We start from the raw sequence: 121896 nt of genomic DNA on the forward strand, positions 1-121896 counted from the left end.
ATGCATTCATCTTTCCTCTGTACCACACAATTCTGTAACAGCCCCCCACTCACTTAAAAAAAAATTCAGCATTTTCTTTTTTAAAGTCAGTCTTTGAAGATGGCAAGATTGTCTGAAGGCCCTTCAAAACCTTCTGGGTATCCCACAGCAACCGTTTTTCAAGTCCCAAGACTGAACATAGTGGAGACTACTTAGTGACTTTTTTTGCATGTCCTCTCCCCCAACCCTCCCGTTTTGTTCTGTCAGAGCTGGAAAGTGCCACGTGGATAAGGTTAACTTGTACTCTCTGGGGCAGCGGTGGCATGGGAGTTGTTTGTGCTCAGTGGTGCCTCAGAGAGGTAACCCAGGGGTCAGCCCAGGCTGCTGGGCTCTTGCTGATAGCCATGCAGGACGGATTGAGCTTGGGCTGTTTGTACAGCTCTGTACTGCCTACGTGTAGCCGTCTTTGCCTTTTGCTGCGGTCGAGATTATCCCAGGCAAGGAGTCAGCAAAGGCACACAGCTGGTTTGCAGAACCACTCAATTGTAAGTGCTGTTTCCAATGCAGAGCAGAAAGGCATGTGTGGGAACTGTTTACAAGAAAGGAGCACTCTCAACGTTTGCTTCTCAACTTGATTGAGTGGTAATAGAAAGCAGCCTCACCAAATTGGGGGAAAAAAAAAAGCAGAAACAGAAGTAGCAACGTATGTCCAGATAACACACAGAAGCAAAAAGCAGCACACAGTGGAAAATTTCACAGAGGCTAACAGCAATGAGAGATTCTTGGATTCCGAGGGGCCCCATGCTAGGTTTTCCTCCTAGGTGTTTGGTTTTCATTATTCTTAGGAAGCCTTGATTCAAAGACAAAGTCTGATTTAATGAGTTCCACTGCCAGCTTTCCAGGAAGCCTGGGTACACGGATGTGTACTTTCTCCATGTCTGGTTAGGCTCTGAGGTCACACCCGACGGCCCCGTTTCCCTGTGTGGTCCAACATCATAAATTCTTTCTCTATTTTGTTTCCTTTATGAGAAACTTCTATGGAAGTCTAACTAGGAATGTCTGTCCAGTTGTGGCATTGTAGGGTGTAAGCCCTGCCATGGGACTCTGTGATAACCAAGTTATCAAGAGAAACATCTCTTAAAGTTTTGTCCAAGAATTTGCTTGACCTGAATGTAGATCAGAAATAAAAGTGGGGGTCCAAGAGTCTTGCTTTTGGCTAACGCTGAAGTCTCTTGAGGGTTCTTTCATTTTTGCTTTTGGTACTGTAAAGTGCTTCTCTGGTGTGCCTGCATATGGCCATAAATGATTATTTCTCTACTTTTAACTTAAAGGTCAAGTGGTGACATGTTGCTTATCTGAATCACATTTTGGGCACATATCATCCTTTGGCAAGTACGGGTATGCTGTACAACATTAAGGAGGAGCTGCCTTTCACTGGAGAAGGATTTTATTACCAGAGTCTCTATAGTCATTGCAAAGTCCAATTGTTGGCATTATTTCCAGCTGTGGAAAAATGGGTTGGTTGTCAGTAATCTTTCCATATATCTGTCTCAGAAATGAAATTTGCTTTTGGAGTTTATGGTGAATGAAGGAGGGATTGCAGCAGATTGTTTCCAGAGGCTAGGAAAAAAGAAAATGTGTTCCAGGAGAATTTAATCACTGGATTACTGCTGAATGCTTTTCAGTTGGTGGAACTGTCAAGGAAATGTGATGACAGAAATATCATCCTTAAAACAGACTAGAATATGGCTTTGAAGGTGCCTTCTATTCCTTGGATCAAGCTAACGTTGGACGAAGCATTTAGTTCCCAAGTATCTGCTTCTGGGATGCAGGACTCTTGTTTTCATTAAAGACCATCTCATATTCCTCCCTGAAGGATGTCAAGCAGCCCAGAGAAAATCAGGGTACGGTGGCAGTGGGCCAGTTCAATCAACCCCTGCAATGAAAATAGATGAACTACTGTCTACTGTAAGGATCCTGGTTCATTTAAACAGTATTCCGAACCACGCTAAAAGGCATCCTAATCCTCCATTATATATGGCAGCAACTATGATCTGTTTTTTGAAAACGCAAGCAACTCTAAGGGTTGAATTTTCAAAAAGAAAAAAAAATGAGCTGCATGACCCCATATTTAATGGCTTGCACATTAAATCTACCTTACCTCCTGTAGCACATTTTATTTAATTGGTCACTGCATGTGACAGTTCTGGGCATTGGAAAGAGCCAAGGCCATATGGTTCTAGTTTCCAGCTAGCTTAAATATATTGTATCACTTTTAATGGGCCTTCAGGACATCTAGAAGCAAATGGCCTGGTCTTGGTCTGAAATCCCACAGAACTTTGACAGAAAACTGCGGACCTGCAAAGATAACATCTCTCCACAGCCTGTTGAAACAGTGGTGCAAGAGGCAACTGGCTTAGTGGGTTTTGGAATGTATTTGTTGAGGCATTGTCAGCTCTGGGTTTCTGTTTTTAGATTAGGCCAATAGAGGGGTGAAAAAAGTTATTTAAAAGCAGCTTTCTAAAAAACTACAAAGTTAATTTGTTGTTGTTATTGTTTTGTTTTCTTGCAACTGCATGGGCCAGTTGCACACTTATGTCATTAAGTGTGCCACAGAACAGTTTAATCTGCACTCCGTCGCATTTGAATACTTGATGGAGAACAGACGAGAGGATGAGAACAGCAGAAAGGAAAAAAGGACCCTCGCCTGGTAACTCTGCTTTGAGATTTCTGCTTATTTCTATAGAGGCGATAATGAACAGATTCTAAAACAGAATTTAGTCAGCAAATACCTAACTAAAACTAGGAACAGCTGGTGGCAAGCCTCAAGTAACTTGTCGCTTCCTGTGTTTGCATAGTAGCTGCTTAGGCAGGTCTGTCTGTGCCATGAGACACTCAACAGCTCACACTCATGTTCATGTGTACCTAGCCACAGTCCCTATGCCAAAACAATCTCTGAAATCCATTTACCACAACCTTTATAATGGCCATAGAAAATGTGAGGGTGCAGTTTCATGTATTGCATGGCAATTTTATTAATAATATTTTGATTTTTTAGTTTTATTTTTAAAAAAGCTTTTATTACAAGAGATGGGTATCAAGGCTGCCTTCTGTGCCTCTCTATTGTCCTACCCAGTAGGAAATATTGTGATCTTAATGCTATGTCAAAAATAATCCATTCATATAAATGAATGTATAAGTACAAATATATACACATTCACACATATGTATATGGAGTCAGCTCCTTGTATGCATATATGTGTATATATTTCAGAAGTTGAAAAAGGAGAAAAAGATTTTCAAATCATGCTAGTCACTTAGCAACAGGCTTAGGTAACACAAACAGGCAAAGGTGGGTGACAGAGAATTCTCATTTTGATGCGTTACTGCATCAAATAGTTACACATGGTATTGTCTATTGCCTATCACAAGTCCATGACCAAGAGTGCTTGTAATTGCTTCTGTTGCCTACCATGAATTATGAAACCTGCCTTAGCTCTGAGATTTGACCATGTTATTTTTGGTCATCAAGTAAAAAAAGGAGAATTCATTCCTTGGTGATATTTAATTACTCTGCAAGGCTTACTTTACAAGACTAAAGCTCAGTAGATTGCCAGATGATGTTGAATTTGGGCAAACTACTGCCAAGAAGGAGTAGAAACTTGGATATAAAGTTTGGGGTCCATGAAGCTGATATTTCCTCCAGTAGAATTAGCTAATAAAATCACTGACAAGAGCAAGATTGTTTTTTAAGTTATACTATTTAAAAATGAAAGTAGATCACTGTTAAAATGGTTCATCATAATCTCCAAATAAAGCTACTAATTGCTATACCTAAGTGGATTATGCCATTTCAAAGAAAAATGTAGAACATGTATTAAATTATCTTTCTCATCCATTTCTAACATTCTTACAGTAACAGTAGCTTCTGCCCTAGAACGATCATTTTTGAAGCTCATAATTCTCTATCTCTGAATTCCTTGTTCAGCAGTCACTGAGTCCTACAGGTCTTCTCCACTGAGCATCTCGTTCTGATTTGAGCCTACATTGTTTTCTTGAATGCTAAGATTGGCTGGATGGTTTGAAAGACAGTGAGAGAGGAAGAAGGCAAGAGACAGAGTGAACTTCTACTTTCTGGTTCTTTTTACCCAAATGCTCACAGAAGCCAAGGCTGGGCCAGGGTGAAGGCGGGAGCCTTGAACCTCGTTCTAGTCTCTCACATGAGTAGCCGAGACCCAAGTCCTTGGGCCATCATCTGTGATCTTCCAGGTACATTAGTGAGAAGCTGCATCAGAAGCAGAGGTAGAAGTGGGTCTCAGGCATGCTGTTGTGTTGTGCAGGTTCAAACCACTCCTGGGGTGTACCTTTTTATCCTGTCTGGACTGTCTCTCATCTTGTGTTTCTCCAATGTGCTAGCAACAGTCACAGTCCTGCTCCTGGATTTTCTGCTGCTATCATGAATCATTTTGTCATAAAGCTGCCAAAATCTTCCCTAGGTTTTGTGCTCAAAATGAGTCAACATGAAATTGTGCCCGAAATGACTATCCATTTATCCAAAGAGCAAATAGATGTCCATTAACCTTGATTATCACACAGAATTCAGACAGCTCTGATTCTGAAAAACAATGTATGAGGACCAAATGTGTATGTTAGTTACATCTTAAGAGTTCACGCCATGTCTACTGCTTTTGTGCCTGATGAGGTGAGAAGCAATGTGCCCTGGAGTTTTAGACTGGGTTATATAGGTATTAAACTCCCATGGGCCATCTGTGGAATTGAGGTTCAGATGCCATAGAACAAAGTAAACTATAGTATCCTTGGACAATTTGCTCTCCTAGGACGCTAGGTTTACTGAGTTGGTCCACGGAAGGGTGCAGAAAAAAAACAATTCATACTCCATTTAAGCATAGACTTTAACATAGACAACTGAATATTGGATGATTTGTTTGTGATGATAGAGTCCAAGCTATTTTACATATATACTCAGTCCTTAAGCATACAAATAATAATTTGTTTGAAAGATATTTATCATTTACTCTGATGGAGGCACCGTACTAAGTATAGAACAAGGGGTTCAACCAACAAAATAGCTTGACTTAATTGTGCCAGTCTAGAAGAAAAGACAAATTCCAGGATGCTCGGTGAGTGCTGTGCAGGACAACTTCAGGTAACCTAGCCTATGGTGGAAATTCAACCAAAGGTTTTTATATCAGTCACCTGTGTTTTTAGTTCTACAAAAACAAATACTAGCTTGGAAAGAAACAGTGAGATCTAAAACACACCAGGAAAGTTTTGCTATACTTGAAGGAGAAAGGACATCTTACGAGAATCAATGATGACAGGTAGATGGATGTGTAGAACAGAATGCTTGATCTGAAAAGGAGACAAACTTGGACTAGCAATAAGAATATTTGGAGGAGATAAGTTAAAGTAGAATTGTTGCATTTTTAGTTCTATAGGGTAGACAACTTTTAGAATAATGCAAGGCCAGAGCAGAAAGGATGGACGTTAAGAGGGAGGCAGTTTTATGACTTACTGAAGAGTTATTATTTAACACTGTATCAAGAGGAGCAAGTTTAGCACAGTTAGTGTTTCTTCTAGTGTTTAAGTGAAGAATAAACAACCAACTTCAGAGATTATGTAAAAAGCAACTGCTTACTTAGGAAGGATGTTGGCCTAAAAAGCTAATAGTTTCCATGTTTAGATTGCTATACTTTCAGAGTGCAGCAGAACTTAAATCACACTTATTTTTTTCCCTCAGGTTCCTTCAAAAGAAATAGCAGAGGGTGTATTTTTATAAAAGCAGCAGTCATTGGAAATACACTCCAAACCATTTGGAAACAGGGATTTCACGATCCTAAGTATTTGCTTTGCTCACATACACGTATATAATTTGGCAATTGATAGACAATCCTCAAATCTCTTGAAGGAGATATAAATTTCAATTAAGGCACACAGGTCATCATTTCAGGAAATGAATTAAAAGCAAGGAGTGGGGAGTTGCCTTGCCCACTTAGCACCTGCTAGGTGTTGGTGGTGTGGAGCTAGGCCTAGGACTTGGAGTAGGGACTGAGGGATGCCGTGCTTTCTGATTATGAAAATGTGAAGAGGTATTTCCTGTAGCATTTTGTCATTAAATAAGACAAACACCACCCAGGCTGCTGTGATACAATTATATTTAAACTAACTGCAATTTTAGTTGCACATCTTCCTTCCTTTCTTCCGTAACAGCAAGGTCTGATTTTTTTAGTTTTAAGTTCCTACGGGTAGGGAAGAAGTCTCTCCAGGATAATTTTTTAAATGGTTTTACATTCACTCTCTAAGAAAACTACAATATTTTCTTTCACCTTACTCCCTGCCCTGACTTAGGAAAGTAAAAGGGCTCATAGACAAGAAAGAAGTGGTCTCCAGAGTGGTGCAACAATAACATGCTGACCTTAACACTGATTCTCATGGTAACTCATAAATGAACACAGTTAATAACACAGGGTTTCCTCAGCAAATATGTACCCTAGGAAAATCAAACAAAGAAGGTACAAAAATGGACTAAGCTTGTTCAGGCTGGCTTTCAGGAGTGTTATTTGTGAAATGTTCAATTTGTCCAGCTTAGAAGAATTAGACTATTTTGGGAATTGGGGAGAAATGGGATCAGCTAGTGTCAGAGATTTCTAAGACTTTTCCAAAGCAATGGGTTGCTTTGGGAAGGAATTCTCTGATGGCTTACCAGAGTCCTGATGTGTCCACAGATTTGTGTTAATTCATGACAACTTTTTGGGAAAATCAGGGCAATTTGGGGAGTTCCTCTTCACAATATTAAATTATTTATTTCTTAAATTCGTAGACTGTGAGCTTGTTATTTTGGAGTTCAGCTATGATCTTTCTTCTTAAAAAGTGGTAGAAATGGGAGATGTTAACAAATTTTCTCATAAAAAAAAAACAGATGAAAGCACTAAGTATTTACTGATTGAAATTTATAGGTGATTCACACAAAGATATTGATGAGATTTGTCAGTTTTAGGTTAGTTTTTTGCCTGGACACTTATCAGATCTTTGTATGATGAATCCAAATGATTCCTTACATCCTGGGTTTTCTAAACAGTAACACTTTTTATTTGCTACCTTTCCCACCCCTCCATTGCTTGGATTGAGACACTAACCATATGCATGCATAATTTGCAACATGATTAGAACTTAAAAGCTATGAATCTACTTGAGAGAAGCAGAACATCCCCAAATGCTCCACTTTACTTCCCAAATGCTTGCAAAAGCAGAGGTTGTGCCACACAAAAGTTGGAAGCTGGGAACTCAGTCCAGGACAGTCACCTGGGTGACAGAAAACCAGTCACTGGGGCCATCACCTGCTGCCTCCCAGGGTTTGCATTGTCGGGAAATGAGAATGAGCATCCGGAGTGGGGAATCAAAGTCAGGTACTCCAGCAGGAAACAGAGGCACTTGAGCGAGCACCTCAGCCCCTAGGACAGACAAGCCCGGAACTTGAACTGTGATGCCTCTCGGTGTTCTCACCTTGGGTTGGGAAATGTGGGATTACTGTCATTTTGGGAAATGAGGTTTAGAACTTTTGTAGATCATGCATTCTAACACAATAGAATATTTTTGCAAAAATTCATCTTCGTAAAGTTAAGGTCCAAAGTAGTCTCCGAGGAGGTAGCTTGCTTGTTTTGTTTGTTTGTTTTTTGTTTGTTTGAACTTTGACTAAGCAGGCAACCATGAACCCGAATATTCTCTGAAGCACAATGGATGAAAATGAAGGAACCCATTCCTGTCAAGAACGGAGGAATCAAGGACCAGCTCATTGCCTCCAAGCAAATAGAATTGGTTTCATTTGATTCTAAGTAGGAGAATTTGTCTAGGTTTGAAGTGTATCCGTGGCTGTGGCGCTTTGTACACTGTCAAACGCTACATCTGCTTGGAGAGTTGCAGTCCCATTATAAAGGGCTCTTTCGTGATTTGGATTCTGCCCTGTCAATTCCCAGTGCCGTGTGGAGCTGCCAACTCACATGTGGAGTATCGAAAGGTAGCAGCTGTGGCGGTAGTAAAATGAAGTTTTATTTCTAGGTAAAATGGGATTCAGAAAATATGAGTGGAGGGAGGGTGGGTGGGAAGGGAGGGATGGGAAAGGGAAGAATGGAGGTTTTTTTTTGTAAGAGAACAGAAGTCATAAAAGTATTTTTCCCTAATTTTCTTGCATTTCCTATTTATATAAAGTATCTTGAACACTGTGTTGCTTGACAGAGATTTCCAATGGAATTAATTGAAGAGACTGAAAGAATCTCTGAAAAAGAAATTGACTAGTTAGTTAATTTTTGGACAATTTTTTCTGTATTGTGAATTGTGTGAAAATGTACAGAATAAAAATGAAGACCTAGAATTAATCCGCTTCCTTTCTGTTGTTTCTGCCGGCTAGACAGCACAGACGTGGGTGCTACGGTGTGTTACGGCCATATTCCAAAATCAGGAGTGAAGAGGTGGTTATTAGGGTAGGGAGAGACTTAAAGCAGACTGTGACAATGCAGAAATTCTTCTGAAAGTTCAGCTTCCTGCTTCACAGATGGACTACTGAACCAGGATTTACATCATCGCTTGTATAATAATAAATCTAAAATGTATATCTACAACAATGATTGATGAGACACTGAACTATCAGTGACCACTGAGAAACAGGAATGAAATAAGCCTCGTGTTGACCCTGTTTTACACATTTCAGAGAGTTCCTAGGCAGCGATTTAGGAAGAGTAATTCAGGCCTCTGTTGGCAGATTTCCTAGTCTGAAGAGACAATTGGGAATAAAAATTCGCGCAGAAGAGATGCTGAGAGGAGAAGTGCAGAGATGGTACCAGAGATCTAGAGGCTCCTCCGTGTGTGTGGAGCACTGATCCTGCTCAGCATGTGCCTACATGGGAACAGCCTGAGGCTGGGAAATGAACACTCAAACGTGGCCAGTGCTCACTCAGGGTTGAGAATGCTGCCTACTCCCACCAGCCACACTGGGACACCTCATACTTTGGGAAGTAGTGAATGGTGTTTTCCCTGAGTCTTGAATCAAGTATGATAGTATTCAGCCTTGAACTAACTCAAGAACAAGATTAAAGAAAACAAAATGCTTTTCATTTAATTGGGCTCATTCCAAGCCAAAGCCCGAGGAAATAAAGGAATGCAAGATTTCCCACCATTTAATAAAACTTTCAACAACTGACATCCAGTGCATGTGCATGCAAAACCAAAACCAAAAACAGTAAAGTAGAACACGTAAAAAGAAGAAAAATTAGCCAATTGAAACTAACCTAGAACTAACAACAAATGCTAAACACTAGCCAGAAACTGTATTAAAAACAGTCATTCTAATTCTGTTCCAAATGGGTTAAGGAGTTAAAATGCAAAATTATTTTCAAATCCAGATCAAATTTCTGAAGATAACATTTATGATATCTGTGATTAAAACAGCAACACACTGTTCAACAGTAAGAAAATAATAGAATATTTGGGAGAAGGATGTTCATACATTTCACGATGCAGTAAGAGAAAATAATCCAAAATCAAGCACAGAAACAAAGAAATATTTCCCTTAACGAAAAAGAAATTTGTCCAGACCCAATGGGATTGTACCATAAAATTGAAATTTTTTTTAAAAAATGAAGAAAAATAAATAAAAAAGGAATCTGTGAGATAAGGAACAACTTTGATAATCTTAAAGTATGTGCAACAAGCTTCACATTTTTTGCAAATGGACAGAAAAGGAAAAATATTTGAAGAAATAGTTTCTGGGAGTTGTAAACATTGGCAAAAAGCAAAAAGCTACTTAAAGAACAATTTCAAGAAGCTTATCAAATTATAGCAAAATGATATGTATATATATAGCAAATTATAGCAAAAGTCTACTTTAAGAGAAAATCTTAAAAATAACCAGATAAGAAGGAATACAGAAATAATACAGATAAAAAAAGATTCTTCATCAGAGGAACTACATAGAAGAAGACAATAAAGAACAAAAATGCTGAAGAAAAAGATGCTGTCCAGTTGCAAACGTGTTGCAATAATCCCTGCAAAAATATATGTGAAAAGAAAAATTCCAGATAGATAAAAACTGGATATCTTCAACACAAACAGTTCTGAATAAGCAGATATTAAAGTTCTCAGGGAATTTTCCATATAAAAGTATGTATCCACACAAAAGTGTTGCACTAGACATCTTAAGTATTTGTTCAAATATGCTATTTTTTTCTGCTAGTGAAATATTTTTTTAAAATAAAGCTCTTCAAATAAATACATAAAAACAATAGCATCAAAAGCATGGATAAAACAGATTAAAGTAATTGTAAGATTCTTAGGGGGCATGTTAAGTGATGTAATATTATTTGAAGACAAATTGTGAAAAAGGTAAAGTTTGGTATTGTTGTCCCTGCTGGTAAAGAAACCAAGAGCTACCATTGTTTAAGGAATCTTTGTTAATAGAGTCTAGCTAACAGCACACAAAGGCTGTTAAGAAAATCAAACAAAAGCACTGATATTTTGTTCATGGAAAATTGAATAGTAGAATGTTCCAGGATTTGTTCCCTTTACTGAAAGAACCAATCATCTAGGGCCCGGTGCAATAGCGTGTTACTTAAAGTCCTGGCCTTGCACGCGCCGGGATCCCATATGGTTGCCGGTTCTAATCCTGGTGGCCCTGCTTTCCAGCCAGCTTCCTGCTTGTGGCCTGGGAAAGCAGTCGAGGACAGCCCAAAGCCTTGGGACCCTGCTCCTGCATGGGAGACCTGGAAGAGCTCCTGGCTCCTGGCTCCTGGCTTTGGATCGGCTCAGCTCCAGCCGTTGCGGTCATTTGTGGATTGAACCATCGGAAGGAAGATCTTCATCTCTTTCTTTCCTCCTCTGTAGATCTGCCTTTCCAATAAAAATAGATAAATCTTAAAAAAAAAAAAAAAAAGAACCAATCATCTAGGGGCAAAGTGTCCGCAACCAACAATTTTAGAACTGACGGGTGGAAAACTCTTTGTCTCCTCTCTGTAAATCTGCCTTTTCAACAAAAACAAATCTTAAAAAAAAAAAAGCTGATATGTTTATGTAAAATAGTTACTTTTTTTCATTGCATCTTCCAAGAACTTAAGGTTATACTGTTACAAAAGTGTGATTTTATATATATTGAAAGAAAGATTTATAGAGCGCAGGATAGAAAGATACTGGTTTACTTTGCAAGCAGCTGCAATGGTGGGAGCTGAGTTGATTCGAAGCCAGGAGCCAGGAGCTGCTTTCAGGTCTCCCACGTGGGTACAGAGTCCCAAGGCTTTGGCCCATCCTCTACTAATTTCCCAGTGGATCATCCAGGACAGATCCTGGGGCTTGTATGGGGGAGGATTGACCAATTGAAGCCATGGCCTTAGCAGGGAAACCCGGCTGATAATCTTTGGCAGACAAGAGGTGGATGCTGGATTCTAGGCAGGCCTTTCAAGTGAGAGGGGTCTGCTGAGAGCTAGGTGGCCCCACCCCCTGCATCATTATGCTAGCCCAGGGTCCTGAAGCCAGGGTTCAGGAGAGCGCCCCCCACTGATGGCCTTTGATATTGCCGAGCACCCCAGGCTTTCATGTACAAAGGTTACAGGATCTCCACTCTCAGGTATCAGAGCCTAAGGACTTGTGTCTGGCATTTGAGGACAGAGCACATAACTGGCTGCCTCCTGTGCTTCCTGTTGTGCTGGGGAGAGGATCAGGCCCAGGTGCACAAGGATGATGAAGTCATCCTGTGCCTGAGAATTAGTCAAGGATCTCGGATATCATTTTTGAAAGGCTAAAAATTGGTCAGCAACCTCTCCGAGTTGTGTGATGACAATGCAGGAGACACAACCATCTACACTGGCTGGATTCTCTGGTCCATGAGATAGACCCAAAAGATGAGATAGGGAGAGATTTCAGAACCTGTGTCATGGAAGGGCTCTGCTCCCTGTTAGCAGGAAGTAGCTGCAGAAGATAACATGAATCTATATCCTTCTGCAATCATTCAGAAAAAGGGTCAGAAATCTCTAAGGGGTAAATAAAATGAAACAGGTAAGTAGCCAGTTTAGAGTATGAGTTGGAAGTCATTATTCCCCTGTCCCATGTAATACACTCTGCCTACCTGTCAATCCAATGACCTCTTCGCCAGGATGTATTTCCCTTCACTGGGGACTTGGAGTTGTATCAGGTAACCAACCCCTCTTTCTGGACTCGTAAGCCAGGAAATGAGGAAGGGTGCTCTGTTGCTACAAATCAAAGTAGAAACATGTTTCTCCCACCTTTCCTCTCCCTCCTGACTCTCCTTAAGCATGACCCACTAGTGTCTGATTTTATAACTTTTTAAAATAAACTTTACAAACAAAAAAGATGTTGGTGACCTTCACTCTTCCTTTGTGTAGACCTTGAGGAGTTTTTGTGTTTGCTCTGAACAGTTAGCCACATGCTGCTAGTTTGCGGATGCTTTAGGGTATCACTTGAAAGGCTTAAAGAAAATTAGCTTAGTTCTACACAAATGGAAAGAACCAGAACTCACACAAAGGGCAGATGTTTAATAACTAGTAAAAGTCGTAATTATATTAAGGAGAATGCTAACACACTTCATCATTATTGCACTGATCAAGCTGGTTAGGAAGTGGGGGATTGTTCTCTCTATGGCATTTTATGGATCCACATGGAGAACCCAAGGTTTGGAACCTATGTTCTTGTTAGAAATTGAGTGTCATTCTTTCATGGTCTAAGCCCAAGTTTCCTCATGGAGATGCTGTAGAACTGAAATACCTGCTGGAAAGGAACTGCTGTATCTGGAATGACCGGTGGCGCAGAGCAAGTCCTCAGTAAAGCATAGCCATGAGAATACAGTGCGGATAATGATATCGACCAACTTCTGCTGTGGGACAAGGCACAGGCAAAAACTGGATGTAAACATCGATGTCTTAATCTCTTTGCTCTGACACCAAATATAAAATTGGTTTAAATTGATCAGTTATCTTCTGTCCTCAGCGAAGCAACAGCTGTGGCCACAGCTGTTCTCTCTAATAGCATGTTCCCGCATCAACCATCTCTGCTCCACAGGCTCTTCTTGCAGTCCTTATGATAATAGAGTTTCAGTCTTCATGCCTCTGGTCGTATAGAAATTTGTATTTTTCTTCTCTTTTTTTCTCTCTGCTTCTCCCCCCCCCCCCCCCCCGCCCCTGGTCCTTTCTAATTCTTCTTTGAGCTTCCTTATTTATTTGAACAGGAAACTAATCAAAGATTATGAGGACTTTTCTATGATTTAGTTATTTTTACTGGAAATTCAGATATACAGAGAGGAAGATCTTTCATTCGTTGATTCACTCCCCAAATGGCTGCAATGGCCGGTGCCCATACAGGATCCCAGCACATGCAAGGCGAGGACTTTAGCCACTAGGCTACCATGCAGGGCCCAACTACCAGGAGTTTTAATCTCATGCTGGAAAGTTACATTTGGCTCTTGAGAATAATGGAACTGTAGCGTTCATTTGTGAATTCTAAATCCCAGGTAAAATCTGATAAAATTTTTACTATGGAGTATAGAAATTTCAAAATTCAAGATTAGATAAATTACTAAGAGGTCTATACTTTCTGTTTGCTTGTTTTTTTATTTGGAAAGTCAGATACACAGAGGGGAGGAGAGACAGAGAGGAAGATCTTTCATTAGTTGCTTCACTCCCCAAGTGGCCACAATGGCCACAGCTGAGCCGATCCAAAGTCAGGAACCTCTTCCGGGTCTCCCACATGGATGCAGAGTCCCAAGGATTTGGGCCGTCCTCTGCTGCTTTCCCAAGCCACAACCAGGGTGGCTGGAATTAAAAGCCATGCCCATATGGGATCCCAGCACATGCAAGGTGAGGACTTCACTCACTAGGCTAGGCTACCACGCCAGGCTATGAGGTCTATTCTTATGACACATCTTTGAAGCTTAAAAAAAAATGTGTAACAAAATTACTTCAAGTCTATTATAAACTTAAGATTATTGACCAGTAATATGCTAAATTACTTAAGTTGTCATTTTCCAAATCTCTCAACTTGCAAAAATGCACAGAACCAGGAATGAAACTGTTACCATGGCATAGAGTCATTAGCCTAGAACCTGTGGATACCAGAGTTAGTCTCCAACAATGGATTCTTCTACACAAACATCTATCATTACACATGCAATCCTGATCCTATTATCTGGTGTTTCACTGATGTTTTGAACACTGTAATGTCCAGTGTCTTAATGGACATTATAATGTCCCAAAGTAAAATAATGTAACACAAAAATTAAAGGGAGATTATAGATGCTTTAAAAGATGGAGGATGGTGACAGGCTAATCTCTAGAAAAGTGGTTTGAATAGCAGTGATTAGACAGAAGACATACATATCATAAATACGATCATGTTGAAGAATTAAAATATGCATTGAGGCATAATATATTCTCCTACAAAATTTGGTCTCTCTTTAAAAAATATTTATTTCTATTTATTGGAAAGGCAGATCTACAGAGAAGAGGAGAGACAGAGGAAGATCTTCCATCAGTTGATTCACTTCACAAGTGGCTGCTATGGCTGGAGCTGAGCCATTCCAAAGCCAGGAGCCAGGAGTTTCTTCCGGGTCTCCCACGTGAGTGCAGGGTACCAAGGCTTTGGCTGTCCTCGACTGCTTTCCCAGGCCACAAGCAAGGAGCTGGATAGGAAGCGGAGCCGCTGGGATTAGAACCGGTGCCCATATGGGATCCCAGCATGTTCAAGGTGAGGACTTTAGCCACTAGCCTTCCACGCTGGGCCCAAAATTTGGTCTCATATAGAAGTTATTTTCCCTAATCTACTTATCCACTGGCAATGAGCTGACCCTGCATGTATTAACTGTGCAATATGCAAGTGTCAGTTTGTTACGAAGAACAGGAAGAGACAGCCATTGAGTGTCTTTAATATCTGCTAATCTGTAGTAGGTGTCACAACTAACTTAGTTTCAGCAGAGTGTTTAAAAGAAATAGATATTTGTTTGAAAGGCAGAATTACAGAGAGGAGGAAAAATAGGGAGAGAACTCTTCCATTTGCTAATTCACTTCCCAAAATGCTACAATAGCTAGGACTGGGCCAGATTGAAGCCAGGAACCAGGAACTTCATCTGGGTCTCCCATTTAGGTGCAGGGTTCTGACCATTTGGGCCAGCTTCTGCATTCCCAGGTCAATTGTCAGGAAACTAGATTAGTAGCAGAGCAGTTGGGGCTCAAACAGTCACCCATATGGGATGCTGGTGTCACAAGTGATGGCTTACCCTTCTGTGTCACAAAGTCAGCTCCAACTCCTACAGTAAGTAGCTCAGTAATTCAATGGCTTAAAAAAAGTTTGTGAGGGCCCGGCGGCGTGGTCTAGTGGCTAATGTCCTCACCTTGAAAGCCCTGGGATTCCATATGGGCGCCGGTTCTAATCCCAGCAGCTCCACTTCCCATCCAGCACCCTGCTTGTGGCCTGGGAAAGCAGTCGAGGACAGCCCAATGCATTGGGACCCTGAACCCGTGTGGGAGACCCGGAAGAGGTTCCTGGTTCCCAGCTTTGGATCGGCGCACACCTGCCCGTTGCGGCTCACTTGGGGAGTGAATCATCGGACGGAAGATCTTCCTCTCTGTCTCTCCTCCTCTGTGTATATCTGGCTGTAATAAAAAGTGAATAAATCTTTAAAAAAAAGTTTGTGAGAGTGTGAAATCAAAGAGCTATTCTGTGAGAAGAAAGATACATATTTGTAAGTGATTTGTTGATGAGATTTCAGGGCATGGTGAAAAATACATCATTATTCAATTTCTCAGCCAGTTGAGTAGTTAAAACTAGCTAAATAAATAAAACCAAAGCAACATAAAACAAATGAGTGCCCCACACATTATCTTTATTACTGATAAGTCTGATTTTAGAAATGTTAGCTCATAGGGAAGACAAGCGGACTTCTACAAATACCAGTTGCTTCTGAAATGACACAGCCCACAAGATGACATTATACATGTTCCCTGAATCTCCCAATGTGTCAAATGGAAAAGCAATGTTAATTGGTACAGTTGAGTTTTAAAAATTCATGAAAAGAGTATGATTTTCTGATCAGGATGAATGTACATTCTTTCATACATCCCTCTTTTAACAACATTTAGCAACATACACACCATTTGCTCTTAAGCAGATATAGTACTGGAGGAATGAGGTAAATTGATTATTAGAAATATATCTTATACTCTCAGTATTTTCTTGTTCTAATCACAATGTAAGAAGCTCTTGAAATAGTTTATTCCTCATCTATTTTACTCTCTTTGAATCAAAATGATAAACAAAAATGTTGCATAAAATACGTAGTCAAGGTTAGCATAAATGAATTCTAAGGAAGTCTCTGTTTACAAGGAGAAATCAACTCTAACGGAAGAGACTGAGTTGCAAAACGAAGGAACAAGCCAGCATGTCACGGAACAGTTAATATGCCCTTGGAGTGCCTGAAATCAAGTCTTGGCTCTGCTTCTGTTTCCAGCTTCCTGCTATTGAACACTTGCTGGAACACAGCAGGTCATGGCTCAGCGTGGGGTCTCTTTCAGCCATGTGGGACAGCCTGATTGATTTCCATGAACTTGGCTACATCTTTGGCCAGCCCTGGCTACTTTGGGCATTTGGGGAGTGAATCATCGGATGGAAGATCTTCCTCTCTCGGATGGAAGATCTTCCTCTCTGTCTCTCCTCTTCTCTGTATATCTGCCTTTCCAATAAAAATAAATAAATCTTTAAAATATATATATATACTATTCTTTGCCTATTATTTTAACATCACTTTTAAATTTATTAGATTCAATTATTTGAAAGGCAAAGATAGAGAGATGTCTCATGCTCTGATTCACTCCCCAAGTGAGCTGCAACGGCCAGTGCACGCCGATCCGATGCCGGGAACCTGGAACCTCTTCCGGGTCTCCCACACGGGTGCAGGGTCTCAATGCATTGGGCTGTCCTCGACTGCTTTCCCAGGCCACAAGCAGGGAGCTGGATGGGAAGTGGAGCTGCTGGGATTAGAACCGGCGCCCATATGGAATCCCGGCGCGTTCAAGGTGAGGACATTAGCCGCTAGGCCACGCCGCCAGGCTCAAGAATAGTATATTTTTAAGAACGTTAGCAAAGGCAACAAACAATGCCATAAAGGATCTGATGGAAGCTAAAAGGAAAAGAACTAATTGTCCCTTTGCAGTAAATTTTTTTATTAAGTAAAACATTTAAGGAGAATTAAAACTGCAGAATTCAGTACAGATGGAAGTTCTCAAGTTCATCATTAAAGCAAAAACTCAGACATTTGCAATTAACCATGGTCTTTTTGAGAAGAGATTGAATAATTACAATGTACTCATTGCTTGGAAGGGGAAACATTAGAAATACTGTGCAGTAACCGCAGCACACATGGTGGCTGGCTCCTCCAAATCCTTCTCCAGCTCCCACTTTGTCTGCTGTCTGGTATAGGGGTATAAAAATCCTGTCTTTAATGTTCCCCATTGTTCTTTCAGTAGGATCACATGTGGCCCTGTTATGACTATCTCTAGTAAGAAAAGCATTTCTGAGAGCCAATGGAAGGATTTTTCCTTTCTCAGTAAAATAGTATGACACATGCATCGTGTTCCATAAGGAATAGGATAATGGGGTAGATACACCCCACCCCTCACAAGTCAGATAAAGCCATTATCCACTTATTCTCAGGAGTTCTGTCACTGTTACTCAGGTTCTGTGTTACTTGAAGCTGAACGTGTTCCTGTGTTCCCAACTCTTTGTAAACAGAGAGTACGCTCTGGGAGAGAACTCTGTTTTACCACATTCATTCCATTTTGGTATTTTTCTAACCACCATGAAAGGAAAATGATCATAATAATTTGGTTCCTTCATATCAAAGTGCTATATGATATGGCAGAAATATAAGGGGGAACTTTAGGAGAGGATGAGTACAATGATCCAGAGAACGTTCCAGGTCAGACCAGCCTCAGATGGCAACTTGCTCATTCCAAGTTGTGTGACTTCATAAGAAAAATGAATGAAATAAGGACCATTTACTTCATATAGTTATTATGAAACTATTGTCAGTTTCCTGCCCCAATTCCTAGGAGATTGTAATGAATATGTCCAGTTACGATTATATGCCCCTGAATTAATTTGCAAAACAAATGTTTGTTTTGATAGTTATCTTCTTGAAATAGTATTTTTTTAACTGTTTTATGGGAAATTTTTTTATTGTTTTGCATCTCAAATATATTGACTTTTCCTGTCCTGTAAAAAGTTCCCATTGGTGCCATTCTTTTTTCTGAATGGTAATTGCAGTCTTTGAGAGATTATGCACAAACCACCAATTACAGTCTTCTCACCAAATTATCTTTCTCTCAATCATCTAATCAACAGGAAACCAAAATTTGTATAATGCAAGGGAAATAGGGGATAAGGATATCAATTATTGGAGGAAGATATCCAGCTCCATAGCATGTAAAAAAAAAATATATATATATGTATATATATATATATCTCAAAGGAATTTTAGCTAGTTGGGATAAAGGATTATAGCAGAAGTTAAAGTACCTTTGATCATCTCACATACAAAAATAGAAAGCCAAAACAAAAAAAATAACAAAACAATGAAGACAATTGGCAACCATGATAAACAGGCAGAACTTAAGATACCAAAATAGGGACCAGCGCTTGTGCACCCTGCAGCACATAGCAGGGCACCAGTTCGAGTCTTGGCTGCTCTACTTCAGACTCAGCTTCCTGGGAATCTGCCTGGGAAAGCAGTGAAAGAAGACACAAGTTCTTGTGCCCCTGCCACTCCCTTGTAAGAGCTGGATAGAGTTCCTGGCTCCTGTCTTTCTCCTTGCTTAGCTCCCACCATTGTGGACATCTGGAGAGTGCATCAATGGGTGGAATTTCTCTGTCTGCCTGTCACTGTGCCTTTCGAATAAATAAGATGTCTCCTAAAAATTTCACTGAAATTGCAGCAATTAGGCAATAACAAAAATTTGTAACTTAACTACATTTCATTAGAAAAATAACTGAAATGGTTAAGAGAATGTTATGGGCAGTAGAAAAGCTAACATTGGAGGCAGTTTGCTGGAAAATAATACTTAATCTCCCAACATTGTCATCAAAGTAGAAGATAATTAGATCTTTTTGGTTAACAAGACTTGAGTTCTCTTTTCTCCACTGTACTTGGGTACAAAGAACCCCCCAAATATGGTTATCTCCTAGAGCAGCACAGAAATTGGAGAATTAACTATTAACAAAGTTTCTCCTTTTGAAATCAAACCTTCATCATGTAAAAGCATCACCCAGACTCATATCCTATTCCCGAACCCCAGGTGTCCTTGTCTGTACCCCAACAAAAAGAATTAACTCAGCCGAGGGAAGGATAAGCTGCTCCGGTAAGATTCTAATTGGAGTCTCTAGATGTATTTTTTTTTTTATTATTATTATTATTTAACTTCATTAATTACATTGTATTATGTGACACAGTTACATAGATACTAGGAATCCACCATGGTGGGAGGGTTTGGGCAGGGGTGGGAGATGTATTTTTTTTTAAGATTTATTTATTTGTTTATTTTTATTGGAAAGGCAGACATACAGAGAGGAGAGACAGAGAGAAAGATCTTCCGTCCAATGATTTACTCCCTAAGTGGCTGCAACAGCCGGAAAGGAGCAGTTCTGAAGCCAGCAGCCTCTTCTGGGTCTCCCATGTGGATGCAGGATCCCAAGGCTTTGGGCTGTTCTCCACTGCTTTCCCAGGCCACAAGCAGAGAGCTGTTTGGGAAGCAGGACTGCTGGAATTAGAACCGGTGTGCATATGGGATCCTGGCATGTACAAGGCGAGGACGTTAGCCAGTAGGCTACCATGCTGGGACCGAGTCTCTTTATTTAGAGGAAAAACCTTAATGACCAGCATTGTCTAGCAGGAAGTCTTGGAGAACATATAACTGCATTCATGTACCCCGTTAGATGGACTGGGGCCTACAACCGTGGCATCGCTGACCCATGAGGAAGCTTCTACACATGTGCCTCTCAGCCTCAATTTTCTGTGTATAATAACCTTCACCCTAACACCTCAGGAGCCCTGGGCTTAAGCAGTAACTGCCTGTCCTTGCTCTGTGGTTTGCTATCAGTGCTGGGTTTCTTCTCCCATGCCAATGTCAACGTCTGGCTTTCTTCATGTCAGGTAAGCAGAGCCAGATTAGGGGTTCTGCAACAAAGCCTCAAATCAGTTTTTGATATTGTTGAACAGCACTTTCTACTTTATGTATAGAATGGAAGCAGCAGAAGCGTCCTTCCTTCTTTGAAAGGACACATGTTAGCGGAAAGATTTTTAAAATTTTGTTTTATGAATTGATTTGAGAAGCATTCAAACAACCTAATAAATTAACACTTAGCTTTGAATTATTCATTGAAGATGCAAATGAAGGTTGAATTAAAATTGCTCAGAGTGGGGCATTTGGCACAGGCCATTTGGAATAGCTACATCCTGCATCTGAATGTTTGGTTTTAGTCCTTGGTCCTCCACTTCTAACCCAGCTTCCTTCTAACATATGCACTGGGAGGTACAAGATGATGTCCCAAGTACATGGCAACCTTGTGGGAAACCCAGGTGGAGCTCCAGCTCCTGACTTCTACCTGATCTAGCCCTGGCTGTTGCTGGCACATGGGGAGTAATGTTGAAATAGCTGCCTGTCTCTAACAGTGTCAATCAAAGATGTCAATTTATTCAATAGAGACATAATGGTTAGCAAATTTACATGACTGCAAGGAAATTATTTTCTAAATGCAATTACTATTGAAACAATCTTTCAAGTGTGAAAAAGTGCAAATCTGAATATTAGGTGCCAGAATATATTATGGCAAAACTTGGAAATGGGAGCACCTTATAATTAAATGAGATATTTATAATCCTTTTTAAATATACTGGGCCTCATTTGACACAGTAGGTGCTTGCTATAGGCAACCTAATTCTTAGAAAGTGGGCTTTCCCCCAAATCATTCAAAGTTAACATTAACAAGTTGTAAATTGTACTCAAGCCTCACTGCATAGTGAAGGTGAATGGACATTAACAGCCACTCAGAGGACAGCTGATTAGGGCACTTAATTCCCACTAAATAATTGAAAACCTCTAATGGTAATCAGATTTAGTGTTTCCCCAATAGACAAGTAGCCCTTCTTGGTTACCCAATATTCAATAAACTCCTCAAGAGCTATGGAGAACAACAATAAAGTAAATGGTAAAAAAAAAAAAAAAAAAAGTTTAAATGGTGTTCATATTCTCCTGGGTGCTTTCCTGGAATGAAGTTCCCAACTTCCTAGCAGCTGCTTCCACCGCAAGGAGACAGGGAGAGGCAGAGATTGAAATCAATATTTAAATCTGGAGCAGCCAGCAAGCTCAGCGAAGGGTGCCAGATTGAACTGGTTTGTGTATGTGTTTGGCTTTCAAAATCCCCAGTCTTAAGAGGAGAGAAGACATTTTAAGTAAACAACTCATTAGGAATCACACAGCAAGGTTTGGTTAGCTTATGAGCAACAAATTTAATTTAAGGAAGAATATTCATGTGAGTCTTTTGTCTAGAAATTTCAATAGAATGAACTGTTGCATAAAGTAATGTGGGTTTTTTTTTTCACTCTCTCTCTCTAAACAGGAAGAGAATATTGATTTCCCTTCTTGGCTAGCTGCCCCACCTCTTCTCACTATAAGTATTGAGATGAATGAGTTTGTGTCTTTAAAAGCACTAAGCAATCTTCAAGAGAGTACCGCTTTATAAATAAAAAGAGCTTTATTATTGCTGGGTAGAAATGGTAGAGAGAAAGTTGGAGCTGTTATCAAAGGCTGTTGGTGCCCCTACATTTGCTGTCAGCTCTGAAAAGGTGGCTGTGAAACTCATTGTGTCCAACCCTGGTTGGCTTCAGGCCTAGCATACAGTGGGATTTCTGGCCAGTGGCCCCGTACAGTGGGATGCTGGCACCCGGCCCAGGGATTAGAGAGCTTTCATTTCTTTGTCTCATTGATATTAGTCACAGAATCTCCTTTTTCATGTACAACCCAAACCCGTGCAGGGAGTTGGGGGGTGGGTGGGTAGCAGAAACAGAAATCACTACAGACTCTGAGCTCTGAACCCCAGGAGTAAGAAGAAAATGTCCATTTCCAACTCAGTTATCCAACATCTGTATCTATTTCGTTATGCACATTTGGCAGGAAATGGATAGTCTGGTGTGTCCTTGAAGGGAAATTACTTTATAGATATGATATTGTAAGTTAGCCTTGGACAAACAAGTTATTCAATATCTCAGGCCTTCTATTGCTTTTTCTATCTCCCTTCTCCTCTCCTTATCTTTTTCCCTCTGTAATGAACGAATGACTATAATGACTATTCTGAAATTTCATCTCAAGCAACAATTCGGGAAGCATAATTTGTGGGCACTTCTTCTCCAATTCTTAGAGTTGTGTATGTGTGTGTATCTGCAAAAAGGTCATATGTAATACATATATCATTTATTAACAGATTCTTTTTGATTCTTTTCTTTACAATGTATGCCTGTAATTATGTGTTTATGTCTATATATGAATACTTCAGAATGCTTACAGAAAATGAGATTCAAGACTATTTTGATGGAAAAATTTTGAAATTCATGCATTGAAGGGATCTTCAAAGTGGAGAATGCTTATCAAAAAGCACAGATTTAAAAATATTTTCATTAAAATAAATTTATCTTTTAATTTTCCACAAACTTTAAAAAATCTTCTCATATATCGTATTAGACTATACAGACAATTTGTTATACTACTTCTTAGTTACATCTTACTTGAGTCTTAGAAAATGCCTTGTTGAATTTCATTGGATAAATATTGCTCCCAAATGATACTAATCTGCTTTTAGATGTTTATGCTTAAGAAAACTGAAAAGCAATTTCCAAAATGAAACTGGAGCCATAAATTACTAAATAGCAAGTGATCTGCTGATGTAAGAAAGATTAATGTCTTTAAAAAGATTCCAGTTAAGTACATTTGCATATCTGCTCATTTTCATAGTACTACAGAATTTAGATATTACATATGTACACTTTCTGGAACCTGTTGAGAAATAGTGGGCCCCAGAGAGAGGAGAGAACTTAGATAACACCTGGGGGCTGCAGGGAAATGTTGTACCCTCCTCAGTATCTTCAGTTTCCTCAGCTATGAAGTACTCCTAATGATACCCATTTTATGTGGCTCACAGTGTATACTGAGGGGCAAGATATGTGTGGAAGACGTTAAAATTTTTAGCAGTCAAGAAAGCTTTATTCTACTACTTGAAAAATTCAAAGAAAGATGGATTGTGTTTCTGCATATGCGTGTATGGAAGGCCTTCTAGATTCTTAACATTTTGATTAAAGGTGTCCTCTCATACCCTTGAAGCAGGAAGAGTCTTAAATATATTGTGTATCATTACATTTTAGCAATAAAAATTAGGTCAAGAGCCATTACTGATGTATCCAGATTACATCAAGGGAACTTCAATTTGCTTATTTTAAATTTCATTTCTTATAATTTGCATTCCTCCCAAATGATAGTTTGCTGTTAGTTGTTTAGAAACCACAGTGAACTCTGAGAAAAGTGATCTTAGTGCAGAAATGATCTTGATCCGTGAGGTGACACAATCCCAGGAAGGCTCACGCTGTAGATGGAGCTGGACTGAAGATAGGGATTAGGTAAATATGGAAGATCCAGGCAGAGGTACTGAGTGTGGACAACAATGAGAAAACAGCAATGAGAGCTGCCTGGCTGTAGTACAACACTACAGGCTAAATTTTAGGAGGTGTGTTTCAAGTAAATTTGATCTGATGCTATCTAAGTTTAGATTCTCAAAAAAAAAAAAATGAGATGCTGGCAGATTCATAATATTTTTCAGGCCATCTCTAAGTGTATATAATGTCAGTCTGTTTTAGACTTTTCCACATCTCTGCAGATCTTGAAACTGCCTTTCAACTGCAATGGGAACCTTTCTCCAAGCCAGATTTGTGCCTTTATGTTTCTCTCTGCTGCAGCCAAAGCAACCTTTGAACCATCTGCAATGTTTCCCGGCTGTCTTGTGTTTGCTTGCTTGAAATAATTGCCATCACTGACTCTACCCATCCTATTTTCTCTGAACTATTTTTCAAAACTCCACTTAAGTGTATCTATTACTATGGAATATTATTTCATTATCCCTAATCTTAAACATGGATAATTTTCAACTATTGGCAGAGGAAACAATCGCTCATTGTCATCTCCTCTGAAGACAGGGCCCTTGCTCTGCATATGCTGGTACTAAGGTACAGTGCTACAGGTCTGGTCAGGCAGATACCTAAATACTGAAGATACTCTGGGTTGACTGTTAACTGAATATATGAGTGATGTAGAAGCAAGGTAGAAGTACCAGAGAGTAGCTGAAGTTTACCAGCCTTAGCCAAACCTGCATCAACCCCATGACAACCCAAACCACCCAACATCCTTGCCATATACAGCCCAGAATCCCCTTCCAAGTACTGCAAAAACCTTTTTTTATACACTGGAAGACACAGGTTCAATGATGTTGAAACTTCAGCCCAACACCAAGTAGAAATCTCCAATATGGCTGCAGGCTGTGTCCCTGTGATGGCTTTTTAGGCCATTATAATAAATTCACCATGGCTGACACTTCCATTTGCATCTTGAACTTGAGTCTGTGGTGCTTTTGAGGTTTCCAAGAGGGCACAGAAATGGGTAGTATTCATGACCCACCATAAACTACCCATTTTGAATATTTGGTTAAGCCCATTGCAGACACAACCCCCATTTCTCCAAATCATGTACAGTGATGGCTCCAAACTTTGTTGATTATAGTTGATTCTCTCTGGAGTTTGCTGAGTATGTGCTTTTGCTTTAAATATTTTTTGTTTCTTTCTTCACATTTATCTATATATCTTCCTTGAATTCTGAAATAGAAATAAGAACCTGGACCAATCTTAATTAAGCCAGAGGCCACCTCACAAGAGTGATGATTCAAAGAGTTTGTTGAAGGCCCAGCACAGAGGTCCAGGGGCTAACTTCTCGGCTTGCATGTACTGGAATCCCATATGGGTGCTGATTGTCCCAGCTGTTCCATTCCCACCCAGTTCCCTGCTTATGGTCTGGGAAAACAACAGAGGATGTCCCAAAGCCTTGGAACCCTGCACCCGTGTGGGAAACCCAGTAGTAGCTTCTGGCTCCTGGCTTCTGATTGGCTTAACTCTGGCCACTATGGCTACTTCAGAAGTTAATCAGTGGACACAAGATTTTTCTGTATCTCTCTTCTGTGAATCTGCCTTTCCAATATAAATAAATAAGTCATTTAAAGAAAAAGTTTGCTGAAAAGACAGGTTTATTATAAGGTAAAAATAAAAACGTGAATCATATAAATTTTTATGTTTATTTCCATGAACTTTTGAAAGATGCTTCATATGAAAAGTTTCAAAAATGTACCAATAATCAGCTGTTTCTTAATTCCATTTTTAATGAACTTTTTGAATGCTCTTGTACATTATAATAACAGGATTTAGTAAAGTACTTTAGGGAATGAAAGAATAAAATTGGCTTTTAATGTAAAGGTTATTTTGAAAGGTTCAGAATACAGTTTCTCTCCTAAATGTATCTCTAACTCTTACTATCATAACGTCCATTTCCTTATCACATGGATGTGATATTAATTTAAAACAGTGTCTGGTTAGAATTTAACACAGTGTTTTGTGAAATTTTTGTTTAGTAATTTAGTGGAAGACAAATGACATTTGGTGTTCTAAGTATAATTTTCTTTGCAAGCTTTTGCAAATGCTATCCAAATGCTAAAACAAGGCCTGGCGGGATTAATTGATTTACCAGAAGTCACACAGCCAGCAAAGCAAAGGCATAGTCTTTGAAATCGGGCAGTTCTGACTATTGAAGCAATAATAGTAGCTATGACAGCATGCTCTTCCATTATTTTAATTTTGAATACATTTCACCAAGGTATATTTAAAAATTTCAACTGTAGTAAAATAAGCTGCTTTTAAATGCATAGCTTGAGGAGTCCGGGAAATTATGTGTTTCAATAGCCACTGCACCAGTATGTTTGGTGTTTTCATCAATCTCTCTTCATCTCTAACTTGTCGTCCCAACCACTGAGCTGCTTTCTGACAATGTAAGTTAGATTTGCTTTCTCTGGAATTTCATAAGCAGAATCCTACAGCAAAGGCTCTTAGGTGTCTGCTTTGGTTTGCTCAGTGTATGGTTGCTGCTTGTTCTTGTTTATAGCAGGAATTCATTCTTTTATTGCTGACCAATACATCATTAAATGAGTCTACCAAGTTTGTTAATATCCTATTGGATGAACATATACATTTTTCAATAAATTCACCAACTCATGAGTTTCCAATTAGGGGCTGTCAAGACTATAGATGGTATGAGTATTTATGTATCTATGAGTAAAATGTCTAGTATGTTAAAAAGAGTTTGATTTCATGATAAGTATGTGTTCATTTATGAGACGCTATCAAATTGTTTTCCAAAGTAGTTATCCCATCTTATGTTCCCACTAACACTTGGGATTGCCAGTCCATTTAATCTTAGGTCTTTGCATAGGTATGATGTGCTAGCTCATCATAGATATAGTTTGCAGTTGCTTGATGGGATAAATTATGTTCATCATTTCTCATTGGCATTTATACATTTTCTTTTAAAAATGTGTATGAAGATCTTTTGTCCTTGCTTTGCATTGTCTGACTACTGATTATTTTATTTTTTTAAAGATTCATTTATTTTTATCGTGAAGTCAGATATACAGATAGGAGGAGAGACAGAGAGGAAGATCCCCCGTCTGATGGTTTACTCCACAAGTGGCCTCAATGGCTGGAGTTGAACCAATCTAAAGCCAGCAGCCAGGAACCTCCTCCAGGTCTCCACATGGGTACAGGGTCCTAAGGCTTTGGGCTGTCCTCGACTGCCCTCCCAGACCACAAGCAGGAAGCTGGATGGAAAGTAGGGCCGCTGGGACTAGAACCAGCACCTGTATGGGATCTCGGCACGTGCAAGGCGAGGACCCCAACCACTACGCTATCGTGCTGTGCCCTGACTACTGATTATTGAACTATGCAAGATCTTTATCCCACATCAGTCTTTGTAAAAATGGTATTTTGAGAAATCTTGTAATGGCTTGCAATTTCTGAATTACCTTATTGTTATTTTTAGTGATGGTGTTCAGAGAGGAAATTTTAATTTTGATGAAGTTTAATTTATCCTTGTTTTAATAGCAGGTCATACCAATCATGTTGTTTGTGAAATTAATTCCTTTATTATTTAATCATTTTCATTTGAGCTTGTTTTAAACAGATCTATATTTATTTATTTGAAAGTAGAATGACCGAGAGAAGGAGAGGGTGAGACCGGGAGAGACAGGTATGTTCGCCTATTGCTCTACTCCCCAAATGTCTGCGTTGGCCAGGGCTGGGTCCAGCAGAAGCAGGGGCCTGAAGTTCCATCTGGGTCTCTTCCCTGCATGACAGGGGCCAAAGTACTTGGGTCATTTCTCACCGCTTTCCCAGGACAATAATAGGGAGCTGGAGCTGAAACTGAGCAGTTGGGATTCCAACCAGCACTCTGATATGGGCTCCTCATGATGCTTGCAGATGAACAAACTACAGCTGTACCACCATGCTGGTCCCTTGGGTTTTGTGTTCAAATTAAAAAAATAAAAATCATCATAACAAAAATAAACCATGTGAAGAAGTAAGTTTTGCCATTTAACCACAGCTTTCAAAAATTAGTAAGGTGAAAGACTTTGATGTTATTAAAATATTTCAGAGAAACAGCAGTGTGTTAATGGGGTTCTTTTCAAATTGTGATGTGTGCATTCTAGCGATACTGAAGCACTTGGAGTGCTAATCAGGACTGCACGTCCCCTCGAGTAGGTAATTTTTCATCAGTTTATTTGACATTTTTAAACTTCACGCTGATCACACTTCCCTTTGCATTTGTCCTTGCAAAGTCAGCAGCCTCACCTTCAGAACACCCTGAGGCCGTGTTATAATTTCTATGATTTCAAATCACCTTGCATTAGTTATGTTTTTGCCTGATTCTGCTCAGGCAGGGGGTTCGTTAATTACACCTGGAGAGGCTGACTGCTGGCAGCCTGAGCAAGCTAATGTAACTGCTGATACAGCTGTTGGTAACAGAGAAAGTGTTACACGGAAAGTTTACTTGGTTTTTCTTCAGGAGAAAGAGGAACAAGAAGACATGTGGTCAATGGATTACTGCAGTAGCCTGGTCCAAGGACCTCAGCATGCACCTTGTCCCTCCAGAATGGATCACAGCCCATTCAGCACAGCAGAGAGACCTTGGAAAGCCAGGGTTGGATTTTGTCTCCCACTGAGAGTAAACATGGAATTCCTTAGAGTGAAGCAAAGGCCCTCTGGGGTCCAGTCCATTCCTGCCCGTGTCTCCCATGTCTCGGAGTTCCTGGTACAGTGGGCTCTAACCTGTCATTGTGCTATGACTACCAACATCAGGCCGCAGGACCTGCAGGCCCCGTCCCAAGTATGTACTAGATCAGGTTCTTTTAGTCTTTTATGTTTTCACTCAAATTTCATCCAAGAAAGACTTTTTTCCTTAATGTCACTGTTCTGTCTTCCTTTGTGATTTAGGTTTTCTAGGACACTTATCCTATTCTTCAAAGACTCAATTAATGAAAGAATAGGAAACAAGAAAGAAAACAAGGAATCGCTTTGTTTTTTTTAAAAGGCTCTATTCCCTCCTAGTCATACAGGCTCAGGGAATGTTGGAAAAATTAATGAAATGACCAGAAACATGGATCAACAAGCCCATAACTATACCCTATGGTGAAGTTTTTAAAGTTAGTTCTTTATTTTTAGTTATTTGAAAGGAAGAGGTACAACTGTAGAAAAGAGAGCTCTTCTACATGCCATTCCAATGCTCAGGAACGCTGTGTGGCTGGGCCTGTTCAAAACCAGGAGATTGGAACCAATCCAAGAGCAGGACCCCAGCACTTGAGCCATCGCTGCTGCTGCCTCCTGGGGAGGGCATTGGCAGGAAGCTGGGCTTCAGACCAAGGCACTCCAACATGAGATGCAGGCATCCCATAGGACATCTTAACCACCGTACTAAGTGCCAGCCTCCAGGGATGAAGTTTGTACTGGGATTGACCATTTCAGGGTACATTAATTTATTTTTTAAAGATTCATTTTTATCGGAAAGGTGGATATACAGAGAGGAGGAGAGACAGAGAGGAAGATCCGATGGTTCACTCCACAAGCGGCCACAACGGCTGGAGCTGGGCCAATCCGAAGCCAGGAGCCGGGAACCTTCTCCGGGTCTCCCATGCGAGTTCAGGATCCCAAGTCTTTGGGCTGCCCTCAACTGCTTTCCCAGGCCACAAGCAGGGAGCTGGATGGGAAGTGGGGCCGATGGGATTAGAACCAGCACCTATATGGGATCCTGGCATGTGCAAGGCGAGGACTTTAATCACTACGCTATTGCGCTGGACCCATCAGGGTACATTTAAAAATATGTTGTACTTAAACATTGCTGTGAATGCTAGGCTGAATTAAATGATGATTAATCTCAATCTCATTGATTTTGATTTATTCAAGCTTCATTTAGTAATAAAACTTTACATAACCTTCATTCATAGTCCAGTTTTGAAAACAAGGTGATTAGGTTAAGGCTTCTCCTTCTCAGTTATACTAACATCTGGGATCATAAAATGCTTTATTATTGACCTGGTGTCATGACTTAGTGCCTAAATCTTTGCCTTGCCACACTAGGATCCAATGTCCTGGCTATTCTACTTCTTGTTCCCTGCTTGTGGCCTGGGAAAGCAATAGAGGATGGCCCCAAAGCCTTGGTACCCTGAACACCCATGGGAGACCTGAAAGAAGTTCCTGGCTTCTGGCTTTTAATTGGCTCAGCACTGGTCATTGCTGTCATCTGGGGAGTTGAACCAGCAGATAGAAAATCTTTTTCTCTGTCTCTCCTTCTTTCTGTAAATTTGAATTTCCAATCAAAATAAATTAAAAATTTTTTTAATCGTAAGTAGCTCTCCTATGCCTTATACGAAGATTAGCAGTATTCTTGACCTCTAATTATTAGCTGTCGGGGCAATCCCTTTTCCCAAATTGTGACAGCACAAGATGTTGTCAAATATGCTGTGGAGGGCACTTTTACCCCTATTTGACAATCACTGATGTCATTTTCACATACACCTACTTGAACAAAAAGTTGTGGTTTTTGGTAAAGCACATAAGATGGAGTGATAAGCAGTGAGACTTTCATGCTTGCTTGGAGACCTCTAGCAATGAGCACAATGATCAGGCCAGCGTTGTGCACCTAACTGGTGGCAACACGCCACCGTGCCAATGTGAAGACAGAGTTAAGAAAGAAAATGAAAACACCCTCTGTTTAATGCCCTAGAAACTCTGGATAGGAAATGCTGAGACATCTCTTTCAGTAAAGGATCTGGGAAAATAATTATAGACAATGATAGCATGCGTTCCTCCTCAGTTTGTATAAGTAACATCAGCGGGAACAAGCTTGGCTCCCTGGGACTATCAGCATAGGGAGAAAAGCATTATGGGTACAGAAGGAAGACAGTTCCTTATTTGTTTCATTTTTCGTGTTTCATATGCTCTGTGTAGGCAGCGTTTCATTAGGGGGATAGATTGAAAGTGCTTAAGTGATTTTCTGATGCCCCTTCTTTTGAAAATAAGTAAAAAAATAAGTCAAGCTTGAATGGCAAGCTTGCTTGCAGACCCACCTCTGGGTTCCTGCTTGACTCCTTTCTCCATGGGAGAAAGTTGGTAGTCTTAGGTCCCTAAAAACTACCTGCTACAAAAGGACACTTCTACTGATAGAGTTTAGGGTTGATTTTAAGTGAATAGAAATACTGAGAATTAAATAAGGTATTTAACAAATGTTTGTGAAATAGAATTGGGGGGATGTAACCTCAGAGCCATGGGAAAGGAACATATAAACCACAAGCACCCTGGGAGATGCAGTTGGGGTATGCTATGTGGCCAAATGATGAGCAGCCGGGGCAGGAAAGGAGCGGTGGAGGGAGTTGCAAAGAAGCGACAATTTACTTTTGTAAGTACTTGAGAAAAATCTGTTCCACAGATTTCACACAATACTTTCAATCTCATCTATACCTTCAAAATTCATCTCCATAGGACTTCAACAAGCAACAGCTGTGTTTTCTCAGCATCTTTTCTCCGCTGGATGAGATGCAAGCTTCAGAAAGCCTGGGAATCCAGCCCCTGAGTTTTGCAAACCCCTGCGTTCTGGGATGTCAAAGACTTGTCACCAAAAGGCCAATAAAAACATCAAGGGAGCCAAAAAAAAAAGAGGCGGGTGAGTCCCCCTAAGGGAAAGCGACAATTAATTAGGAGCTTTTAGACATCTGTCACTCTGTGACAACGCATGGAAGTAAGCTCAGGTGAGCTGGGACTGACAGCTGATTTTGACTGTGTTCCTTCTGTGTAGGGAGGGTGTTTGGTAGGGAAGAAAAGGTTAGTGTTGAAGGTTGTTTGTGTGTGTGTTTTTTTCTCATCTTGAATATTCTTTTCTTTTAAAGAAGGGGTGGGAGCAAAGCTTCAGCCTAAAATTTCCTCGATTGCCCATTTAAGATTTGCTCCTTGGTAAGCTGAGGTGTGCACCCCTGGAATCACACGTGGAGTTTAGAAAAGCTACGATGTGTTCAGCTTTTCTGCTACAACACAATACATTCTTACATCTCCTGGCTTCTTGGTTCAAATCCGTTTGCTTGCTCCGTGGGGAGAGACTGCCCCTGGAGTAGTCTGCTTTTAATAAGCTTCCCAATCAGCTCTCGGGTGAAAAGCACTCTCCCTCCCTCACCCAGCCATCCTCTCTCAGCCCGCCCATTCTCCATTTCCCTTCCGTTCCCTCCCTGTCAGGGTGTAATTGAGTCAAAGGCAGATCAGGTTCCCCGCCTTCCAGTCCAAAAATCCCGCCAAGGGAGTCCCAGAGCACAGGAAAATCCGAAGTGGAGAGAGAGGAGGAAGAAAGAAACCAGTGAGTCATCGGTGCAGAAGAGGAGAGCAGCGGCCGCCTGGGCAGGAGCAGCTGCGAGCAGCCGCGAGCAGGGTACCTGGACTCCCAGCAGCAGCAAACCTCGCCCTTTTCAACAAAGGCAGCCTCAGCTCCAGGCAGGACTTTTGCAGCTCCAAGTAAGTGAAAGGAAAATGTGATTTCTCCCGGGGCTCTGAAAGTTTGTTTTCACTTTCCTGATTGCTAATGGCTTGAAGGTGCTGCGACTGGGAGGGGGCAGCCTGGTGTCCTTGCAGGTGGGAGGAATGCTTTCAAAACTGACTTGCTACAGAGGCAGCCTGGAGCATGTTTTTGGAAGGCTGATGGTCAGGTTAAGTAGGGTGTGTTTCTGTTTGTAGAAGGAAGGAAACCTTTTGTCATGGTAAGCATGCGTTTGGATGGGGCTCTAGCTGATGGCTGGAAGGCATGCTGGGGTGGGCTGCGGAGTGCACCTTCGCTCTGCCTCAAACCTGGAGCTTGAGTAGGTGTGTCCGGCTCAGTAGACAAGGCAGCAAGGTAGCCCTGCAAGCCGGTCAGATTTGCTCATGCTTTTTCTGCTTCTCCGAGTGCCCCAGGGTTTCCAGATACTGCCTCTTCCCTGGCATTTTCAGGCTAAGTGTGGGGGTTCATCCTCCCCGCCTCACCCGCCCCACCTACTGACTGTGGACATCTATAACAGAGCAGGTGGCAATGCTGATTCCACACCTCCAGAAATGGTTAAGTCCAAAGTTTCAAAAGATGCACCATGAATCCCCATTGCTCATTCTATCATTGCCCTGAACAGAGGTGCTAGGACTTTTCATTTTACCCACAGAAAACTAAGATGTGCTTAATAGGTCAGGTGTAATTTACCAGTTTCCGAGTTGACTATTTTTTTTATAAGTTAACTAAATATTTTGTTAGAGGAATGTACTCAATTCTTTCCTAACTTCATGTAAAGAGAATGAAACTTCCTCTCTGCATAACACACACATACATCCTTTTCCGTTACAACACAACACACATACACACCAGAATACACAGAGTTTATACGGACTCTGTTGTTACCCTGACAACTGCTTTGTGAGTTTGAGGAGACATAAAGATCGTAGGTGGTGAGTTGGGGGTCTATGAGAGGAAGGAATGAGCAATGTGGGGGAGTTCGGAAGTTCTGTTATTTTCACTCTTTTAGCAGTTGAACTGTGATCTTGAGTGTTGTCAGGAGCTTGAGAAAGCTAGATAGTAGGGAGAACAGGAGAAAAGGGCCTGGAAAGAGAACCAGGAACCACCAAGGAGAGCTTTGGAACTAACACCACAATGGAGCCACTTCTTGGTCACAGGCAAATGTGGAATTAATGCAATGCACTCTGTCATTTCAATCAGCTAGGAATGAATTGATTTGTATGAATATTGAGAGGTAGTGGGAGCGAGACAAAAGGGAAGCCAACCATATTTTAAAAATCATGTTTATGTTTTCCATCTGCAGCTTGTTCCTTTCTAAGTCAGTTGTGCCCTGTAGTGACTAGCTCCCAAAAGCAGCGAGAGAGCTGCTACAGTCAGGGGACGTGAGTTGAGGAATGAGCTCTCTCTGCCTTGGGACATGCATGATTTCAGAGTGTCCATACTTATAGGTTTTGTTTTTCATGACTAGGTGCATTTTAAAAAAATGTACCTTATTGCTAAAATTACCTAACACTGTTTTTCTGTGTCTTTAGTAACTTCTGCACTTTTATAGTCTGTCACTGTGTGCTTTGAATCTGTGTGTGGGGGGGATCATTTTCCTCCTTGTGCTTGGAGAGCCCTGTTAGGACACTTTCGCCCTCGTTTGGTGAGAGCTCTCTAAGATGTATCCTCCTGAAGTTGAGCAGTTGCTAATGCACTTGTGAAGGTAAACACATCACAGTCTCAGAGCTAGAAACATGATAGAAAGCTGCAGGCATAGTACATCTTAACTGTCTTTGTGTTATAGAAAATAAAAAATAATGAAACATATGCAACCTTGCATGATGTAACATATTATATACTATTTTACTTTATTCTTAGATTTCTTTCCAAATAGTTTGGCACAAGAAAGATGCTAATTTTTTGGAAGTTTTCATATGCCTTATCTGGTGTTAATGCAAAATGTAGCAAGACTTGTATTTTTTTATGAAAATTTTTATTATCATTACTCCAATAAAGCCAATAACCTCATTTGAGGTTTTATGGAAGTTCATCAGGTAAGATAGCATGGCAGCATTAAGATCTCCAAGTAGTTTCACAATGGCTTTAACAAAATCAATTTTAGGAATACAATTATTTAAATGTGTTTTGTTTCCCTTTGAAGATATTCTTAGTTTTCCATTTAGATGATATTTTACCTAAATTCTGATGTTTTTCTTATTTGTGATGTGGTTTTATTGCTATTAAAAAATTTCCCAGGAACTTGTCTTTTTTTTTCAAAACTGGTCTAATAAATTAACAGTAGATCAAGGAGAAATCAGAATTCAGAATCTAGTTTACAGTTTTCTTAATGCCTTTTGATATGGTATCAAAATGATAAAGTATATTGTACTTCTTTCCTGAACGTAATACCCCAATTTAAATAAATAAGTAAATAAACAAATAAAATAAAATAAAATAAAATAAACCCAGAGACCGCCCAGTGACCTGAGAGCGAAAGAGTCCAACCCTTGGGTGTACAGCCCAGATGTAGGTCTGCTGAGCCCTGAAGCATCAGGCTGTAAGCTGCCGCTGTATGGCTTTGGTGGTCATGCTGGGTTGAACATCCCTGTCACAGTGAAGCAAGAGGAACTTTGTCTCCTCTTGGTACAGGGTTGTGCCATTGCCCTAGGAGTGGAGAGAGATAATATTTAAATATAGGACTTTTTTTTATGAGCTGAGTGGGTCTGCTTTTTGTCAATTGCCTTGTGGAATTTGGGCTGTGGCCTTGCTTTGAAAAACTGTTCCTCATTGTTTATATTTATGGCCAATTCAAGTTTCCACCATAAGGCTGTTTTTCCATTTGCCTTGAGCCAGCCTTCAGGGTGGCACAGTTTTACACAGTGTCATTACAATGTTTCCAGATTGTAAGATGCAACAAGCCTTTTTTTATCCTCCCCGATTTTAGCATTTATCAAATAAGAAGTTAAGGATTTTCCAGCTTGAAAGGGTGACTGTGATGATACGTGTTATATTCCAGATTAACCTACAAGGATTCCATTCATCTAAGCCCCAATTGCATAAGGCTAGACAAAGAATACGGTCTGTCCTTGAGCTATTTTTGAGAAGTAAAATTTAGTTTCTTTATTTTGTTTTATTTTTAGAGTCATTTCTTCATAATAACATTTCCAACTGACAAAAAAATCTGTCCTTGTGTTTTCTGAAAGCAGAATTCTTAGTTTCTCCAGCAACTTTATGCGTAGTATAAAAGCAACAGCAGAATCTGCTGTTAGATGCTATTCTTAACAAAAGACATCATCTTAACTGGTAATTGGATTCTTAATTCTGAGACTTTTTCTTAGCAATAACTAAAATACCATCTAAAAACACAACTGAAATATCATCTAAAATACCACACTGTGTCTCCAAACTCGTGTTCCTATTTTTGCCAACTTTTATAATTTAATGCTTCCCCCGCTTCGCCCTCGTTTCTTCCTTTTGTTAAATCTAGTTGCTGAAATGTCCTCTTATGGACTTCTGATGCCTTGTTAATTCTCTCCTCGTGTTTGTGATGGCATATGACTCATAATGTGTATGTCTAACAGGAATGTCTGCCCACATCTTGGAATTCATGGAAGGTTGGATGTAAGGTAGCTGACATATTTGATGTTCTTCTGACCTGATTCACTCAGATCTGTTTTCCGCACCATTGCACCCTCTGCGGACTCAACTGGATTTTTTTCTTTTTTGATTCAGACCCGTGCTAAAGTCACCTTGCACTTTTAACACTGCAGTAAGTACCAACTTAGTTTACTCAGTCTCCAACTTCCACAGAGTGACATAGTTATTGTTAACGACTCCCTGCCACATTGTCCCAGATCCTAGCCCACCAACACACGTTTTATTGCTGCTGTGGCCAGTCAGCGTAATAGTGTTTATTTCAGTATCTTGAGTGCCTTAAACTGTGCTGCACATGACAAAATCATATTGAAGAAATATAATACAGTTTCTTTTCTCTAGGAGTTTCACAATTTGAAATGCTTTGTGAAGTGGTGCTAACTTGTGAAATTCTTTATCAGAAATTTATTCGAAACAGATCTCCAAAAATCCTAAGATCTATTAAAACTCCACCTATCTCTAGAAAAAGATGTTTAATGAAATGTCATAACCATTTCATTACACAGATGGCCTTGAATTTCTGCCTTTCACTTACCACACAGTTGTGTACTATCTTTTACTATAAATATCTTAACATATTATTGCCTGTTTCCCAGCTGTTTTTCTTAACTTCCCCCTTCACTTCCACATGTGGACATTCATTCCCCACAATTCGATGTAGCTCTCTCTCATCGTGATTCTTCTTTGAGTGTCAGCTGCCACTTTCACTGAGAAAAACTTTCAAATCTTTGCATTTTCTCAACTGAACTATAGACTCACATTTTTTTTTTTTTTTTTTTTTATTGTTAATTATTTTGCATTATGTGACAGTTTCATAGGCTCTGGGAATCCCCCCCTCCCTCCCCCTCCCCTCCCCCCGGTGGATTCCTCCACCTTGATGCAGTATTACAGTTCAAATTCAATCAAGATTCTTTCATTGCAAACATATACCAAGCATAGAGTCCAGCTACTTATTGTCCAGATTGGTTGAACAGTTTCTTGGGGAGACCTTTTCTGGTCTGAAGTTTGAGCTGGCAGAATATCATCACAGTCAATTAAGAGTCCCAATATAACATCAACAGCAATTTGCAATGTTATGGAATTGACATGGTTTTGAGTAACCAGTGTATTAAAAAGAAAAAAAAAAAAAAAATAAGGAAAACAAGTCCTAGCCACAACCTATGATTAGCTCATTGACATTTCAATTTAGTTCATATACAGGACCGGCTGCTCTATACCTTAAAATGGCCATAAGGCACCATTCAGCTGTTTCGTGTCCATTTCATCTTAGTATTTAGCCAGTTGTTGTGTTGAAGTAAAATTTTGCTGATCTTGGCAGATTTTAGGATAATCCAGACTGGCTTGTAACTCTAACAAGATATATGTCAACATTTTAGGTGCAGAACATTTTTTTTTTTTTTGGGGGGGGGGGAGTGTGCAGGAAAATCCTCAGCACCATGGTGAGGAGTAAAACTAATCTTTGTGACCCACCCAGCGAGGCATGAGCCAATCCATGCCAGCTCTTTCCTGTCAGATTTCAAGTTCTACTTTCTGTTGTTTATTTATTTTAGGTTTTTTTTTTTTTTTTTTAGTTTGTATGATTGTTTGTTTGCTGTGAGGGGTTTTCGAAGCGATCCCGATGGTCATTGCGAGGGAGGGGGGGTCCAGAGGTGGAGCCAGTCTCGGACCAGAGAAAGCTCTCCTCCCTGGTCCGGAAGGACGTTTATTGTTCTTCTGTTTCTGCAGACCACTCAGGGCTTCTGGTTGTCTTTCCGATGACGTTGGTTTCTGCACTGTAGTGTTTGGACTTCTTCCATCCCCTGTGGAAGCTCCGGTTGGGGGTGGGTGACCTCAGAGTACTCGGCCTCCGAGGGCATCCAATTCCCTGTGGCCTCCTTGGCAGTTGGGATATAGTCCTTGTTGCTCGTATTAATAGTTTGTGGTGAAGGTCTGGGTAGACTCACATTTTTAAAGTTTTCCCTCAGATGACTGTGAAAGCATAGGTACAGTCCAATGTGGGGAACGAATTTGTAAGAAAAGTTTTTTTTTTAAAGATTTATTCATTTTATTACAGCCAGATATACACAGAGGAGGAGAGACAGAGAGGAAGATCTTCCGTCCGATGATTCACTCCCCAAGTGAGCCGCAACGGGCCGGTGCGTGCCGATCCGAAGCCGGGAACCTGGAACCTCTTCCGGGTCTCCCACGCGGGTGCAGGGTCCCAATGCATTGGGCCGTCCTCAACTGCTTTCCCAGGCCACAAGCAGGGAGCTGGATGGGAAGTGGAGCTGCGGGGATTAGAACCTGCGCCGATATGGGATCCCGGGGCTTTCAAGGCGAGGACTTTAGCCTAGGCCATGCCGCCGGGCCCTGTAATAAAAGTTTCTCTGTTATATATATTTTATCTTGCTCTGCGAGCTTTGATTGTACTATTTTTATCAGGTTGCATGATAGAGGATACAAGATAAATAATACGCCTTTAAGTAACTTACGGTCTACTCAGTGTGTATGTGAATATGAAGATTAAAACACTGATTACTATAGCACAAGGTATGCACATGTACAATTTTTTGTCCTAAGCAGTTTCAGTAACAAAGGAATCTCATTTTCCTGAAGAAAAACAAAACAGAGCTGAAGAAAGGCTGATTGGTATTCAAAGTTTATTTCAAAGCATTGCCATCTTTGTGTTGCTTTAGTGTCATTTATTCTGGAAGAGAAATTGGACTCTCAAGTTCTTTGTGTTTTTCATTTCACCTATTCCATGGAGAAGAAAAGCACATTATTAGAAGTGTCATCTTACGAATTTCATGTGAATTTACTTAGAATGAATATTTGGTTTTAAAGGTATGCCACCTCACTATGAATGTCCTTTCTGTGAGAATTTATCCAAAATATGAGAAGACTGTCCTGTAATGAAAAGGTACAACTGGAGGGAAAGAAGAGTCTTCTACTCCAGCTGTAGAGTCTGGGGAAATAGGAGAGTCAGACCCGCAGGCAACAACGATTTTCTAGGACCAGACTTCCCTGTGGGCGGACCCTTGCTTCTGTCCTCCAGTTTTCTTCTAAGCCCTCACAACTCTGATGGCAGGGACTAACTCTCATTCATGCCAAGATATCCAGAATGCCCAGTACAGGACTATCCAATGAATGGGACAATTAGTAGAGGGCCCTGGATCCCTCTCATTCTTCTAGCCCTGTAGGAGACAGTCACCTTGGCTGTCTTTTATACCATAGTCCTTTACCTTACTAAGCAAAAGTGGGTGCCAGTTTTCTGCTGAACTCTAAGCACCTGTAGCCTGAGAATGCAGTGGAGGATAGCCCAAGGGCTTGGGACTCTTTGGTTGCATGGGAGACCCAGAGGAGGATCCTGGCTCCTGACTTTGGATCTGCTAAGCTCTGACTGTTGCAGCCACTTGGGGAGTGAACCAGTAGTTGGAAAAACTTTCTCTCTGTCACTCCTTCTCTCTGCAAATCTGCCTTTTCAGTCAAAATAAATAAATCTTTTAAAAAAGAGAGAGAGAAAAGAAATCCAAGCATCCCTGTTCTTAACTTCAAAGCCTCTGCAACATTGCTTTGTTTATGTCCTTCGTTCCAAATCTCAATCAGACCCACCCGGTCTCTGGAATATCTTCCCAGTCATACTTACATAAAATGTGTCATGATTTCTGGTGCAAGTATATTCCACCATGTGGAGAGAAACCACACTTTTAATATAACAAACTTCAGTGCTCAGGGCAACAAGACCAATCGCCTCCAGTATAACTCCACTGGAGTGTGAGACCTTGGCTTTGTGAGACTGCACATATTTCTTTTCTCATCATATTTTCAGAACTCTGCACAGTCAGACTGAGCAGTGCTGTTTCAAATTGAAACCCAAACTCAGGCTTTCCAGTAAGGTCTTGGTGAGTGACTGTTCTTGGTCACACTCATCACCCTGTTGAGGGAGACTTTAGAGGAAGGAGGTAAAATCTGGATTCAGAAGCCAGCATTTCGCCACACTTGTGGCTACTCTTCTACAAAAGGTATTAAATATGCTACTGGATCTTTTGGAACCTTAGGCTTTTTTTCCCCCCGGTAAGCTGAAAATGATGATGGGGTATCAGGATTGCCCACCTCTCAGGTTGATGATTAAAGTTAAATAGTTAACACTGCACCATTTATGTACTGTGAAGGATTACACTAAATATAGACTCTATCTTGCAGTAAGTTCCTTAATTCTACTGCTGTCACTGTCATTTTCTCAGAACACCTAGACACTGCTAAAGATGACAAAAGGTATGTTTGGCCTGATGAAATGAGGAGAAGAAAATATGTGTGATAGGAACAAAGCAAGGAAAATCTGAGTCATAAAGGAAAAAAAAACAGTGAGAAGATTCTAAATATGGCTACACTAAAACAGTCATGGTTTCTTTTACTAAATATTGTGTTCTAGTTCCTTCTCAGAGTCTTAAAGGAAACAGATAACATCTTGCAGTCCATCAGTCTTGTTAAATTGAGATCTTCCCAATTGGCTGGCAACACATTGTTTATAGAATAGCTGAGTTTCTCACATTAATGTTGCTACCTGTCACCCACAATCTTGAGAAAATGCAGATTGAGTAGGTTTCCAGTGCCCTTCAACAGTTTGTATTTCTAGCTAGCTTCCAGGCACAGCAAGGTCTGACCTGGGCCCTCACTGAATAGCAAACCACTGTAGTTCAACAACCTAGAAAGAACGGGGTGGAAGGGAACCAGAGCTCTCCACTCACATATTGTACCTTTCTTTGAACCATGAGAATCATCAGCAATACCACTGCTATGTGCAGAAGCTGTTACACATCTTCCCGAGCAAGGAATGTGTACACTGTTGGGTTGTTGATGAAATGAAATTGCCCACACCTCCTGATTGTCTAGTCACTGAACTGACTCCCTCCACCGTGCGCTCAAAAGAGCCAGCTGTGCTTTGGGTCTCCTTATCAGTGCATTTGCTGTGGTCTTATCCTGGAGGGTGTGTTAGGGATCCGAATGCTGCCTTCTGAACGAACCTGAAAAATTAGTGAAAATGCTTAGGATCCTTCTTTGTCAGTATGAACGGAGTACATTTCAATGGGCTTTCCTGGCATTTCAGTGTACTCCTCCTGAAGGTTTTAACACGTATTACTCTATTTGACTATTCCCTCTCAAATTTACTGAAGTAAGAGTGATTATTGCCCATTTTGTGGCTTTTTTTTTTTTTTGATGATCTGGGCTGTCTACAGAAAAAACCAGGGTGTTTTTTGTCGTTTTGACTCAAGGGTTAGATTTAATCAACAAATTATCTTGGTGATCATCTTAGACAACAAAGGAAATCCTCATTCAGGCTGAAATACATGGAAATCATGCAAAACTTTAGAACAATGTGTTCAGAGTAGCCTCCTTGACTTGTTATGAATGTGAGTTTTTCTGGTTATAGACATAGGATCCTTGTTCCAAGCAACCAAATCATCTCTAAGGTTTTAACATATTGTGGTCTTTATTTGTGAACACTAGGCAGGCAGAGGGGCTCTGGGCATTCCTTTCCAGCCTCTTGTTTAGTACATACATTTTGCTGTTGAATTGTCTCTTTAAGAGTACATGGAATCTCTTAAAACAGATCAATACATGTGAAATTTATGGGCTGGCTGGTTAGTTTCAACCATGTGTAAGTAATTGAAGGGGTTTTTGTTATTACACTTTTTATTACGAAGACAAATACAGATAAAGAAGCATATAATTGTTTTCCATTAGAAAAGTATGTGTAAATAGTACGAAGAGTTTATATTGCAAAAAGTCATTTATTTATAATCCTCACAATAGGTACAGTGTCTATTAACACTCTTATACTTAAAAAAAAAGATTTTTTTTTTTGAAAGTTAGGGAAAGAAGAGACATGCTCCATCTGCTTGTTTATTCCTCAGATGGCCTCAGAAGCCGGAAGCTTCATCCGATCTCCTGGATGTCAGTGTGGGTGTCAGGGGCTTAAACAGGTGGGCTATCTTCTGCTGCTTTGTTCAGGTCATTAAAAGGGAACTGAATTAGCAGGTGGAACAGCCAGGGCACAAGCAGGTGCTCACACAAGAGGATGACAGCGTCCCAGACAGTGGCTTTATTTGCTTCACCACAATACCAGCACCACTCTTACACTGTTCGCTTTTCTGGTGTAAGTTCTAAGAAGGGTTATATGCACAACTATGTGCCCCTCTAATCAACATTGTAATTGATGCACGCAATATTTTTAATATTTATCCCCTCGATGACATGTGGATTTGTTTCTACCAAATGAACCAGGAAGACAGAAATCCAATTTATCTAGTTTGATGTGAGCAAATGTGGACATAAAAAATTAAATTATTTAATGTTGTCGATTTTTTGTAAAAAAACAGAAAAATGCAAACATCACATGAGGAAAACTAAACAAAAATCTATCCCACCGAAGATTGTCCTGTTTAGATAGGAACAGTTAATCTGAGGAAGCCATGGGTGCCAGATACAGGTCAAGCTGAGGAAACATTGAGTCCTTTCATATCCTGGGGATCAATCCATATATCCAGAATAACAAATCTCCCCAGGAAGCCACAGCTGCCTGGTTCCCCCCCCCCCCCAGGTCCCTTCTATCCCTTTAGCTGCTCCCAGGAACTTGGGGAACATCTGAGCTGTTTGGGGCTCAAGGCACTGCAGGAGGGTAAGCTGCATGATCAGCATGCCTCTTTGATGCATGGTGCTTTGGGGCTTGGCACCCTTTGGGGAGTTAGTTATTTGCTCTGTTATTATTTACAATTGGTGTACAGTTGGCTCTAGTTGAAAGTGAGTCAGATTAAATTTGGGTTTAACGCTCACTTTCTTGATCATACAGGAAGGGTAAGGGCCAAATGCTTTTATGGCTTATGCGAGTATCGGGATGTCACTGACCTTAGCCTGGAGTGTTTTTAAAGACTTTTTTAAATAGTAGATTTAGTCTGATGGTTAGGGAATCACAGATCTTGTCTCTGATATGTGATATCTGCAATTTGAAAATATTTTTCAAGGGTGTCACAAATGAATTTACTTTGGAGAAGTAGATCAAAGGCATTTCAGCAGGAATAAGTGGTTAAACATGAATTTCTCCCAATTTCTCTCTAAACAGATTTACATTTCTTAAATGCAGCCTCTCTCTGTGGGCTTCTCATGTCTCAGGCAATGATGTTCTCTTTTAAGAGGCCAAATGGCAGCCATTCAGTTCAAAGGCAGCAGAACCAAGCACACAAAAGGAATTGAACTGAGCTTGAAACTAAGACCATAATAAAACATTAAGGAATTTGATAGCTATCTCATGCTCAAAGAGAAATTCAGACCCCACATTGAAAATTTTAGTAGATAGCATTGACACTTTCTTCACTATGGATGAGTTATTGGAAAATGCCTCGGGTCCTTGGGGACCCCAGGGCTGTGGTGGTGTTTCTTAGGTCAGCTCTCTGGGAGGCGTTTGCCTTGATTGCTTTCTAAATCCTGTCAGCCTTCTCTTGTTATAAAATTGTCAGAAAGCCAATCCAGGGCGCTAGAACAAACTGTTATGGACCTGCTCTCCAGCACTCTAGTGCAAACCTCTTCTGGACCTGCTCTCCTCAGTGACCTCATTTAAGGACAAAACATGATCATCTGCCCCAGTGCAGAGGTTTCGTTTGAAGTAGGACCCGAGAAATCTTGGATGTCAGGTCCCCTGTTGAATAATCGGGTCCCTGGAGCCAACTCTTTGTAAAGCTGCCCTGTCTCTAAGCCTTTGTTTCCGTCCACTGGGGCAAGCATCCTGAAGCAAGAAGAGCTTGAAGGGCTCGTTTTCTGGACCAGAGCAGAAGATGGTCCTTTCTCCCTGGGGCCTGTTATCTTGCTGGGCTGATTTTCATCTCTGACCACTGCTGACCCACTGTATGCACAATCTTAAATATCCAACTTCATTTCATTAAAGTAGAATCTTGGATATTTGTATTAAAATGTCCAATTTTATTTTGAAGAACAAAGAGTATTTTCTTCTAACCTCCAACCAAACCCTTCTTTACCTAAATTCCAAGTTCACACTGAGATATAATCAAGTTTCTTATCATCTATTAGAATTTGTGCAACAAAAAATGGAAATGAGAACATAACAGGAGAAGGTGTAACTTCTCTTTTGAAGATAATTTGAATATTTTCTCAGTAAGAAAGATCAGTCTAAATATCAGAGGATGTTTTTCTCAAATGAAAATTAACTTCATTGCTCATCTAATGTGACATGGAATTGCTCAGTTCCGATCTTCGTGGTGGTTAAGCAAAACACATTTTGCTCCTTAACAGGGTAAAAATATGCATATCTGTTACGCCTCTTAATGCCGCAGTCAGATTGGATGTCTTTTAGACCTCCAAAGGTCAGGATTATCTCATTGGAAGAGGAACAATATGTGGCAGAAAAATATAGATCCATTAGAAAGGCTCTAAGAAGCATGTTGCAAGATTCCTATGCAGGTTTAAGATGCAGAAGCTATGGGACTCTTTTTTCCCCTTTCTGTTGCAAAACATATTTGGAATTGGCCAGTTGGACTCAGTTCAGACAATCTTAATTTTGCTGGTAACATCTGAAGCATTGTAGTCAGGAGCCAGCAGAGCACACCCCTTCTCTCCATCATGGTTGATCAGAGGATGCCCTTGACTCACATAAATGTTATAGAGTTTCTTCACAAACTGATCTGATGCTAATTGGCCTTGATCTTTGCCATGAATGTGAGTGTGTTATTGTCTTGTATATTCTTTATGGCGGAATCAGTGGTCAGAGGGGATTTGATGATGGCATGGCAGTCAAGCTTTATCTTCCTGGGGGCATTTTCTAAGGATATCTGGGCTACCTCCAGAGCTCTAGTATCTTGGGTCTCTGGAACATGGGTGGTGTGTGTGTGTGTGTGTGTGTGTGAGAGAGAGAGAGAGAGAGAGAGAGAGAGAGAGAGAGAGAGACAGAGAGAGACAGAGACAGAGAGAGACAGAGAGAGATTGAGATTGATTGTGGATAACTTTCAACACTCACTTCTTGCCCTTTAAAACCTTTGCCTTGATTTTTCCCTTTTTCCCTTTGGGATGTACACCGATTTCCTTCTGCACCTGCTGCACGTTCTTGTAGGAAAGGCAGGACTGTAGGCTGAATCTACATCAGCTGCCCATCATATCCCTCCCTGAATGTTCTGTGTTCCTCATTTCAGTAAAGGCTATATTTACTTTTCTATCTAGTTTCTCCTTCTCTATCCTCTCACCTCTAGGCCTACACCCTGATTAGGGCATATAGTCGCTGGCTGCCCTAGCCAAAAATGATGGCATAAACAGTCCCTTTCTTTGAAGGTTCCGGCTTTTTTTCCAATGAGAATTCAATTCAGTCAGAAGATAGTTCTGTCGTTAGTGATTCGTGTGCAGATGCATGGAGCTCAGGCTTCTGTTAGAGTAAGAAGATCCATATTTTATTCTGTCTTTATTGGCCATTGACACTGCCATAGCTTCTCATGCTGTGCTCTGTGAGTCCTTGAAAAGAAATCAAATTCAAGACCTTCTGGCATCTCTGGTGTGCTGTCCTTAGAATCTGCTGGGGCAAGGAGAAGGTTTTATGTCCCCCACCAACAACTACTTCTGGAAGCTTAAATCTGGTTTCTTCCCTTAAGGTCCTAGCCCCTTTCTTTTCTAAACACAATTTACCAATAATAATAATAATAATAATAATAATAACAACAAAGTTTTTGTATGTCAGTTAATACACACTTTTTAAAAAAAAAAAAGCTATATCCAGAAGCTATGGGACTCTTACGTAACACTTTACATAAAATGTTAAATACTTCAATAGTGCTACAATGTAAAGACTATTTTTTTTCTTTCTAAATGAAGTAACTGAGTTCTCATAATAAGTAACTTTCTTAAGATCCCAAATTGGTAAGAAATACAATTGAGATTGCACCCCAAATATATTTAACAACAAACAACTCGAAGAGATATTTTGGTTCACTGCTCCGTCCTTCCTCCTAGCCAGTGTGCAGAAATAGGTTCTTGCACTGTCATTTATTTCTGCCCCATCAGTATCAGGAGAATGCACTCTATGGCACAGAAGAATGTTGTGGTTAGGCCGGCCTTCCTGGATTGCCTATTATCACATAATGTTTCCGTCCCCAGCATCGATCTGCCTGGCTTGGGAGGCAGGAAGGTGCCAAGGAGCTGCTCTGGCTGGTCTCTTGGCATGCTTTCACCTGACCACATTGTTTGCTGGATTGCTGTGTTCCAGTTCCACGAAAGGCCACAATGCTGTGTTTGTTTGTGTATGAGAGTTGCTGGCTGTGATTAGCAGCTAGCTCCAGTGCAGCTGAACATACAATGGGGACCAAAGGATGGGAAAAAAGAATCCTGCTACAGTTTCCCATCAGGAAACATTCCCTGTCAAACTTGGACATGCAACAGTGGGACCCAGCTGAACAGAGGCTGGGAAAGGTTAGGCCGTAGATTCTCCATGCCCTGCAGCCTGTGGTGTGTGATGAGGTCACTTCTTTACATGAGGCCTTGGGCCTCTATTCCTCTAAATGTCTTTGATGAATCAGGTTGGAGACTGTATTGATGCAGAGTGACAAGGGGCAAACTTAGAAGGATGGAAAGCCTGAAGGAACACTGTGTTTCCAAGAGCTGCAGCAAATACGGTGAGAATGATGCACCTGCCATTCCAGGCCAGTCACATAGTGAAAAAGAAAAAAAAAAGCTGTTAATCTAGCTGCTTGAAGGAGATGGAATAACTATAACATAATTCTGATGATAAAATTAATAGTGATATAGGGAATTTTATTTTATGACATAGACAACCTTAGTGATTTCTTGACCAAGGTGATAACACAATTTTTATTGATTCTTATTGAATTAATTCTTACTGGACATTAAGTCTGTTGTACATAGTCCCTATCCTCTGGTAGTTGAATATCAAGGTGTCTGCTCACAGTAAAGGAATCCTAGTGCACTCAGGGGACACTTCAGCCATGGAGGACACAGAAAAACCATATGTTAAGACAAGGCACCATCCATGGTCTGAGGCAGGAGGCACTATCCTTATGTCATTTTAATAGGAGTAAGGCAGACTGTAAGTTACAAAATGCAGCATTAGAGTGAATGTTCAAGAGTTGTTCCACTTGCCTGTCCTTGGAAGGAAGGCATTTTGCAGTGGGGAAAAAAATGTTGCATAAAGTGGGTAGGATTTTCAAAGACAAGGTTGTCCTGTATGTGGCAGAAACTCAGAAGCAGAGCCCTTCAGGGTGGAAAAGGGTGATGCAAGGGAAACACGGTGGGGCAGAGGTCAGATGGTCTTGGTGGTGCAAAGTTAAGTGACCAGAAGCAGACGTTGGAGTTAATTGTAGCCAGACGCTTCAAGAACAAGCTAATCTTCTTGAAAGTTATCATGTTAATAAGGAGTCACGGAAGGTTCTCTATCATGAAAAATAAATAAAGAAAAAGTGACTGGGAGAAGTAGAATAGAAAATGTGGAGAGACTCAAGACATTTAAAAAGTAATCCTCTGTACACCCAACCCTCCCCAGTCCTTGATCTGGAAATCCTGTTCATGCTTCAATGCTTTCCATAAATGTCAATCCTTCCATGAAAAATTGCCTTTATTCTCCCTAGTTAAAATGAATACTCACTCCTCTTTATGTTTTACAACTTCTAAAGTTTCTCTCTTCTTGGTTTTCATTCATTCATTCGCATTAAAAAAAATACACAATGAAGCTAGCATACTCTATTAGAAGTAGTAGGAATTAAAAAAATACAGAGGAGCTAGACTTTGTCCTGAAATCATACAATCTAGCAGACATACAAAACAGCTAATCAGTGTAGTGATCTAAACATGTACTTATAAATGATATATTTAGTTATTTGGAAGGCAGAGTTGGGGAGAGAGAGAGAGGGAGAGGGAGTGTCTACCTGTTGGTTCACTCTCCAAATGGATGCAACTGTCTGTCTGGGCTGGGCCACGTTGAAGATGGAACTCCATCCAGGTCTCCCACATCGGGCCAAGCACCTGGGTCATCTTTCCTTGCTTGTACAGGCACACAAGCAAATGCTAGATCAGAAGTAGAGCAGCCAGGATCTGAACTGGTACTCAAATAAGATGCAAGTATTCCTGGTGGTGGTGTAACTCACTGAGCTGCTATGCTGGCCCTTAGATACGCACAGTTAAAAGCCCTGATGAAGACACCTAAATCACTCTAAGGTGAATTTAGGAAAGGTTTTCAGGAAAAAAAAGTCCCCTGACTTTTGTTTAAAGATTGGAAAATACAAAGGAGAAAGTGAGTTTTAGGTCAACGCAATGGTGTAAAATTTTGCCTCACTTTTGTCATAAACAATCACTTGAAGTGACTGTATCTCCATACTAAACTACAGTTCTCTTAACCCAGTGTTTTGGTCAACAAGAGATGAGTGAGTGAAGCAATGAAGGACTGAATTGCTGATACCTTTCTGGAGATACTAGGAGGAAGAATGAAAGCTATATGTTGTCTAAATGTTAGCTTGGAAGGTGAGTGCAGAAGGAGTAAATGAAAAATGAGACATTGAAATGGATTGATTTGAGATAATTTTGGTGGCATTGACGGCAAAGGTGGATGGGGAGATTCTAGAGGAAGAGTTGATTGGGGAAAAGAGATGAGTATCCCAGGCCTTCAGGAATTGTGGAGGGACAGATTTGGTTCAGAACTCGGCATGGGCTGGGTGTAGACTTTCCTGGTGTCTCTGCACCCTGTGTGTTACATCCATGTCCCGGGAACCTTGCGATGAGAAGAAGCCTCAACCATATAGGACCTGAGCAGTAAGGGCCAGGATCCCAGCTGGCCTCTAAATTTCCAAGTCTTTCTCCTTGGGAGAACTTGCAACATACTTTCATCAGAATCTGGTAAGATCAAGTTAATTTTACTTACTATCATTATTATTACTTTGCTTCTTTATGGTTTCATTGGATTCATCTGCTTGAAAGAAAGGCCTCTTGCACATTGTAGCAGCACACCAGTGGAACCACCCAAAGATACCAGTTCTTTCCCTGAAGTCGTCCATTTTCCAACGTTCAAATGTGCACTTCTGCCAGACATGTAGAAAATCATGACTTCTACAGTCAGTAGCAATCATTGCTACTCATGGAAGTCAACTTTCACACGTGACCTCGAAAGTTAGACTGTTGTGGCTTTATGCAAATTGTTAAAAAAAATATTCAGAAATAATCCAAGTCCTGAGCAGCCAGCAGAAGCAAGACAGTCAGTCTCCTGCGTTCTTGGTTGAAAGGGCCCCTAGCCTGGGAGGGTGTTTTGTAGCTGTTGCTTCTTGGCTGTCTCTGGTCAGGGCGGCACCTCCTCCTCCCTGAGCCTTGCTGGGATGGGAAGCCGCTCCCTCCTGCTCTGTGTTCCCTTTGTCCCCCTCCAGTGAGTCTGCTCAGAGTGAGGGCAGAGTGGAGGACAAATGAATCTTTTCCGCTTAGTTCCTTAAAAATTATTTTCTTCAGCTTTGCTTGAATAGAGAAAGCCCAGGAAATGAAGAAACAAACTCTTTCATTCAATACTTAATTTGATTGAGACTCAAAAGAGACCAGAAATGACCTGGGGACAGGGAATAGAGAAGATGTTTTCTCAGGAAGCCATCTAGCCCACAGCCCTTTATAGTCTAGGTGAGCATTGATCCAGCGGTTCCAAATTCATGTTAACCTGTGATCTTGTGATTTCATTGATTTTTTTTTTTTGCCTCCCTTGTTTCCTTTGAGTAATTAGGGAGCTTCTGCTTAGAGAAGCCCATGCTATTTTAACTAAGACTCTTATTTATTCTGAAAATACTTTTTAAAAAGTAGATTTGCTTATTTATTCAGAAGATAGAGTGACACGCAGAGAGAGAGAGAGAGGAGAGAGAGAGAGAGAGGAGAGAGAGGTGCCATCTGCTGATTCATTTTCAGATTGCTACAGCCAGAACTGGGCCAGGCTGAAGCCAGGATCCAGGACCATCTAGATTGTCCACATGGGTTTCAAGAGCTACAGTTTTGTTTGTTTTGTTTTTTTGGAAAGTCCTTTGGGCCATCCTCGACTGCTTTCCCAGGTCACAAACAGGGAGCTGTATGGAAAGCAGGGCTGCCAGGGTTAGAACCAGCGCCTATATGCCATCTCAGCATGTGCAAGGCGAGGACTTTAGCCACTAGGCTATTGCACCAGGCCTTATAGTCTGTTTAAATCATACCACTCATGATACCAATCTATTGATAAGTTTCAGAACCATGATCTAACACATTCCTGATCCTGCTTTAAACATATGAGTATATGACTATGAGATAACAGCAATCTTTTTTTATATCCTTGTTGAGGCTGTGACTAAAGATTCCCTGCGGTCTATTAAAAAAAAATCTCTTTGCTTTTAGTACATAACTTCCAATGGTAAAAATCCCATTTTTCTATATTGTCAGATATCTTTTACAATGCTTGTCCTTTGTATTTAGAGATGATATTGTCATGTAACAGAGAATGAAGGTTTCAATGACTTATGGTTTTGATACGTACACTGCTTGGTTATCCCAGCCGGATCAATAGACACCAGTCCCTCAATATGATCACTCAGATTCTACTGGATTAAATAACGTTTGTGTGATGAACTTAACTTACTGCTAGCCGCTCAGTCTACCAATCACTGCGTACATGACATACACGCTTCACAGCCAGTGGCCAATCGCATAGCTTCTTTTATAGTTTGTTCTTAATTAGCCGCTATAAACTGCTGTTTATATATGGTGGCGTTGCCTCCTGGTGAATAACTCACAAGACGTCTTTTCCAATGTGGATAACTGAAAAGAAAGTGGGCCACAGAACTGAAAAGCCCAGCCATGAAGTGAGAAGAAATTTACTACTGGAAACGAAACTCTAACAACACATAAACAGAGTTAAAGAAGGTATGGCGGATCGGATGGAGGGCCGCAGGCATTTCATCCAGGCAAAATTATCAAAATGAAGGAAGTGGACTTGGCAAGAAAGATGAAGCTGTTAGGAAAAGAACTGATTCTGGGGGGAAAAAAACTGTTGTTTTTATCAGAATTGTTTTATAATTTTGTTTTCAGATGAATTATGTCTTCAGATTTGTTTTTATAATTCTGAAAGAAGAAAGGGTAAAATGTTTCAAGTGAATCCAAACCTAGGATGATGTAGGCCAGCTTGCTTATTCTGAATGTACTTCCGCGGACAGTAACAAGAAAGCATGCTGCTGCAGCTACTCTTAAAAATTGCGTTACGCAAAGACCCATAAAAAATGCACATATTGTTATTTCTCATGTTTTTCATGACAGTATGGCATTAGATTGTTTTTATTTAATTTCTCCATTACTCGCACATGAGGAGTTTTTAATGACTGCATGGCTGGTTTAGAACGCCAGAGAGCAGTCATAAACATTCCTGTTGGTTCTCGAACCTGCTTTCTGCCTTCAGTTTGCTTGCTCATTTTAATGTTTCCATACAACAGTGCTAGTTAAGAAGGCCTGCAGATATCTGTCTACAGGCCACTTCTAATAGGGTAAGTATGAGATTGTACATTTTCCATTTTAAAGTTTTATTTATTTATTTGGGATTCAGAGGTCTAGAAAGGAAGAGGGAGAGAGAGAAAGAGAAAGTAGGCTTCCATCTGCTGGTTCACTCCCCACATGGCCCCATCAGCTTGGGCTGGGTATGTTAGTCCCCAATGACATAAAATAATACAGGAATGAAATTAAGGTTACCTAGTAGCTGTCATTTCAATCGAAATTTATAGACATCTGTATTCTAAACTAGCAACTAGGATTGAGCACATATGTGGTGCATTGGAACTGTGGTGCTTGAAAGGGCACGGGGATGCTTCCTGGCTCTTGAGTGCTTTGTGAATACAGACATGTGGAGTGGATCGTGGGTGGTGTAACACATGACAGCAGGCTGAGGATTGGTGATGGGCTACAAGCAGGACTTAGAGCAGTGAGAATTCCATTTAACCCTTGAGAGTCATACCATGAGCCACTCTCTCCCTACACTAAGTGTGGGAAGCCACACTGAAAAGAATCTTGCAGAGGTCACATTGAGCTCTAGAAGCAGAAGCAACTGCAAAGAATAGGGTCTGTGACCTAGGCCCTGGCGCTCCCCAGGCTGGGTACTCTTCCTTCCTCCTTTGAGTAGGCTTGCTTAGACTTTGTGGAGGCTTACACACAGTCTGAGACTCAGTCAAATTGATAAAATGGAAAACAAAGCTCATGGGGAGCAGTGGTGTGTTCTCTGTTTTCGTGGCTTGCAGAGAATCTGAGAGGCTCCTATAGAATGGTGAGCCGAATGAGCAGGACTGTGCGCTTGCTGATGACAAAGAAATGTTGACTTGCAGCTCCTTGCAACTTGGTTCAGTGTCGTATTTTATCAGAATGCTCTCTGAGGCAATTTCAGTTTATTAAATGCTCCCAGAGGAAATCTCAGGGTATTAAAGTAGCCCCTTCTTTGGTGATCTAAACTTCCTGAGCACACATGAGAGGGAGTAAAAGTTAGTCCTTTGTAGAAGCCAGAAACACTCATAAAACTTTGTCTCTCCCTGGGCTAATATTCACCAAAATTGTGTAAAAGTGTGGAAACTAATTCCGTTTTACAGATGAGGAAATAGGGTTTGAGGAATAATAAGTAAATGGCACTATGTTGGGGATTTTATGTATAAATGCTTTGAAAGCATTTGCTAATATTACTCTAGACCTCAGTCAGCAGCTATGCTACGTCAATGGAATGGCGGGCTTCTATATTAGTGGGGTGACTGATGTAAATGGAAATAGAAGCAGACAGATCAGAAAGATTCTCCTCTTAGTAACATACAAGGGAGACACACATGGCACTAGCTAGCATAATGTGCTAGAGTAAACGATGACATTTATGTACCTGTGGCTATTTGTTCATTCACGAATCCACTGACAGCATGTGCATGGATGTATTGGGTCTCTGAAAGCCGTGGGAATCCAAAGTAGGTGAAACTCAGAGGCTATCCCTTGTTGTCTTAGAATTGTGTGCAATGAAAACATATATGTGTGTGTGTGTGTGTGTGTGTGTGTGTGTATACACAAAGTTTCCGTTTAATTTGGAGCCACAGATAGTAAAATACTCTGAAAGAAACCAGCAGTGGAATGCTGATAGATTTCTCTGTTGTTGATGTCTCAGAGGGCTGGGATTGGTGTTAGGGCCCCTGGGAAGGAAAAGGTGCTGAAATCCACAGCCCCTTTCCAAAATCCTCTCCATAGGACTCTCTGCCTCTGCATTACTTCCTGTGTAGAACATCCAGGCCCTTTCCAAGAAGGAAATCTGTGTGGATCCAAATACACTTGTGACTCCTAGTACCTCAGTTGGTGACCATTTTACACAGACAGTGAATACTGGACCAAGGGACTGTGCTCCAATACCACAACATAGCACAGTACCCTGCAGCAAAGTGCTATTTATACACCGAATGCTTCACCTGCAAGGGTCTTCAAAACATTCCTGAAAATGCAAAGAATGGGGGGGGGGAGGTACGAATGGGGATTTCAAGATTTTCCCATCAAAAGAGAAGTATTTAATTCCACTTCCTACACACTTTTTGAAATACCTTTGTGAATTATTTCACTTGATTGAAGAACACTATTTTCCTTAGTAGGTCCTATAAAACCCAGAAATAGAAAGAAACATGTCTTTAACCAATAAAGAGTATGTGGACATGGTACTGGAATAATTCTCTGAGATGAAAATGAAAACAGCAAGCTTCCCAAGTTGCTAGGAGCCCTGTATTTGTGGTGGGGAGGTTGAAAGTGTAGAGTTTGCTAGATTCGGGATCCCCGGGATTCCTCCTATGGTCTCATTCCATGTTTTCACATCCATTGCTTTGTTAGAAAATTTAATGGAGAAATGATGACTCTGATGGTACTTGGGCATTTAGAGCATTCTTGACATTCAAACTGAACTTGCACTAATCAGTTGAGAAGAAGCCTGAAAATCGTATTTCACTTACTGCACCGAGACTGACAACACGGAATGTTTAAAAAAAAAAAGAAAACCCTCCACATCTGGAGGCCAGAACAAGGAGGGGGACATGTGAGGCTGAAATCTGTGCTCCTGGCTCTCCCTACTCGCCCAGCCTCTGTTCATCAACCCGACATCCCAAGCGATGCTTTCACTAACGCGATCTTGGAAGAGCTCTGGTTGATTGATGGGGTTTCTGATTAAGACTGTTGTGCATGTATGGAAACAGGGCATGGGGGTGGGGGACCACTAACCTGAGAAGAACCTCTCTTCCAGCAGAGAGCCCAGGCAGGCTTGGGGGACAAACAAAGCAGTTAATTGTGAGCAGTTGCACTGAGGAGCCTGGGAAACTCAAGCACAGAGGGACAGCTGTGACCCATTTGGCACCAGTAGGGCTAGCCTTGCATGTTTCAACACCCTATGTGGCAGACACCTGGGTTACCTCATGAGGGTAGTCGATTCCTAGAGATTTATGATGCTTGCCAATCTGGCAGCTGGCTAATTTGCACAAAGGTAATGCTTTGGGAGCCCAGTTTGCAACCTTATGCTCCCCAGGAGAGTGTCAGTCTCCTTGCCCATTTTCTTGATGATTTGCCTGGTCATTTTCCACAGCAGAGAAAGTGTTTTCCACACCTTTGGGGACTGCTTGCTCCTCTGCTGTCTGACCTTCACCACTTTTGAAATCAGTCTCCTCCTGTTTGAAAGATGTGCAGGCCCTGTTATTAATGAAGGTTGACCTTGGCCCGCCTTTGCAAAGTTCTCTTCCATTGTATCACTTGACATATGTGATCATGAAAAATGCCTCAGGAATTTCCTGGAATTTCTCAAGAACACTTCTTCACCGCCTCCCCCCCCAAAGAGAGTTTCACATATGATTTCTTTCCTCCTGCTCTGAAGGATGCCCTTAAGATTGAAATTCCAGGAGTAGAAATTAAAGCATAGGCTAAGCACTTTGCTCCGTGGCTACACAGCACTGAGAGGGGAGACCACAAGTTGAACCTGATGAGTTTGAGTTCATAGTCTAAAAATCTTGCCTTCTGGCAAGTTTGCAGGTGCTGGTCCTGGTGGTTTTGAGACATGAAGATGAAATCTCAGAATCAGCTACATTTGAGATGATTTTGAAAAGATAGCCTAGGGAGATGTGCGGTCGAGAAGAGGCCCCTCATATTTTGGTGCAAGAGATATTCAGAGCAACTGTTAATTTGCTTTCATTTGCAAGAGAGGTACAGAGACATCCAGACAGGGAGCTCTTCCATCTGAGGTCTCAAACGCCCTTAGCAGCCAAAGAGCTCCAGGCTGGAGTCAGAGCTTGTAAATCAATCAGAGTCTCTCATTTGAGTGGCAGAGACTCAAGTGTTTGAACCAACACATTCTGCCCCTCAGAGTGCCCGTTAACAGAAGGTTAGACTTCGAAACAAAGCAAGCAGCTGAGCCTTGGAACTGTAATATAAGATGTGGGCATTCCACGCGGCGTCTTACCTGCTACGCCAGATATCTAACCCCAAAGCAATTGAATTTTGTCTTTTTTATATTTTTAGAATTTTATATATTATTTCTTTTGATAGGAAGTTTTTGATATTTGGAAGGAAGATTCCAATCTAGTATAATTCAGTAAGCAAGTGAAGAAACAGATCAGAGAACTGAAAAATGGGGTCTTTCTAGCACATGATATAGTTTAGATGCAAATGTGTGCCATAGAGTGAACTCTGCTCTCTCAGCTCCGAATCCCACTCTTCCATAATCCCCCCAGAGGGCTTGGGTTAAGACATTGCTGTTCATATTTCTGATTCTTCAGTTGGTGTCAGCGTGAAAGAGATGAAAATTCAGAATAGCGTAAAGATTTAAGATTCTAGGTTTCATCTGAACTCAACTAGATCTGTCTTTTCCATGTGTCAGGAATTCTATCCAAGCCATTGTCCTAACAGAATTGGTGAAATCGTGATTTTAACCTTAGTGTATGATTCTGAAATTAACAATTTAATGCTGTGCTTGCTTTTTGACTATCCTCACCGAGGGGCTAAAAAGATGAGATTATTTTTAGGGCTGCCACACATCTGGTTTGTGAGAAGTTAGACTTGAGCTCGTTGCTTCTATAAACACTCTGGGGTGTTCAGAAGAATCCCATTCTCCATCACAGTCCCTAATGGTCAAGGACAGCCACCTCTTGTGTTCTCAAGGCCCTTTCTTCTCAATCAGCTGCAGGTGTTCATCTGATGAATGGCGATGACATTGCATCCCATGATTATTAGCATCCTGTTTTCCATTGGCAAGGAGCCCATCACTGTGTCTGAACCCCAAGGTGCAACACAGTCACATCCTTAAATGTTGTCCCTGAAGACCTGATTCCTGAGTGTATGCTGGCTACCAATTTTTGTATCTCCATAAGCCAAAGGAAGAAAAGCCACATCATTTAGATTAATTCAGAGAATGGCTATAAATAGGACTTAACAAGGATGAAGTTATTAATATGGTAACAGAATGAGACAAGGGGGAACCATGGTGCCTTATCAAGCAGAAAATAGCAGGATTGATTTGAATCTGACAGAGACTAGCTTAAAATAGGCAGAATGTGCACTGCAAGGGAGAATATAGAATTCCCCTTGAGTGCTAAACCTATGCAATCTCCTAATAGTGTCTACTCTGACAGCATTTTTCACTTTTACAATGCACATTTGCACTGTGTTGTAAGTATCTTCGGAATATATATGCTTTCTATTGACCAGTGGCACCTTGTCGGTCACTCCTGTTCGTCTCTGCCATGATACTGCTGAATCTGCTTTGGTTAATGACAGGCCTAACCTAATTAGACCCTATCTGGAAAGCCTGTCTTGGGACTGTGTCTTTTAAGGCTTTGTGCTTCGTAGTTTACAGCTAAACTTTAATGATTCTATAATAGATGTTTTTTCATGCTTTTCCTTATCACCCTGTGCACCTTCCTACTGGAAAAGAATAAAAATAAAATTTTGTATCCTTAAGAAGTTTCATAAACTGTTAAGACCTATTTTTAATTTCCAAAAAACATGGTAAACCTTGTAATATCCTTTTGCTCCAACCGCTGGCACTTTGTATACAACAAGGGCAAGTCTAAGAGCAGCTATATAAGGGGTCAAGCCAGGAGTTCAGGGTAATATGCTGGTTCTGACTTTGCTCTTTATCAAGGACTTTGGGTGAATTACTGAATGTGTTTTTCCGATTGTCCGTGTATCTGTTGTTGGATGGTACAAGTTTAAGCACACTATGAACTCTTATCTCAGGATTATAAGCCACAACATTAACACAAAACATCAAGGTGGTCACTTACCCACAATGGATGTAATTAATTAATCTGAGTTCTTAAGTAGGAAAGGATACATTTAAATTAGTTGGGGCTGACACTATGGTGTAGCTGGCAAAGCAGTTGCCTGCAGTTTTGTTATTCATATGGCCACCCACTTGAGTCCCAGCTGCTCACTTCCAAATCAGCTCCCTGCCTGATGAAGCAGCTGAAAGTGGACCAAGTTACTGGACTCCTATAGCAACGCGAGACCTGAGTGATGCCCTTGGCTGCTGGTTTTGGCATTGTGGCTATCTGGGACGTGAAGCTGTTTCATTCGTTTGTTTGTTTTTAACGAGTTGGACACTTTTTAAAAACAGATTATTTGAAATTTAGAGTTACAGGTAAAGATGGAGTGAAAGACAGGCCATCCATCTTGTGGTTTCACTCCCTAGTGGCCACAGTAGTCAAGGCTGAGCCAGTTGGAGCAGTCAGGAGCCAGGAATTTCACTGGGGTGTCCCACATAACTGTCAGGGTCCCAGATTCTTTGGCCATCTGCTGTTGCCTGTTCCAGGTCAGTGTCTTTGAGCTGGGTTAGCAGAGGAGTTGCCAGAACACCAGTCAGCACTCATATGAAATGTCAGATTTTCAGGTGGCTATATCTGCTATGCCATGATGCCAGCCCCAACATTTTTTAAAAAAAGATTTAGTTACTTTTTTATTGCAGAGGCAGATTTACAGAGAGGAGAGACAGAGAGGAAGATCTTCCATCTGCTGGTCCACTCCCCAGTGGCCACAATGGCCAGAGCTGAGCTAATCCAAAGCCAGGAACCAGGGGCTTCTTCTGTGTCTCCCATGTGGGTGCAGGTTTCCAAGGTTTTGGGCCATGTTCAACTGCTTTCCCAGGCCACAGGCAGACAGCTGGATGGGAAGCGGGGCAGCCAGGACATGAGCCAGTACCCATATGAGATCCATGCACATGAAAGGTGAGAACTTTAGCCACTAGGGTGAACATTTTTATATATACAAAGCCTTTTATAATTTCTTTATATTGACAAATGTATTAAATGACTTTTTGGTACCATATTTACTACAATATGAATCCATACATTTCCTGTTTTGCCTCAAAAATTAATTTCCGTGGTCAGAAATTAAGTAGCTCTCAGATGCTACACCTCGGCAGTTACAGCATGACGCAATATCAGTGAGGAGGGACAAGTGCAGGAATGAGTTTTCGTGGAAGCTGGGAGCAAATGCAGGGAAGATGAAAAGTCACAATGGGCCAGAGTCCATTGCCGACACCATGCAGGGAATGTCCCCAGAGGCACACCAAAGACATGACAACCAGTTCGTGTAAGTCAACAGAGGACAATCACAAATCTCATCAGAAGATACAAAGCGAACAGGTTAAACAACTCGCCTGGCCATACTTTGCAGAGAATCTAGAGATCTATAGAGGCACTCACCTGACAGCCTATAGACCTTTGACAGAGCTTCACCCAGCTGCAATAAAGCTGACAGTGTCTCAGAACTATCAGGACCACTCATACAGCACTCGTGGAATATTCTTCCCCACATCAGGGAATAGTCTAAGGTGACATCAGATGGCCATCTTCATCCCTAGGTACTAATGTAGTCTGACAACAAGGAGTGGGCCTCCTGCCCTCCCCACTTGCCGACATAGAAGGAAGAAGAAAAGAAGAAAAATGGAAACATTCATTTCACCCACCTACCTCTACACCTCGACCCTCCCTGTCCTAATCAGAGGCCCGCATGGGAATGCATCCCTCTCAGCAATGTAAACAATATGAAAAATAAAATAAAAATTAAATTTAAAAAGCCTGAACTTTAACTCTTACATTCCAAGCAGCTGTCATGCACACCCTTGATACCTGGGTTGAATTTCAGGTCTTCCACTAATCAGATGGCTGTGGCATGGATAGGAAATTGGTTCCATGGACCAAGGAGTGTCATTTTCGTAGGAGGAATGTGAGGCCTTGGAACTAAAGCAATTGCACAAGATTATGTGCCAGTGGGTGGCAAAACAGGACTAGCATTGGAATCTCATTTTTTAGTGATGTGTTTTCTCTAGCACTGTTAGCCCTGGCTTCTTACGATGACAGCCTAATATGAATGTTAGTAAAACAGAAAGTCAGATTTTATTCTGAAGATACAGTTAAGGTGTCTGAACAGCTCAGGAATGGACATATTTAATGATGCAAAGATCAGTACACGTTATCAAGGAGGTAAATAAACTGTGAATGTGGCTTAAAATCCGAAGAAAGATTAGACAGCTGAGCTGTTTATGTCAGCTGTTGTCCAGATTTTTCTGTTTCTATACCAAAAGGGGGAGAAAAAAGTGAGTTATGCTGTATTGGCTTTGGCCTTTTTTCAAAGGGCTTGTAGAAGACCTCATTTATCCCTGGTTCTCTCTGCTCCCAGGGGGTTGGAAGCTCAGCCAGGGCATCAGATTTATATAATTAGCCTTTCGTGAGTATGGATGGCCTTGTCCTCCAGCGGGGAGAGAGGGGAATTTGAGGAGAAAACACTCTTCCTTTCAGTTCCTTCTTAATCTCCCTTCCAACTCTGGTTCTCACTGGCCACCCAATTTACCAGGGAAAGCAATGATTCTGCAACCCGTTGTGATCTCATTGCGTTGGAGCTTTTGGCCGGCAAGACTGAGAGCCCATCAATTTCATAATAATGGGTGAATAATGACAGTCCCTTTGGGACTGCTCTCACCAAAATCCCCATTTAAAGACGGCGACTGCAAGGACAAAAGCTAGTGTTTCAGGAAGGGCAGATTTAGGGTAGATCAGCCATGGAAATCAGCATTGGCTCACATGTCCAGGACCTAATGAGAATCTGGCAGAGGCCCAGGAGGAGTTGAATCCACTCGGCCTCTGCATGCTAGCCCCCACTTGAGTGCTCTGCATGGGAATCTGCGGAGTTGTAAGCGGGGGAGGCGAAGGAAGAGTGCAAGAGGGACTTATTACAGAAGCCTTTGCTGCAGGTTCGTCTCAGGGTCCTTGTTTGTACCAGGACAATGGGTGGGGCTTCCGAGGCTGTGTTCTGTGAGAGCTTTTTTTCTCATACTCATTTCTACACTGCATTTTGTGAATTTTGGAGCTGCTGGAAGCTTCTGCCCTGACGATGGTAAGGCTGCACGCTTGAGGTCCATGAGGTTTCCACTTGACTGGCACTCCTGTGAATTTTCTGAGTTGATTGGCAGCCTCTTTGTTTTTCTTTCCCCAATCATAATACATCACCCACTTCATGCATATTGTTAGGCTTGAAATCTGACAGTCCCAGAAAGTGTAGTCAGAGAAGTGTCAGTAAAGATGAAGGAAAAGAGAAAGTGTGAACATCTTTAGGACCAATGCCGAATTTCCTGGTGAAATAAATAATTTCACAATTGTAGCTGCAGTATATAGGGGAGGAGTAGGGGAGTACTGTCATTTTATTTTTCTGCAAACACATGTCTGCCTGGTTCCATGGAGGTAAGTGATACCTTTTTTGGTGGAAGAGGAAAAGAGAAAGGTGCTAAAATGTGTTTTGGCTTCCACACGTGTGTTGAAAGCATGTTGTTGCTTCACATGGTATGCAAATTCATTGGTCTATTAATCTCAGAGATAGAATCAAAATGATATGAACAGATTGGTTCTCCATGTGTGGCTAATAAGTTAGAGAGAGTATGTGTACCTTGTGAGAGGTGGAAGAGAGAATCCTATGGAATTATGAAAGCGTATCTCGTTTTGGTGTCTGATCTGAATTTATGGGTGATTTCTTTTCATACCTGAGTTCTTTAACTGAAAGGAAACATGTTTTATGTGTCAGCTTTTTTGCTAAAGTCATGGGTCAGCCTAAGCCCGCTCATTTTCTTATGTTGTAATTTGGTGTTGAACACAGGGACCTGCACACAGGTGCTTGTTTAAATACCAACTGACTCTAAGTGCAGCTTGAACAATAAATCTACCATCCATTGTTCTCCAATGTGTACAACCATTTCCACTGGATGAGTGTTGGTTCTTCCGTGAGTTCTCAGTTGCTGACTTTGAGAAAAGGTGGCTTGTTTCTGTATCATCCAGGTCACCATGGCAGTGCTTAAGAAAGGGCAATCCCAGACGTGTCGTGCCCTTTCAATTTGCTTGTAGCTGTACTCTTTTAAGGAGGTGTAATACATGTAATAGACTTTTTATGTTGAAATCGTTTTAGCCCTTACTGTTAACTCAGTTGGTGGGAATGTGCTGTGTTGCCTTTCATTTTCTGGCTACTTACACTCCCCGTTAACTTCATACCCCTCTTCATTTCTTCCCCTGGAATTCCTTCTCTGTTGCCGTCCCTGTTTCTTAGCTTGCTTTCAGTCAGTAGAGCTTCCTTCTTCCTCTCCTGCTTATTGATGAATGGCTTTCATTCATCTTTTTCCTTCTCTTTTTCTTTTTCGGGGGGTGGGGAGGGGCAGTGGGGTGGTCTGTGAATAGCTATAGACTCTGCTCCCATTTTTCCAATTGGTTGGTGGGTTCCATGGAGACCACAAAAAGGAGGGGAGCAGCAGGGTGGAAGGCCTCAGGGTCAGAGGTCAAGAGTGGCCACCTTTTGAATTAAAGCTTCTGATTTCCACCGGGGATAACATATTGTAACCCAAAGGAACTGTGCAAGTACTTGGCTGTCAGAAATCTCAAAGCGAATGAAGGGAGGAGGAAAAAGGAGGGGCAGATCAAAGGAAAGGGAGGAACACATATTTTGGGGTCAGTTCACATTATTTACAGTGGTTTTCAAGACAGTGTTTGCTGACTATGTTGTTATGCTGAAGTCACTCTGCAGATCTTCTGAAGGGTTGAACTTGCAGTACACTGTGCAGTCCTTGCACAGGAGGTAACAGCTTTCTTACCTCACGGACAACTTTATTTCAAATTGTTTAGTTAGGTGGCCAACCATGGCGCAGCACCAAAGCTTTTTAGATGTACTAATAGTAGCTGACTTCAGGTCCTGTGAATTGTCTCACAGCTCAATTTTACTGGAAATTTTATGGAAATAGTCCATGAAAGTTGTCACTCCTCTGTGGTGTTTTAAAACCTCAAACTTAATTTTGATGAAGAACAAATTAACATACAATTCCTATTTGTTAAATCCCCACTACATTTTTAAATGATTGATCTTTATTTATGTATATGCCCATAGAACACATGTATATGGTGTTCAATCACTGTGAGTAGAAGAAATGAATAATGAATAAGGAGAATGTAAGAAATGTTTAGGTATCTAAAACACCTTTTATATGCTACATTGAACTTGTGTTTATAGCAAATGCTCAAGGTATAAGTTGAAAACCATACTAAAGAAGGATTTTATGTGATCAGGCTTCCAGTTTTATGTAGGGAAGGGAAGATTCCCACTCTAATAATAACACAATAATAATCTGATTCACTCTCAAAATAGAGTGAATCAGCTTGATTCAACAATACAGTAAAAGAACAGCTACTGTCACTTTTTGAGAACTGTTATTGAGGACAGTCATTTGAAAATGAAGACGCTCCGCAGAATCTCCTGGGAAACCTAAACATTTTTTCTGCCTGTGCTCCATAACTGGTGATTCTGTTGTGGCCTCTTTTGCAAACTACTTGCGAGGGCAGAAGGGTAAAGAGCCATTCGTGTAAATCTTTTCCACGTGTCTGAAACACTTGGTAGAATTCAGAGCTATAAACAACATAACTCCACTGTAGCAACAAGGGCAAAAAAAAAAAAAAATGAGAGTGGTAGAAAACAAAGTCATTTCCATACCTCTTGCAGCTGGTCCATAGGAACAGTGCGTTATTGATATGATTACAATAAACACTATGCAATGAATATGCATGAGCATCAGTGTTTCTTTTTTGAAGCCGTACAAGTAATAGTTACTGTTTCATGAAGAATACAAATTATATACAGTTTACGTTGAAAATGGGGAGAGCAGAGCTGAACTGATACATTTTTAGTCAGTTTAAGCAAGTTTTGTTTCTGTGTCCTATGATTGGATGGCACATCCTATACATCCCAATCAACTATTGAGATCATACAAGCAGATAATTCAAAAAGGAATGCCTAACGCCATCAAAAGTCAGAGGAGTAAACTTCTTTTGCACTTGGTATCCTGTACTGAATAAATGTTCACTGACTATTCAATTCTCAACTGCTCGGAGAAACTGGTACTTGCTTCTATTGGTTACTTCACTTTTTGAGTTGATCAAATGGTTGCCCTTTCCTCTCCTTTAAAATTGGGTCCAGTCATTGTATGAACTGTTTCATCTTCAGTATTTCTACTGGGTCTGTGGACGTTTCAGTGAAGTTCCTAGGAGTGGTACATCCTAACTACCACCTTCCTGGTCTGTGTTCCGCCCACCTGTGCATCCTCATGGCACCTTTGGTCTCTGCTCTGCTTGCATTCTTTGCCATGTTAATCTTGTCCTGCAATCTTGGTTTTAGCTTCACATACTGACTCTACTGTGCAAATTGTCTTGGTTAATTTCTTCTCTGGCACATGTAGTGAATCTTGAATATCATTTAAGACGCTCCAGTAATATAAAGCTACTGATTGTGTTAGTTACATTTTACCAAGTTATTTACCAATTCCTTTATACTTCTTTTCTGCAGAATATACACCTGACTTTTTTTGAAATTGTTTTAAACATCTTTTAAGAGTTTGCTTACATACATTGAAATCGTGACTAGTGTGCACAGCAGGTTAAGCCCTGCTTTGCAGCATCATGCCATGTCACAGCACTGGTTTGAGCCACAGCTACTTGGCTTCCAATCTAATTTCCTGCTGTTTTGCTTGGGAATTAGCCACTGATAGCCCAATTACTTCCATTCCTTCCATTCACTTGGAAGACAAACATGGAATTCCAGCTCTTGACTTCAGCCAGGTGCAGCCCCCAGCTGTTTTGGTCATTTATTGAAGGAATCAGCAAATAGAAGATTCCCCACCCCCCTTCTCTACCACTTTTCAAATAGATTTGGTAAAAGCATTAACCATGAAAGAGCTAATCCCTAATAAAATAGCAAGCGTATGTTAAAACTTGGCACCATATTCACAATGGGATTTGGAAAGTGGAACCTGCAGTTGGTCAAGATTTTGGTCAAGGTTTTGCTCAGAAACTAGCGATGTTTCCCTAGGGTAAAGCAGGATGAAACCAGGAAAAAAAAAATCAAAGTTCTTTGCTGATGATGTGAGATACACAGTGGACCCGCTTTCATAATCTCTCGTTAACACTCTTTACCAACTTCCAAAGCCTCTCTCTATTGTTTGAATCAGTGTGCCGATTAGAACTACCAGGCCCAAGCATCTTTTTGTCTCTTTTACAGTATCAGCTAATGCCTACAAAGCATTCAGGGGCATTACTGCCCCCTGAAAAATCCTCCCTTTGTCATCTCTGATCCCCAAGGAAGACTTAGGTCCTTGCTCTTGCCTTTCTCTATTTTTCCTACCAGGCTGCTCTGACCTTCTTGGGGACAATACTGTTTCTTTGCTTTTTTTTTTTTTCTCTTTGTCACTAATCCCCAGTTCTATGACTGACACCGATGAAGTTTGTGTTACATACTCCTAAGAATGAATGAAGATGAAATGAAGGAGAAATGGTTGAGATCATTAGAAATGGCTCATAGATTTTTATGCATCTGCGATTCTGTTGAAATTAACCACCTGTGCCTTGGGAACCAGTTGCATTTTGATAATACAAAATCCTTGATGAAATAATAATGTGAAATGTTTAAATCATGAATTTTTAACGTAATACTGATCTCTCAGTTCTCATCATCTTCATCCTTATCATCGTCATCTATATACCTGGTGAAAAGGAATATTTCTAAGGTTTTTAAAAAAATAATTGACTTCACTCTTAGCAAGGAAACTGTCACCTCCTCTGGGACGTTGATCACCCAATATGACTTGAGATAAAACTTACTAGCCTTTACAATGGAATTTTTTTCAGTAGTAGGAAACATCATTTCAGATATTAAATGCCTGCAAAACTTGTCTTCAAGAAGCTGCCAAAAGTTGGCAATAGGATAAGAGAAACAAGGGAATCTGGTAAGTGCCTGGGAAACTGGAATTTTAAAACACAATTTATTTTGGTGTGTGAAAATATAATTGCATGCCTGGTCATTTCATAATATATATTTTCTATGAACTCTTTGAAGACCTCTATTTATTGTCAGTGAGTAGTGGCCTGGACTCTAACAGGAAGCACAGAACGAAGGCTCAAGATAACTTTTGGTCACACCATAGGGGCTGTGACAACTCTGCATCCATTACACAGAGAGGATTTTCTGGAATCCTCTAGATGTTTCTGGTGCTTGTGAGGCTCACTGAGCATTACATGGAACTGCTGAACCTACGAGAGAGCATGATGGAGAAAAGGGCTGTCCTGGGCCCAGTGTGTAAGCCAGGCCTGAGACCCGGCCCGTTCTGAACCCTTGGATGCATGACAGATTTTACTTCTCTTCTTTGCTGACCAGTGAGTTCAGGATAAGAAGCCAAAGCAGAGTAAGCATTTTTTTTTTTTTAAACTTAATTCCTGGCAGGAAACCCTAACCCCTGGGGAGAAGTGGTGCCAACAGCCATGGGAGTTGATGCTTTCTGCTATGTTAGGCAGGAAGGCAGGAAACAGGCCTGCTTTACAATAAGGGTGGGCAACAGGGCCAGCAATGAAGCAGGGCCTGGGTGGAAAGACGCCATGCCAGTGCTGCGTGGTGAGATGCCAAGGGTGTGTTCTCTTCCAAATGTCATCCCACTCCTGCTGTGTCTTGATTGCCAGCCACCAGGGCCATGCATTTAGAAACTTGAATTACAATAAGGCTTTAAGAGTTACATCATTTATAATTCTTTCCTTACCAACCATTTTTATGTTAAAATCTAGGAAGTCATCAAAAAATTTGTAAAAAGCTGAAATATTGAATCAGAGACTCAGTAAAGCTTTGCGTAGTTCAGGTCTGTATCTGGCTATCAAGGAAGAGAAGCCCTAAAGCACATTTACTCATCAAGGGAACGCGGAGTTAGGGATTAGTTCAGTCAACTTTAATCAAAATAAGGATTAATGAACTCTCAAGATAGATGAAATTCAGGATTGGAGATAAACGTATTTTTCTATCCAAGAATTCTCCTATGCATTTTAAAATTCTGTGTGGCCCCACATCTGCTCTCTGCCTATTCCTTACTCATTGGTTGAGGTCTTTAATTTTGGCATTTGGCCAGGTGGCTGCTTGTTTGAGTTCTGACTCTGAGCAGTAAGCTCTCGCAGACAGGTGGACAAGCGGAGACCGAGTCCCAGAGGTATTAATGGAGATCAGTTCTGCCCTGCAGCTCCTCCAAACCGCGGGCAAGTTTCTAGCCCCGAAGACAACCTTTGGTCTAACTTACCTGTTCTTCTAAATGTAGCCTCTTTGTACTCCCAACACTATTCTTCACTCATCTTTTTATTATTTATTAATTGATTTTTTTTTTATTGGAAAGGCAGATTTGCAGAAAAAGGAGATAACAGAAAGATCCTCTATCTGCTGGTTCACTTCCCAAGTGGTCACAATAGCTGGAGATGAGTCGATCTGAAGCCAGGAGCCAGGGCCTCTTCCGGGTCTCCCACCCAGGTACAGGGTCCCAAGCCTTTGAGCCATTCTCCACTGCCCTCCCAGGTCACAAGCAAGGAGCTGGATGAAAAGTGGAGCAGCCAGGCCACAAAGCAGCACCCACATGACATTCTGGCAGATGCATGGTGGAATTGAGCCACTAAACCATTGCGCTGGGCCTTCTTCATTCTTCTTTATTCTACCTTGAGTACCATGGAGCAGAGCTTTAGGGAACACATCAGCAGAGTCCTCTGTCATCTAGCTTCTACTGGACTTGGATCACTGATGGCTCGGTCCGGAGGCTAAGGAGTTGGAAAAGGAGGAGTCAGGGTTGGTGTAGGTGTCCCTCCCTCCAGGCTTGTGTGTGAGTTGTTAGGATGTGTTCTTTCCCAGACTCTCTCTCGTAGGGCTCTCTACTCTATGGGTGCTGACATGGACCCCTCCCATTGTTTCCGTCTCAGATGTAAAGGTGGTAAATCCTTTCTGTGGCTCTTCATCTCAGTATGTGCTGGCATCTCTCTGTGGTGTCACTGAACTCTCTTCACTCAGTTTGATTTGCATTGATGGGATGCTTCATTTTTACTTTTGTTTTATTTGGAAGACAGAAAGACAAAGTGTGACAAAAAGAGAGGAGAGAATTTTCATCTGCTGGTTTGTTCCCCAGATGTTCACAACAGTCAGGTTGAGCCAGTACAAAGTTGGGAGCCTAAAACCCTGTCTAGGTCTTCCATATGGCTGAAAGAACCCAAGAGTCTGACACACTGTCCGAGGTTCCCAGGCCATGCATTAGCAAGAGGATGATCTGAAGCAGAGGAGCCAGGCCTTGAACCAGGAACCCTGCGATGCGTGGTGTGCATCTCAAGAGACCTCTTATCTGAAGGGACCACCTCCTGCTCCTCTGTACCTGATTTTAAACAATTACTTCATCAAACTCTTTTTCCATGCCATCTGCTTTCTGCAGGTCATCTTCATTCTATTCAAAATAGTCTTTGTGACTTTGTCACTTCCATTTGAAGAATACTCCATGCCTTTTATCCCACAAAAACTGTATCTGAAGCAAATATAACCATGCTTACATGGAGAAAGTTGTGGTTCAGATTTTATGTAAAATGATACTACACACTATTTTATAAAATCCTATTTAAAATTTAAATTTTTATAGGTCCGACATGGTAGCCTAGCAGCTACCATGGTAGGTCCTTGCATACGCCAGGATCCCATATGGGCACCAATTCTAATCCTGGCAGCCACACTTCCCATCCAGCTTCCTGCTGGTAATGTGGGAAAACAGTCAAGGATGGTCCAAAGCCTGGGACCCAGCACCTGGGTTGGAGACCTGGAAGAAACTCCTGGCTCCTGGCTTCAGATCAGCTCAGCTCTGGCCATTGTAGCCACTTGGGAAGTGAATCAGCAGATGGAAGATCTTCCTCTCTTTTTTCTTCTCTGTATATCTGCTTTTTCCAATAAAAATAAATAATTTTTAAATTTTTTTTATTATTTAATGTTATTTTATCTGTCCACATCTTATGAAAGATTATTTGGCTAGGTTTATTATTTTTTTTCAACTCAATGAATTACCCGGTAGTGTCAATTTCTCTGTCATTCAGAATGGAAAATGTGTTTGCTGATTTAAGTTATCTCTGATTTAGGATACTTTTTGGAACTTCTGTGCAAACAAGCATAAAACACCTCCATACCTTCACAAGCTGCCCAGACTACAACTAGCACAGTCAAAGTCGGGCTTTGGAAGCCATGCAGTCTGCTTTGATTTTCAAGGTCTGCTGGAGACCAGGAATGCTGGGACAAGCTCCGATACTCACAGAATAATCACATCAGTGTGTTTCACTAGTGTGTAATTATGGGCTAAGTGCTCTGTGCCTGGTATTGCCAAGCCAGAGATTACACAGAGCCCTTCTGTTTCCGCAAGTTTCAACCTGCACAGTGTGACATCAGAGTCTCCATCCCCACCTCCTGCCACCACATTAATACTCAAACAACTGGCCGGAATGGAAAGACGGTGAGAAGCTTAATTTTAAGTCATAATAGTTCAATGGAGCCTATAAGAAAATATCCATTTCAAAGGCCAACAACACCAAAGTGATCTCCTGGCAATAGGCAATTGATGTAGCAATGGGGTCCAAAAGTAAATTGTCCACACTCTTCTCTGCTTTCCCTCGACACTCCCTTTTCTTTAGCATTTTTCTTCCTTTATCGGCCTTGCTGTCTGTTCGTGTATCAATAGCTTTGAATTTCTGTGGATTTTGGTGGACTCAGCTTTAAAGCACTTGGCTCTTCTACATGTCACACTTTTTCTTGATTGTGTATAGAGCTATTTGGACAGTTAGGACAAATGATGACAGTGTAATCCAGTTTGCAGTTGACAATGTGAGATTGGGTATTTTGCAATATTACTATCTGAAATAGACAGGTCAGATTATTTTTATGTTCAGAAATGGGCATTCCACAGGCTCTTAATGTTTGTTCATCATCACTCAGTAAATGAGGATGCTAAGACCCAAGAAATCAGTTTTCTAACGAACACTAGGGCTTCTTTATCATGCAAGGCTTCTGAATCCCGTTCATTAATCACAGAAGGCACAAGTGACCCTTCAGGCAGAAAAGGCCCACGCAGGGCCCGAGGTAGATTATAGCTCCCTTGGCTAAGTCCAAGTTGCTCCATTGGCTGGCTCCATAGCCTCCTGGAGGGCAAAATTCCATTTAGTGTGATTATTGGCACTGATGGAATGGAAAAATAAATGAGTGTAGAGAAATGTGAGCCACATACATAATCTTAACTTTTTGAAACCTTCTTTAAAGAAAAAAGCAAAAAGAAACATGCAGTTAATTTTAACACTATATTTTAATGGTTATATTAGAAATATCCTGTCATCATGTATTCCAAGTAAAAGTTTGTGTGAGATACTTTAAATTCGGCTTTATATTTTCAGAGATAGTTTCTCATACTCTCTCTGAAATCCAATGTGTATTTTACACCTACAGCACATGCCCCTTCAGACTAGCCACATTCCCAGTGATCCTGTGCCATGTGTAACTGTAGCCATTTCTCAGAACAATAAGGCTATAGAGCAATGAGACACTGCCGCTTTGTCAGGCAGCTCCTAGCTCAAATCCATATGCTTAGTACTGAGTCATGCTATGATGCCCATTTTACAAGTATCAGCAATGCAACCAAAGTATTCAGGTCAGAGACTAGACAATAGAGGAAACATGTTCAATAATGGCTGCTTAACTCCAAGCTTCATAAGCGCTAGGGCTGACTTTGTCTGACTTACTGCTCTATATTTTTTTAAATGACTACCACCATGACCAGATCTTGAAAAATGCATTGTTACTGATTGAAGGAATACCTACAGTTGGAACATTTTTACATTCTTTTTTGCTCACACCAAGTCTTCAAAATCTGCATGTATTTCATAATTATAGCTCAATCAACACTTGCTGCTCTTGTTGAGTGTGTTTAGTGGCTCCGGGCTAGTGGCTGCTGTGATAGATAATGAGGGAACCATGTTGATTCTATCTCTAACAGTAGTCACATGTTCCAATTAAAAATTTAGACTCAGTGTAAGTATCTATCTGTCTATCTATCCAAAGCAACAGGAGTAACTGGCATGTGTACCTAATCCACACTTACTTAAATCAAAATTTCCCTTTGTCATCAATCCAAATGACTTAGCTAATGAGAAGGGCACGTGTTTTTATTTTCCCTCCTCCTTCTCCCTCAAATAGACAAATGTGCAGTTGTACAAGGGCACATGCGTAGAAGCACCGAGAGAGGGTCAAGACATACCAGATAACGGGATTTCCGGTTACGGCCACGTGGCCTTTTTTCAAGAGGCTTGGGGTGATCACAGAGAAACTTAGTTTTGGGAAGTATATGACACAACCTGAGTGTAGGGAATTAAATGATCCTGATTTGGGTTTTTACTAAATACTTGTCAAGAAAAGCTGCGGGAAATCAAAACTCAAAATGACACACACACCCTGGAGTGATGACTCAGTGACTAAACCCTCACCTTGCGTGCGTTGGGATCCTGTGTGGACACCAGTTTGTATCCTAGCTGCTCCGCTTTTCATCCAGTTTTCTAATTATGGCCTGGGAAAGCAGTCGAGGACAGTCGAAAGTCTTGGGACCCTGGACCCACGTGGGAGACCCAGAAGAAGCTCTTGGGTTTGGAATGGCTCGGTTTCAGCCATTGTGGCCATTTTAGGAGTGGACCAGTGGATGGAGGATCATTCTCTCTGTAAATCTGCCTTTCCAACAAGAAAAAAAAAGTAATAAATCTTTTTAAAAAATGAAACATAAATATTTAGGACAAGGACAATTGCATATCATGCTGAAAACTGCCCTGTACAAAACTGCCCAAGCTAGGGACAATAGGGAGAATGCTTCATAACTAGGATGTCTTGCTGTGAGTGCTAGAGAAACAGAAACCTTCTCAGATTTTGTGCAATGGCATTCAGCATCATTAGACCCTAAGAGGACTGTGGAAGGCACTGAATGGTGGCTGAAGGAGGGATTCCATTTATCTGAGATGTAAAAATAATCACAACAATAACTCCACTTGAACAGCCTATGTTGATTCCTGGGCACTGGGGATAGGTTGGAGTATGAGGGATGACAGAAGATCATCTTCATAAAAAAGAAGTGGGGGGGAAGGTTTGTATGTAGCTTATTGGTTATGACAAACATACTCATACGATGGTAGCAGCAGAGAGTGAAGCACCCATAAAGGCTCTTTGCATTACTATCTCACAATTTTTATTTTGCAAATGTAAAAACATTCTGAAATAAAATGTGAAAGAAAAGAAAGCATGTGATAGTGCTGGGAAAAAAAAATAACAGCGAATAAAAAATCAGTTTGCCCCAGTCAAAAATATGGAAGCTCTTTATTGTCTGAAAGTTTGAGCGTGAGTATTGGTTCCAAGAAGTAAAATCAAGGGAGAAAAGGCAGAGAAACTCTTAGGTTTGGTTCCAGACACATCTAAAATATCGTGCCAAAATTTTGTGCTGGCATGGCACGCAACACTTGTCTTTCATTAAGTATTTAAAGTACATTGTAGGTCTTTAAGAGTTGGAAATTTGAAGACAGAAAAGTTTTAAAAATAGGATCACAGAATGAGATTATTTGTATGAGTCTTTAGTGATGCGCACATGTCCTCACGCATTTGTCCAAACCCATGGAAAGTACAACACTGTGAAGAAGCTGTGATGCAAATCACTGGGCACTAGGAATGTGTCAGTGTAGTTTCAATCATTTTAACAAAAGGTCCACTTGATAGTGTTGATAATAGGGGAGGTTATACCTGTGAGAGGTCTGTGGTTGTATTAGAAAACTCTTCCTTTTATTCAGTTTTTACTTTGAACGTAAGACTGCTCTAAAAACACTCCCTTTCCACAAATCAAAATTAGGGCAAGATGTCATCTTTGTGTTGCTGTGTTGGGACAGGCACAGCTTCTCCTCGCAAGATGTTTCTTTTTTTCTCCAGAACCTTGCACAACTATTTTTGCCCTAATTATTAGCACTTCACATATGCTGGCTCAGGAGCCTCATCAATATTATGATGAGTGTTATAGAAAAATATTTAAACATGCTTGTGTGTTTTTAACATTGTATTATTTTTCACTAGACAGTTCCACTGCTTTGGAGGTAGAACAGTCTGCCCCTTTCAGCACGAATTAGTTTCAATACCATTTGTAGTTGCATGTCTCAGGAAACAGGAACTGGAGAATGCATGTTATGGAAAACAAAAGCCTACACGTCCATTTTGAAATTTGCTTCACCAAAATCAAAATGTTTTAATTCCATTTTCCATAACCACTTTGAAACACCCTCATGTTTCTATTTTCTGTCTTTTCTCTATGAATGATCAATTTCACTGCAAGCAGTTTCAGAGCTAAGCAAACTGATGGTTTAGCTGTAGCACAAGACCAGGTTATGCAATCTGATTTATAAGGCCAAGGCTTGCTTTCAGAAAGAAAGGCAGGCCCGAGTGACAAGATGGGGAGTTGCTTTGGGTGGCTGGTATTAGCTTTGTTGCCTACATATCTTTGCTGAGTGGTTGGATAATAATATTGTGTTTGGAAGTTGAAGAAAGTTGAAGTTGAAGTTGACGTTGAAAAAATAGCCACATCAAATTCTGGTGCATCTATTTGGTAACAATCACACGGCAATTGGAAATAAAAATCAAGGGGCCAGTGTTGTCACACAGAGCATAAAGCTTCTGCCTGTGGTGCCGGCGTTTATTTGTGTCCCAGGTGCTTTTTTTTCTTTCTTTGAACAGAATTTTTTTTTTTTTTTTGTTTAGACGCCCACTGTTTTTTTTTTTTAATTATTATTATTAATTTCATTGCATTATGTGACACACATTTTTTTTTTTTTGCACTGGAATTCCCCCCGCCCCTCCCCAAACCCTCCCCCTCCCACAGTGGATTGCTCCACCCCGCTGTATTTCCATAGTTCAAACTCAGTTGAGATTCTTTCATTGGAGGTTTTGACCAATCGTAAAGTCCAGCATCTAATTGTCCTGGCAAATTCAACGGCTTCCTGGTGAGACCATCTCTGGTCCAAAGGCAGAACCAGCAGAGTATCATCCCAATCAAGTAAAAAACTCAACCCAATATTTACAACCATTTACAGCATTATGGCATTAATTGACATGGTATTGATTAACCAATATGTTACTAGGAAAATGCATGTTCTCGACCACAACCTGTGACTTCCCCATAGACATTTCAACTTTGGTTTACATTCAACCATGGTCTATATACCTTAAAATGGCTATAGATTGCTATTCAGCTGTCTCTTGTCTTTTTCAATGTTAGTATTTAGCATTTTATAGCATTGAAGCGTGATTTTGCTGAACCTGGCTGTTTTTCGGGTAGTCCAGCTCTATAACTTTAACAGGACAAATGTCAACAGTTCAGGTGAATATTTTTGGGAGGGGTGTGCAGAGAAATCCTCAACACCCCAGAGAGGAGTATCTGATCTTTGTGTCCCACCCAGTGAGTCACAAGTGCATCCCGGCTGGCCACTTCCTGTCTGCTTCCAAGCCTTCCCATCTGTTCTCTGTCTGTCTATTCTAACTTGTTTGTTCGTGTTTGTTATGAGAGGTTTCTGGAGCAATCCTGATGGTCCTTATAAAAGAGAGTGGGGACCCAAAGTTGGAAGCAGGCAAGGGCCAGAGGAAGCTCCCCTCCCTAGTTCCGAAGGAAGCTTACTGTTCTTCTGTTTCCGCGGACCGTCCAGGGATCCTGGCTGTCGCACCGATGTCCCTGAATCCTGCAAGGCAGGAATTGGGCTTCTTCCATCCCATATTGTAGGTCCAAATGGGGGTGGGCGACCTCAGAGTTCCTGGCCTCCGAAGGCACTCCTTATCTCCCGTGGTCTCCTTGGCAGTAGGGATGTAGTCCTCGGTGGTCGTACTGATAGTCCTTGGTGAGGCTCCGGGAGTCTTCAGGGTTGGGACACAAGCCTCCTCCTGTCCCCCTGCTCCGCTCTAGGGTCCGCCACCGACTCTATGCGTATGACCTCCTGTTAAGAGGTTGTTAGGATTGCTCCTGATTCCCTCCACATGTCTTTGTAGTTTTGCTATTGTCTAATGCTGACTCGAGACTGCTTTCTATGAGTTACCAGTTATGATCCTGATGGGTTATATTTCCCCCGTCTTCCTCACACCTACTGGGGTGATGTAAGATTTCTCTGCCCTCCCTCCCCATTTCCACGTGTCATAGGGCTTTACAAGTTTGTTAGGTTTTACAATTCTTGATGTAGATCATAAGCAATCTGACTCATATCAATTGTTGGTTCATTGGTTACTTCACAATGTCTTATTGCTTGAGATACAGGCTGTTTGGGGTTGGAATAATGTTACTGTTTTCTGCATTGACATCATTTCATAACAGCCACATCATCACAACCACAACAACATCATCAACACCAGAGTATAGCACCCTGGTAAAATAATGGGCAGCTGAGTAACCAACACATGCTTAATTAAAAGGAAACACAGAAGTCTTTTGGGAAAAATGATGCCATCGTCTGCTTCATGAGCATGTGATGAATTCTAGTAGTGGAAAGAGATTATTTGGGAGCAATCAGACATACATAAAAAACTTTACTGCTGTCTTGTCCAGTCTGTCCCGCCCCCCATCAAACTCTGGAAATTATTGATGCATTTTGATGCCAGACTCGACCCGACCAGCCCTCCACACAGCCCAGATAAAAACTGGCATAAGCATCTCTATTAAGCAATCCCACCCCTATCTTGGTTCCGTGTCCATCAGAGGGGTAGTTACCCAGGAGGAAGATGCCCACCACCTCCCAACTAGGACACTCAAGTTTCTGGGTCCCGGCTTGGTTGGCAACCCAATCTGGTTATAATAGTTCTTATGGGTACTCTCATTCAAACCTTCATGTCAAAATTCTAATACTCCCACAGTGTTTATGTTTACCATTGCTGGGAAAAACCAGAAATTCATTTCTATCCCATACAAAGGCTGGCGCTATTCAAGAGTGTTACTGGGAAGCTTTTTCTGATCGTAAAAACTCTGTAGCTGGCCGCGGGGCAGCCAGCAGGCAGAGCCTGGCACCATTTGGTGCACTGGCCGCCCCAAGCCAGGGACCCCCCCACTGCCTTGTGGCGGTGGTCTTAGCATGCTGGCTCCTCGTTCTCGGGTCCGGCTTGGCTGGGCTGCTCCCCCAGGGCCGCCCCAGCCCTGAGGGGCAGCCAGCCTCCTCTAGACCAGCAAGGTTCCAGTCCCTCCCCCACTCGCCCCACCTGCAGCTTATGGCTGAGGGGCGGAGCTAGCCCTCCAGCCTGGTCTGGAGGTTCCCTCGTAGCAGGCTTACCCTGGGGGAAGCGGTAGCACTTGGGCCTGGGAGATAGCCAGGGACCCCCCCACTGCCTTGTGGCGGTGGTCTTAGCATGCTGGCTCCTCGCTTTGAACAGAATTTTAAAAATTATGTTTTAAATTGGAAAAGCAGAGTTACAGAGAGAAGGAGATACAGAAACAAAGATCTTCTGTCTGCTGGTTCACTCCCCAAAAGGCCACAATGGCCAGAGCCAATCCGAAGCCAGGAGCCAGGAGTATCTTTTAGGTCTCCTACGCAGACATAGGGTTCCAAGGCTTTTGGACCATCCTCTATTGCTTTCCCAGGCCACAAGCAGGGAACTGGATGGGAAACAGAGCATCCTGGACATGAAGTGGCACTTACATGGGATCCTGGTGCTTACAAGGCAAGGATTTAGCCACTAAACCATTGTGCCAGGTCCCAGAATCTTTGCTAAATCGAGTTCCTGCTAATGGCCTGGGAAGAACAGCAGCTGATGGAGCAAGTGCTTGGGCCTCTGCTATACCTGTGGAAGACCCGGATGGAGCTCCCGTTCCCTGGTTCTGGCCTTGCCCTGGCTGTTGTGACCATCTGGGAACTGAATAAGTGCTTAGAAGCTCTCTTTCTTTCCTTTTGTCTCTGTAACTCTTTCAAATAAATAAATACATTTGTTTAAAAAGAAAAGCAGAAGTCTGGACATCTGAAAGAAACATTTAAAAACTGTTACGACTTGCAAAATTTGATATAAATGAAAAAATAGTATCATGAAATGGTAGCTATGCAAAGGGATAACTATATGCATGCTGCAAAGGATTGAGAGTAACAAAACATTGAAATAAGTTTGGCAGGAATTTAAAGCTAAGGATCAGCCTTTTTCTCTCTTGTATTATAATATGATTATATTGTCTGTGTTTGGAAGATGAACCTACCATCATAACCATTCACCCAACATTAGGCCTTATGAACATTTTCCCATCCATGGCAATAGGCATGAAATTACAACATTCACGCACACGTTCATTGATTCAGGACAGACCAAAGATCAAAGTCCTAACTGTACACTTGAGACACCAGTTGGTTAAAGGAGGAGGCCCAGGGATGCAAGTTGAGCAAATAGGCAGCAGAAATCCCAGCCAAAACACATCTACTTCCTAAACATATCAACATGAAATAAAATGAAATAAAAGAAAATAACCGAAAAGCCCACTGACTCAGCAGACATTCTTACTAAGCATACTGCAGCATGGTGAGGTCTAACCCTGATTGCGTTGTGGTGGGTTTGAAGGTAGATGGAAGGGGATATTTACAGGGCTCTGGGCCCTGAACTCAAATGGTATTAAGTTGCATCTTTCAAAGCAAGGAATGATTAGAAATGAATCATTCTCATAAGTTAATATTTTAACTGACAGTGCATCTTGATAAGTTAATTGTCATTTAATAAAATAACTGTTTTCTCAGATAAGAAATGGATTGTTCTAATAAAGCTGCAATTATTCCAAAACGAGTTAATTGTTTGGAATCAGAGGTTTTGTGGAATTTTATGAAGCAACACTCTTATGAACTGGTTTTGCTGATTCAGCCTCCTACAACGACAGAAGGAAGTCAGGTGCGGCCCTAGCCTCCATCTCGGTTTTGTTTCTTGACTAGAAGTTGTCTCTTTCAGCTCTTACAGTCCTTGCAGAACTGAAGAACCAACCCTCTGTTGCTTTTCATGTTCCAGGTGAAACAAAACATACCTGGACTCCCCAGGTCACTTGTATGTTAAACTTGTGATAGTCTGACTGTGCGTTAGGACTTGCCAATGAGAACAGCAGAAGCTTTTATTATTAAATGTATTTACTTAATTTTGCCTATAGTCAAATACATTTTAAAATTTTGTGTGAGACTAAGACAATCAAGAAATAAATATCTGTGTAAAGATGGCAAGGAACATTTATTTAGGGAAACAAAAATCTCATTTGAAGTTTGGAGAACCTTAGATTTATTATTTCGCAAACCACTGAAAATTGTTAATAATGGAACTGTTGCAGAAGAGCAATTTTAGTAAAGTATTGTAAAAAGAAGAAGCTGACTTTCTTGTGCGGGGTGGTATATTCCATTTAAAAAGACCAGAAGAAGAAAATCATACAAATTCCACTGTATAATCGCATGGACTTCCTACTGACACAATAGTAAAAGTACTATTCTTTTTTGTTTGTTTTCTTGCAAGCAAATAATATATGGAGCCTGTGGTTAATGCATTCTTATTTGATCATGACAACTACCTTACAAGAGCACTTAATGTTATTACCACCTCATGGGTAGAAAAACGAACTCAACTATTCAGGAAGACAGTTTGGGGATTCCTCAGGTAGCTAATGATGAGTCTTCAATATTACCCAACCACCTCACTCCTGGGAACATATACCCAAAGAAGATGAAATGAGCATATGAAAGGATTGGCTCTACTTCCATTGTTACAGCAGCTCAGTTCCCATCAGTTGAGGTGTTGAAAAAACAACCTAGATGTACATCAACAGATGCCAGGGAAAGGAAAATGTGATAAAATATGTGTGTGTGTGTGTGTGTGTGTGTGTACATGATAGCATATTACTCAGACATAAAAATATAATGCAATATTACCCAATCATGAGGAACAAGGAAATTCTTACTGTTGCAACAAAGTGGATGCTACTGGCGGTCATTAGGCTTAGTAAAATCAGCTACATTAAAAATGACATATATTACCTGTTTTCTCTGAATTGTAGTAATTAATCATAGAGTATAAAAATTGTATACAAGTGAAACTGAATTTAATCACTCTCATCTATATTCCTGTTACTCAGCTGTCTTATCAGTTTTTATTTGCTAAATTCTTCATTGAGTGGCACCCTCAGCCTTTGACTATGAAGTAAATTAAAAGTATATTATCTCAAAAATTGAGAGTCTACTGGGAATACATTTACAGGAAAGTACCAACGGTGTATGGATAAACAAGTCCATCAAATTCCTCTGGTCACCTCATTATATATCATAAATAAGTAAATTATCATTTTAAATAAAATTATACCATTTATGTATACATAACACTTTAGAGCATTATACATGACTTTTATCATTTACCCTCATTATAAACTAGTAAGTAGTTAAATTATCACTGCCTTTCCTTACAGTCCAAGGAATGTTTTGTAAAGAAAACAAATGAGTGATTCAAGACCAAAAACTGTAATTGGAGAGTATAGTGGGATTGTCTCGGAGAAACCTGCCAGCAGGCACTGAGGCCAGCGAGGGGCGAAGCTGAGGTGAGGCTGCAAGAACGCAAGGTGTTGTGAGGTGAGGCTGCAAGAATCACTAGGGACGATCTGGGGAATCTCCATTTATTGAGCACAACTTACAAGTTTATAAGAGTTATGGAAGGAGAGAGTTGGAGGGAGTCTCCCAACAGCCCCCCACCCAACAGTGGCGCTGTAATCGACTAGAAGGCAATATTGTCCCCTAGATCCTCCAGTCATTCAGAGGTCACATTCAGCATGCAGGGCTGGAAACTGTGCTTCAGGTCATGGGCAGGTAAGCTGTAAGCCACGCCCAACAGGTAGCAGGCAGAGATCAAGGGGCGATTTCCCACAGGATTGCAACCAAGTCTTTTAAAATAGTTTTATTTATCTATTAGTTATTTTGTTAAGAAAGAGAGAGAGAGAGAGAGAGAGAGAGAGAGAGAGTTTGTCCATTTACTTATTTACTCTTTAAATGAACACAATGACCAAGGCTAATACAAGCTGAAATCAGGATCCAGGAGCCCCACCCAGGCCGGCCTCATGGATGGCAGGGACCCACATAGTCGTGTCAGCATCTTTTCTCCGGCATCACAACACTCTCATTTCGAATTCTTTCAAATTTATTTTCAAGGTAATTAAAGTTATTTTGGTAAAACATGGAATTATGTTCTCACATTCCTCTTCTCTGTCTATGTCAAAAATGATTACTGTTGTTTATTCTTGTAATAATTATTTTCACTTCCACACAAAAGCTATTCCTCACAAAATGTGAACACTTTTCATGATATTATAACTATTTGAGTTAGTTTTGTAAAAGTGACTTTTTACAAGCCTTCTGAAAATAGCAGTTAACTGTAAGTAGAACTGACAGTGGATTGGTTCATAAATTGTGCATGCGGTGTGCCTAGCACGGAGGCAGAAAAATTTTCCTGGCAAAGCAGCCAATAGTGCACCATATGTGGAAGAAACCTTGTTTATTCAATATGATGCTTGCAAATGCAGCTCAGGAATAATTCTAACCCATAAAATGGGATATATGATGGTTGCATGAATGAGAGATAATAATCAATTAGGACTTAAATCTAATCTGTTTCTTTGGATGTAAGCCTTTATGCATGGTCTCTCTCTCTCTCTCTTTTTCAACTAATTAACTTTGCAGGTGTAGCCTTATAAAAGGTATTTCACATTACTTTCCTACATTGCTGATTATACAATGCCTCATAAAGATAGGTGTAACTTCAAAATATCAGCTATATTAATGAATGCAGTCATTGAAGTCTGTGGGTTTATTCATCAGGATAAACTGAATTTTGTAGAAATTATTTGAGTTTATGCTCAGTAGTTCCAAACTACACTTTTATGCATTTAAAACATATTTGTTCTTTATTTTCATACTAATAACTATTTTTGAATCTTCCTTCTAATGCAATAGACTTAAAATCAAATAGCCCAAGGCGTCAGAATTATGCATAAAAATTCAAAAGAGAATAATAAATATCCTGTAGGTGTGAACCACATGATATTATTCCGCTGGGTCATGTTTTTAAATTTCTTTTACTGATTCACTCATGCATTCAATCAATATTTGTCAAGTGTCATATACAGGTAGGAACTTTGTACAAGATACGATTTTTAGATGTATAGAATACCTGAATTAATATGCTATTAGGCAATTTATGTTATTGTGTGGTTTTAAGGAAATATTATGACCTTGGTTAATGGCTATTTATACTCTAGATCAAGTTTGCAGCTACCAGATAATAATTTGCAATCTATTTGAGTGCTGTTTAAAGACAATTGTATATTTATGAGTTGCCAAGAATTCAAACTTATTCTTTGCCAAGAAAATGAAATTAAATTTACAGTGAATTGATAATAACTCAATGTAAGGAAAGTTTTCCTAACAACTTCTTAAAATTATATTTATATATGTATCTATTGTTATTTTAGTTCACATTTATGTCTGAATTTTTTTAACAGTGGCACATCAGTATATCTTGTGAACTATAGTGAAATAACTTACCTTTTCTTACTTGAGGTTTTGATTTAAATGCATTTAATTGTAGAATTTTACACTTATTAAATTTTTAAAAAATTTATTTCAGCTCAATGTTAGATTTTTGCTCCACTAAGAATATGATTAACTTTGACTCTATTAACAATACAGTTTAAAATGTATCCTAACATACACTTAAATAGCAGAATGACCAACTTAGGATGGAGGACTACATTACTATAATATTATCGGGGGAAGTAGTGGAAAGGAGGGGGAACTGAATCATAAAATAAAAAATAAAAAGTAAGAAGAAAAAATTAAATTGTATCATAATTTTAAGTAGCTTGTACATTGAATTAGGAACTTTTTGGTGCTTTTATTCCAATAAGAATGGGACCATGCATCAAGCGCAGTAACTCGGTGGCCAAAGTCCTCACTTTGCATGCACCAGGATCCCATGCGGGCGCTAGTTCATGTCCTGGCATCCCCACTTCCCATCCAGCTCTCTGCTTGTGGTCTGAGAAAGCAGTAGGGGACAGCCCAAAGCCTTGGAACCCTGCACCCACATGCAAGACCTGAAAGAAGTTCCTGAAGACACAGAGAAAGAAGCATACAGAGAGAAAAAAAGAGAGAGAAAGGAAGAGAGAGATGTTTGCTCTGTTGGTTCCTTTCCTGTTGGTTCACTCCTAAAAGGCCCACCATGGCTTGAGATGGACTAGGTCAATGCCAGGAGGTGGAATCTCTATCTGGAACTCCTGGATGGGTGGTGGGGACCTAGAACTTGAGCCATCACCTGCAGAAAAACAAAGCGGGCTTTTAGAAGACAAGGAGAGTAATCAGAATCACTATTCCTGATTTTAATACTTCTAATTTCCAATAAATTACATACAATTTAACACGTTTTTGATGGGGAACTATTTACCATTGCTTAGAATTATTTCACAAGAAATGAAAGAAAAAAAAAAAGTGGCAGAATCAGAGAGAATGGCTAGGGGTGGGGCAGATCCACTTTACCACAAGGCTGTTTGCTGTTTTCAACTAACCTGATGTGGTGCTCTGATTTGAGACGATGTCACCAGGTCCTTAATGAATTAAGTTTGCCAGGCTTCCAGCAAGATTTTTCCCCTTTCCCAAAGCAACACTCTGCATAATCAATTAAGCCTTTCCTTGATGTCTTTTCTTCTTCTTTTTTAAGTTCTTCTTTATATATTTTTTTTTAGTCAATGAGCTCAGCGCTCAATGAAAGCTGGAGTTGTATGAGCTGAATCAACTGGAAATAGTAGCTGAAAAGCGTGCGGATGAAAGCTGGCAAAGTGCAGTTCTTCCGTTCCTGCAGGAGATGCTAACTCCAATCCAAATGGCTTCCTGGGCAATTGTTTGAGTCTTCCAGGGTTTTATTCTTGGTATCGGACTGGGCGTTAATAACCCAGCATTTGCCCATTAAACAAACAAACAAAAAAGCCAAGTATCTCATCTTTACCTTGTAGCACCTTAGTTTCTGTGTGGACACTTCCCAGAACAGTGGGAACAGTGGGAACTGTGTGGGAACAAGTGTTACATCACTTCTGGGCTGGGAGGAGAGAGGGCCGCCCTTAGGCTCTAGTCGCAAACCAGAATAGAAACTGGGAGATTGAGATGACATGTACAAAGTTGGCTACCCATGCTAGGGTATGGGCTTAGGCTTTTGCAAGAGATGCGTGTAAGTCCTCTCTTTGTCATACACACGTGCAAGCATTTTTGAAAATTATTTGCCTTCCATCTAGACCATCACTAGATTTGTTCAAGAATTCCTATAAAGTGAGAAAATAAAATTTTTAATAGAGTGAGCTTTATGCTGATGCATATTATGCAATAGACAAAATGCTTTGTTACATAGCCATTAATAAGCACTAATTTTAGTGTTTAATCTTTTCTTATGGCAGAGACTTTTTTCCAAATATTTTGAAGTCTTCAAGAATCCTATAGTACTTTTAGCTACAAGCATAGTATACGTGCTGCTTTTAGCTCTGCGTGCAGAAGCCATGCCCCAGAGGTATTTTCACTTAACCACTTGTCTATTCTCTACCCCATATTCTAGTTTAGCATAATTAATTACCATCCATTCACTGAAAGTTTGTACAAAAATTTACTACAACATTAAAAGCCCAATAGCTATACTTTGTATGGTAGCTGAGAACAGGACTATAAATCTTTGGTGTGAATTCCATTTTTTTTTTTGAGGTTGCACATCACTCACACCTTTATACAACTCTGTAACTTATCTAAATATTTGCTGCTTGTCTTCTATGACATAAATAATAATACTAATAATTAGAGAAATAAATGCAAATTCTGTGAACCTTGATGTCATTTTTATTCTCACTTCGCACCAACTTCCAGGAAGTTTGGAGCCAAATATTGTACAAATCATGTATCAATGTGAATATAGAAACACATATATATTCAAATACATAACAGACCATTTTTTTAAAAAGATTTATTTATTTTATTGGAAAGGCAGATGTACAGAGAGGAGGAGAGACAGAGAGGAAGATCTTCCGTCCGATGATTCACTCCCCAAGTCAGCCCAACAGCTGGTGCTGCGCCGACCTGAAGCCAGGAGCCAGGAACTTCTTTCCGGCTCTCCCACGTGGGTGCAGGGTCCCAAGGCATTGGGCCGTCCTTAGCTGCTTTCCCAGGCCACAAGCAGGGAGCTGGATAGGAAGTGGAGCTGCCGGGATTAGAACCGGCGCCCATATGGGATCCCGGGGCGTTCAAGGCGAGGATCTTAACCATTACGTTATCGTGCTGGACCCAATAGACCATTTTTTAAACTTTGCTATGCTCAGTAGATACTTATATATTTTGTAACTTATTTTTTTGGAGATTTATTTTATTCATTTAAAAGGCAGAGTGAGAAAGAGAATATCTTCCACTTGCTGGTTTGCACACAAATTTCTGTGGGGCTGGGTCGGATCGAAGTCAGTGGCTTTCATCTGGGTCTCCCATATTATCTGAACACCAGCCACATCTGCTGCTGTTTTCCCAGGTTCATCAGAAAGAAGACAGATAGGAAGTGGGGGATCCAAGGTTCCAAGCCTGCACCCACACGCATTGCTGCTGTCTCAGGCTGTGGCTTCCCTGGCTATACCACGTTGCTGATGCTTAAAAATTTTGTAATTTAACCTGATTACTTAATTTTAAAATGAAAGGCACAGATTTAGTTTGGCATTGAATAGCTCTAAGCCCAAACCCTTCTTCTAAAATCCTGTGATCTTGGGCAAATAATCTAACCCCTGCAACCTATCCTCACCTGTAAGAGCGGCATGATATCAAAGCTGCCGTGAGGATAAAGTTATGTAACATTCCTCCTAGAGAGCATAATTGTTACTACTTTTATTTTCCTGACTCTTATTTTTTCTTTGTCTTTTATGTATCTTTAAACACTGCCTTAAACACTTATAGAAATAAATTGTACTATACATAAGTTAAATATGTAACTAAATAACTTTTAAATATTTTATTTTTGTTGTTCTTAAAGAGCTATGTATGTTTTCAAACTTTCATTGGCATAAGAGGTTGCCTGTGGCTCTTGATCTGATAAGACTATCCATTCTCATCCATCAGGTCTGGGCTAGGGCACTGTGGCAAAGCAGGTAAGGCACACACCAGTGGCACTGGCATCCCATATGGGCACTGGTTACGCCATTTCTGATTGAGCTCCTTGTTGATGTGTGTGGGAAAGCAGCAGAGGATCTACCTAGTGTTTAAACACCTGTACCTATGTGGGAGACCAGGAAGAAGCTCCTGGCTCCTGACTTGAACTGCCCAGCTCTAGTCATTTCAGATGTTTGTAGGGGTAAACCAGCAGATGTGATATTTTTTTCTCTCTCTCTTTTCTCTCTTGATTACTTGACTTTTCAAATAAATAAATGTTAACAAATACTTTGGGCCCCACATTCTCTCTATGATCTATTTCTAGAATTTCTAGTTGGGATGTGGTGATTGTCATTGAGTTAGTACTCTTTTTTATTTATTGGTTTCATTTTATTTTAAAAACAGAGAGATTTTCTAAATACTCTAGTCAACACCCGAAATGCTTGAAACAGGTTGGACTGTACCACAATGATGTCAGGAGCCTGGGACTCCATGTTATCTTCCCACATGGGTGGCAGTTGATCCAGATACTTGAACCATTGCTTGTTACATGCTAGGTTGCTCAGTAGCAAGAAGCAGGATTAGCAACAAAGCAGTCAGGACTTGGAACAAGCACTCTGGAATGGGAAGTGGGCATCCCAAGTGGAAACTTAGTGGCCATACCCAAAGCTCAGCCCACCTGATATGTCAGTTTACACTAAGTGGACACTTGTGGCCGTACCCAAAGCCCAGCCCACTTGATATGTCAGTTTATATCTGTTTTCAAATTTGCAACCCTTTCTTCTGCTGCATATAACCTTCTTGTTAGCCTAGCCAACAAATAGTCCACATGGGTTTTTCGGTTTAATTTTTTCTGCAGATTCCCATTTATTAGTGCAGTGTTTTCATCCCTGATAGGAATCATAGCAGATTTGTGATACTTAGGCTAGTTTAACATGCAAAATCTAGTATTTGTGTAATTTTGGCACTCTTCTGTTTATCGTAGTATTTGTCTATTTTTATAGTTCTTCGCTATCCATCATTGAAAAATTTTGTAGGTTTAGGTTGGCAAATCATCAACTTAATCTGTCCAACTGACAACTTCTGATTTGTGTATATACTTGTCAAATTAATCATACAATTAAAATAGTGAGTATGTCTGTCATCCCCAGACTTTTCCTATGCTCTGCTGTAAATGTTCTCTTTCTTCCTAAATCCAACATATACATATCTACGTAACTATTGATATATTTTCTTAACAAATGTAATGTACTTGGAAAGTCAGAGCTACAGAGAGAGGGAGAGACCGAGAAAGAAGTCTTCCATCTGCTGTTCTCTCTCCAAATGACTGCAATGGCCAGAGCTGAGCCATTCTAAAACTGGGAACTGAGAACTTCTTCGGGTCACCCACACGAGTGTGCGTGTGGGGGGAGGGGGCTCAAAGGACTTGAGCCAACTGCTGCTGCTTTGCCAGACAATACGCAAGGTGTTAGATAAGGAAGTAGAGCATCCATCCGGGACACAATTTGGAACTACAGGTGGAGAACATGTCTGTTATGCCACTGTGCTGGCCCCAGAATGTTTTATACAACTGTATATGTTCTCATTTTCTAAAATTTTATATAAGTAATCTAGTTTATATTATTTCTAATAATTCTATCATACAGTAAAATTATTAAAATTAATACATGCTGTGTGTGCCAATAATTTTTTACTTGCAATGACCTTACTGAACATACCAGAGTTTATCATTCTCATGAATATTTTGACTAAGTATTTCCAATTTGGGTTATAGCAAGTTGCTGTGAATATTGGTATATGTTAGTTTGAGTCTTTATTTCATTATTTTGAAAGCACATGTAATTATCACAGTGCTGAGTTGCATGATAGGCAAAATTCTAAGTTCTTAAAAGTAGGCACTGTGTTTTCCAGAAACTGTTTCAATCATTTTACAACTCCATCACCTTAACAGCAGAGTTAAAGTTGCTCCACATCTGGGTCAGTTCTTGATATGGTCAGTCTTCAAATTTTATTCAGTTCATTGGGCTATGAAATGTTTTACATTTTGGCTTTTTTTTTTAACATTGCTAGGCATCTTTTTGTATATTATTTATCTTGTTTGGAAACATATTTTCCCATTTTTTGAAATTACTGCTCAGTTGTGTGTGCTCTTTGCATATACTAAGTAAAAGTCATTTGATAGGTATCTATTTTATAAATATATTGCTATAGAATTTATGTTTATACATTGATTTTGACATTTGCCATATTGATAAGCCTCCATAACTTGGGTATCTGTCCTGGTATTTTTGGGGGGTGATATCATTGAGCTTAAAATAGAATCTAATTCTTATAATCTCTTTGGTAATTCCAGATATAAAATTGAACACCTTGCACACAATCTCTCAGATACAATCAGATTTATTAAGGTAAAGATTTTTCTTTGTCGCCCAGGATAAAAATAATGAAGCAAGTCTCTCTGTGCTGGTATACATCCCTGAAAAAGGCTTTACACTCTTTCCTAAGTACTCATATAATATATTAAGCACAGTAACATTTTTACTTAGAGATAGGCAGCAAGGGACCATGGGATTCATGTGAGGTCATGACAGCTGCCTTGGTAGTCTTGTCTAAGAGTGCCTTGTGTGGATCCACAGCTAAGGGGCTTCTGAAGCCCATTCAAGCTGAATGCTACACCCGGGAACCACTGAAATCCCTAGGACAGCGTGAGCTAGCAGAAACGGGAGTGGAGGCTGAGCTGCTCTGAGCAGTTCCTTCTTTATCCCAGGATGTTGCATCCTTGAACTGCAAGTGGGAAATAAGTAAGACCGCCTTGAGGGCTTTCGGAGGACTTAAATGTTTAAATTAGAGTCTATAACAGTGTAACCAACATATTTAGAAGCCTCTTTACTATTATTTGGCTTCGGCTTAAAAGTGTCGTCCCCTGCGCCCAAGGTTCCCGTGTTGGAAATCTGGTACTCAGTGTAACAGAGGTGGGGCCAAGTGGCAAGTCTCTGGGTCAAAGGGGGCATGCTCTTCCAGAGGACGGTGTGATTTCAACCTCTCTTTGTTCCTGTTTTGAGATGCACTCCCACTCCGATGCAGTGAGGTCCTTGACAGAATCAAGGTGATGTCGGCATCAAGCATTTTTGATTGTCAAAACTCTGGCCGCACAACCCCCCTTTTTAAACATACCTTACCTGCATCCAACAGTGTGTTATAAAACTGAAAAAGCATACAAATACACCCTTACATTCTTACATTCATTAGGTGTTTGTTACTTGTGGCGGTTGTAGGAGAGCTTCTGCCCTGAGCTGTTGTCTGTTGCTGCCCTGAGAAGTCTGTGCCACACACACGCAGCCAAGATCAGCCACGCAACACTCATTTTTACCTCCCCTAAATGCATGATAATATAGGACACCCTTCATTTGCTTAGTGGCATGCCAGTGAACTTGAAAATCTGCATGCTGTTTTGTTAATTATGTTTTTAATTGAGTCATTTCATCTGAATAAATAAAGTCATCCGTTATTAGAAGTACCAGCTAAGCCTAGCAGTTAATTGAGCTGTACTGAGTTGCGGAAGAGTATGAAAATGGGGTAGAGGTTTTGGCATAAATATCTTTTCACTTGATTTAGAAATCTACACAGTTTTAAATGTAAGGTCTGTTAAGTTAGGTTGAATGAGTATGAATTGATATTTTAGATCAATATGATACATTTATGTATGACTTGTTAATATTAGTAATTCTTTGAGAAAGATTCAGTTTACTGAATACGTGACTTATTGAATCTTTTTTTTCCCTCTGCCCAAATTTGATAAATATTTTCTCAATTTCCCTAAGAGGGCTTTGCGAGAATTTTAGACTCCCTTATCACCAATATTCTGACTTTGAGTCATAATGTTTTTATATCTCACACAACTAAATTTAATGTATACTCAGTCTCAGTCCCTTCAGGTGTCTGTCATCATAAAGTGCTCATGATAGCACATATAATTCCTATCTGTGCTTCCTTGTAACTTAGGATGTTATTTGTCATATAGTATGTGATCACTAAATAGTTGCCTGCTGTATTACTACAAAAGAAACATTACTGGGAAGCCACTGATCAAAACAGTCCAACAGCAGCTAATCTAATAAAAAATGAGGAACTCGTTGGGGAATATTTGCTGCAGGGGCAAGGAGGCTGATGATGTATGTCCCTGCTCAGGATCCTTATAGCATCTTAAGCAGCCTTAGATATCTCTCTGTGCGAACATGTAAAAATCACTTGTTTAGCCACCTTGCTTTCCAAGCAAGCAAGTGAGCAACAGACAAAGAGAGAATGATTTAAGTGTATATGTGTAAACTTTTGGAAGTTTAGAACTTGTTCTTGACTTCTTGTTTAATATCTTTATAACAAAAAATTGAGGTGCCTGAGACATCCACTAGTAAATAAAAATAACACAAAACTATGAAAGTATTACGCAAAGGACAGTTGAGTGAACTACTAAGTATGGCCGCTAAAGTCGGGCAGCTTACTGCACGTTTAGCGATGTCGCTGTAACTTGTAGCCACTTGTCCATAATCTTCCCTGTTGGGTCTCTGAACAACTTAATGACTGCTTTTTTTCTTCTTCTAGGTTTTAGAGTTTTCTCATGCCCTTTTTCTTTTCTTTTCTGGGGTTCATCCCTTGATGTACTTTGTATTCTCACGACATTTTGTCATTAAATATTTAGGTCCTCGTCTGTATATTAGCTTATGTAATCCCTAAATTATGTAATCCTTTATCTGGAATTTTCTTCCCCCATTCCCTTTTTAATTTAGAGACTTTCTTTTCCTTTTCTTTTTTTTAATTGAAGAGTTATTTATTTATTTTTTACTTATTTGAAGATAGAGTTACAGAGAGAGACAAGGAAAGACAGAAATAAACAGAGACCTTCGATTTGCTGGTTCACTCCTCAAGTGTCCATATCACCCAGCTGGTGCCCCTGTGATGCCAATTTTGCAGGTGATAGCTTAACTTGCTGCATCCCAATGTTGGCCCCACCAATTTAGCTATCTTTTATCTCTTAATATTTATGTATGTATTTGAAAGGTACAATGTGTGTGTGTGTGTGTGTGTGTGTGTGTGTGTGTGTGTGTGTGATAGACAGAGAAGGAAACAGAGACAGAGACACAGAGAGAGGGACATATGGGGAAAGAGATAATGATTTATCATCTGCTGGTTCATTCTCTGAATGCCTTCAGTAGCTGAGACTGGACTAGGCCTTAGTCAAGAGCTAGAAACTCCATTTGGCCCCCCCCCCCATGTAGATTGCAGAAACCAAATATCCTGACTATCACTTAATAGCTTCTGGATGCATTTTTAAGTAGCTGGACCGAAATTGTGGAGTATACAAGATGGGACTGATACTCTGAAGCGGGTATGATGCCATCATCCTGAGGAGAAACATTTTCAGTTATTTTTTGTCCAAATATTATCAATTCAATTTCAATCTTCTTGAGCAAGTATTATAGCCATTTCCATTTTGTAAATGTGGACACAACTCAACTGGTAGCTAATTACCTAGAAACTAAACAGTGTAGCTGAAGTTGGGTTCAAAATTTATGTGCACAAATTCTCTGTTAATTAAAAAAAAACGTTGTTGAAGGGAACTTTTCAACATACCAAACTGTCTTGTGTTTACTTCAAATGTTATCATCTTTGAAATTCTATATCCTACTAAAATGTTAAAGCAAATAGGAATTCTAATAAATTATTCTTCTAGAAAAGAGATTGTAACTTGATAAATGAGTATTTTCCATCCAGAGTCGGTTTCTTTAACTTTAGTATCCTTTTAACATTAAGCTTCAGAATTCATTGGAATAACTCAACAGTGATTTTTGCAAACTGACTCAAACTATGGTGGAGTTCATTTTAACTGATAAATTATATGGCATTAAATCTATCAGGGCAAGTACAAGAGAGATGAAAATGGGGGGGGAGGAAATGAGTTTTAAGTAAATTATTTTCAAAAACTACGCCATATTACAGCTCATTTTCTTGCTGTTTTATCTTCCTTGGTATAAAAAATATGCAGCTATTATGATCACATTCTTATGTGCAGTACTTTTGTTTCTGCATCCTTCTGGAAAGATTGATTGACAAACAAGGAAGGTTACACCGTATACGAGAAGAGCCCTTGCCTTCAATTGACGAAAGAAACTGTTGCTTCTGGTAAACTAGTTACTCAACTATTTGTTACAACATCAAGGCACTTGCAGAGTAATTGGACATTGTCTGGATACACTTGAAATTTTTGGTAACACTGATCATTTCATTTTTAAACTCCCTTACTCTCTCTTTTTTTTAATAACTTGTATTCATTTTCTAATTCTAGCCAACAGAATATTGGCTGAATCAGAATGACAGGAAAAATTGGAGGGTGGAGAAGATAAGTTGACAAGGAGGAAGACACTTTCCAACTCAAAACTAGTACAGATCACATATTTTACGTGGTAGATCCCTGTAAATGTGGACTTGTTTGCCTTTTTATTTTCTAGAAAATTAGTAGCTGGAATTCACCATTTATCCACTTAGTATTTAGAGTGTCTCAGAATTAATGTCAGAAACAGAACATTTCTATTCTACAACTAACTACCTTTTCAATTCCAACCTTCCTTTGGTTCCACGTAGCTGATGTTTCAGCTTATTAAACCAGTCTAGAAATTAAAAGAAAAGTGTATGAATAGAAAATTTTGACCTATGAGGCTTATTTTTATTTATTTATTTATTTTTAATTTTCCCTGTCCCCTCTCTATAATATTACTACAGCATAGCTCTTCATGAACAGTCACATGTTCATCATTGCGGGCATGGACAATGGCAGAGAGTCCAGCCTCCCATTGTCAAGATACAGGTAATAGTTTCAATAGTGGTCCATCTTTGATCTGGAAGTACAGATGCACTGCATCCCTGTGAGGCTGTTTTTTTTGTTGTTGTTGTTTGAAATAAGTAAATGCAGTTTGACTAAGACAAATCTGTGGGGAAATAAAAATAAAATTAAGAGTTCAGTTATATAAAATGATAAATGCAGAGGCTACAAATTGCCAAGGATAGACAGTATCACCCTCGTGTGTGTGTGTGTGTGTTTTGTGTTGTTTATACAGGATAAAATTGTTTACATTCCTGTCCAAACACCATGCTTGCCCTATGGGCTCTGAGCCATTTTTTATCTCTGTTTCTGCTGGATGTAACACTAGGTAGTATCATTTTTTGTTCATCTAGAATTTCTCTGAAGAGTCATACTTTCACAGAGAGATTTCCAAGTTGTCACAGTTACTTCATGAAGAATATTCCAAACACTTCACAAATTTGTAGGTAATTGTCAAACATGAAACTAGATTCTAACTTGGAAATAAATTGTTATCATGAATGTTTCCCTTTATGATATTAATATCAACATTTCAAGAAAATATGGTGCATATATACATATGTATAAACATATGAAATGAATATGGCAAAATGTTTAAATTGTTCACTTTAAAAGATAAGCCATAATAAACAATAAAGCAAAAAGGTTTTGCAACTTATTGGCAATTACTATGGAAGACTATATGGTGATTCCTCAGAAATAAAAATATGCATATACTATTAGACCCAGCCACCCCACTCCTGGGATTCCTGGACAAAACGACATCAGTATATGACAGAGTTATTTGTAACCCTACATGTATTGCAACTCAAGTCACAAAAGCTCAGATATGGAATCAACCCAGATGTCTATGGCTGAAAACTGGATTAAGAAAAATGTCATAATATACACCATGAGATACTAATGATATCCTGTCTTTCGCAACAAAGTGGATACAACTGGAAACCATTATGCTTAGTGAAATAGCCAGTTCAAAAAGGCAAATATCACGTTTTCTCTTATATGTGCCACTTAAAATATACAGTTCACAAAATATGTACAAATAAAATTGTTACTCTGGAATGTGATTGTCATCATTTATCCTGTGTTTATATGCTAGTGCCACTGTGGCCTTACTACTTTTTACTTGATAATTAGTGGCAAATTAAACCTATGGGTATAGAGCGAATTAATGTTACGTCTTTGCAAACATTGACAGTGGGAAGGGAGCAAGGGGAAGGATAAGGGAGAAGCATAGGATTGAGGCAAGGATAGTAGTCTTTGTGAAACAGTACCTAGGAAATAAAGCCTGTTATCTTTATATTAACAACTTTTAAAAAACGTGTTATGAATTAAAATGTTCATTTGTCCTCTAACAAAACTCAAATCTACGTCTTTTGACTGTCACATCAGACAGCCCTTAGGAAAAGCAAGAAGGCCTCATTCCAGTTTGATTCACAGGTAGCAATTTTAAATAATATCTGAAAGTATCGTAGTAAGGCAGAATAGTACAAATTCACTCGTGTGCTCTTCTCAGAAAACTGACAAATCCTCCAAATCAAGCAGTTTGGGCTGGCTACTCCAGCTGTGCAAGTGCAGTGAACAATCTAGGCAAAGTCTCAGGACCAATACTAACTCTTCTCTGAAATCATCAGTAAAGTAAAAGGACAAAAATTCAGGATCAGGAGGAAGAATTGCTCATCCAGGACAAGGCCACACAGAGCAATGGAGATGGCCATTAGATAGTTGGTGCTTGTCACTCAATGGAAAGATCAAATGACCAAAATATTGGACAAGTATGATTCAACCATATAATGGAATCTAGAGTTTTCAATTAAAAAACACATTGATAAGGAAGAGCATTTTCAATACTACAATTGTGGAGACAACTTTCTAATGAAGGGATTGATTCATAGCTATTTTTGAATCAGAAAAGCAAATTCTAGATCTTAACTGTGATATGAGTGAAAAAAAGTCACACCGAAAAGAATGTAAAAATCTCTATTATAACTATTGGAAAAACTTGACAAAATGAATGAACATAGGTCATTATTTTAACATGAAACATAAATCATTATTAATACACCTGATATGAGAGAGAGAGAGAGAGATCCCACGAAAAAGAAGAATCTTCACTGTTTTAGAACTTGGAGAATATTTAGTGCGTGTTGAGTTTATTGGCGTGGCTGACATGTATTATAGATGTGCTGGCTTTGCTTCCATGCTCCGTTCTTTGATTAATCAATAAGATTATGGTATGATCATGGAAAGTGATAACACCATCGGAGATGTTAGAATCAATTTATCTGAAAACAAGCAGCAATCACATATTTGTCCAATTTATGCTTCATGTCCAGGCGTTCTGAAGATGGCTGTAGTCACTGGTGTTACCAAGTGATGCTATCATCCAGACTCACTGGGAGAGTTTGTTCGTTCTAATATATGCCTTCAGACTTCTTTCATTTCCATGATTCCAGAGGCATACCTACCAAAAAGTCATAAAATCCTAAGTGGATAACATAGTGAGTGTGATTGATTGCAGAATGCTTATTTCATAGATTGTTGGGCAGAAAAGAAAACATTCCAAGATCATTGATATAAATCTTGACAAAATCTTAACATTTTAGAATTGGAAAGTAGAGTCCTTCATCAAAGAGTTCCCATAAGTTTCTTCTCCTTCGATTAGGTCATTATCACGTTCTTCTCTTTCTCTGTTTATTCCTAGCATGCAGTCCCAACATTACCAGCAACAGCGTCGAAGATTTGCAGTTGCCTTCTTGGCGTTCATTTTCATTTTGGCAGCTGTGGACACGGCTGAAGCAGGGAAGAAAGAGAAACCAGGTAAGCAGCGGAGTGATGAAGATGAGATTCTCCCCTGATGAACGCCATCGTCCCCCGACTCCTTGCCCCTTGTTCCGACTACTTTTATTATTTTCCTCTGTTACTGAGAGAAACATGAAAGGTATCCTTGCTTATTTCCCCTAGATCTAAGGGGAGCTGACCATATGATGGCTACTCTGTCTTGCATTTGGCTCAGCAACCATGTGCTTCTCTGAAGGAAGTATCAATATTAGTTAAACCCAATGGGATGTTTAGCATAGCAGCTATGACATCTGTGTCCATATCAGAGCGATGGGATAGGTGATGGATCAATTATTTGAGCTCCCACACCCATGTGGGGGACCTGGATAGAGGTTTGGGATTCCAATTTTGGACTCGGCAATTTTTAGCTACTGAAGATATTTAGGGTGTGTTCCAATTGATTGAAGATATATGTGTATAATGCATATATTACATATAATCTCATTTTCAAATAAATGGAAATTTGAAGACATTTTTAAAAGAAATGTTATAAAAGGCTAAGCTGATTATTTTGAAATTGAGTGTTCCTGGGCCCCGGCAGCGTGGCCTAGCGGCTAAAGTCCTCGCCTGGAACACGCCCCGGGATCCCATATGGGTGCCTGTTCTAATCCCGGCAGCTCCACTACCCATCCAGCTCCCTGCTTGTGGCCTGGGAAGGCAGTCGAGGACGGCCCAAAGCTTTGGGACCCTGCACCAGCGTGGGAGACCTGGAAGAGGTTCCTGGTTCCTGGCATCGGATTGGCGCGCACCGGTCCGTTGCGGCTCACTTGGGGAGTGAATTATTGGACGGAAGATCTTCCTCTTTGTCTCTCCTCCTCTCTGTATATCCGGCTTTCCAATAATAATAAATCTTTAAAAAAAGAAGAAATTGAGTGTTGCTGTCATTTTTCAGGCTTAACTGATTTGTCTAATATCTGTCATAGTTCTACTACTTTCAGGATAATCAAGAGAGAGGGAGGGAGATAGACAGAGTCCTGCAATTAGCACACTCAAGAGTGAACTTAAATCTCAGAGTTAGAATTTTATGAATTTTGATTACATTTTTTTCTAGAAAAAAAAGTAAAGAAGTCTGACTGTGGAGAATGGCAGTGGAGTGTATGTGTACCCACCAGTGGAGACTGTGGGCTGGGCACCCGAGAGGGTACTCGCACAGGAGCTGAGTGCAAGCAAACCATGAAGACCCAGAGATGTAAGATCCCCTGCAACTGGAAAAAGCAATTTGGTGGTAAGTCTCTCCTTGTCATCCCATTCTTTTAACCTTTTAGTCTGAGATACTTCTAGAATACTTTCAAGGTCAAGTATTCTTCACATTGATGGATCAATTGTAAAACACCAGTGTTCAGGCTTTTTGCCTAATTCTAGGGCTTCTCAACTTGCAGTGATAAAGACATTTTGATCAGGTGATTTTCATTGTTGTGGAGACTGCCTTATATATTGTGAGATAATGTTATCGTATTATGTTATATTGTATTGTAAGCTAGCTATGCTATTGTAAGAACCATTACTGGCTTCTATTCACCATCGTCCAATAATATCTCCACCTCTGCCAGTTATGAAAACTACCTGTCCCCAGATATTTATGATCAAATATCCATTAGGAGTCAAAATTATTCCTGGCTTGAGAACCTATACTTTACCTATAAGAAGAAAAAATATGCTGCCCCCTAACAATGCCCATTGGTCTGTTATTTCCTTCCCTCCCTTCTTCTTTCCTTTCATGTGATAAAAATCCACAGCACTGGGGCTCATGCGATGAAGCAGAAGGCGCTGCCTGTAACTCAGGCATCCCAAATGGTCACCCGATCGATCTTGTCCCAGTGACTCCCTACTCCACTTTCAATTCAGCTCCCTGCTAATGGCCTGGGAAGGCCATACAGGATGGCCCAAGTGCTGCCCTTGCCATGCATGGGAGGGACCTGCATGAACCTGGTGGTCTCTAGCTTATTGTGAAAAACAAGGAGAAAAAAGTGTTTGCAAACTCTCTGCACAGCTTCTGACTGCAATGGAAATTACAATTATTTCAGTTTGAGTGAAACGCAAACGTGCTTTAGTTTTCATGGTACCACAATTGAATCTTTCAAGCATTTCCGTTTCTCCTATTCTGTTTCTAGCGGAGTGCAAATACCAGTTCCAGGCCTGGGGAGAATGTGATCTGAACACGGCCCTGAAGACCAGAACTGGAAGTCTGAAGCGAGCTCTCCACAATGCTGAATGCCAGAAGACAGTCACCATCTCCAAACCCTGTGGCAAACTGACCAAGCCCAAGCCTCAAGGTAGGTCCTTGCCTTTACAGCTTAATTTTAATGAATTAATGAAATCAAGCAAGATCTTCACATATGAAAATCTAGAAAGTGATTGAAAAGGTTCTGTAGGTTAGACATTCACAAAAATACTTACCCATAAATAATTTGTGAATTAAAGCTAAAGTCGTATGTGTAATTAGGGAAATTGACACTATATTTTAGCAAAACAGGCCAGTTAAGGCTATGGTTGTACGGTGACCATATGTTCTAAAATCTACAACAGCATCACATCCTGAAACAAAAAATGTAAGAAGTTTTCATAAAATCAGAAAAATTAATGCAAATTTCCATTTCTCCATTGTACAACTTGAGAACTTCTGTATTTTACATACTTTTTGGGGAGACATTATATATTCTTTGAGCTGTTTTAATGTATAAACTACATTTAAGTGACAGACTTAAAAAAAATATATACAGAGTTATCTTACTCCGAAAGTCTGTTTCTGCTCTCAGCTATGTAAAATAAACCCAAAGCAAATTTGATGGCCATGGTTTCCAATAAATGGAATCCCAACTGAGGAAAGAAAGCTTTGAAGTACGATTTTTCTGGGTGCTCTGGGATAAATTGTGTCCCTTCCCCCCAAAAGGTGATATGTCAAAGTCCTAACTTTTGGACCTCAGAATGTGACTGCATTTGGGGATAGGAAATTAAATAAAAATGGAACCCAATCCGACATCACTGGTTTTCTTAAAAGAAGAAACAATTAGGACACAGACACACACAGAAGGAGAATGATGTGGAAAAAAAATGGGAGGGGGATAATCAGCCACAAACCATGCAGGGAGTTCTTAGAAGAAAACAACCCTGTTTATACTGACAGCTCAGAACTTTGAGAAAACACTATTTTGTTGTTATGAAAACTTCAACAAACTTACCTAGTGGGCTTCAGTGAACTCTAAAGTCTTTTGTCCCCAACTCATATTTGGACCCTCCAATTGTCTTGGCAACTCATACACATGCCCGAAGTGGTTGTAAGCAGAAACTCAGAGAAGAGACCATGTAACAAATACTTAGAATAAGGGAAAACAGGAGTGAGGGGAAGAGCCCCAGAAATTTGGAAGGATTGACTGGTTTGTTGCTGGTGATCAGAAGTTTCTGTGTCTCCAGCAAACCTCTTAGCCTATGATGGAATTGTCCACAGAAGTAGAAACTTATGACTTCAAGATGTGTAGATACAGCCTAGAATTGTAGACAGTGAATCTAGCGTTCAGGCTGCCCTTTCCAGATTACTAAATTCCCAGCTGCTGCAGTGTTTATTTCCTGTTTATGATCAGGGTTGGGGTTAATGCAGTGAGTACTTCTGCCATCTCCATCAATGTCCCTTGGCCAAAGACCACCACTTAGGTCTAATCAAAGTCAGCAGTCAAATCTTCTAAGTAAATATTTCCCCCAAACAGAACAACTCAGAGATACAGTTTTCATATTAATTTATTTTTAGCCAACTATAGAAGCAAATATTTATATAGCAAGGAAAAATTGAGGAACTCTGCATATTTTAGCATGGTAGGCCTTAACCTGGGCTACAATAAAAGTTTTCTTACAAATTTTCTTACAAAAACATAAAAATTCCAGTGCCCAGATATAACATAGTTGACCTAAATGACCACCGTTAGTTTTAGAAAGGGAAGTGCCCTGTAAGAAGTTTCGGTTTCAATTGATACTTCATGTTCCACTATTGGAATCAACGGCTAGATTACCCACACACAGGCATGTACATGAAGGTTCACACAGGCAAACACACATGTACACATCCATGCATGCTGTTCTTGTTCTCTTCTACAGGGGAGAGAAATTGCATCTTAATTTAACAGGGAGTAAAGGTGGGAATGTGTTCGGGTGGAGAAATGGAGGTCTGGTGAATAAAGAAACGTTGAAACGTGGGAACTACCTGGGGCATAGCAGTGAACACGATTCAGAAAGAACTTTTAGGATGTTTGGTAAATCCATTAAATGAAATATTTCCTCTAACTGAACTGATAGTTACTTTACCTTTTAAATTTTTCCATGTAGTGATATTGATGGAGGTTACAATTTTGTTTCCAGATTTCAGCTTGAAAAAGTGATATATTTCAAGTGGATAGACATTCTGTAATTTTCATACATATTAACGAATTAAAGTCTAGAATTAATTAAAAGTGGGCTTATCCTGACTGAGCCCTGTGTTTGAGACTACTGGCTATGCATCTTAAAATCCATTAAAATACGACTTTCTATTTGTGCATAATTAAAACTCTCTTAAAACTAACCAACCTTTCCCCTCCCAACAGTGGATCCTTTTGCAAAAGCTGTTTTGGTATCAGATATGCTGCAAAAGAATAATCAGTCAATGGTTGAGTCAGAGAGATATGTCAGGAAGAAGATTTTCTGCTTTATGCATTTATTTGTTTGAAGGAGAGGGTAGGAGGGAAAGAGAAATTTACTCTCCACATGCCTGCTGTGACTGGGGTTTGACTGGAGCCAGAACAGGTAGTCAGTTATCTAATGTAACTCACACATGGATGGCAGGAAGCCAACTGGATGAGCTGTCACTACTGCCTTCTGGAATTGGTATTTACAGGAGGCTGGAAGAAGAGCCAAAGCAGGACTCAAGCCCATTTACTCCAGTATGTGCACTGGTTTCTTAACTGCCAGGACAAAGATCCACATCAGTGAGATTTCTTAATAGACAATGTGCATGGTCCACAAAATGTTTTTCACAGTCTAGATGGAAGGTAATGAGTGACATACATGACAGGCATAATATATCTCTTTGTATTTTTTTCTTAAGTTGTGTTATAATTTTCTCTTTGGGAATGTCTTACCTCAAGTTAGCTCATTTTTCTAATGGAAAAACAAATACTAATAAAATACAAGCCAAGTATCATTCTGCTTTATTCTACATCTACTCATATGTGTCGTGTTGCTTTAGGGTTTTGTTTTTCTTTTTGCTTTAGATTTCTAACAGATACTGTCTGATACAGTCCTTGTCATAATTAGGTTCTATGAGTTTTATTGGAACCAGATGAAACTCAACAGTGACAAACCTAATGGGAGAAGACATATTCTATCACCACTCTTTCTAAAACTGTTCTGGGAGACATCCCACAGAATATAAACCTCAGGAGGACAGAAAGCTGGCCATTTGGCTCTCTATGTATCCGTTGGGTCTCCAAAAGGCAGTAGCAAATAGTAGATACTGAAAAACATTTGAAGGGTATAAAAATGCTAAACTGAAAAAAGGGTTTGCACATAAAATATACCCAGCGTTGGTGGACACGGCAGCAAAGAAGTCATGTCACTGAACTTTTCTCCAATTGATAGAACTTGGATTGTTTTCTGCTTCCAGGAAGTTAACTTGCTGTTAACTTGGTCTGTGGTAAGACTATAGAGAGATGTTGGGAGTGTGTGCATTTTGGACCGGGCACAGAGGAGTCTTCAATTTCATCTAAGTCTTGAAGCAATTGCACATGTAAATTTTATGTATCCTATACTACATATGACAAACATGGGCTCCAGAAGCTGAGTAACTTGCTGGAGGGCTCTCCATTTCTAAATGGAGAAAGCTGGGATTCAAATTCAAACTTGTACTGCTGTGAAAGACTGTCTTTGCAACTGTCCCAGAGTGGGTCTTTGTGTTGTAAACTCAGGAAAGTCTGGTAATTTTGAATATATTTTTCTGTATACAGTCATTAGAAAGTAGTCCTTTTGGGATCTTGGCTATGATCTGATCAAACCCTCATGGAATAAATGAGTGCAAACCACACACTCGTGTTCCTCCTGTTTTGTAGAGGTAGACTCCGTTCCAGGTTTGTCCTCTTTGTGTATTGCTTTGCTGCCTTTGGGGGAACATGAGAACTGTAAGAAAGGGTTTTCACATAGTTGCTAGACTCTTAAATAAATGGCTTTAGAGTATTGTGACCTTGGGGAATATTAGTAATTGTTGACATAGAGCTACTTCAAACAATCTAGTCTCTGACTGCTTAACCTGATTTACTTCTTACCAAACACATGATCAAGCAGTTTTGTTTGTGTGTCCCATGTTGGTTTTGGAAAGCTGCTTTGCTTACTTTCTGATCTATTTTATTTTGATAATTGGTGGAAGATTAACATGAACAGTTTTATTTTCAGGTTGGAAATCACAGCCTTTCAAATTTAAAATGGAAGTTGAAAAGGGTAGCATTAAATTGAGGGAAACTAGAAGATATCTTCATGACTTGAACACTAATAATAAGGCTAACACACATAAAAAAATATTTGATTAGGAACCAGCGGGAGATTTAATATCTGAATTTGTCATCTAAATGCTAGCAAACGACTAAATACTCCAGTCACTTTGATTTAAAACTGCCTTGCAGTTCCTCTCAGGCCTGTTGAGCAGTACTGCCTCCAGAGGCAGAGAAGCAAGCCTTTTGTTCGTGTCAGAACTGTCCAAACTCTCCTCTCTAGTACCAGTCCTCAAGTTCAATGGTACTGGCCATCAAGGAACACAAATTCAAAGACACTGGATATCTAGGGAATCCCACTTCATCTCAGGAGAGCTTTGAGTGATCTACTTCCGCATGGTATGTCCAGAGGAAGAGAGAACAGTGTTATGCTCCTGTAGACATGAGAAGTGAATGCTGCCAGTATGGAGTAAGTTTTCCTGGGGATGGAGGCAGAATTGGGGGGAAGGCTCCTTGCTTGGCTACAGTTTGCTAAATTATCACCAGAGTGTAGCCAGGATGAATCAGTGGATGAGTGATTTTGATATCTCAGATTTTAGTAACTTAGGAAAAAGAATTAAAAAATTAAACTTACATGTATTAAGACTATTTATGTGAGGATCTTACATTGTTAAAAAAATTCTCCAGAAGGACTAGAGGATGTGGCTTGGATGTTGCAAGGTCAGTGATAATGCAGCCAAAGGCAAGAGCTCTAAGAGAAACATCTAGTCACACCACATGTGACTCATCTAGGGAAAACCCTGCTGTTGAAGCTGTCCTGTCCTCAGGACACATGCTGCTAGGAATTGGGCACTGGGAACCATGTTGTAGCTCCGTTCTCTAAACAGGCACATCCAACCTTGACAAGTTTGTGCCCTGCTTTTAGTTGGCCGTGTCTACCTTTGTACCTTATTTAGACACAAGTTCACATAGAACATTCTCCCATAAGTTTGTCTAAGAAATGTGCCTGTGGCTTTGCAGATTCTACCCCCTAACACGAGAAGGGGAAAGCAAAGGATTTATAATTGCTGTGAGATCTGAGCATTTGCCATAGTAAGGAAAGAAACTGGAATGCTTAGAAGGTCTTTCCTGCTTGGGTTAGATGAATGGTGGATCCCATTCCAGGGAGATGAAGTTTCCAAGACAAATCTTCTAAAGGGACAGTTCCCATTAGAAGGAGTTTGGTGTCTCTCTCTTTCTCTCTCTTTTTGGAATGATCAGCATTTTATTTTCTGGAGGAATAACTGATCTGTGAACGGTGATGAAACCTGAAAATAAAGGTCAGTCCATACTGACAGTTCCATGAAGGTCGTGGTCGAGAACCCTTCAGAGGTCAAAGAACTGATTCCCAAGCCCTAGTGTTTCTCAGTGGTCCCCTAGAGCATGGGCTCACTGTGAAATTAGAAGAGGGTCAAAACCAGCCAGGCTTCCAGGAGGGCCCTGGTGTAGCGCCATGACCTTGCGGCCAGCCCCATCTATTTGAGCATCCTGCCTCCTGGGCAGCAGACTTGCAATAGTTATTAGCCGAGTGCTGAGCTAGGAGGGAGCTCGATTTGAATCTTTTGTGGGGGCTTCAGTGTGAGTTGAGAGTCTAAAGGGGACTAAAGGTCGTAGGGTCCAACGATTATCTCAAAAGACTGCATGATCCTGTAATATAGTCACATATAAATTATTTACTTGTTACCTTTTATATGAACTGCCTAAATAAAATAATTTTTGAAGCTTCTGTTTTTATTAAAAGAAAAAAAAAAGACATTTATGTCAGCACCTGAGGCTGTTCTTAAATGTTTCTGGAATGCACAGAGAAGAGATAACATGGTGGATATTCTGGGTGACTGGTAGCTAAGGGGGAGAATATTATTGTTCTTGTGACCAATCTGTGCCAGTCCACCCTGCACTGTTTCTAGATCCTTGTTTAATTTCCCTATTTTCCATGTCCCCCCCCCCCCGTTCCTTTTATGTCTTCCCAAATATTTTTACCAGTGTTACCATCTTGCTGCCCCCTTCTTTTTGGACAGTTGCCCAGCCCTCTCTTAGGTTTGACAACTCATCTTAAAAGATCAAAAGAATGGCAACTGTTGAAGTGCTGGTCTCCGCTGTGTGCAGGACACAGCTTCTGGCAGCTGATTATTAAGTAGGAAAAGCGGGTCAGTAAAGTGATATTCCCACCATTTTCAATTCTCTCTTCCACTAAATAGATGCTTTTGTTAGTTCATTTAAAGATGAAAGAAGCTCCTCAACCTTTCGTTCCACTCTCTGGGCTCTGCCACCTTTTGGGAGTAAGCCTGGCAATGCAGCATGGATGAGCTTCTAAGAAGGCAGGAAGACAAACGGTACTGAGCGAAGGTGGTGGGGGGGTGGCAGCGGTTAGAATCCCACTATTACGCTGTCCTGGAACCCCTGGCAGGGCAGGGGTTCTTAAATTTGACCAGAATGGGCAGGCTTGTTAGAATCCGGTTTTTATCAGAGGGAAACACACTCAGTTTCAGATCAAGCATTTTCTTTCTTTTTAATTCTGTTTGATGAAAATTCCTTTCGGTGCTTTTGATTGCATTTCTCGTCCATAGAGTACTTGAAGGGATCTAATTCCCTTTCTTGTCACACTAGAGTGACACCTTTTTTTGTCTTCCATAAGTTAGAGTTGACAATGAATGCCTGACAGCATTGTCAATAAGATGAAACAAAGAATAACATATAAAATTGCTTGCAAAATGTGGAGGACTTTTAAGAGCATTTTGTCTCTTCTGTTGTATTTTTTGTGGCGGATGCTGCCCTCAGCAGCACCTTTGGGGTGGAATTATAATGATTGTAGAATAGAAACTACACTCAGATTTGTGAATAGTCTGGTGTCTTTTAGTGTGGCTTAGTACACTGCTCACACGTGGTTAGATTCAGCATCCTTAAACAGAGAGTTATTCACTCCCATTTTTGGTGATTTAAAAATTTTGTACCATGAGTAGATTTCTTATTTGTCATATGCATATTTAGAAGCATAAGGAATGATACCTCCTCAAGTTATCCCCAAGTTATTCAATAGCATAGTCATTCATTTCACCATTGTGTGCTTAGCCTTCTGACATACAAATGTATTATGCCATGGCAAGTATAGGAAAGGGAAGAAAATTGAGTAATATGATGTAAAAGTGTAACTAAAACTAAAAATGGGAGTCCTCTTATTCCTCAGAATTAAAGACACATGCTCTGTACATCTATCCAACAAAATGGACTCAGCTGGAAGCCATTAGCTTTAGTGAAATAACCCAGTCCCGCAGACACAATGATCATACGTTTCCTCTGATATGCAACAGCTAATACACAGAGCACAATGAATGCAAACGTTACAAGGAGATTAGCATACTGGGAAATATCACTCCAAATTTTACTTCTGAAAGAATGAGGGTTAAAAAAGCTAGATTGACTATCAATTAATGTTAATAGGTCATAAGCAGAGGGATCACAAGGACAAATTACAGTTGGATTATGCCTGACTACTTCTTGCCTGTTCAACACAAGCTTTTGTAGTTTTTCCTATACTTGCTATATCATGACACATTTAAATATAAGAAAGTTAGGCTTATAATTTGTACTGAGAGATTATACTATTGTGAAAATGGGGTACATGGACCGGGGAGAAATATAGAATCCTATGCCTATAAAACCATATATTGGAAAAAATAAATTAAGTCAAAGGAAGATAATGAGTTTCAGCCCTATGCTGACTCTTTGGTAGAGCACTAATCTTGCGCATTGTTCTGTCTGGGCTTTGTGTGGTCCTGGCCCGGACGTTTGTCCATGTACAAAAACCCCACACTTGTGGCTGAGTGGATCAGGATTCCTCAAGCACTTACTCCTCTGCACCCTATCGTGTTCATCACCTGAAGTTGTTGTTGTTTTTTTCTTCTCCTATTCTGTGTTTCCTCCTATTAATTCTATAAAACACAGCTTGCTGATTTAATAATATTTACTGAGTGGATGTTATATGCTAGAACTCACACTAGAAATACATGAATGTCCTAAATTGATTTTTTTTTTTTTTAGTGCAGGGACAGAGCAGATGGATTAATCCCAATATAGCACACAAAGTGATAAATACAATGGGGGAAGAAATGTGAGTCTTTTGGTGGTCTACCTAATTCATTCATTTATTTACAAGATCTATTAAGAGCTTAATAGATCTTGTGGAGCACATGGCGTGTTACATGGGAAGGACAGTGCAAATGCTTCCTTCCTACTGATACACTCTAGTGGGGAAGGATAGACAGTGAAGGCAAAAAGAAACAAACAGTAATGATAAGAATATGAGTATACAGGAATAAGTGACTCTCAAAATTAAACAGAGGGCTGGGCATTTGGACCATTGGTTCAAACACAGACTGGGCCACTGGCATATCATAATCGAGTAACTCAGTCAGTGTCCCAGCTCTATGCCTGATTCCAGCTTTCCCATAATGCACTCATTGGGCAGCAGCGGGGTGACTCAAGCATCTGGGGTCTTTTCAGCCATGTAAGAGAAACTGAGGGAGCTCAGGTTTCCCAGATTTGGTCACGCTTAGCTGTAGCCGATACAGAGACTCAGCAGATAGGGGCTCTCTCATTCTCTCTTGCACACACACTCTCTCTCATAATGAAATAAGCAAAACAAACAGATCTAAGTGATAAAGCGAGTAGGAGAATGTATTTCAAAGAAAGTAATTGTGCAGGTCTTTCTGAGATGACGGTGTATGAACTTGGTTTTGGAGATAGAAAAGAGGATAGCTGTTTGTTGATATAAGTGAAGCAAAGGAAAAATCAAAGTCCTTGAATCTGAAGCCAGTGTTTCGCTCAATATCTACAAAAGAGGCAGGTGAAGCAACTGGCCAAGAGGGCTCTATGGACTCCTTGTGTCATCCTGAGAGCTTCTTTACCCCTCCTGGATCAGAGACTCATCAAGAACCGTGTCCTAGTTTGCCTTTATAAATTACTGCGCTGCACAGTTTTTCGTTCATGAGGGAACTAACTGAGGTACATTGATTTCCATGAGCAAATGCTATATTCAAATTAATTGTCCTGGTCTGACTCACAAAGACACATCATTAATTCATTGGCTTCAAACAGGCAGAGAGATGGCTGCTCACCTGTAGGAGCTCACCTGGAAGACCCACTTTGCAATGATGTAAAGCTTCCAGGAACCTACTGGGAAATCAGAGCAGGCTTGTTGTTGCTCAGGGTGCAGAAGCAGTCAAAGAAAGGGGTTTTTCTTTCACAGAAAGTTAAACAATATATGTTTAATTAATCTAAAGGATGAGATGTAAAGAAAGAACTTCTCGCTGTCCCGCTATCCTGACACGGAGAGCAAGGGCTGGAGGTATTTACCCCGGTTAAACGCATTTGCAGTGTTATACAACACTTTTGAAACTGATTTTCATTCTGCAGAAAACAGAAAAATATTATTTACAGATTGCCACTAGACACATGAAGATAATAAACTCAGCTGCCATGAAGACTACTGTGTGAGACATGTGGACAGATACAGGAGCCTGGTTTCCTCTGGGGTTCCAGTGCGGGGAGAGGGGCTCCAGGACTTGGGCTGCCTTCCACTGCTTTCCCAGGGCATCATCAGGGAGCGGGACTGGAAATACAGCAGCCAGGACTCGAACCGGAAGCCATATGGATGCTAGTGTCGCAAGTAGAGGATTGGCCCAGATCACCTTTCACTAACAGGAATCTTTGCTGGTCAAGCCCAGATCCTTCCAAGCCACAACAGCTGTGTGTGCTCATTGTTCTAGAAGCCGAGAGGCTGACAGAATAGTGGCAGCACGTGCTGGTCTACTGAGTACTCTCTCCTGAGCCTGGCAATAGCCTGGCTTTCTTCTCACTGCCCTCACTAAACTGATGAAAATTTATTTCTGAACTGTGACACTTTCTGTACATTACTCCTACCTAAATTGAACTGCATAGAGTCTTAATGAATGGTGTCATGTTAGGAGACCCTGCTAACCAGTTCCTGGATTCCAGGAAGACCATTGGACTGAATATGCACAGATCACAAGCCTCATGTACAGCTCCCAGGCTCAGCTGGCATGGGGTGAGGGATTAGATAACTTCTGTGTGAGGAGACAGCTAATCCTGAAGCACAAGTGAGTTACTTTAAACAGATTCACAAGGCATGAACAGATCTTGCTGATAGTCAAGCTTTTGGACAAATTTACATTGCGTTCTTACTGTTTTGCAATGACACAAGTTTCTAAAGGTGAACGATTAATATCCCTGTGGCATAATCCCCCTACCCTGCCTCCCTTCAACTTAGTCCAGCTGGCTCGCTTGATCTCTGAATAGGCAGTGTATATTTCTGATTGTTTTAGCATTCCTTGTAATATGGATTTTCCTCCTTGGAAAGGACTTAGGTCTTACTTGTATTCTGATCACTAACTCCTCCCATTGCTTTAATGATCTAAAGCCACTTTGTTTAAGTCAGCAGCAAAGAGAGGCTAATTTATTTTAGTTAAAATCTAGGCTCTCCTTGACAATTTCATCTCCTAAATTCCTTCTTAGGTTTTGATATGCACAGCAGGCAATTTGAAAAAAAAAAGAATGAAAACAAGACCTCTTGCTAAGAAAATGAGATACCAGTCCTAAACTTTCAACCGATCACCTTTGAAAAAAATCTCCATTTTAGATCTTAAAGCAATCTACCCATTGATGTCTTTTTCTTAATGCTCACTTCCAAGCCTTGTGTTCCGAATGTTGGTCATGAAAGCAGAGGTTTACTTGTTTCAATCCAATTTTCAAAGTGCTTTTCAATAGGTGGAAAAGATACAACATGGAATGTTGGATTAGTTACCTTTACACAGCAGGCTTGCTGTGACAGACACTTGCCTAAATTGCTGATAATGATTTGGAGCAATACTGTCTTTCAAAAAAATAAATATTCCAGTACACAGGTAAAACGTTTAAATGGCCTGGTCAGTGTGCAGATTTGGCTGTTCAGGCACAGGTTAGGGTTCCCATATCACATATGTGAGTAACTGTTTGAATCACTTCTTTACTCCTAATTCCAGCTTCCAGCAACTGTATACCTTAAGAGAAAGTACGTGCTGGTCTAAGTTGTTGTGTCCTGCTACCCTCATGGGGAACCTGAACTGGCTCCTGGTCTAGCCCCACTTATTGTGGCATATAGGATTGAATCAGCAAATGCATGCTCTCTCCCTTTCTGCTTCTCCATCTCTCTGCCACTAAAATTAAAAAAAAAATTAATGACTCATTCTCTGATCTAGTAAATTCTCTTTTTATAATCTATACCCTAAAGGACCATTTAAATGCCTCACTCATGAAAGTACCATTACATCATTATTTATAATGATAAAATTGGTAGGAGTTCAACAGAGCAAACATAGCAAAAATTAGCTGCAGTGAAGGGATGCTACTTAGTTACGCTTCAGAATGCATGAAATGGGATGGAAAATCATTGCAGTCAAACTTTAGCAAAAAAATTAGTTATAGGAATTGTCAATAAATCCTATCCAAGGTCTTGGAAAGAAAATGTCAATAGAACCAACTGTGAAATATTTGTCCAGGATTTAAAATAACTTAAGATTTTGTGAAATTGAGGCATGTGAAACAGCGTGTCATCCATTCAAATTTGTGAATTTAACAGGCTTAGATTATGAGAATCTGAAAATTGACAAAAAACATCCACTTTAATGGTGATCTAGAGACATAAATTTCTGAGGCTTCACCAGCAGGGCATGTGAGAAAAATGAGATGGAGAAATCAGAGTTAAGTCTTCTATGGCATCCTGGATTGTTCCATGAGGATACCCCCTGAATACAAAACTTTTGCTTCAAATGTCAGCCAAAGATTGGGAACCATGGAATGTTAAGCTATGAATTATTTAGAGGTTAAACAGAATATCTTCATTGATGTTACAGGTCCCTTTACCTTGGAAGTTCTGTTCTTCTCACCATCCTCAGGGTGAAATTTGTTAAAATATGCGAAGCCTGAGTGGAATATCAAATCTCTTCAGGATAGACTTAGGAAAAGCTGAGAACAGACATGTTCTTGGGCAAAAAATGTCCACATTTTTGGAAACCAATGAGTCAGTTGCATACTCTGCACCTTTGCAGTGTCAGCAAGAGGACCTCCTGCTCTTAGCCTGTTATCACACTAATGAGAGTAGGCACAACATATTTTACCATGTTCTATTTTAAGTGGATTTTATACAACTCGTTTAATTTGGATATTAGTTCTCTACCTACTATCATATGTTATGATACTTTTTATAAGCATATTAAAGTGTGAGCAATTGGAGACACAAACATTTTAATTAACATTTTCAAAGTGTCACAATGGCAAAACGACACACCTAGTATTTAAGATAGAGTAGTCTAGCTTTGCTGCTTGTACTTAATAAAATTCTGCTGGTATTGCTGACCAAACAAAGAAGTCAGCTAGAGATATTTAACAGCATCATTTCACTAGTTGTCCCTGTGATTCGGATCATTCTAATCTTTGGAGTCAAACTAGGAATGTCCTGTTTTTTTTTTTTTTTTAAAGATTTATTTTATTACAAAGTCAGATATACAGAGGAGGAGAGACAGAGAGAGGAAGATCTTCCGTCGGATGATTCACTCCCCAAGTGAGCCGCAACGGGCCGGTGCGCGCCGATCCGAAGCCGGGAACCAGGAACCTCTTCCGGGTCTCCCACGCGGGTGCAGGGTCCCAATGCATTGGGCCGTCCTCAACTGCTTTCCCAGGCCACAAGCAGGGAGCTGGATGGGAAGTGGAGCTGCCGGGATTAGAACCGGTGCCCATATGGGATCCCGGGGCATTCAAAGCGAGGACTTTAGCCGCTAGGCCACGCTGATGGGCCCGGAATGTCCTGTTTTATACCGCAGCCTCCTTTCAGGAAATTAGAGGTGGTAAACATACAGAATTGGAAAGAATGGAGTTTTTTGATGTAAGCCTTCTCAGTTTTGTCTACTTAGTGTTAACTCAATTTGACTCAGTCTACTGACTTCTTCTAAGGGTAAAGGTTATGTTAACCAAAACTCTGTGCATAATACATGTGATTCCCCTTGCTCCTTCCTGTATAAACATCTAGTCAAATGTCTGTGCAGAGGGCAGACCTGGAGTGGGAACACTCTGGAATTGTTTACTCGGGTAAAAAAAAATCCTTCTAAACAATCTCAGAGGAGGGATGTGGGAAGTGAGAGGTTGAGCAAAGCTTTTGCTACTTAACAAAATGGAATTAATCAATGGGTAATAGCTGTTTATACGTCTTCATACTGGCGTAGGCCATCTTCTCTCTGCCTATTCTTAAAAGGATTTGCTTGAAAATTATACTCAGATATACAGTGACATACTCTTCAACTTCCCAAGAGACCTGCCAAGAGACAGAAATGCAGATGTGTTTTTCAAAATGATCCATTCTTGGTACATTATAATATAAGTGTTTCTTCCCCTCTTCCCAAGGGAGTTCAGTAATTTGACACTTTCTCTTTTCTTTTTCTCTTTTTAAACCACAGCAGAATCTAAGAAGAAGAAAAAGGAAGGCAAAAAACAGGAGAAGATGCTGGATTAAAGCATGCTTCCTTCAGTGGACCAGGAAAAGGACATCAACACACGGAGTCAATTAGCAGTTACATTTATACCTACTGTAGGCTTTGTATTCAAAATGATCTGTAGCTTAAGTACCCAATAGGCACAAGCCAAGAAGAAATGAAACCTTTTGTAGTAGCATTTTTTAAATGTATACCATAGTACCACTAGGGGCTTATAATAAAGGACTGTAATCCTATTTAGCAAGTTGACTTATAGTTCATGTTAAATGATAGACAATTGAGGTAAGTTTTTTTTTTCAAGTTATGTGATATTTTCCATTAAGATTTTTTTTTACATGTTTTTCCTTTTTGGCAACGATTTAAATATTTTGATCAGGTAAACTACTTCTTTTGTTAGGCCTAGAATTTTTTTTTTTCGCAATCCAGACAAATATATACTAAACAAAGCAGCAATAAAATGTCTTCACTCTGTTTGAGGAAAATATGTTGTTTTCTGTCAATGGATTAAAACAAAATAGCAAAATGGGAGGAGTGGAGAAAGAGCATGCCCTTGATAAAAAATGGTGACTTTTCCTATAACAGAAATGTTGAAACACTAAAATTCTTTCATTTTGGCAGAAATCTTTGTTGTAATGATGAAATTATTTTTCCATCTGAGGGGAAATAACTAGAAAATAAATCAAAGTTATGCTTCAAACAGATGCTGTTGTGTGCAATAATTTAATATGGCGACTCTCCTTTTGTTATCTGTCATCCTCTGTTTAACCTGTGAGCAATGAGAACTGATCCCATAAACTAATGAAGGCATTCCTGGGCACACATACAATATTTTTTCTTCTGTATTTTTCATCTATATTTTATAGTGAGAATAGATGTTGGTGAATTTAACAAGAGTTCTGAAGTAATCTAGGTTTGGTTAGGACAGAAAAAAAAATAAGATACATCTATACTGAATAATTTTAGGGTAACTTATTTCTAGCCAGGGTCAGAATAAATTGCAAATAGACACATTAAATTAAAACAAAATTAAAATGAAAAAATAAATTGAGCAATAGACACAAATAGTTTGTGTTTAATTTCTGCCAAGCCAGAATGGTCACTCCGTTAAACACCATGAGAGCCAAATACTGTGCATCTGGTCTCCCTCCCTCCCAAGCACTCTTTATAAACAAGATTAATACTTCCATCGTGCAGAGAAATAAAGTCTAAGGAACTATGGTAGGATTAGCTTCAAAGAATTTCTCATGACAGGTATCTAATCCCAGAGTGATAAGACTCATTAAACATCAACCTACTGATACATTTTTAAGTCTATTTTCAGACACAATGGTTCCAATACATCTTGGGTAAGATGATTACATGTTGGCCTTACAATGAATGCACTCAAAGGGTCTTGGCTCTTAATTATACATTGCGCCATTTAGTCTAAATCTTTGCCTTCACTTGAGTTAGGAATGTGGAAAGAGATCCATTTCTACTCCATTAAGACAAATCCAACTGCCACCTGTGCAGGGTGGGGAGGAACATGAATTGTCAAGCGTTTTATGGCTTGGTGCTTAAGAAAAATTAGAGCACTTTGTAAAGTGCAAATGGCAGAAACAGAAAATAGTAAATTCAGTTCTTTGACAAGCTGACCTTAATAGGCAAAGGTGCTCATGAGGATGGGTGCAAAGCGGTGGAAGAGAGGTGCGTCTTGATTGTGTTTCTTGATGGCAAATTCCAAAAGGTTTGGGTAATAGATGCTCTGCCAGCATCATTTAGCCAAAATAACTGGTCATCAGTCAGTTATGCATTAGGGGGAACTTGAGCAAAATCGGTTAATGTAAAACAGTCCTGTAAAATCTGTGGCATAGACTTTATTCACAGGACATGGCAGGGAGCCCAGAGGCAGGAGTTCTTAGCTGTGTCACCTATGAATCTTAGCACATCATGCAATAATTCCCAGTTCCCTGTTAAGCAAGAATTGGAATGTTAATCTTCTAGGAGAAAGGGTGTGAAATTCAAGTTCCTCTAAGTCTTGAGAAGTATTCTACTCTAATTTCACCTTTAAACATCTTGCTAAATCACACCAAAGCATGGAACCATACATACACAAAGAAAAACTACAAAAATCACAAATTCCCACAAACAGGAAGAAACCAGCTGTCTTTGGTACTCCTGTGTGTGACGCAGGAACGAACTCGTCCCAAATGTTCAGCGTTTCATGAACTTTACCCTAAAGTTCATCAGGTGTGAAGGGTAGATAAAGAGATGTGAAGGAGACATCTGTGCTTCCTTTTATAAGAACTGCATTGCAAGAAGAGAAATTGAAGTTTTTTACCATTTAGGGAAAATTACTAAATTAAAAAAATTAAATTGCTAAATCACCATTTAGGCAATATTCCTCCTCCCATGCCCAGGCTGTTAATCTATCTCGTATTATATTTGTCTTTCACACTAGCCATAGTCCTAGATTTACCTGTGGGAAATAGGAGAGGGGGTCCTCACAATATTTCAATAAGGAAGGGTAGGCAGATATCATGATTCTCAGCAAGGGTGAGGATGTTGCCCCTCATCATAAGCCGGGACATCTCAAAGCTGTTCTTCATAGGAGGTACCAATGATTCACAAATGAGAGTAACTATAGCAGTGAAATACTTAGGATTTGGAAAGAGGATTCAGTTTTCATCCCAAGGAAGAAATCTACAAAGGGAATGTAATATTTGCTCAAAAGATTGGAAAACCTTACTCTGTTAATTTTTGGCACATTCCATTGGACGTTTGGCTGATTATATTCCAGCTGTCTTCTTCTGTCAGATCAGTTTTCACAATTTATCTTTTACACTTCACACAATACATCTAGGACATGTAGTGTTTTTCACTCTGCTAAGTCATATCAGCAGGTTATTAGAGATGTTGAGACCTTTGTAATAAGTAAAAGTATGTGGGGGCTGTCTCATGATGTCCTCATTAGCAGAATTTCTCTTCTCTCTGGAAACACAAGAGATCTTATTTTAATTGAATCTTAAGGTGAAATTGTAGCATCCTAGATTCTACATCTACAGAAGATTCTAGCATCTTAAGCATCCTAGACCAACAGAGGATTGATAATTGATTTTTTTCCAATTGACTTAGACTTGTCAACTTTCTGTTGTGCAGCAAAGATAAAGAGAGACTTATCAAGAATCTATTATGATAGATGGATAGGCAAAGAGACAACATGTGTGCAATTCACTAATCTAATATTTCTGAAAATATTAGAAATAATTTCCTCTATATTAGACTAAAAGATATCTACCTGTGTAAGTAAGAGGTTTGGTGGTTTGGGTTTCTTCAAATTGTTCAAATTAACATGAATAAAAAAACACCCAAAATTTTATCTTCTGTACTTTTTTCTTTTTGTGGAGAAATATACAGTCTATATTGAGTGATTACTCCTCTTCCATGTTCTTCCCATCGCTCAATACAATTACCATTCTTATGACAGAACATTAGGTAGCAAAATTGCAAAGAAAGAATATAAATACATAGATGCATGTGAACATAAGCAAACAATCTAAAAAGTAGATAAACAGACTTAGGTAGCTGAGTTTGGCAGTTAAGACATCCAGGATCATTGACTTCTTCCTGCCCGTTTGCTGTTATATTTGCCTATGTCTAATAAAAATTCAATTCAAGTACTAACTGGTTTACCAGGTAGCTAATCACTTCCTTTACTGCTTTTCTCAATGCCAGCTTTTATATTTCACATCCATTTTCTGCTGATTATGAAATAGAAATCTTTGACATTCCAAGTTCTGATGGTTCATATTTTCAGTGGGACTCCAAAGAGCTCATGATTTGTCTCTGCACAGGGCAAGGTTATTTTGCTCTGGAGAAGTAGGTATTGATTTTTACATAATGGAGAAAATCAATTCCACAAAAATATTAGTCCTTTAGATGTATCCGTATTTTTCTGATTATAAATAAATACTACCTTAGGAAAATGATTTCTAACATGTTTCTCATGTTTTATACTTTGCTGTCTTTTATTTCATGTTGACTTTGTGTGTGAGGTTCTCTAGGGGAGGTAATGTTATTTTCAAGAGCTATGGAGATGTTTTTGAAGCGTGTTTCAAAAAGAACTAGGTTATCTTCGGATGACTCTGAAATAAATGTTGAACAGAACACATCCAAAGGCCATGAAGGAAGAGAACGCATTCTTCGATCAAGAAGTTGAATGTGGCTTGAATGATTTACACAGCTCAGCGAACAAGTAGGTACTGATAAGAACTACAGCCTGCAATGAATGCAGAAGGGCAGACGAGGTTGGTTAGCCAGGGATAACGGCAGTTGCAGCGACTCTGCGCTCATGCGAGGTCTGCATTAAAGTAAACATCTTCTACTTTCATCTGCAAAGAGTGGATGCTACTGATCTCAAGAACACCTCCATAATGCATTCAGGTTTCCTTATAGGAAAGCAATCAATACAAGGTTTAAGCGAGTATTGTGGCTTGAGTTACAGCTATTTCATCACTATGAATCAATACATATGGATACAGTGATTGCAAATTTAAGCTCTGCAATGTGGTCAATGTGAATCTACCCTGGCACATATATCCCATACGTGTATTCTCTTAATTGAATCTTGAGCTGGCTGTAGGGGAGAGCCCTTGAAATATGGAACACGAGCCAATGTAATGCTTCCCATGGGATAATTTCTACTGTGTAGCCTGTCTTTTCCAAAGGATATTTCTGCCTTATGTCATTGTTTTTGGAATTCTCTACTGTTGACATAGGGTATTAAAATGACCAGAGTAGATAGTAGTCTTCATCGGATTATTTAAAATATCATTAACCCCATACTAGCATATCACATTTCCTAATAATGTATACTTATTTACTTTGATATCTTTTGGGATGAATATAATTAAACTGAAGTTCAGAGACACATCAAAATTAAATCACCAGGAAATCTTATTGCCTGGCAGCCAACTGCAACACAAACTTCAATAACCTTGTGCAGGGAAAAAAAAACAAACTGCAATTTTAAAGTAGAGACAATGGAGACTTGAAGAAGGTAACAGGGAGAGGAGTGTAATTTCACATTAAAAAAAGCTCTAAGACTAGAATGACACTTCTTACAATATTTATAAAAGTACATAGAGCGTGGGCCCGGCGGCGTGGCCCAGCGGCTAGGGTCCTCGCCTTGAAAGCCCCGGGATCCCATATGGGCGCTGGTTCTAATCCCGGCAGCTCCACTTCCCATCCAGCTCCCTGCTTGTGGCCTGGGAAAGCAGTTGAGGACGGCCCAATGCATTGGGACCCTGCACCAGCGTGGGAGACCCGGAAGAGGTTCCTGGTTCCCGGCTTCGGATCGGCGCGCATCGGCCCGTTGCGGCTCACTTGGGGAGTGAATCATCGGACGGAAGATCTTCCTCTCTCTGTCTCTTCTCCTCTGTGTATATCTGGCTGTAATAAAATGAATAAATCTTTAAAAAAAAAGTACATAGAGCGTAATAGACAATGTCATCATGGATTGTGTCATTATCCGAGCATCTGACCCTATAATATGATGAATTTAACAGGGAAGGGATAGAAAATAGAATATGTCACAAACAGAATTTTCTGTTTTTGTAAGCATGATAGCTTAGTATGTTTGAAGAAAATCATCTAAGAAAATAATCTAAACAAAATGGAATGGTGCTTTATCAATGTCTTGACTAGTTGTACAAAATCCATAAGAAAATGAATTTGCACTCTGGGTTTTCCAGAAAACCCTGTCACACAATTTCCCTAAGAATTCATACTAAACTGTGATTTCCAATATATTTACTACCATTTTTTATAAATGTTAAAAATACTTGAGTATATTCCCAAGTAAATGTAGGCACACACATGTACACACAGAAATACACACATATACAAGCACAGTTGGCTGCCTCGCGGAATAAAGTATGACCCCTGTTTCTGTTTTAGCTTAGGCTGCAATAACAACTGACCAAAAGATGGATTGGTTAAACAAGATATATTTCTTTCTGACACTTCTGGAATCTGGAAAGTCCAAGATCAAAGTCATGGTGGAGTTTTACTATACCACTAATACCTTGTCTTCACCATTTGTTTAAATTTCAGGTAGAGTTTGTTTTGAGCTCTATGATATGATTACTATGGGAGGCAACTCCTTACCTGAAGTAGTTGGGATGGCACTTGTGCGGCCCTGGTTCTGCTGATCCCTCAGATTCATTTGGTGATTGTAAAAATTTAAGTCAATCCTGTTTTTTTTAAACCTACCTCTTTCTATTTAACTGACGTCAGACTGCAGTAAGATCAGCCAGGTAATACCAAAGACTTCTAGTGGGACTACTAGTCTTTTCACTCACGTTTGTTTTTCCTCTCATTCTAGTGTTCATAACTTTAGTTTTGGTTAATTGAATGGCAGTACATGATCCACCACAGAAATTCATTACCCCACTGAAATCAAAGTGGATTGACAGAAATTCCCATCATCACACCTTAGCCTACAGACATCAGAAGGTTTAAGCTCTTCTCACTGTTAGTTCACCAAGCCCAAATGTGCATTAATTATGCAGTAGCATGGCTCTTAACGCATCCAGGATTCAATATGCAGTTTAACTTTTCTATCACATGTCACAGCTTTGCCCAGTCCTGTGGATACATTCCTAGCCCTATAGACAAAATGGCCTGATGGAACTCATGTTTCTCTATGTTCCAATAAAACTCACACTAAAAGTTTGTATATCGTATGATTTCCAGGGTGCCCCAAAATGGGCCAGTGCAATAGCGTTTGCACTGGGCCCAGGCTTTTCAAGTATTAACTTTTTTATTTACCATTTATCTGCTGTACTCCCACATGCTATGCTTGTGTTTTTATATGCAAGTGGACACATTTAGCTCTATATGATTTTTTAGAAACCAGTAAAAGAAAAAAAGAATAGCTCTGCATTTATATCACATTTAAATTATATTGTCATCTTTAAAGATGCTCAATGTTTCCTCTCATTCAATCGACTTGCTGTCCTTGCTTGTGTATTTTCAAATGTAAGGACTTTGTTTGGCATTCATTGAAAACTAAATCTGCTGGCAAAAATTTCCCTAAATGTTTGAGTATTTGTAAAAGTCTCAACCTTTTCCCATAGCTGATAGTTTTGCTAATTCTGATTATTACTTTTGTTTTTCCCATTTTGGACATGTATTTCAGTTGTCTTTTGCATCCACAGTTTCTGAAGAGAAGTTAGCTGTTAATTCTATTGAGAATCCTTTCTAGGTGTGAGAACATTTTTCCTGTCATTTTTAAGGCTTCTGTTTATTGATCTATGTCTAGCGTGAACTGTAGACAATTTGATGTCTTTCAATAGGTGAATGGGTAATAAACTGTTGCATCCCATAGCATTAAACACTACTCAGTGGAGAGAGAGAGAGAGAGAGAGAGAGAGAGAGAGAGAGAAATTACATGTAATAATTTGCATGAATTTTCAGAGTTCTAATCATGGAAAGAGTCAATGATAAAAGTTTGCACACTAAGTAAATTTATATATTGTTTTGTAACTTACAAAAATTATGAGAAAGGAAAACAGATGATGATTGTGAAATACAGAGGAGGTACTGGCAGTGTATGCAAAGTGAATATGCCCTACAGGAGAGCAACATGTAGAAACTTAGTGGTGATGGAAATATTCTGAATTTTGACTGGATCAATGTTAATATTCTGGCTGCTCTAATGAAGCAAATAATGTTAATAGATGTTGCTATTGGGAGAATGGCACTGAAAGTTGCATGGAATTTCCTTGATTTGTTTCTTAAAATCCCAAGTGACAATCTCCGTTTTGTTTCAATTAGAAAGATACCATTTGATTTAAAAATTTTTCAAATAAAAACAGAAATAAGCCATGCCTATAGAACAAAATTAGCAGCAAGTACAGAAAATGTTTGCAAATAGGTAAATGATGATTAGTGTTGCAATAGTGTACCTAGTACTATCCATGCAAGTTTTCTACAGTTTTCAAATGATTCTCCAAGTAAAAGTGGGGAAAACCAACAAAGAAGTGTAGCAGCAGAATAAGAAGATGCTTCATAGGCTGTAGCATGCTTTGGTGAACGTGTTAGGTTGGTTGGTCAGAAACAGAGAATGTGTGTAGAGGAGATGGGGTAAGCAGTAGAGAGTGAGATTTTTGAAAGATTGTAGGGTATTATGTTTGTGAACTGAAAGATTAGATACCATGCATTAGACAGTAGAATGTTATTAAAATGCTTTAAAAAGGAATTATATGGTTATAGAGAACATTTTAGAAAAAAAAATGATCTGCAATGGTGAAGAACTCAGGAACTGTTGCTAGCTGCCAATCAGGTTAGTCAGTGTAGAGAAAAGATTTGGATGGATGCTGGAAACAAGACAGCAATAGATTTAATTTTGCCTAGAATATCAATTACATGAGTATAAGATAGAAATCTATTTCTAACAGTGGTTGGCATACAAATAATTAAGATTGTAAGGATTTAAATGATAGCAAGTTTAATATGAACCAATAATATTAAAAGACTGCTACAAATCTCTGTAATGGGGTGTCTGTCAACACTGGCAGAAATTCACTGTCTGTTTAAGGATCATAAAAATTCTGCTAATACTGTGCCTTGGTTAGACAAAACCTGAATGTTACGTAAAGCTCTTGTTATCGATTTTATGGAAGTGTTTTTACTACTTCTCTTTGTGATTATAGTTTAGAGTTTATGTTAAAAGCACAGACTTTTAACAAGCAATGTTATCAGCCTTCCCACCTCACATTCTGGAATCAAAATAAGCACAGAGCAACAGAATGAGGGGAAAACCTGATTAATACTGAAGAGATGTTTGATTTACGGGAATTGCAGTATGTGTCAAAAGAGCTCAGAGTATGGTTGACAGATTGGGAAGGGTTCTCATGAATTTTCATGGTGAAATTCTTGCTGCAGATACTTCACACTGAAATGATTTGTTTGAACAGTATCTGCTCCTGCACACATGAAGTCTGATGTGAGAAGTCGCTTGGTTGGGCAGCCATCCTGTCTGTTGTATTCTGCAGCTAGGCTGAGAGTCACACTGCTTACATACAAGTGACAGGCTCTCCTTCTTGTCATTTATGTTTTTCTCTTCCTCATCCCATTTAGCGGATGATTCCATTTGTGAATACGGATCATTTACTTCCAGTTATAGCTTTGCCTCCCTCTTGGACTTTAATCTTAAAACATTTCTGGCTAAATGTTCTGTCTGCTACAATCTCAAGTTCTGTACAGTGCAATACATTGTTAGTACTTTACAATATTTCTAGAAAATTCTGGTTTCATAGAAATTCCTTGTGGTTGCAGGACTTGGACCGGCCTCTACTGCTTTCCCAGGACACAAGCAGGGAGCTGGATAGAAAGTGGAGCTGCCGGGATTAGAACTGGTGCCCATTTTGGATGCCAGCACTGCAGGAGGATGATTAAGCTGTTATGCTGTTGCACCCCTTCCCCATTCTAAGGTTCAACACAGGTCTGGCAACCATAGTCACGCATGCTGTGAATGGCTAAGCAAGATGGAGATTTCTGTGTGTTCTCCAATGGATTCCAGCACATCATTTCTCTAAGTCTGGATTATTCTGCTCTATATTGCTATAGTGAAATGTGGAGTCAGGATAATTTTGAAAGAAAAGGAGATTTCTTTAGCTCACAATTTCAGAGACTGGAACTCCAAATACCATGATGCAAGCTTTGGCTTGGGCATCGCCTGGGCTCCACCTGTCATGTCAGGAGCATGTGTGTGTGTGTGTGTATGTGTGTGTGTGTGTGTGTGTGAGAGAGAGAGAGAGAGAGAGAGAGAGAGGGAGAGAGAGAGAGAGAGAGAGAGAGAGAGAGAGAGAGAGAGAGAGATTCTGGCTTTGCTTGTCAAGCTGTGAATATTGAATCATGGGACTTTACTTTGCTGGTGCTGTATGAATCCTGTCCGCTTTACTTGTAATCATCCTACTCTGCTTAATTTCTTCCATTACACTATCTCACATTGTCTAGACGTATAATGTCAGGTTATACTTAAATACAGTGATGGACGTGTGACTGTTGCTGAAGGACTATAGTATTGTAATAATGTAAGGGAAATCAGTGAGGGGATGGGGAATGTGGAGGGTGGGAGGAAAAATCCCTTAGCCTCTGGAACTGTTTCATAATATCTATCTATCTATATCTATGTCTATATCTATATCTATATCTTTATATCTTTATCTATATCTATATCATCTATATCCATAGATATCTATTTATATATAAAGTGTATATATATATTAAAGTATATATGTATGTTAAAGTGTAAATAAGCTTGCATTATGTTTTTCATGTTAGAGAGAGGGAGGGAGAGAGTGGAGAGAGAGAGAAACAGAGATTCCATCCTCAGGTTCACTTCCAAATGAAACTAGGAGGGCCAGGCCGAAGCCAGGAACTGGAACTCCACCTGGGTTTCTCACTTGGGCAATCAGGCTCATGTGCTTGAAGCATCTGTTGCTGCTTTCCCAGGAGCATTTGCAGGTGGAAGCATTGCCAGAGGAGCAATCAGGTTTGAACCAGTCCCATGAAGGAGATTGGCACCACAGGCAGTTTTATCCATTATGGTACCATGCCAACCCCTTGGTCAGATCTTAAATACTCAAGAGCCACACATTAGCTGTTGTACAGCCCTAGAGAGTGGTAAATGATTAACAGCAAAGGCTCATCAACACAGTGGGGAATATCTCATTTAGTTTGCCACTATGTACATTTTCAAATTTTGCAAGTTTTTTATTAAAAAAATTCAAAAGACATAGAAATCAACACTATAACATTTTGTAAGCAAGATGCATCTGGAAACAGTCAATACCCTTTGCTTTTCCAGAAGCATCATACTCCTCCATCACAGGTGGGGCCTGGAGCCTACACGGAGAGCTTCAGCCATTCCATGGGTGCAGGAAAGTTGACAGCCGCTTGAAATTGAAATCAGTAAACCAGCATGTGGGGATCTGAAGTCTGGTTTGTGGGGACAAGGCCACCATCATGTGGAGCGTGATGGAACTGCAGCAAAATTCACGTTCCTATTCCACAGCAAAGACAGGGACCTAGTTAGGTTCCCACTCTGGGAATACTTCAGGAATACGTAAGAAAAGTGCACTAAGCCTAGAGACCAGCCTGGGAGGATTTAAACATGCTCCACTTCTGTTAAAAAAATGGAAATAGCTAAAGCATACGTGATTAAAATCAGTGAAATAAAATCTAATGTAGATGTGGGCAAATTTCTGCTTGAGGACATCAGGTTCACATTTCAATTATAATCTTGAGCAAAACTGCAATTTCAAAGAGGAAACTTTTTGCTTATTGTGTATGATGTTGTATATTAGATGATGAGTTAATCTTTTTGAGGCTGCAGTCAAGTCCATGTAATCAGTTAAAAGAAATATTTGAAGTGACGTAAGTGACAAGCCAATTTTGCTGTTCAATGGCAATTTTGTGCATAATGTGTCATTGAGCTCCACCAACATTGTACATAATAACAATTGCACATAATAACACTAATAAAATATTGAAGTATATAAAATACAGGTATACCTTATTATGAAGTTGATAGAATGTTCAGGGAATGTTTGCTGAAAAACGTGAGGCAGTTTTATAATACGTAAAAGCAGCTTACCACAAAGTATATCATGTATTTCTACCATATTTTCCCCTGGCAGACATGGCCCCTGTTTC

The 121896-nt window shown here is 40.1% G+C and overlaps 2 protein-coding genes across 3 annotated transcripts in view; both read left to right on the forward strand.

The window, feature by feature from the left end:
• Positions 1-214, forward strand: part of DGKI (diacylglycerol kinase iota) — a 402429-nt gene extending 402215 nt beyond the window's left edge. Inside the window, exon 34 of one of the 2 annotated variants that reach the window (XM_058654978.1) lies at positions 1-214. This exon is cut by the window's left edge and continues 466 nt beyond it. The gene's annotated coding sequence lies outside the window, so the exon portion shown is untranslated. The other variant, XM_058654979.1, reaches the window with a different exon arrangement.
• Positions 215-31833: 31619 nt separating this feature from the next.
• On the forward strand, positions 31834-110890 carry PTN (pleiotrophin). Its single transcript, XM_004594381.3, has 5 exons — positions 31834-32224; positions 94033-94148; positions 95221-95394; positions 96281-96442; positions 110158-110890. Exons 2-5 carry the CDS (start codon positions 94034-94036, stop codon positions 110211-110213), a joined length of 507 nt encoding a protein of 168 aa, XP_004594438.1. The 5' UTR covers positions 31834-32224; position 94033; the 3' UTR covers positions 110214-110890.
• Positions 110891-121896: the final 11006 nt, after the last annotated feature.

This window comes from Ochotona princeps, chromosome 25, assembly GCF_030435755.1.
Source record: "Ochotona princeps isolate mOchPri1 chromosome 25, mOchPri1.hap1, whole genome shotgun sequence".
Lineage (NCBI taxonomy): Eukaryota > Metazoa > Chordata > Mammalia > Lagomorpha > Ochotonidae > Ochotona > Ochotona princeps.

Excerpts from the sequence above, each read along its gene's own strand:
- PTN (XM_004594381.3), top strand. The coding sequence starts at position 94,034 with ATGCAGTCCCAACATTACCAGCAACAGCGTCGAAGATTTGCAGTTGCC. Across the intron at positions 94,149-95,220 it reads AGGGAAGAAAGAGAAACCAG|AAAAAAAAGTAAAGAAGTCT; the intron begins GTAAGCAGCGGA and ends ATTTTTTTCTAG. Across the intron at positions 96,443-110,157 it reads GACCAAGCCCAAGCCTCAAG|CAGAATCTAAGAAGAAGAAA; the intron begins GTAGGTCCTTGC and ends TTTAAACCACAG.